Consider the following 144179-nt stretch of genomic DNA (forward strand, 5'->3'; position numbering starts at 1 on the left):
TCCTCCTAGAAACCGGGCTTGTCAGTTGTCTCGTAGCCTTGAGCCCTGTTTGAAAACTTCCTTTAAATAAGTTAAGCCCCATGGATTACCCTTACCTTTGCCTGTCGCTTAACTCCCTTGGACTCACAGTCAGACTAACTTTTCCACAAGTTCCACTGTCGCTGCATCTGTTGATGTGATTCAGAAAGTCGCTAATCCTTGGCGTTGCGATTCAGATTGTCGCTACGCCTAGCGATGCGGCTCAGTCGGCCACTGCATCTGTTATGCCAGTCCAGCCCATGCCCGTTGACCTTACTGCTTATTCCTATTCTGGACTTTCTGGTAATGTGATTCAGACAGTCGCTACACCTAGTGATACAGCCCAGACGGCCACTGCATCAAATATGCCAGTCCAGCCCATGCCCATTGAACTTTCTGCTTTTTCTTATTCAGGATTTTCTATAACCTGGCCTCACACTGCTTCTCTAACTGGTCTAAGAGGTTCAATCCACCCTTTGGATAAACTGCCTCATTTAACCAGGAGGGGCTTTCAATAATTTTTTCAGGGCTCTCTGCACCTCGTTCGTGTTTCAGCTGTCCGGCTTGACCCCTGTGACACGTTCCCTGCTAACCAGCCTGACCTCGTGGATCCACAAACCTCTGTCCCATCTGATGGTCCTCTGCTGGATGTCCAACTGGTCTTTGAGGGGGGTAATGTCATGACCACTTAAGTTTTCCTGCTCCCTATTCCAGCAGCCGGGTGTTGGGTCTTGCCTTCTCCCTGTCTGTGTTCACCTGTTAGGTGATTGATCTGCTCAGTCACCTGACATAAGCAAACTGAACACTCTCACTCGTTTGTGATAGAGACACATCTACCTGTATTGTTCTAGACCAGGGATCTCAAACTGGCGGCCCTCCAGCTGTTTCGAAACTACAAGTCCCATGAGGCATTGCAAGGCTGACAGTTACAAGCATGACTCCCACAGGCAGAGGCATGATGGGACTTGTAGTTTCACAACAGCTGGAGGGCCGCCAGTTTGAGACCCCTGTTCTAGACCAAGCCCCTGTTAGACTGCCTTGTTTGTTGTTAGATTACCTGTGTTTGGCCCGAATTGGACTGGATTATGCCCTGAACATAGCCTGCCCTTCTACCTGGAATGTATACTGGATTATGCCCTGAACTCAGTCTGCCTTTACCTGGACTGTCTTTGAACCACGCTATCTGCTAACTGCAAGTAACCTGTTGTTTGCTCTGTTTGCTTCTGCCCGGCTGGGCTGGCCAGACACTATAGCATTGTGTTTAAGTCATGGGGCAACCAAGTACCGGTAGGTCTGCTTGCCTTAAGGGAAAGGGGGCTGCTATAGGTGAAGTGCACAGTAGCCAGCTATTGTCTCTGACCACCTACATTGGGGTAGACATGACATTCGTGACACAACCACCTCCAGAGATTAAAATCTGGTGATTTAAAGGCACTGATCCATTTCCAAAGACATTCAGCTCATCCACATTACAGCAATTAGCCAGTATAAACTTCTCAGGTGCAATGATATATGAACTTTTGCACCCTTTTAAATGTAGATTGAACTCCAAGATTTAGGAAATCATATATAAAGAAAGAAAAAGCCTCATAGTGTAAAACCGCATACATTTATTACAAATGCTTGTAAAGGTAGCACTTACAGCAAGGCAGAAAATTCAAGAATTCAATTTGTGTTCTGGTGATGATGTCATTCGTCCAACCAGTTCTGTGGCACTACAAGGATTTTCCGATCAGATGCGTTTCTTACTGGGAATGGAGGATGCAATTTTAAATCAAGACATGTTTGGTATCTATTTACTCAGCGTAACATCATCTTTTATATTTTACAAAACATTTTGGTATTAATGTGTTTCAGGTTTTTACATGATTTTAAGTGGCCCAGACTGCAACTGGTTAATAAATATGAAACAAATGGGCTATTAATAGGATATCATAATACACTTAAAATTTTGATTGCCATAAACCTGGATTCTATTAGAATTACACCCCCAAAACTATAGGCGTGTGTTGGTTGTGCCTGGGCACACCCTAATCACCCCGTGTGATGCAGATTCCCCTTGTTTGGACAACTGATAGTTCAGCAAAGCCCCCTAAAATTATAAAAATAAAAACTACTGGTACCATTCACTTCCCTATTGACACCAATCTCTGCCCTACTGACACTGGCCCAGATTCTCAAAGGACTTACGACGGCGCAGTGCCATGTACGCCGTCGTAAGTCCTAATCTGGCCTGTCGTATCTATGCGACTGATTCTTAGAATCAGTTACGCATAGATATCCATTAGATCCGACAGGCGTAAGTCTCTTACGCCGTCGGATCTAAACTGCAAATTTTTTTTGCCCGCTAGGTGGCGCTTCCGTTGATTTCCGCGTCGAGTATGAAAATTAGCTAGATACGCGAATTCCCGAACGTACGCGCTGCCGACGCAGTAAATTTACGACGTTTACGTTAGGCTTTTCCCGGCGTAATGTTGCCCCTGCTATATGAGGCGCAGCCAATGTTAAGTATGGCCGTCGTTCCCGCGTCGAAATTTTAAAAAGTTACATCGTTTGCGCAAGTCGTCTGTGAATGGGGCTGGACGTCATTTACGTTCACGTCGAAACCAATGACGTCCTTGCAACATCATTTGGAGCAATGCACACTGGGATATTTTACGAACGGCGCATGCGCCGTTCGTTCGGCGCGGGGACGCGCTTCATTTAAATGATACACGCCCCCTACCGGCCGAATTTGAATTCCGCCGGGTGATTTACGCTACGCCGCCGCAACTTTACAGGCAAGTGCTTTGTGAATAAAGCACTTGCCTGAAAAACTTGCGGCGGCGTAACGTAAATCGGATACGTTACGCCGCTGCAGAGATACGCCCAATGTACCTGAATCACCAATGTACCACTGTCAGTATTTATACACATGCACACATGCATATGTGTTTGAGTTTTGGGGTGTACACCCTATTGCAATAGGCTGTGTACACCAATGCCCAAAACACATTCTGTTACTCCCGAGTATAGTAATATCACGCGTGTGAGACTTTTTCACATCCTAACCACATAGAGAGGCAAAAATCTAAGGAGCACATTCCTGACTAATGAACCATTGTTTGGAGTCCCTGGAGTACCAGGATAGTAGAAACACGTTTTTGAAAAATGTGGAAAAAAAATTAAATTATTTTTTACACCAAATTGTCAAAGTTATATGATACTTCTCAGACACAGCAGGTGCATACTTCGAATTTCACCCAAAAAAACATTCAGCTACTTCTCCAGAGCTCCATGCTGCCTATCAGTACCACCTGTCAGTGCTCATCAATGCCCCCTATCAGTGCCACCTATCAAGGTTCATCATTTCCACCTATAAGCGCCTATCAGTGCCCATTAATTTTGCCTATCAGTGCCACCTATGAGTGCTCATCAATGCTGCCTATCAGCATCCATCAGTGTCACCTATCAGTACTAATCAATGCCACCTATCAGCCTCTATCAGTCACCTCTCAGCACAGTGGTGCAGTGAGTAGCACTTTCGCCTAGCAGCAAAAGGTTCGCTGGTTCGAATCCCAACCACGACACCATCTGCCTGGAGTTTGCATGTTCTCCCTGTGTCTGCGTGGGTTTCCTCCGGGTACTCTGATTTCCTCCCACACTTCAAAGACATGCTGGTAGGTAAATTGGATCTCGTCCAAATTGGCCCTAGTATATATGTATATATGTGTGTATGACTGTGTGTCCCTAGCGTGTCATGATCCTACGGGGTAAAAATGACCGCATCAGCCAAGCAGATACTGGCTGGAAAAAGCGGCCAGAGGCGATTCAGTTCGCATGCGTTGCGCTATACAAGTCATTCATTCATTCATTCATTCTATCAGTGCCCATCAGTGCTGCCTATCAGTGTGCAATGTCAATCAGTGTCACCTATCAGTGCTCATCAGTGCTGTGTATCAGTGTCTATTAATGCTGCCTATCAGTGCTCAATGCCCATCAGTGCCACCTATCAGTGCAGCCTATCAGTGTTTATCAATCCCACCTATTAGTGCCTCCTATCAGTGCTCATTGATCAATGCTGCCTGCCTCCCCAGCAGGTCTCTGAGTGGAGAGCATATCCCTCATACAGCCTCATACCCCTCTCTCCTGTGTGTGCTCTGCAGGAAGTGTGAGCTTGTTAGCTTCACACTTGACTTCCAGCAGAGCACACACAGGAGAGGGGGAGGTGTTGAAGACAGAGCAGATCGGCTGTCTCCTTTCTTATCCCGTGCGAGAGAGGAGAAAGGGAGAACTGTCAATGATGGCTCTGAGCTGTATGAGAGACATGTTCTCAGATCAGAGACTTGCAATTAGCAACCCCGTTGGGACCCCGTGACAGTGGCAGAGTGCCAGGGCCCGGTCGCAAGTGTGACTGCTGCGATTGTGGTAGCTCTGCAAATGCTTGGAGGCAATAAGAGATTTGTTTGGTCCACCATATACTGCAGCAAATCTTGTGGGAAAAACAAATAAAAATAATCTAATTGTAAAATATTTGTAGTGTTGGGCTGCACACCTGGCTGTGCAGTGAAAGGGGGGATTATAGCTGACCCTGAGCTGGCAGGCAACCATAAAGGGTTTTCCAGGACATCGGGAATGTAGGACTGGGCCTAGATTCCTTGGGTTTGGTGTGTTATTTCAGGGCTGGTACTGGGCTCCTCATCCTGGGGTCAAGTTCCGTTTTGTGTTAGTGCCGTTGGGGTGTGTGACACTGCTGGTGGTAGGCAGGTCTTCTGATCTTGTTCCCCTTATTCTTTTTGCACGTCGACTGACTGAAATCTATTAGACCCCCTTTTCGAAGACGAAACCAATTCCCTGATACGCAGCACCCCAAAAAATTCCAAGGAAAATGCAGTCTGAAACAACAGGGCCCCATAGTCCAACAAAACATACCCCCAGCAGCACCCGGAACAGCAAACACAACAACTCAAAGGACACCAGGCAGCGACAATCCACCAGCTGACGGCCCCGGCGGAAGCCCTTAACCACTTGCCACACCAAAAAGTTATTGGTGCAATTCTTGCGACCCATCAACTTAAACAAAAACACCAACCTGCCAACTTACTGTTCAATGCCGACACATACAACACCAGAAATACATCATCCCTGAAGCAACCGCCCCCGCCAAACTCCGAACCAGACCAGACCACTCCTCCCAGGCTTTGGAATACACTGACCAGGTCGTCTCACTCACCGACTGTCGAATCAGGGCCGCAGTAACTCCAACGCAATCCGCCACAGCCGTGCTGAACAAGGAACTCCCAGTTGTGCCGCTCAAACTAAACTTATGCCACTGAAACCGAGAAAGAACATCGGCCAATGAATTAGTGCACCCCGGGACATGAACCGCATATATAAAAGCATTGCAATGCAAACAAGCCAACACCGGATGCCTCAACAAACGCATCACCGGTTCAGAGGACACTGACACGCTATTGATAGCCTGAACAACGGCCATGTTATCGCAATTAAAGCGGATCTTCTTGTTACAAAACTGAGACCCCCAGAGCTCCACCGTTAGGAAAATTGGAAACAGTTCTATGAGTGTCAAATTGCAAGTAAGTTCCAACGGCCACGGGCCCGCACTCCACTGCCCCCCATAACCTGCCGATCCCGCGGTGTCAGTGAACAACTCTAAGTTCTGCATATAGGACCCATGTTTAAGGCTGTTCACTCCATATTTATACTGTTCAACCATTAGTGTTTACTAGTTGTGTTTATCTCTTATTTTGAGTGTATTATTGTTACTCTAATTTGTGGAAGTGATTCTAGAGCACTATTCTGGGCCGTATACTGATAATTATTTTATACATTTTTGATTGTACTCTTGTATCTTTTAGAATTACATAATTAAAAAGAGAGAAAGGGAGTTACCGCTCCAGGTGGATATGATGAACAATCAATGACTATTCAGGAGATCAAGGGTGCCGGCAATGTACAAGGCAAATTGTAGACGAAAAAATATGGACAGCCGCACTCCAAAAAACCTTTAGGTTGTCTTTGGTAGGAATCACATATATTTGAAGTGTGTTTTATTTGCATGTTAGCCATGACTAAGCACTGATCTATAGTGTGAAACGCGTAGGCTGCTATCCCCATTTTCTGCTGGTTTTTGTGGTGCATTTTTTCATTTTTTTATATTAAAGACAACCTAAAGGTTTTTTGGAGTGCGGCTGTCCATCTTTTTTCATCTACAATTTACATAATTAAAAACCTTTAGATTTTTACACTAACTACCTATGTGCTGTTTAAAGTCCATTTCTTAGCGAAACCTAGTGTCAACTCTAAGTCAAAGCTGGACATGGCTTCTTACATCCACACTGACCTGCCGTTATAAGAATCCAAAAAGGATATCCAAACCCCCAGTTCAGCCTTATGGTTCCGGATCAAGCGAATGTGATGCCCAGGAGCCAGAACCCCTGCTGTCGCTGCCGCCAGCTGGCGGTTAAAAACCCTGCCCATCGGCATGATGCGACAAGCAAAGTTGAGCTTCCCCAGGAGTGACTGAAGCTGGCGCATGGTCAACTTGCCAGCCCCCCACTCAGAAACCACCACCACCCGCAAGTCCATCAACTTGTCTTCTGGGAGGCGGCATTCCATGGCCACAGTGTCAATCAAAATCCAGAGAACACACAAGGCCGTAACCAATCCTTCCATTTTGTCTGCTGCCAGTGGAACGCCAAAACGTTCCGCCATGTGCTGCACAGTAGCCAACAAAATCCTACACTGATTAGACTCAGCTGGCCCTACATACAAAAAATCATCCAGGTAGTGGATGACCAACGGAAGCCCAGACACCTCCCGGACCACCCACTCGAAGAACGTACTAAAAGTTACAAACAAGGAACACGAAATGGAGCACCCCATGGGCAAACACTGATCAATAAAGTAGGACAGATGCCACTTGCAACCCAACAAGTGAAAACTGTCGGGATGTACCAGCAACAACCGAAAAGTGGATTCAATATCCGTTTTTGCCAATAAAGCCCCACGTCCATAGGTTCGAAACCCGACGCACCACCACATCAAAGGAAGTGTATGAAACTGAACAGAGGTCGGGATCTATGAACTCATTAACCAAACCCAAACCCCACCTGGGATAGGACAAATAATTAATCAACCTAAACTTGTTGGGTTCCTTCTTGGGAACCACCCCTAAAGGAGAAACCACCAAAGAGGCAAACGGACCCGCCATGCGGCCCAGATCCACCTCCTTTTGTAATTTCACAGACACCACTTCTGAATGAGCCAACGCTGACTTCAAATTATCCGCAAGCGGTGTGTAAGTCTACACAGAATCCGAAAACCCTCGGAGAATCCTGAAGCCAGCAGTTCCACCACCTCCTTCCGAGTATACCTACCTAGAAATGGACGTATGCTTGCTATGCTCACCGGAGTCATCCCTTTTTCTAGCAAGCTCCCCCTTTCCACCCAATTTGCAAACGACCGGGGAATAAGCATATATCTCCTCTTCTCCTCCTCCTCCTCCTTTTTGCTGTTATCCAACAAAAGAACAGAATGAAAGACAATGTATGTCCATCAACAGCTTTTTATACACCAGGATAAGGATATAGAGTTTCTCTTTCATTGCAATTTCTTTTAATGTTGTCCCATCGTGCTTCAGTAACCCTTTCGGGGGTTCCTCTCATTCCCAATCGTCTGAATACTTGTTGGAAACAGGGTAGATACCCTGTGAGTTCCGGTTTGCTCCTCCCATCCAGGACATCATCCATCCAGGGTCTTCAGCCAAGGACTGTTGGGTCCTAACGGCCAAGTCTGTGGTCCTAAATACTCAGAGTCATCAGACAAGCCGAGTCGATTGGATTTCCCATGCCTACATGATCTGCTGTCGCTGACAGGTATATCCACTGGTGCTGGTAAGTGTATTCCATCTATTTCATTCAGTCAGAAGAAATTCTCTTCATGATGATCTATGTGGCTACAAGTTTATTTTCTTCATGGTTTACCTACACGCCGTATTGATGGACATACATTGTCTTTCATTCTGTTCTTTTTATATGTGGACTCATTAGCACATTCATTTCTATTCACTTTATGGTTTCTTGTTTATATTTTTCACTGTCTCACACTCAGTGACTATATTTACTTAGTGAGATACTGAAGTTTCTCCGTAACCACCAGCGCTACATTTTTATACCCATCACTTTTGCAATTTTTGTCATATTGTTGTGCAGCAGCTTTACTCACTTTTTGTTTTTTAGATAAGCGCAATATTTACTTCTTTTTATATGTCATCCAACTTACCTCTGTTCAGATTACATTTCTCCAGCAGAAGAAGGGAAAAATTCTCGACATACTCACCCCGCCATATTTTTTCCCGGACTTTCTGCTTGAGGTTGTGCTCCCAGCGGCCCTTCGAAACACACATACACCTCACATTTGGCTGCCAAATGCACTTGATCCACCTCCTTCTCTGCCATCTTACCTTGACCGCTGCCCGCCACACTCACCTCCGCTGCTCCCGTTACGCATGCCACCCCCACTCCTGGGGCAGGAGGTGCCCCTGCTGATGGCGAGACTGACACCGCTGTCGACAAGCCCCCGGCTCTAGCCAGAAGGCCCGTACCACTAGCGCCCAAATTCGAAGGGGGAACCCAAGCCACCGTGGGCAACCTGGTGTAACAGACGCTCTGTGCGCCTGTTTCCTTTACTATAGGCTGGCGCTTTCAGCCTATAGTAAGGCTGAAAGCTGGAACACATACGGCACTTGCACGATGACGTCATCGCCTGGCGCCGCCCTGCGTTCCAGCGTGGAATGCAGAAGTGCGCCGTACACGACGCCCTGTTTGAATCCTGCAATGCACTCCAGCTGATCTCCTGCCTATGAAGGCATTCAATGGAGATACAGCTGGCGTTCTATTATTGTCAGCCGTAGCCTCTCAGGCCTAGCCTGTCAGCTCAACCATGCTGCTGCTTTTGCTCCCTTTGCCGGAACACTGCTTAAGGAAACAACTACTACTTTGCTGCTAAGACTTCCTACAACAACTGCATTGCTGGGAACTACCTTCATGCCATGAACATCTTACACCATGGACATTCCATCTCCTGCATAGAGATCTACAAACGGATAAATAGTCATTCCTTCACTTGTAGTTCTATAGGAAGATCTAATGCTAATGTTTCATCTATAACAATTGTAGTATTACAAATACCGTGTGGATATTACTATATCTTCTGGGAGATACTAATGTGCTAAAGCTTATTGCAAAGGAGTACTTTAAAGGCACAGCTACCTCTAAATCATTATAGTAATATTTACCTCATGTATGCTACTCTAATTAGTACAGCTATAGTTGCTTCTCATATGTGTGCATTGCTACATCTATAACTACAGCTCATGTCTGCAACTAAATTTACCTGAGCTATACTGCCTCTCATATGCAATAGTATTATATCTACAATATTCACTTCAAGTAGGCTACTATAATTACCTGAGCTTTATTGCCTCTCATACGCAAGTACTATTACTCAACTAAAGTACCTGTCATATGCAAGTAACAGACTCCTGTTACGAGGAGAGACGCCTGGGGTCCCTTATTGATAATTAGGGATGAGCCGAACACCCCCCTATTCGGTTCGCACCAGAACCTTCGAACGGACCAAACGTTCACGCAAACTTTTAGAACCCCATTGAAGTCTATGGGACTCGAACGTTCGAATTCAAAAGTGCTAATTTTAAAGGCTAAAATGCAAGGTTTTGACGTAAAACGGGTTTGAGAACCCAGGTCTTTCCCCAGGGAACATCAATGGAAAAAAAAGTTTTAAAAACGGTCGTTTTTACTGGAGCAGTGATTTTAATGATGCTTAAAGTGAAAAAAGAAATAAATGACATTACTATAGGAAAAAAGTAATTTAAAACTGCTTGCGGCTTTAATGTAATGTCTGGTCTCTGCAGTATGGATGAAAATCATTAAGAAAAATATCATGGGTTTCCCCCCCCTCCCCCCAGGTCATTACTAGCCCCTTTGGCCCTATATACTTTGAACATCAGTATACAGGCGGTGCAAACAAGACAGGGACTGTAGGTTTGTTGTTAAGTAGAATCTGTTTGTAATTTTGAACTGGTACTTTTTTAAAGTGTAGCTCCAGCCAAAAAATCTATTTTTAAGCTTTTTGGAAAACAAAAAGAGGGGGTTATCACCCCTGGAACATTTTTTTTGCTGTCTGTGCGCATCTGTTCAGAAGATTGCACCTTACTTTTTGTCCCAATGACAAATGATTTTTTGAAAATGATTTATTTTTAGTGAAACAAGGATTGGTGATAAAGTGGACAGGAGACCTCTTACAGAAGAGAATTTCCATTCCTAGAAGTAGATTTCCTCTCACTTCCTGTTGTCTCCTTCCATTTCAAAGTAGGACTTGGTGGGCGCAGGAATGGGCGCAGTGAAAATACTTGCTGATCAGCCACTGCCTGTGATATTAATTTGACAACAACAGCAATTGTATTCACGTGGCTTTTGGTGCACACTGTGGAAAACAGCACACCACGTGAAAATACTTGCAGAATGATCCCCTGCCTGTGGTATTAATATGAGAAGATCCCTGCCTTTTAGAGCTGCACAATTAATCGCGAGAATATCGCAATCTCGATTCACTCCCCCCCCTGCGATCTCCACGCGGGATGACCCGATCTTTATATGTAGCCACCGGTTCCATGTAACCAGCGTGGAACGCAAATGGTGGATATCGGAACTGACGTCAGCAACCGCAACTGACATCAGTTCAATACGTGAAGCGCCGCGCCGCTGGGCATGGGTGATGCAGAGACACAGACAATGTCTCACGCTTGTCTTGGGAAACAAGGAGCACAGCAGTGAGTGCGCAGTGAGGTAGGGTAGTACTGTTGTGATGTTGTACAAAACAGCCATGCTATTATCAGCTATCACTGCTGTGGTTTTTGATGCCCCTTGGCCTCCTGACTGTGTTTTAAAGGTTCAACTTCACATCTATGTTATGCATCAGAGTATGTGCCTTGCTGCAGAACAGCCTATCAATTTGAAAATGAACTGCCTGTCACCCCTCAATAACATCAAAGTGCATGGGCTTTTTTTTATTTTATTTTTTAATGCCGCTGCACCAAAATGCATGGTGCTTTTGTTAGCATGCATTTTTATTTTTGTGATTTTTTTTATTTTTATTAACACACATTGGGGCAGATCCACAAAAGAATTACGCCGACGTATCTATTGATACGCGGCGTAATTTTAAAGTTCCCGCGTCGTATCTTTGTTTTGTATCTACAAAACAAGATACAACGGCATCTGGGATCGATCCGACAGGCGTACGTCTTAGTACGCCGTCGGATCTTAGGTGCATTTTTTCCGCCGGCCGCTAGGTGGCGTTTCTGTCAAATTCCGCGTTGAGTATGCAAATTAGCTAGTTACGGCGATCCACGAACGTACGTCCGGCCAGCGCATTTTTTTTTACGTAGTTTGCGTTCGGCTTTTTCTGGCATATAGTTAAAGCTGCTATATGGTGGCATACTCAATGTTAAGTATGGCCGTCGTTCCCGCGTCGAAATTTTGATTTTTTTACATTGTTTGCGTAAGTCGTTTGCGAATAGGGATTTGCGTAGAATGACTGGCTTGTTCCGGTTTAATTTCGAGCATGTGCACTGGGATACCCCCACGGACGGCGCATGCGCCATTCAAAAAAAACGTTGTTTGCGTCGGGTCACAACGTATTTACATAAAACACGCCCCCATCACAGCCATTTGAATTCCGCGCCCTTACGCCGCCAAAGATATACTACGCCGCCGTAACTTATGGCGCGAATTCTTTGAGGATTCGAAAAAAATAATAAGTTCCCGCGTCGTATCTTTGTTTTGTATCTACAAAACAAGATACAACGGCATCTGGGATCGATCCGACAGGCGTACGTCTTAGTACGCCGTCGGATCTTAGGTGCATTTTTTCCGCCGGCCGCTAGGTGGCGTTTCTGTCAAATTCCGCGTTGAGTATGCAAATTAGCTAGTTTCGGCGATCCACGAATGTACGTCCGGCCAGCGCATTTTTTTACGTAGTTTGTGTTCGGCTTTTTCTGGCATATAGTTAAAGCTGCTATATGGTGGCATACTCAATGTTAAGTATGGCCGTCGTTCCCGCGTCGAAATTTTGATTTTTTTACGTTGTTTGCGTAAGTCGTTCGCGAATAGGGATTTGCGTAGAATGACTGGCTTGTTCCGGTTTAATTTCGAGCATGTGCACTGGGATACCCCCACGGACGGCGCATGCGCCGTTCAAAAAAAACGTTGTTTGCGTCGGGTCACAACGTATTTACATAAAACACGCCCCCATCACAGCCATTTGAATTCCGCGCCAAAGATATACTACGCCGCCGTAACTTATGGCGCGAATTCTTTGAGGATTCGAAAAAAATAATAAGTTACGGCGGCGTAGTGTATCTTAGATACGCTGCGCCCGGCGGAGAGAAGCGCAGAGGTACGTGGATCTGCCCCATTATATATATATATATATATATAATGTGTGTGTAAATAAAATAAAAAAATCACAAAAATGCATGCTAACAAAAGCACCATGCATTTTTTGAGAAACGTGAGAGAATCGTGATCTTCATTTTAAGCAAAATAATCGTATTCTCATTTTCCCCAGAATCGTGCAGCTCTACTGCCTTTAGGAATTAATATGAGAAACACCAGCAAATCTATTGATGTAGCTTTAGGTGCACACTGTACAGAGGACACAGACAGTACACCACATGAAAATACTGCAGCTAGCACAATCACCTGCCTGCCTTTCAGTTTATTAGGAAGAGCGGATCTATCTAAACTCAATACAGTGTATAAATATATATACAACACCTGGGATGCATATATATTCTCTACACACTGTTAGCCGGATTCACAAAGACTTACGCCGACGTATTTTTATACACGCCGCGTAAGTCCATGGATGCGCCGTCGTATCTATGTGCCTTATTATTGTAATAAGATACGCCTGAATTTTGGCTTCCTACGACCGACGCAAGTCTCCTACGCCGTCGTATCTTGGGTGCATATTTACGCTGGCCACTAGGGGCGCTTCCATTGATTTACGCGTTGAATATGTAAATGAGCGAGATACGCCGATTCACGATTGTACTTGCGCCTGTCGCAGTAAGCTACACCGTTTATGTAAGGTGTACGTCCGGCGTAAAGATAAAACACCTCTATAGGTGGCGCAGCCAATGCAAAGGTATGGGCGACGGAACAGCCGTCGGATTTTACGTTGTTTAAGTAAGTTGTACGTGAATGGGGCTGGGCGTTTGAGCCATTGAGCCGTCGTATCTTAGGGCGTAAATTCAACGTGATTCTGAGCATGCGCCGTTTGTTCAGGAATTCATTTACATGGGGTCACGGCTAATTTTAATACAACATGCCCACTACCTTCCGAATTTGAATTAGGCGGGCTTACGCCGGCCCATTTACGCTACCCTGCCGTAACTTAGGGAGCAAGTGCTTTGTGAATACTGGTCTTGCCTCTCTATGTTACATCGGCGTAACGCATATGAGCTGCGCTACGCCCGCTCAAACATACGCCGCTGTCTGTGAATCTGGCTCTGTAACTCTAACTGACTAGCCTGCCTGCCTGCTCTATCTAACTCCAAAAAATTACACTCTCTCTCTCTGTCTCTCTCTGTAAACCACCAACACACTACACAAGGCCGACTTCCAGGCAGCATTATATAGTGTGGGGCGTGTACTAAAACCCCTGAACCATAATTGGCCAAAGCCACTCTGGCTTTGGACAATTATGGCTCTCCGTTTTTTGCATGCTGTGATTGGCCAAGCATGCGGGTCATAGTGCATGCTTGGCCAATCATCAGCCGGCAATGCACTGCGATGCCACAGTGAATTATGGGCCGTGACACACCACTCAAAATTTGGTGCGAACGGCCCAAAACGTTCGTAATTCGATGAACGCTCGAACATATGATGTTCGACTCGAACGTGAGTTTGACTCGAATAAGAATCTCATCCCTACTGATAATCACCTGCATGTAGTGGTGTATTGGGATATTGTCCTTGAACTAATTTTAAACGCTAAGCTCTGGTCACATGCTGTAATGCGTCTATGCTTAGTAGCTCAACGCCTTTCTTTATGTGACACAGAGATGATGTATAGATCCCCCAAACTCCAGTTACGAGGAGTGACGCCTGGGGCCTAATACTGAGTTGTCGCATAGAGAATCGCATTGAAGTCCTTGCTAACCGCAGTTGTGGTTCACTCCGTTCACCAGTGCTGTTACACCTGCCACCTGGTACCATAGCCAGCCGCCCCAATACATCCCTCAAACCCACCAGTAAGTAAGCCAGATCCTGTGCGCCGGACCCTGACCCCCCCCCAGGATCCAACACCCCCCATCCCTGACACAGACACACCACGCACCCCCCTCCACACTAGTTCTCCCAACCACAGGCACACACACAGAAGACAAACAAGGTTGGCCACACGGCCGCTTACCAGACTGCTGCGGAAGTGGACCTCCACGAGCCGTCGCCACACCCATCGATGGCGGCACCTCAACGCTCCCATCTTCCAGCTCCCCCTTGGGCAAGAGAGCGCCCTCACAATCTCCAACACTGCCCCAGCCCGGAACACCCGAAGGCTGCTGGACACCACTGTGGCCACCCATGATGTCACTACCTGCCAGTCTCCAGGAGGGCACAGGCTGTTCTCCATCACTGACAAGGTGGGCACTCACCCTGGTCTGTAGGGATGAAGCCTCTCTCCCCGCACTTCTTGCAGGCCAACCCCAGACACCCACAGATGCACAGCCGCCATCTGACCTCCTGCCCCCCACCTGCTCCAGGATGGGAGGCACCAGGCCGGTTCCCGAGGACTGAGCTCTCCCCCGCTGAGCCGCCCGGGTAGCCCCAGAGTCAGACCCAGGTGCCGCACTGTGCACTTGATCCACCGAGGAGGAATGGGCTGCAGGGGACCCCCGACTCATCCCACGAGTCCCGCCTAGGTAGAGGATTCCTCCCGGGTCTAGCCGCTACCGCCTGGGCCCAGTGTTTGCATGCCCAGGGAGAAAAATCTGGGTCTTAGGTGCTCCAGGGGCCTAGACCTCCGAGCCCGAGCTACAGCAGGGGGAGCAGTGACAACCCCCACTTCACTGACTGCCATCAGCACACCCCCGACCTGGGCTTGCAGCCAATTTGTTGCCGCGCACCGCCGCTGCAGCCTGCAGTTGTTGTAATAGCAAACAGACAGGAAGAAGCGGCCGCAGGGAAAACAGAAACTCCTTACACTCCAGCTCCTTGTGGTGACTGGCCCCTTCACTTTCTCTTACTCTTAACACTCTCAGGGCCACCCCATCCCCCGGATCTGCCAGCCCCCAGATGCCTCTCTTACCCCCTATGCTCCTCCCCGTTAACCCCTGTCATGCCGTCCCTACGCTGACACCTTCGGCGTTACGCTGGGCTTCTCTTTAAATTAAAAGAGTTAATTGAACAGCTAAACTTGAACAAAAAGAACATAACTGACCTATAATTTTGTTTCAATTATGTTTATTAAATGGTATATAAAATTGTACAAAAGCATCCAAGACATTAGCATGTGTTAACAAACGCAATCAAAGGCCCATACAGCAATTAATAAATACAACATAAAGTCCAACAGAAGTATCAACAAAATTCGACAAAAAATTCTAGGGCATGACCCAAAGTGCATCCAAATGAAAATAACAAACAATCAGTGCTTACCCCATGAACCCCAAGCCTTAGGCCCCGTACACACGGTCGGACCAAACCGATGAGACTGGCCCGTCGGACAGTTTTCATCGGTTCACCTCTGAAGTGGCCGTACGGCCTGATATGTGTACACACCATCAGTCCAAAATCCGATCAGGTCAGAACGTCCACCAAATATGGTATGTGGTCCCAATCTGGCCACAACCCCTAAAACACTTAGGGGTGGCTCCATGAACAAAGGCAGTGAGCCTAGCCGGCACCATATACCATCTGAGCAACACTTTATAATTAGCTTCTATTATAGATGTGTTTATAAGTGATTTAGACGCAGTCTCTGACATCGTATGCCACTCTTCCAAGTCAACTTGCCCACCGGGTTAATTCTGGCACTTCTCTCCTTCATGTGAAAATCACAATTTTTTTGCTAGAAAATTAATCAGAACCCCCAAACATTATATTTTTTTTTTAGCAGACATCCTAGGGAATAAAATGGCAGTCATTGCAATACTTTTTGTCACACCGTATTTGCGCAGCGGTCTTACAAGCGCACTTTTTTTGGATAAAAATCACTTTTTTGAATTAAAAAATAAGACAACAATACATTTTGCCCAATTTTTTTATATATTGTGAAAGATAATGTTACGCCGAGTAAAATGATACCCAACATGTCACGCTTAAAAATTGCGCCCGCTCGTGGCATGGCGTCAAACTTTTACCCTTAAAAATCTTGATAGGCGACGTTTAAAAAATTCTACAGGTTGCATTTTTTGAGTTGCAGAGTAGGTCTAGGGCTAGAATTATTGCTCTCACTCTAACTATCGCGGCGATACCTCACTTGTGTGGTTTGAATACCGTTTTCATATGCGGGCGCTACTCGCGTTTGCTTCTGCGCGCGAGCTCGTCGGGACGGGGCGCTTTAAAAAATTTTTTTTTGGTTTTCTTATTTATTTTTATTTAGTTTTAGAATTTTTTACACTGAAAAAAAAAAAAAAAAAATTGATCACTTTTATTCCTATTACAAGGAATGTAAACATCCCTTGTAATAGAAAAAAGCATGACAGGTCCTCTTAAATATGAGATCTGGGGTCAAAAAGACCTCAGATCTCATAATTAGACTTAAATGCAAAAAAAAAAAAAAAAAAAAAAAAATGTCATTTTTTCAAATGACAAAAAAAAAAATGTTTCTTTAAGAGGCTGGGCGGGACTGACGTTTTGACGTCACTTCCGCCCAGCAGAGCTATGAGGACGGGTGAAGGAGATTTCTCCTTCAGTCCCGTCCCCGCTCAGCTGCCGGACACATCCGATCCCCTCCGCCGCTACCGACGGCTCCGGTAAGCGGCGGAGGGCGCGGGAGAGCGGCGGGAGGGGGGGGGCCCCTCTCCCGCCACCGATAACGGCGATCTCGCTGCGAATCCGCCGCGGAGACCGCCGTTATCGTGTACACCACCGCCCCCTGAAAAGATGAATATCTCGGTTGTGGCAGCAGCTGCTGCCGTTATCGAGATATTCAACTTTAAAAAGAGGACGTCTTTTTGACATGGGGCGGTGGTCAAGAGGTTAATTTAACTGATGAGTTCAGCAACATTGCATATATCTCAGAGATATACACCATGGAAGCTTGTTTTCCTTCTCTTTGAGGATTTTGGACCTCTAGTGGCTGATTCTACTGCACGCATACCAGTTCCAGTATCGTTTTACAGCTGATGTGAGGAGTGGATGAGTGCAACAGCCAAAGTGTGGGAGTTTGGAATTACATGCAGTATACCCCTGGAGGGGTGAGTTTATCTGGTGAGTGGGGACCCTGGTGGGGGAGCACCGGAACCACCTCGGAAGCACTAATTTACATATAGGATCACCTATTCATCACGGATTGCTGCACTGAATAAGTTACAGATATACCAAGATCCTATTGTGGATGGGACATTAATGTTATTGTTTTTTCACTCAATATTACTTTTTTTGGTAATTTTTTGTGTTTTTTTCTATTGATTTATTGTTTTTTTTTATTGATTTTTTGGCATCACAACGTTTTTTTAGGCGCATACATATGCGCATATACACACTAGACAAATATCTTTTTGTCTTAGGTTCTTATCACTGGACTAATAAGGATTGATGTTTTTTGTTACACCATTATATGCTGGTTTAAGGTTTTATGTTAGTTGACATATATGTAATCATAGAGCAAATAAGATATTCACGGTGTCTATAGACTGTACACCTGCCATTGATATTAGTGGTCAATGGTTAAGGTAAAGGTCTAGACACTGTTTTCACTGTTTTTTAGTGTTCATTACACATATACATTGCATTTATTTGGTGTGGGAAATAAGCCAGCTCACTATACTAATATCTTTTAACACACTGGGAATAGGGTGAGTTGATCCTCTCCTCCCCTTTCTCTCTCTTCGCCCCTTCTTATAGGTGGGAGCATAGACAGCGCCACAACCCCCACACCCCATTTCATCTCAGAGATATGGCTTCTGAGTCTATCGTAGTGAGTGCAAAAGTGCCCCAATGGGAGTAAGAGTTGCTAAATCACCTTGACGAGCCAGAGTTCGCATATAATGACGTAATTGGACATATCTATAACATTCTGCAAAAACAAAATAATTGAGCGCACTCCCAATGTGTACCTATATGTAATACGTACTGGGGGGAGGGAAAAGGGGAAGTGAATAATGAAATGACCAGAGTACAGGTAAATGGTTAATGGATATGCATTAGTCCATGTCAAATGTCCATAACACTGTATTAGTAAAACTTCGCTAGATGGCAGCCAGCTGACAGATGAAGCAATCTGTCGAACAGCAAAAGAGACACAAAGCGGCGCCTTCTAAGCGTAGCAGATGAAAAATGTATTTTAAATTAGTAATGGTATAAAAAACCTACTCACAAAACGAGTGTTAGGTCAGGCATAGAAAAATATATGCTGTCATCCGCGGGAGTCCCGGTTGAGGCAGTCGTCACTCGTGCTGGAAAGTCGCTGTCTCCTTGCCACAAGCAGCAGCGGCGGTGGGGACCGGACGCTCTCTAACCAAAGAGAGGGGAGCTGGTTTCCACGGTGTGCTGCGTATCTAACGTCACTTCCGGGCGCGGGAGGATGCGCGCGTTCAAGACATTCGTGTCTCTTCATCAGGCATTGTCTGATGAAGAGACACGAATGTCTTGAACGCTCGCATCCTCCCGTGCCCGGAAGTGACGTTAGATACGCAGCACACCATGGAAACCAGCTCCCTTCTCTTTGGTTCCGAGAGCGTCCACAAGCCACAAGCTGCCGCTTGTGGCAAGGAGACAGCGACTTTCCAGCACGAGTGACGACTGCCTCCACCGGGACTCCCGCGGATGACAGCATATATGTTTCTATGCCTGACTTAACACTCGTTTTGTGAGTAGGTTTTTTATACCATTACTGTTTTAAAATACATTTTTCATCTGCTACGCTTAGAAGGAGCCGCTTTGTGTCTTTTTTCTATAACATTATGCTAATGGCATTTGGTACTTTTCCCGCATAAGTAGCTCAGATAGCATTTCACCTCTGTCACAGAGTTCTGCTATACGCATCAGACCCCTATTCATCCACCATTTAAAAGCGAGAGGATCGAGGCCCTGGGTGAAAGCACTATTTCTCACCAAGGGTGCCAATGGAGAGTGAGGCAATTTGAAACTCTGGGTTCTAGAGATCCTATCCCAAATATCCAGGGAAAAGGATAAAGATGGGCACAATATGGCGGTCTATCTTTAGGCAGAAGCCACATAATGTGGGATATTTGGTGCGGATGACAGGAGTAAGATTGCATGGCCATCCATATCGCTTGCGGTCTTGTGGAGTGGAATCTGGAAAGTTGAGCTAACTGAGCTGCTTAAAAGTATTTCTGCAGGTCAGGCAGGCCCAGTCCCCCCTTTCGCTTAAGAGTATACATAGTGCGTTTGTTCACCCTAGGCCTTTTATCCCCCCAGAAGAACTGAAATTTTTTTCCTTTGCAACATTTTCAGGTCACCATATACCAAAGCCACAGGCATCGTATGAAAGAAATACAATACCCTTGGTAAGACGTTCATTTTTACTGAATGAAGTCTGCCAAACCACAACGGGGGATGAATTTGCCACTTGGCTAGATCCTCAGTTAGCCTCTTAATGAGGGCTGGGTAATTCTTCCTATATAACGTTTGGAAAGATGAGGTTAGGTTAAGGCCTTGTACACACAAGAGGATTTCCGCTGGAAACGGTCCGCCGTTATCTGCTGAAAATCCGTCGGCTGGATTTTTATCCGCCTGAAAATGTCCGCTGGGCCGTACACACGACCGGATCTATCTGCTGGAACTGATCCGCGGATCAATCCCAGCGGATCGATCCGGTCGTGTGTACGGGGCCTAACACCTAGATTGGGAAGTGCCTTGGGTTCCCACTGGATGAAAGCATCATATCCCATCCAGGTCCTTCACCATCCCAATCTGATTTAATTGCCAATATCAAATTTATGATTCTACGAGTCTGGTCCGATGCCTGCCTGTTCATCAGACTTCATCTGATGAAGTCACGTGATGTGACGCAATGCGTAAGGTAGACGTGACCGGAAGTGACGCGATACCCTGACCGTCAACCGGAAGTGCCGCTGTTTTTGGCGTTTTATTTGTTTCTTTGATGTAAGCACATTTTATCTTCATTAAATTTCTTTAAGTGCTTACTTACTTCACGATGTGAGTTTTCTATCTCCATTTTTGCTCCTGTTAAATACTTGTGGCCACCTGTGAGCTGACTCCACCTCATCAAGACCTACACTACTAGTGTACACAGAGAACGCTCCTGGAGTTCAACCCAGCAATAGGAGGATTTCGGGGACACGCATTATCCTTTGACTGGAGGGGATTTCTCTTGGAAACCATCCCAACATCTCGAGGATTTCGTTGACACGTATTATCCTCTTATTGGAGGTAAGCGCTCTGTGAGCTCAATCATTGTGAAGTTCCATACAGATTGTCCATATTGATGTCCAAGGGCAGAAGCTTTTACACAAGTTGATTCACTGGATTTATACACATTGGACTTTATCCATATGTTTTGATACATTAGTTGTATTTGGTTTTAAGTTTTGGACTTTATTTATGGTTCACCTTTTGCCAATTTTCGTTGATCTATAGATGGTATCAGTCTTTTGACTGTCTTTATATTCACTTTTAGATTTTCAGTTTGCGCTCATCACTTCCACTTTATACCCTATATTTGTTGTTAGCACATTTTAGATTTGAGCAGCATTTTGAGTTATTGTATTGGTCACTTATTATTTTCACTGTTGGCTAGCGCTTTAGTTACCCACTTTTTTTGCCACACTATCAGACTAATAGCAGAAAAAAATGAAGTTCAATGCTTCTGAGCATGCGTCGATTTGATTCTGAGCATGCGTAGATTTTTCTCCGATGGATTTCCACACAGATGATCAGAATTTACTATCGGTTTTTTTTTCATCGTAAAACGATGGAAAAAAGTCCGATGGGGCCCACACAAGATCGGTTTCTCCGATTGAAAAAAGTCCATCAAACTTTTTTCCTCCAAAAAAAACAATCGTGTGTACGCGGCATAACTCATTACATGATTTAGGGCACAGTGGGAAGAAATCAAAAAAGTCCTGTCATGGTACTGGATGGTCTTGACTAAGAGACCCGAGTAATGCTTTAGAACAACACTTTATAAAGCTACACAACATCAAGCTAGAGGACCTGAAGGTAAAAGTAATCTATATCTTAAATCGATCATTAGGAAGGGGTTATTACAATACAGAATTGTTGAAAAAAATTAAAAAAATTGAATATACATGTTGAACACGGTAATACCAAATGGTTTAAACACATAACTAACCCTTCAGATTTTTCTTGAGAAATTATTTTTGAATTAGCTGGTATCTTGTATATAAAATTATTGTTGAGCATTTAATTGACTGTTAATTAATATCACCCAGAGTTATATGGATTTGTTTAAAAAGTATGGTCTCAGAAGAGACTAACATTTTTTTGATTAACCTGTTTCAATTAATTGATGTTCGCTACATTAGTGGTGAGTGGTCACTTTAAATCCAACTGAACTGAACAAAGGGGAGGAGGCCATGCTATGACATGTATCCAACCTGAAACATGCAGGCGTGGAGGCGGCATGCAACGGTAAGCATCTGTTGTGAACAGAGGGGAAATCAAGAATGGTACTTTCTGGCACAATGTAATGATGGTGAGCCCTTGGTTTATTTGAACCAGAACTGGTGTAGATAACTTCACAGAAATGTACCTTGAATGGAATGATCCAAAAGAAGAAACATATCTGATTCTTATATTGGCATTTATTGCAATACTTTTGTTTAATTGTCTTTTCATCAGTAAACCTAGTTGTTGGTGAATGAATATTGCCTCACCTAACCCAGTGTGCAATGAACTTGCTAACCGCAGCTTATATTCATCTGTTGCTTTTCTACTATAGCTACTAGCCATTACACTATATGAACTTGCTAATAACAACTTATGTTCATCTGCTGCTTTTATTGCTATAGCTATTAGCCAATTGCATTTCTCTTTCTCTGCTGCCAAATCTGTTGTTGAGCAGTTAACAGATGTGTGATAGCCAATGGATTATTCAACAGTATATGTCATACAGCATCTGGAAGCTGCAATAAGGTAAGTCTGACCATCTAGTCAAAGTTACATCATGCTAGTCAGCAAGAACAATTCATAGACTGCGCTTGTACTACATTTTTTCAATTTATTTTATTAAGCTTTTTAAGCTTTATACCTGCACTAACTATGTTCTAAGGAGTTTATTTGTATACCTGGACTGGTTATTGTAATAATAGCTGTGCAGGGACTTTGGTGACTAACTGGCAATATAAAGCGTACATATGGTTGGTTTTAATGCCAGCAAGGGTGTGTTACCCTATACCAATAAACACTAAAAGTCATAGTGATTTATGCGCATTTCCTAATGTAGTATGAGTCAACGTTGTCTTAATATTTTAGAGGATGTGGCGAAGGGTATTTTTGTTGTTTGTTGATCAGCCCGCTCGGATCCACCTGTCCATTTCTCAGGCGGATCCGAGAGGGCGACCCATTGACTTCTATCGGCAGGCAAATGTCAATGGATTTGTGTCCCCGTAACACCCGCCTGCCATACGAGTCCACTCAAAACAGACGGATGGCGATATGTTCACCATCCGTCCAGCGGATCGGATGGGATCAGAGGAAAACTGACAGGCTGTTCATTTTCATTCAATCTCCCCATAGAGAAAAGTGGGGCTCTGACAGGTCTGTCCCTGCACAGTGAGCGGAGACGAACCTGTCATCCGCCTGCTAAACGGGGTTCAATGGACCGAACCACTGCTGAGCTAGCAAGGTCCGTCTAGCGGATCTGCCCCATGTGAAAGGGGCCTTTAAATAAACCTCAAAATTTGACCTCCATTCTATAAGGGATCTTGAATTTTTTTAAATCACGTCAGCCTCTGCCCTCAAGGAGCTTACAATCTAGGGGCCTTAACTCAAATTTATACATACACATGCCAATTCCAGTTTAGAAAGGATCCAACTAACCTAAAACAATGTCTTTGGGGTGTGGGAGGAAACTGGAGCAAATATGTGCAGGCAAAGGGAGAACATACAAACTGCATGCAGGTACAGTAGTGTCATAGTTGGATTTTGAACTGACTCCCCTAGTGGCACCAGTTGCTAACCACTATGCCGCTGCACTGCCCATAGTTTGCCGAACCCTGCTCGAACCAAAACCTGGGTAGTTTGGCTTATTCCTACTCCTCATTGTTATGCTATGTACATGGTATCTTGTATAAATTGTGCATTTATTATCATATTGCCTTCTATGCACTGCTCTGTATTTTTTTCTCGTTGTAAAAAGTCTACGAAACACGAAAGTGCTTGAAATACAACGTATTTTGATATACATTATCATAAATTAATTGAACAAAGTTAATAAGCAAGTTAATTGTTTTCAAAAAAACTTTAGAAACATAAACATTAACAATAGTTTATGAATTTTGCATGAACCTGACTTGCCACGTGCATATCTAATTCCTTGCACCATCAACACTTCTCCAGGTGTGCCTCGATGTAAGGCTCTCTGAAATATACCTGTTTCTTGGGTTAATAGTTCTGTAGTCCAGACCTGCCCCTACTCATTTTCCAAGCTTCACTAATGACGTAGAAGTTTTACAGTCTCACTGGCCAATAGTGCTAGGCTTCTGACCAATTAAAAAAAAAAACATAAGTGTATTTCAAAGCACCTTATAAATTTACCTTTGGTCAATAGGAAATTAAATATGATATATGGTTATGTAAATATATGTTGTTTTCTACTAAGATATGAGGTGCATGCAAAAAAGGATTTGTGGATGACTGTACTCTGATATACAGTAAATTACCTAATTGAAGAAAGACCAAAAACAAAGTGAAGCAGTAGAACACTGAGAGCTCTGTTTTACAGCACTTCACTTTGTTCTTGTAAACTTTTTTCTGTAAAGGCAGTTTATATCAAAATGCACCTAATTTCTTGTAATAGTGGACACACCTGGAGCAGTGCTACTTTCTCATTTTGGTTAAGGACATGAGGTGGTCACAATGTTAAGCTCAAATTACACGTTAGTCTTTTATAAACTTTTTACTAATAATAGTTGTGGAATATAAAATTATAAAATGTCTAGTATTATGAACGTGAATGTTTGTGTTAAGTTGTTTCATACTTTTTTTTAAATCATAACCATTGTTACATTATTAATACAAAAGAAATGAAGCAATTTATCTTTCCTTTAGGCAAAATGTTCAGCTAAGTAACCACTGGGAACTACAAAAGTCATATCCAATTTTATACACCCACTGCATACAGTAAATAGATATACCACATATCACTTCCTATCAGCCCAAATGCAAATTTATGAGTTTATATTGAATGTGATAAGGAATAGGTTGATTACCAAAAATAACCAGATGAAAAGTTGTATCAACTTCTCTCTGGATGTAAAGTTATGTCTGTGAAAAGAAAATGTAATATAAATATTGTCTTATATATTTTTTATATTTTAGCTTTTAAAATATATAAATACATAAATTAAATTAAAGCAATAAGAAATAGACAACCAGGTATATTCATATAAAAAAAATATGATTTATAAACTACTTATTTTTGGAAATATTTGAGTGCTAATTGTCTTTTACAATGTAGAGTAGAACTATTTCTCTTATTTAATTTAAAGATCATACTCTCAGGTCATGTAAACAATTTTATACTCTCTCTTTCTTGAATGGGGATGAGGGTCACTTTTTAGTACAAAGTATATAGGCAAAAGACACAGCCCGGCCACACCCACAGTTACTGTGGGCAGACTGTGAAGAATGATAAATAAATAAAAAATATAGTTTAAACCCACAGTTTTTTTTCACACTACATTTAAAATAAAAATACAGGAATGTAAAAGTTCAATGACAAGTTTAGTGTAGCCCAATACTTTTGATAATTAAATAAAATACTATTTTATACAGGTCCATACATTTAACAAAAAAAAGAGGGTAAATGAGTAGGAAAGAGGGACAGGGATTTCTGGTTTCCCCTGTAGAAAAAAACACAGTAGGAAATAAAAAACCTGTCGGCAGCTCTAACCCTTCCATACCCTAACTGAAGAGAAATAAAATGTTTTAACTTCCTAGCTGTTTAAAAACACTGATAGATTATTTCTGCCTTACTTCCTGAACAGACTTTAGGTCATGACACAGGAAGGCGTTGTCCAGCTGAGGGTACATGATGCAGGGTGTGTGCTAATGAGATCAGTTATGAAGAGAGTGAGATAGGCTTGTGTAGAATTAATGGAAAGTTGTTTTTTATTTTTGCAAAAGAAGTACATTAATGCTATATTGGTACATAGGGGAACTGGAATTTAGAAGAAAATAAAGTTGAACAAAGGTGAATTTAGCCCTTAAAGTAGTTGTAAAGGCTGAGGTTTTTTTTACCTTCATGCATTGATGGACTGGTCATTGGGACTACAGGGAGTTTCCCGGTGGGCCGATGGCTCAGTGGGTCGGCTTCAGTGACAGTGGACCGCCGCCCCCCCTCCGCTCCTCTGTCTCTCCCTTCCTGCAGCGCTCACCTCCTCTCCCTCTCTGCAGCGCTCACCTGGGGGGGAACAGAGAAGCAGGGGGAGGACCAGAGGGGCAGGGGAGCATGGGGGAGGGGACAGACAGCTGACTCAACAGCTATGGCCTGGGAGTTTCTCACTTCTGCCTAATCTTGTCCCATAAGGGGGGCACCGAACTGATACTTTGCCCCGGGTGAAATAATGTCTAGCTTCCCCACTGGTACTGCCTATAAGAGTACCAGTACCAGCCATTCTACTCTAATAAAGTAGAACGGCTGGTGCGGGAGTTGTCCGGACGCCATGAGAGAGACCTGTCAAAGTGGGCCAGTCTGGATGAAGTCCAGGGCCAAATTTTTGTCCCAGTCCAGCCCTGCCTTCATGTGTTCCATTTAACTTAAGTTTGAATATTCAAAAATTCATAAGTTCAAATATTCAGAACATTTGCAAATTCGCAAATTCTTAATTTGAAAATCTGAAGTTTCAGAAATTCGGAAATTCAAAAATCTGAAAATTCAAAAATAAGGACGATAATTCAAAAGAACGAAAATCCGAAAATAAGAATGAAAATCCAAAATTTTAAAAACCCGAAAATTTGAAAATCTGAAATAATAACTAACAATAATGCCCTGTACACACGATCAGTTCGTCTGATGAAACTGGATTGTTCCATCAGTTATCCAATGAAGCTGACTGATGATCAGTCGTGCCTACACACCATCAGTTAAAAAAACGATCGTGTCAGAACGCGTTGACATAAAACACAACGACGTGCTGAAAAAATTAAGTTCAATGCTTCCAAGCATGCTACGACTTGATTTTGAGCATGCGTGGATTTTTAACCGATGGACGTACCCACAGACGATTGTTTTTTTCTATAGGTTTTTTATCCATTAGATAATTTTAAAACAAGTTCCTAGTTTTTTGACTGATGGGGCCCACACACGATAGGTTAGTCTGATGAAAACGGTCCATCAGACCGTTTTCATTAGACAAACTGATCTTGTGTACGCAGCATAACTTAGCTACTACTAACTACTAAATTTTGGGGAATTGAAATTTCCTTTCAAATTTGGTTGTTAGTGAACATAACGAATATGAATTTATCCAAAGTTCCGAATTATCCGAAATAATGAATGCTGTATCTAAATTAATAAAAATAAATAACAATAATACTAATAAAAATAAATAACAATAATACTAATAAAACCTTTTTATTATTATAAATTAATTCCTTTCCATTTGTTTAGATGCGGCAAAACGAAAAAAACATGTAGGATGCTAAAGGCAGAAGCTTAAGTGGGATAAACACAAAGCAACAATAAATAAAAAGAAGCTGCGCCAAATTTTAAACCAATTAATAAGCAAGCATAAGAGGATAAATGCACTGGATATACTCCTATCAGAGCAAAAAACAGCAGCAGTTCATTCCATATGCAGGTCTTCTAAATATTGATTAGACAACACCACAGTGACTCCATAAGCAATCCATCAATGAGTGAGAAGCCCACCACCAAATACAATGGCCGCTTACCAGAGGGCGAACTCAATATAGCAATCGGCTATAGCCCAACCTTTTTGTCTCCAGAAAGGATAGGACATCAGGATGGATTCACACAGGGCAGAAATTCCAGATCTTACAACTTCATCCGTGCTCGTATGATCATAAGGTCAGTTGTAACAGAGAGAAGGGAGACCATAGCAAAACTCTGCGATATAAAAATTTATAAAAAAAAGAGAGAATCATACTTACAATGATTCTAAATAAAAACAACATCTAAAAATTGCCAGCCGGCATATGGAGAACCCTTCCTCCTCACTTCAGCGCGGTGACGTCACTCCGCGTCCTCCCATATGCGTTTCGTCATCAGCGGACGTTGTCAATGGGAATAGGGCGCCACAGTGACTTACCACATAAATAGGGCCAGACCTCATTGTGAGATGTGAGGAACAGCCATCAACGCCATATTAGTTTTTGGCAAAAATGCCATTACCAAGATTTCTATTTACTCAATGGGAAGGAACTAAGTAAAATTATTAATTCCCTATGAACTGTAAACTAATAAGACAGAAAAAAATACTGATATCTGCCTCAGCAGCCGCGACCGCAAAATAATCTTTTTCCCGTTAATAACAAAAACAGAGTTTAATTCTCCTTACTTAATGTCATCAACATAAAAAATATATATATATTAATAAGTCCCGGAACATCCACACTTAGGGGTTTGAATGGTAACTAGTGACACCTAGTGGATTACCAAATTACTGAAAAATAAATGAATAAATAAAATTAAACATAGATAGAAAATGTTTTTTCAATGTTTGAAAACACTAAATAAACCATAATTAGTGCACCCTTTACCAAATACTATGATTTCATAGTTATATATAAGTGATGACTCAATGTTCAATATTAATATCTTATGACAGATATCAAGGATACCTGATTTATAATATTAGTGAATTTTTTTTTGTTTACAAACGTTTATTGAAATATTAGTGAATTTTTTACTTAATTGTGTGTGTATATATATATATATATATATATATATATATATATATATATATATATATATATATATATATATATATATATATGTGTAAAAAACATATATATGAATATTATAATATTATTGTGAATAAATGTGTCACTTAGTTTTATAGTTAACCATAATAAAGGGGAAAAAAGAAATATAAATATATGTATTTTCCCACATATCACAACGGGTTTACATATTGACCAAATCAAACATTGTTTATAAAGGCATTTACATCTGTTTCTATGTTCAAACCGTAAGGGCATAAGTCTTTAAACGGTATATACAAGCCATCTCCATCTTGGAGATCTCCCTCACCAACAGGCTCCCCCTCCAATTGGGCCTGAACTTATCAATCCCCCAAAAAAGGGTATTTGATGGATCTCTATTATGTTTTAGAAAGTAGTGCTTGGGGACAGAATGGTTTTTGAAGCCAGCTAGGATGTTTGTAAAATGCTTATTGAGGCAAACCTGCAATGGGCATTTAGTACGGCCCACATATTTCAGGCCACAAGGGCACTGCAATAAATAGACCACCCCGTAGTGGCACAGGTAATACAGGGTTTAATTGTAAAACCATGTCCTGTGGCTGTATATGTAAAGGAGGTAATACTGTACGTCTCTGAGAGCAAGAATTCAGAGAACAAACTCTGCAGCGCCTACATTTGTAGTAGCCAGTTAGCTGGTCAAAAAACCCTCTGCTCCTAACCGGGGGATTCAAAACATTTTGGGCTACCTGGTTTCTAAGGGATTGGACCCCCCCTAAAAATCACCCTTGGTCTCTCAGGTAAAATATCCTTCAAGATTCTATCATTAGTGGCAATATGCCAATGTTTATTAATGAGTAGACATGTGCACACTGAAATATTTTGTTTTGTAATTTTGTTTTCGTCTGAAAAATAAATACATTTATTTATTCACTGGGACAGTCCTATTCCTTAGTAAGGAATAGGGCTTTCCCAGTGACGTAGCACAGTGTGCGTCAGAGGGGGATGGGGTCACGTGACGCGTGGCCCGCCTCCCCTATAAAAGAAACGTCAAGCTCCGGAGCATCATTCACGGAGCTGTGCACCCCAAAGCACCCTCCCAATGTTGAGGGCATGTGACCTGGTGCGGTTCAGGAGAGGGGGGGCCGCACTCTTTCCCCCCCTCTTTTCTGCGGCCGGCCAGGTCAACGTGCTCGGATAAGGGGTCTGGTGTGGATTTTAGGGGGAACTCCACACCATTTTTTTTTTATTTGGGGTGGAGTTCCCTTTAAAATCCACACCAGACCTGAAGGGTCTGGTTATGGATATTTAGGGGGAATCGCACGTCATTTTTTTTTTAAATTGACGGCGGGGTTTCCCTTAATATCCATACCAGACCTAAAGGGTCTGGTTATTGAATTAGCGGGGACCTCCGCGCATTTTTTTTCCCGAACTCCGATCCCGGACCCAAACTTTTTCCAATTATTCGGGTTCGGGAAAAAGCCAAAGTCCGTACCGAATCCGAACTTTACAGTTCGGGTTCGCTCAACCCTACTCTTCATGTCTCTCTATGTTGCATCTTCATGTCTCACTATGTCGAATCTTTATGTCTCTCTATGTCAAATCTTTTCTCTCTATGTCGAATCTTCATGTCTCTCTATGTCGAATCTTCATGTCTCTCTATGTTGAATCTTCATGTCTCTCTATGTCGAATCTTTTCTCTCTATATCGACTCTTCTTCATGTCTCTATAATGTCGAATCTTTTCTCTTTATGTAGAATAATATTGGACTAATAGAGTTAAAGTTAGGCACATTCGACCGCAACGAAAACGAAAATAAAGCATTTGTTTATGTCGGATCTTTCGGTTTTCGTTTTCTGTGCTTTCGTTATCGTTTGTTAGAACGATAATGAAAATACCCGAAATTCGGACGAAAATGCATTCGGACGAAAACGAGTGCACATGTTTATTAATGAGCTGTTTGATGCCCTTGTGTTGTAACGAGTAAGAGGTTATAAAGGGGACCTCAAGTGGAAATTGGTCATCAACTTGGGGTACTCTTTCTTACGTTTAGATGCGGCATTTGTTATTTTGGATAATTTGTAATCTCGGTTAAATTCGTATTCATTACGTTCACGAACAGCCAAATTTGAAAGGAAATTCCAATACCTATAATTTAATAGTTAATTAATATTAGTTAGTTATTATTTTGAATTCTCTGATTTTTGTTCTTTCAAATTTTGTTTCTTATTTTTGGATTTTCAGATTTTTTCATTTCTGAATTTTCTAATGAATTTTCTAATTTCCAGATTTTCTGATTTTCTAATATTCTAATTTTCTAATTTACAAATATTAGAATTTTATGTGGTTTTGATAATCCATGTGAAACACGTAGGCCTTATTATCTCCTGTGTGTGTTTGTATGATTTTATCACGTCAATAAAAGCCAACATCGCATTGTGTGGGAGTGCAGCCAATGGTCTTTTTTGCTCTGCTGGCAGTGGCAGGGTGTGCACCCCACTAAGGAAACATCCCATGAAGATTATGGTCAATTTGACTTACCTGTGAGCAGCAATTATCTTCATTTATTACGCGTTTACGAATTTACAAATTTTCAAATTGACAAATTTACGAACTTCGATCAGAACGAATGACCCCCCGAAAAAAACTAATGTGCACATGTCTAGCAGGAGGAGACATTGGCTTGCACTACTACTTTCAATCACAGCCAGAGAGGCGGGACCAGGGGTGGGGCTTAGCTGAGCTGCACTCTCTGTGTCTTAGGGATGCAGAGAGCCGACTCGGGGGCGAGCACGCACAAGTGCCCCCATATCAAGTGGCTTTCTATGGGGGCACTCGGCAAGGGGGATGGGGCCCAGAGCACTGGTGGGAGAGCCAAGAAGAGGAGGATTGGGGATGCTCTGTTCAAAACCACTGTACAGAGCAGGTAACTATGACATGTTTTTTTTTCTTTACATTCACTTTAACACAAGCCCTCACTAATCTGTGTAGCTGTAGGTACTTTGAAGACATTCATCTTCAAAGCTAAAGACAGAAGCGCTGAAATTGCATCTCCTCTCCCCTTCTTTTTTCTGGCAATAGGGATTTGGAAGCCTGCAAGCCTTTTAATGTTAACAAGCAGCAGGTGCTGTAAGCTGTTAGACTTGGTCTAAAAACCTGTTTTCAATCTCTGTTGTTTTCTTTTGCATGAATTACTCTACAGTACATGCAGACCCAGAGGTCAGTGAGTTATTTTTAAAGCTCTTTTACTGATTGTTAATAATATGTAAATATTTTAATTCCAAAAGGCTGGATACAGGTTCCCTTTAATGAATAGTATTGTTTGCTTTGACATCATTGAGTGTTTACTTCTAAAGGTAGCATCTGTGACCTTTTATTTTGCCTGGTAATAGATGTTTGCTAATGGGGAAATAGTAACAGGTGGTGTGTATTATCATTATGACTTTTTATTATTTTTTATTTAATTATGATTCAAATTACGAGCTGCAACAATGCACTCTGTGATACATTGAGTGGTTTAGCGCCTAACTAAACTGAGTTAGGAGTTTTGCTTGTGCTTTTTCACTAAGTGCATCTGTTGCGCTTTTAATACAATCAGCCACAATATCTGCCCGCTCATTTTTAAAGCTTGTAATTCTCTTTACATAAATAATTTCTTTGCAAATAAGGATTCTGTTAATCACATGCTTTGAAAAACTTAATAAACCTATCTCTGTCTAACAAAGCAGGAAGACATTAATGAGACATTTATTCATCAAACAAGGTAACTTTTGTAGCATTAATAATAACTGCATTACAAATATCATTAATATTGAATGAACACAAGACTTGAAAACAATAAGTCATTTTGACAGTTATTTGAAAAATGCTTCTAAATATTATGTCTACTTGAACAGCCAAACATTCTAACAATCACAAAGGCAATAAACATTTAAAGACTAATCAATAGAGATTTTCTATTACAAACAATGGCTAATGGAGCACAACTTTGTTTCTTTGGTAATGATGGTATTCCAACTATACTTTTTTTTAAATTAAACCAATTAGCAATATGTGCAATTATACATATTATAAGACTATCTAGCAAGAAATAAACTGAAGTGTAAGGTTTTAATGAGATTGTAAATGTGCTTTCAAAGCTAAATTGAGCTAAAGATGCAGCTCAATCTAAGTATGTGATTACCTTTTTTAGAGAAAATTCACAAAGGTATTTGTTTATTATGCTAATAAGAGCTATAATTTTATACTCTCAAGACATAATCACTAATTAAGTTACGCTGCACTATAAAATGAAGATTGAATTGTTGTTAAGTACATTTTCCCCCTGTCTTCAAGGAGCTTTTAAATACAGTATTCACTGGCTTCATTACTAGGTGCATGGCAGGATTTATAATACATAAGTAATCATATAACTGCAATATTATTACAAATGACCCATATATTTAAATGAACAATAATTACATTCAGCTGACTTGTAGTTATCAAAATCACTGAATTTGGATATTGTGAAAAACATGTTAAACAGGGAATACGATGGTATGCTGCTTTATAGCAACACATGTTACAATGTGAAAAAACATGTTAATGCACTTGTGTAAATGCTACACAACAACAAAATAAGAGAGGAAACAGGAGTTAAATTGTGTCCTATAGTATCTTGTCAGGTTCCACAAGTCATTATCATACCACAGGTTAAATAAAGGCTAACATGTGGCTTCACAGTATGGCTAATGAAAGTATATAACATATTTCTTTCAAATTCAGCTCTATTGTTTGGAATACACAATTCTGTAATACATTTCTTTTAGTGCTCTGTTTTCTTTCACTTTCTAAATGGTAATGTAATTGCATTAAATATTTTGGCAAATGCACAGTAACTGGGTTATATAAATTGTGTCACAGTTGCTTAACTTAGGTCTATAATCTGAGTCATTTTTATAGAAAATACAGTAAATGTTTTTTCTTCTGTAATGAACAATGAGAGAATTAACCAATAAATTGTGTCACATGATACAAACAAGATTCTCAATTTAATTAGTGTACCTTTTTATGAGCTGCTCTTCTGATTTTCCTGTGTAATGAGGAAAGCATGTCAAGCACATGTGCACAGTAAAGTGATTGCCTTGCCTTATTTAAAAAGGAGCTGCAGCCAGAATAAACCAATAATCTTTCAAAACTTCATTTTATGTGCAGTTACTCTTTATTTCTATGTAGTTGTCACCTGAGCTCAATGTTCCTTTCTGTTGATTGCCTACTAGCTACAGCAGTTTGTGTATTTGCTAATAAAAGAAAGGTAATTCAGAATGCATTGTGTGCAACATCTAGGCAGTCATGACATCAAATATATTATTTCAGCCTAAACAAAATAGTAACAGATAGCTTGGGCTGCATTAAAAATGAGAAGCACTGTACATTGTACTTACATTTAACTTCTATTTTGCCTTGTCTAGCAACCATTAGTCATGATTGGGTTAATCCAGCTTACAAAGTGCATGGGAAACAGGGTTTGGAACCATCTTAAAGTGTTAATATACTCATCGTTGGTGGAACCTAAGGGGTTAATCAGCTGCATTGTGTAAAAAAAAATGTGATCCTGTCTTCTCTGATCCTCCCCTTCTTTTACTGTCCCAAATCCATCAGCTGATAGAACAGAGCCCTAGGAGGCACTCTGCACATGCTCAGTTTGGTGTGTATTGCTAGAAAGGTTTTTTTGGGGGGTGGGGGTGCATGTGATCAGCACAGGGCCAATCAGCACTGTCCTAACAGAGGGTCAGGGGTCCTGCAGGCCCATAGGACAGTCAGAGGAGGATGAACCCCCCCCCCCCCCATAAGCTTATACTGCTGATGAGAAAAGGTATTTAGCAGTTTATATTTACTAAAATAATTGCATTTCCATGTTTAGTGTTGCGGGAGAGCAGATATAGTGAATGCAGGGTCCTGAGTTTAGTAACATTTTAATGTCACCAGATTCAGTAGCTCAGGTAACATGGAGCCTCCTCCTCTTTTGCTGCATATTTATTAAGGCTGCATTCACACCTGAGCGTAGCGTTTTTGGTCATTTTTTCTGGCGTTTTGTCACGCGTATTCACACGTATTCGCGCGTTTGCCTACAGCATTGTCCGACGTTTTTGAACTTCGAAGTTTTTTATTTTAGCCAATAGGAAAAATTATCATCTCTTTTATCACTTGTTGCTATGTTTGTAGATTTTTTTATCTTCTGCCTGGGTGAAATGTTCTATTTCACAGAACAGATTAAAGCGACAAAACGCCCGTAGAAACGCTCATTGGCGCGCTAGACACTTGAATCGAGCGTTTCCATTACTTTCTATGGGAATACAAACATTCTAAAACGTCCAAATCCGCCCAATTTGCGCAACAAAAAACTGTCCGGAACTTGTTTGAGCTTCAGGCGTTCGGCTACAGGCGTTTTGGAGTGGAGATGTGAACCATCTCCATAGAGAATAATGTATTTTTTCCCCTCTAGCGTTTTGGACCTTCATGCTTCAGGCTGGGTTCACACTACTACACTACTTTCATCCTACTTTGCTCTGTGTTCAATGTTTCCCTATGAGAGCGTCTTGTAGCGTCCTACACAAGTCGGTCCGACTTTGAAAATGCTCCCTGTACTACTTTTGGTCCTACATTGATCCTACTTCAGGCCCATTGAATATCATTGAAGTCGGACCAAAGTAGTATCCTGTTCATGAAAGTAGGATGGATGTAGGACCAATGTAGGATAAATGTAGGACCAATGTAGCAGAGCAAAGTAGGATGAAAGTAGTGTAGTAGTGTGAACCCAGCCTTAGGCGACAAAACGCTCAGGTGTGAATGTGGCCTAATGATGGACCAGACAACAACATAACAAGTGAAGTCTGTAAAAATAAGGCATTTTATTTACATGTATCTAGGTAAACATGAAAATACAGTCTTGCTCTTCTGTATATCATTAAAAGGGAATCTACAATATGTAGGGAATACTGGGATTACCAGAAAGTCCAGCATGCTTTGCGCCTGAATGGGTTTAATGTATCCAGTAAACAATGTTTGCATGTAAAATAAAAGGTTTATACAAATGTAAATATTATATAAAATCAGTGTACAGATCATAAAAAGAAAAAAGAAAAAAAGAAAAAACAAAGACCATTAAATGTTTTAATTGTATTGCCATGATTTAATGTTTGACAATTGTTTAATAATAACTGTAGAATCCACAGTGTATAATATTTGTAAAGTATATGGAATTTTTTAAAGATGGTTACCATGAGTTTACTAAAAGCTTTTTTCCCCCCTCTGAGAATATGGTTAGGAGTTTTTCTTGTTTGATAAGAGCTTTAAAGAAAACTCCATTTCTTTGTAAATAATGTTCTGTTTTCTTCAAAGACATGTAAACTTTGATGAACTGACCTTTTTCATTGTTATAAATTATATCACAAAACAGATGAAAATGCTAGAGAAAATGGTATGACAAAAGATGAAAGATTTTAGACACAAAGGAGATTGTTTTATTAATGGATTTTTGTCAAATATATGAGAAATGAATTTCTTTTAAATGGTCATGGGCACCTCTTTTATAAAATTGAAAGGCTACCGTATAATACTGTTATCAGAAAATGTAATATTTTAATCACATTATATTCATTGTAACTACAATCCTTTATATATAAATATACTTGAATTGAAGTTTTAATTTCAGTAAAGTTTCAGATACAACAAACATGCAAAAACAAAAAAAGTGAAAGAGATGAATGATGCCATTTATAACAGAAATATTAGTAATATAAAGGTTTTGGTTATATAATACACAGCTTGATTGAAGTTATAGGGCCAAATCCTCAAAAGAGATACGACGGAGTAACTGCTGTTACTCCGTTGTATCCCTGGTCCTAACTATGGAACTGATCCACAGAATCAGTTTTCCATAGTTAGGGAGAAGATCCGGCATGTGTAATTGAATTACACTTCCGGATCTTAGGATGCAGTACCGCATCCGCCGCTGGGGGCATTTTGTGTCGAAATGACACCTCGGGTATGCAAATTAGCACTTACGGAGATCCACAAAGCTTTTCTGCTTCGTTTTTTCTCCGTAAGTATTAAGTTGCATACGCAAAATTAGGGCTGCTTTTACATGGTGTAAAGTTAGTACACCATGTAAAAGCAGACCCTTCTGTCTAGCGACGCGTTTTTTTTTCGAATTTGAATTTTTTTTTTCGCGCCGTATCTTTTTTTTTTTCGACGCAACTTTATTGACCTGTCGCAATCCACAAAGCCCGGCGTAACGTAATTTTGCGCTATGCACGTCGGGAAAATGACATCACGAGCATGTGCAGTACGGCCGGCGCGGGAGCGCGCCTCATTTAAATGGGAATCGCCCCCATGAAATGAGGAACACCTTGCGCCGGCGGAATTTAAGTTACACGACCAGAAATGTCTAGGTAAGTGCTTTGTGGATCGGGCACTTAGCTAGAAATTTGAAGGCAGTGTAACTTAAATTAGAATTTCGCCGTTACGCCGGGTCTTTGTGGATTTGGCCCATAGTTTATAGAGGTTAGTACTGGTTTGAATACAAGTATTATTTCAAATATTTAGGCCTAACATGCTAACAAAGCTTTACTGTCCATAAGCCACCCCTTTCATTCATTAGATTAAAGTCCTTTCAATCATGGAGACTCCGTATCGCATGTGAACATTACCTAGGGCAGTGATGGAAAACCTTGGCACCCCTGATGTTTTGGAACTACATTTCCTATGATGCTCACCTACACTGCAGAGTGCATGAGTATCATGGGGAGATATAGTTCCAAAACATCTGGGGTGCCAAGGTTTGCCATCACTGACCTAGGGCAATCTGCATGCATATGCTTGCATATGCTTGCCCTTTCCTCCAGTTTGACATCCACCCATCAATGTATTCTGATATTTGCAAACTTTTCCAAGAGCCAGCCCACTGTATCCTGCTGGCCCCGCTAGCCGGTCATTATCTGCCTGCATCGCATAGAGAAACACAAAGACCTTGTGATGACATCACTGAATCTAAAAGAAGGTATGCAATGAAAATTATGAGGTATTTTTTTTTAAATGTCATTATCATGTTGATTAAGGATATATTTCAATATTTAATGTCATTACTTTTATTTGATCCAAAAATTATTTTCCAGATTTAGGTAGATGCTGCGAAATTTAATTTCTGATTTTTTATTATAATTTTAATATTATCAACTCTTTGATCTGACTGTTTAAAACAAAGGGATACATTTCTCTACATCATGTTGATCACTGCCAACCTGAAGGTAAACTATGCCTTAATAGCATAATGGGAACAGTAAACAAACTCTAATGCCCCGTACACACCATCACTTTATGTGATGAAAAAAATTACGTTTTTAAAAACGTCACTTTAATTGACCGTGTGTGGGGCAAAACGTTGTTTTATGTCTTCTAAAAAACGACCAAAAAAAAAAATTGAAGCATGCTTCAATTTTATGTGTCGTTTTTCAAAACGTCAACTTTTACTTCACAGAAATTGACCGTGTGTAGCAAAAACGTCGTTTAAAACGACGTTTTTTCACCCGCACATGCCCAGAAGCTACTTGTGAAGCGAGCTTCAATGGAAAAACGTGGTGAACGTAACCTCGCTTTGCTAGAACATTGTGAGAAAAACGATGGTGTGTATGCAACTTCGTCTTTGAAAATTGAAGTTTCAAAAACGTCATTTTTTACTTCACAGAAAATGTCGTTTTTTTTCATCACATAAAGTGATGGTGTGTACGCGGCATTAAAAGTGATTGTTTCTGTATAAATTGATTGCTCCATACACCATGTAACCAGTTTGTAAATTACCTATTTTCCAAACAATCCTATTACTTTTATTAGTCAGAAGTGATCGGGACGGTAATAATGGCAAATATATATATATATATATATATATATATATATATAAGAAGGCCAGTATGGTGGCCTGAGTTTATGGGAGGAGCCCGGAGGGTATTTAAGCAGCCCACTCACACATGCTCTTTGTCGGTTCAGTGTGTGGTACTACACGTCACTGGGCCGACTCTTCCCAGCTCACCTCATGTCCGTGAGTCTGCGCATTCAATCGCATTCGACATCGCAAGCGCTTTGCGGCTTCTCCCTTCATGGTCTTCGCCGGCGGTTCCCGCTTACTTCGCAGGTAGGATTCAAACCTTTTCGTATCTTGTGCAATCTTGCAATTCGTTATGCTTCCTATCCTGCATCCCTTTTGGGAAAAAATCTGCTTCTGAGTTACTGTTGCTCATGTTTCAACATCATTTGGCTCAGGCGTAGTACATTTGTAACTTCTGCCAAACATACGATTCATTTGTAAATCCATTTGGAGATTGACATGTGTTTGTATGGGTTCTTTGGCAGATTGAGGTGGTAATTGGACTCACATGGTGCCTTGTCTGCACTTGATTAGCCTGGGGGGATGGGTGGTTGGTAGGTGTTCGGTTTCAAAGCAAGGGGTAGCATACACTCTACAACCAATTCGTATCAGATTCGTTCAATACTCCTTACTATCAATTCGTATCGGATTCATTTCATGCATTTTACAACCATTTTGTATCACATACATTGCATACTTTCTACCGTTGCCATTCATTGTTTCCCCCATGTCGTGTGTTTTAGTTCCCGCAGCGGAACTTACGAATTGCTTGTACACGGTTCTTCTCTCTCATTTATTTACCAAAGTTATTGCCTGTGCGTCATGCATGGTGCCACACCACACTCTTCGGATGTGTTGCACATCCACTCCAGTCCAAAGCAAACCCAGTCGCACGTTCACTGTCCCAGGTAGGATTTGTTACCTTGTTTGTCATGTCAAATTCGTGGCCACTCATGGTGACACCTGTACCATATGTTTAGTTCCCGCAGAGGAGCTTACAAAGCATGGATACGCACTTCTCATGTTCTATTTTCTACACCAAACCTTGTTGTTTTGCCCCATGCACAGCATCACGCTACACGTTCCCGACATGTTTCACTCCAGCCACAGTCCGCCGCAAACTCACTCGCATGGCCCACTGTCGCAAGTAAGATTTGTTATTACATTCTTTATGTCTTATCAATTTGCTACCATTCGTTGTCTCCCATATCGTTCATTAGTGGCCCCTGCGGAACCTACGATTCAAACAGGCGTTGTCCTTCTACCTTATACTGCTTGCTTAAGGTACAAACAAACCAGGTGTTTCTAACCTTTCTCAGTAACCCAATTCTTATTGGTTGAGACCTTGCAACCATGCAAATCATCTCAGCAGTCTGATACCCTTGCTGAGACCCTTGCAACACATGACCCTTACAAAATGCAAAAAAAATAAAACCCAAAAAGGAAAAAAAATATATAAAACGCAAAAAAAAAAAAACAATTGCTGCCACGTAATCTCAGTCCAGCAACCTGACACCTGTTGAGACCGTTGCAACGACGCAAAATTCGTCTCCACAGCCTGACACCCTCATCGAGACTCTTGCAACCACACAAAATCGTCTCAGCAGCCTAACACCCTTGTCAAGACCCTTGCAACACATGACCCTTACAAAAAAAAAAAAATATTATTATAAAAAAAAAAGCAAAAAAATAAAAAATGAACAAAAAAAAAAAAAACGCAAAAAAAAAAAAAAGCAAAAAGAAATAAAAGTGCAGGAAAAAAAAAATTGCCACCACACAATCTCAGCCCCGCAATCTGACACCTGTTGAGACCGTTGCAACGACGCAAAATTCGTCTCCACAGCCTGACACCCTTGTTAAGACCCTTGCAAACGCAATACCGTCTCAGGAGCCCCACACTCTTGGAAAGCACGCAAAATTCGTCTCTGCAGCCTGACACCCTTGTTGAGACCCTTGCAAACGCAATACCATCTCAGCAGCCCCACACTCATGGAGACTCTTGCAAGCACACAAAATTGTCTCAGCAGCCTGACACCCTTGTTAAGACCCTTGCAACACATGACCCTTACAAAACGCAAAAAAAAAATACAAAAAAAAAACGCAAGAAGAAATATAAAAAGTGCAAAAAAAAAAATTGTCACCACACAATCTCGGCCCAGCAACCTGACACCTGTTGAGACCATTGCAACCATGCAAAATCGTCTCAGCAGCCTCACACCATTGTTGAGACCCTTGCAAACGCAATACCGTCTCAGCAGCCCTACACTCATCAAGACTCTTGCAACCACGCAATACCATCTCAGTAGCCTCACACCATTGTTGAGACCCATGCAAACGCAATACCATCTCAGCAGCCCTACACTCATCAAGACACTTGCAACCACGCAATACCGTCTCAGCAGCCTCACACCATTGTTGAGACCCTTGCAAACGCAATACCATCTCAGCAGCCCTACACTCATCAAGACACTTGCAACCACGCAATACCGTCTCAGCAGCCTCACACCATTGTTGAGACCCTTGCAAACGCAATACCGTCTCAGCAGCCCCACACTCATCAAGACCCTTGCAACCACGCAATACCGTCTCAGCAGCCTTACACCATAGTTCAGACCCTTGCAAACGCAATACCGTCTCAGCAGCCCCACACTCATCGAGACCCTTACAACCATGCAATACCGTCTCAGCAGCCTTACACCACAGTTCAGACCCTTGCAAACGCAATACCGTCTCAGCAGCCCCACACTCATCGAGACCCTTGCAACCACGCAATACCGTCTCAGCATCCTTACACCATAGTTCAGACCCTTGCAAACGCAATACCGTCTCAGCAGCGCCACACTCATCGAGACCCTTGCAACCACGCAATACTGTCTTGAGCAACCTCCCACTCGTCAAAGACCTTTGTGACCATGCAGTCTCGCCCCAGCAACCTGGCATTCATTGAGACCCTTGCAGCCAGACAAATCATCTTTGGCCTCATGTACACTGCTGTTGGTAAAAAAAAAAATGGGTTCAGACGGATGTTCAGAGGCATTCGAAATGCATTCGAAAAGCCAATGCCTGTAACAGCTTGTAAACACTGCCAGATGCGGTAACTCATGTTTACCAGCGTTTCATTCACAGTCGTTTTCATAAAAAAAAAAAAAATAAAGGGGAATATTGTCTCAGTAACTTGACACTCATTTGAGATCCTTGCTAAATGTAATATCATCTCAGCTACCTCACACCCGTCTAGACCTTTGCAACCACACAATCTCATCTCAGCAACCTGACACCCGTTCAGACCTTTGCAGCCATACAAAGTCGTGGCAACCACACAATGCCATCTCAAAACAAACCTCATAATCATCGCGACCTTTGCAACCACGCAATATCGTCTCAGCAAACCAGACTGAGACCCTTGCAAACACGCAATATCGTCTCAGCAAACCAGACTGAGACCCTTGCAAACACGCAATGCCGTCTCAAAACAAACCTTCATACTCAAGGCCCCTGCAACCACACAATATCATCCCAGCAACCTGACACTCACTGACACCCTTGCAACCGCACAATATTGTCTGCAGTAGTATAAAACACTTTGCGGCAGGCACCTACGTGCAAACCCGAATACAAACTAAACTTGCAAACACACCTCAGTGACAAACAATCAGCCACACAAACACACAGTGGCACCCAGTTGGCCATTCATCTTCAGTGGCACGCGGGCCACTCATCTTTTCTCTGTGTTTTTTCCCTGCGGTTAGTTCAGGTTTTCATCCAGCACCAGCGAGTGCACGTTGGCCTGCGAGTGCACGTTGGCCTGCGAGTGCATGTATATCGTCTTGTTGAGCACCTGTGTATTGTCTTGATTTTCTCACACCAATGCAAGATCCAGTCCAAGTTCTCAAACTACCAAGCATCAGTAGCAGACTTAGCTATGTGGGACAACTTCCCCACCTGATAGAACAGCATTTCAATCTTCATCCCGGCAGTGTCAGCCGAGCCACCAAAGGCTTTTGCAGCCATTTTTAGGCCACCACTGGTTCTCCAAAACTTGACCCCCAGAAATTCTCTTCACCCAGTCTTCATCACACCTCGTGCTGCACCCCATCGTGGCAGCTGCCCAGGTCTGGGACCACACTTGAACAGGACAGACACTGTTCTTCACCACAGACAATCAGGCCACAGCCGACATCATCAATTAAGGTAGATCTAAATCACTCCCCATCACTTCCTGCGCAGGCTCGTGCAGCTGTCACTCCGTCACCAGTTAATATCTTATGTAGACCTTTTCCAGGCAAATGCAAAAAGCAGCTGATGCGCTTTCCTATTCCAACCTTGGAATGGATGTTTTTTCCAGCAAGAGCCTGGAGCCGACCCAACAACTATCCCTGTCCCACCATGGACATTGCTGACGATGGACTGAAGTCACATCTCACCAACGCAATCCAACTTATTAACCACTCCTTGGCACGCAACACACTGAAGGCCTATCGCACTGCTTGGAACACTAATCGCAAATTTTTGGCGCCTTGCCCCGGAGCAGCAATAGGCAACGTTGGACACATCCTAGCCTTCATATCGTATTGCCACATGCAGCTGACCATTTCTCAATACTATCACGCCATATCTAGATGGCATCCAGCATTTCCTGTCCCTGCAGGACCCCAGTAAACCGTCAGTATTCTCGAGCCCATGCAGTCAAGTCCCTCCTACAGGGCATACAGAAGCACCAACCTGTAGTCAGTGGCAAGCGCCTACCTTTCAAGAGTCCCCTCTTAGGGACATGTCTAAAATCCTTACTCGTTCCCTGTTTAGGGCTTTGCCCAGACTAGTCACCCAAACAGCCATCTACCAGGCCTTCTACGGTTCCCTACAACCTAGTGAATTTAGTCAGCGGCTCCGGCAGTCACACACTGCTCCGACGCCACCCGACTTGCTTTCGAACCACTACACTCTCACAGTCTGCAAACGCAACAAACCAGCCCCTGGGGTTGACATCAACCTGTTTCAGACTGACAACGCCTGACGCCCAGTGACGGTGCTCGACCCACTACTGCTCCATCTACCCAGCCAATCTGATGGTAGCTCATTGCTACCCTTTCTAAACCAGCTCCCTGAGTGTCAGCCAGTGTGTCAAGCATGTCAGAATCCTCCTAAGTAACTTGGGCTTCAAACCCCAGTCAGTTCTCTGGACATTCTTTCCGAATTGGAGCAGCCTCAGTTGCCTCCCAACAGGGAGTACCAGACTACGTAATCAAAATACCAGGCTGATGGAAGTCTCCTTGTTTTGCCACATACATCCCAAATCCTCATGAAAGAATGGCACAAGCCTTTACCAAGCTGGCTCAATAAATACAAGAAATCAATATAAACTATTTCCCTATCTGAGTCTTTTGCCCCCTTTTCTTGGCATACTGACCAGACCACCAAGGCACACTTCAGGTCTATTTATGTTGTAAGTCTTGTCGTGTGTTTATGTGATCCACATCTCTCTCTCAGAGGGTAACGACCATAAATAAGAAGGCCAGTATGGTGGCCTGAGTTTATGGGAGGAGCCCGGAGGGTATTTAAGCAGCCCACTCACACATGCTCTTTGTCGGTTCAGTGTGTGGTACTACACGTCACTGGGCCGACTCTTCCCAGCTCACCTCATGTCCGTGAGTCTGCGCATTCAATCGCATTCGACACCCTCCTGCCCTCCCCTTTTTCAGGGCACTTCTCAGCATATCCTTCTTCAATTAACTACCCATTACTTACCTTGGGTATGCCCCCTTTTCTTGGCATACTGACCAGACCACCAAGGCACACTTCAGGTCTATTTATGTTGTAAGTCTTGTCGCGTGTTTATGTGATCCACATCTCTCTCTCAGAGGGTAACGACCATAAATATATATATATATATATATATATATATATATATATATATATATATATATATATATATATACTAGATTGAAACCAAGTTTTAAAATGATTGTTCCTTTACCTGGTTTTGCCTGCAGCCTCGCAAAAGGGAATGTTAATCTATGTGCCATTTGGAAAAAGGAACCTGAAGCAGAGTGGGCTCCTAGTTTACAGACCATGTTGTAATTAAAGGGGTTGTAGAGGTTTGTTTTTTATTTTCTAAATAGGTTCCTTAAGCTAGTGCATTGCTGGTTCACTTACCTTTTCCTTCGATTTCCCTTCTAAATGTTTTTTCTTTGTCTGAATTTCTCACTTCCTGTTCCTCCTCAGTAAGCTTGCCCCCAACATCCGAGCCGTTCTGGCTGGGGGTTAGTCAGCGTGCTCGCCCCCTTCCCTTGAGACTACATCCCTGCGGAGAGGTGCTGTAAACACAGTGCATATCTGTGCCATCTGTGCCACCTCATTGGTGCCCATCTGTGCCGTCTCATTAGTGCACATCTGTCCAATCAATCAGTGCCCATCTGTGCCACCTCATCGGTGCCCATCTGTGCAGCCTCAACGCATATCTGTGCAATCAATCAGTGCACATCTGGGCCTCCTTATTAGTGCACAACTGGGCCGCCTCATCAGTGCACATCTGTTTAAACAATCAGTGCACATCGGTGCCACCTCATTTGTGCACATATGTGCGATCAGTCAGTGGCCATCAGTTTTGCCTCATCAGTGCACATCTGTGCTCATCAGTGCCCATCAGTGCAGGCTTATCACACATCTGTGCCACCTCATCAATGCAGGCTTATTAGCACACATCTGTGCAGGCTCATCAGTGCCCATCAGTGCAGGCTTAGCACACACCTGTGTAGTCGCATCACCACCATGTACAAAAGATGCTTTTCCACCGAGGTGGTGTACCAAATACTTTCTACGGCAGACGAGAGCAACGGGGAGCTCTCTTTTTCGGATTCCCTTTCAAATTCGGATTCTGAGTCGGACGTAAATTATGAGCCAATTGTGGCCCAGTGCAACCTGTATGCACAACAATTTATTTCAAATAATCCAACATCCTATTATGCCCGTCCCTTCAAGTGGAGAGACCTAATGGTGAAGGAGTTGAAGGTTTTTTTGGGCCTCACATTTTGTATGGGACTCACCAAAAAAATTTATTGCGATCCTATTGGTCAACCCGCTCCATCTACCACATGCCAATCTTCTCCAAGGTAACGCCCAGAACCAGATACCTCATGATCATGAGTTTCCTACATTTTAATGATACCCAGTGCCCTCCCCGAAATTACCCAAATTATGACAGGCTTTTCAAAATTCGGCTGCTACTAAATTATTTTTCAGAAATATTCCCCCAGTTGTATACCCCGGACCAACACATATGTGTGGATGAGTCCCTTGTTAAATTTAGTGGCAGGCTTAAAATCAAGCAATATATCCCCAGCAAAAGGGCCCGCTATGGGGTGAAGGTGTACAAATTATGTGACCAAGCCACAGGGTACCTGTATGCCTTCAAAGTGTACGAAGGGAAGGACACCCAGCTGCATCCCCCCAATTGCCCAGACTACTTGGGATCAATGGTAAAGTTGTTTGGGACCTCATATAGTCACTACTGGAGAAAGGCTACGACTTGTGTTCCACAACCTTCACCGGAAGAAGACGCCAGCATGTGGCACCGTAAGAAAGAACTGAAAGGGCTTTCCTCAAAGTCTTGTCAATAAGAAGTTGAGAAAAGTAGAATCGGCAAGTCTGCGAAAAAAAAGAGATTTTGGCAGTGAAGTGGAGGGACAGAAGGGATGTCTACATGTTGTCTTCGATCAACAATAATACATTCATGGAAATCCCCAGACGGAATGACCCCATCCAAAAGCCCACATGCATCCAGGAATACAATTTGTTCATGGGGGTAGTCGACTTCAACAACCAAATGCTCGAACCCTACCTTGCCACAAGACGGATATACCATTGGAATAAAAAAGTAGCAATTTATTTTTTACATTTAGCCATATACAACTCCTATATTATTTACCGCAACTCCACCTAAAACCCCCAAACTTTCCCGTTTTCACTGCCCTTATATTTCATAACGGCCCACCAGAAAACATCCAATCAGATGTTCTTAGTCGACTCTCCGAACGCCACTTTCCCGATAAAATCCCTCCCAGACCAACAGGCCAACAACGTAAAAAAAACTGTAATGTGTGTACCAGTGGAGAAGTCAGAAGAGACACATCTTATTATTGTGTCCAGTGTCCTTCCCAACCAGGTCTCTGCATAGGTGACTGTTTTCGCCATTACCATACTTCACTAAATTATTATATAAAATATATAAAAAAACTTATTTTTTTCCTCAGTTTAGGCCGATACGTATTCTTCTACCTATTTTTGGTAAAAAAATCGATTGGTTTGCGCAAAATTATAGCGCTTACAAAATTGGGGATAGTTTTATTGAATTTTTATTAATTTTTTTTTACTAGTAATGGCGGCGATCAGGGATTGTTTTCTTTTTTTGTTTTCTCAATCAAAGGTTTTATTAGGAAGATTAAACAAAGTATACAGATGACATATCTAGTACAGGAGGTATCCTGCTTACATATCAATAAGCGTTAAACAATGTATGTCGGTGTACAATAAAATTTGGCATAAACTGCTAGTTTACATATAGGTAATAATCGTGAACGGGGGGGAGAAGGAAGGATGGGGAGGGTGTAGGGGATGCGAGGAGGAAGGCAGTAATTAATTTGAAGGGGGGTGGGCGAAAGTATTAGTCAGGAGCATTTTTGGTATGGGATACATAGTACTGAACTCAATTTCAGAGTACTGAGCAGTGGGTACATTCAATGGAGACAACAATTACGTTCAAGTCAGACAAGTATGAGCAGAAGACACAATCAACTACACAGAGTTTGGAATTCAGTAGAATAGGTAAACATGAACCATGGTTGCCAGAGAGAATTAAAACTAGAACTGTTTTCACTTTTCATTGCTAGGATTTCCTCCATCTTGTAAATGTAGGCGACCCTGTCCAACCAGTCTCTGATCTTTGGTGTTTGGGTGGACTTCCAGTATAGGGGGATAAGGGTTTTGGCGGCATTCAGTAGGTGTCTGGTGAGGGACCTCTTGTATCTACTAATGGGTAAGTTGTTAATATGTAGCAGGCATGCAGCCGCGTCTAGAGTGATTTTTGTTTCAGTGATATGCCTGGTCCATTTGGTCACCTCCTGCCAGTAGATAGAGATAGCCGGAAATTCCCACCATATGTGCATGAAGGTACCCACAGCCTTTCCACAACGCCAGCATGTGTCTGAGGATGTGGAAAACCAGTTTTTGGCTCGTTGGGGTGTGATGTACCATTGAGTTAGTATTTTGTAGGAGATCTCCTGGTATCTTGTGCTCAAGGAACATTTGCGTGATAGAATGCAAGCCTTCTCCCATTGTTTGTCTCCTATATATATATGCCCAGGTCCTTTTCCCACTTCAATTTGTGTTTGCTCGTGTCTTCTTGTGCAGGCTGAATCAGCCATGAGTAGGCTAGGGAGGTAGCATGTGCAACTGGGAGTCTCTTGTAACATATGTCTTCCAGAGTAGTCAGTGGGTGACTGTATGAGGGGATGGATTTAGTATTGACTAGAAAGTTTCTCAGCTGAAGGTAGAACCAGGGGCCTGGGAACGAGTCTCCGAACTCAGCCCTCATCGCATCATGTGATTTAACACTGGATCCGGAGAAGCAGTAAAGAACCAAAAGGTCTGGAATTTTTTTGGCCTGGAGGGAAATCAGGGTTGTCGAAGATCGGGGTGAGGGGGCTAGGGGTTGAGGATAGGCCATGTTTTGTTGCGATCTTATGCCAAACTCTGAGTGTGTTTGCGATTATTGGATGTTTAATTGACTTGTTTAGTTTTGAGTGTGAGGTCCATGGGGAGAACAAGGTATGTTGGGGGCTAGGTGTTGTTCCAGCTTGACCCAGTCCTTTTCCTTGCTGTGGCAGTGCCAGTCTATTATTCTGGTGACGTGTGACGCCTGGTGGTACTTTTTGTAGTCAGGAAGTCCTATCCCGCCCTTACATTTAGGTAGAGTAAGTAGGGGAAGGTTGATCCTGGGTTTTTTGTCAGCCCATAGGAACCGCCTTTGTATTCTGAGTAGTTTGGTGAAAAATTAGTTCGGTACAAATATGGGTAGGGCATTGAGGATATATAAGAGTCTGGGTAGGACTGTCATCTTCAGGATCGAGGCTCTTCCGAACCATGAAAACATTTTTGGAGTCCATTTATGAAGGTCATTAGTAATTGATCGGAGTAGTGGAGTGTAATTGGCCTGGAAAAGTGAGTCTATGTTGTTGGTTAGGTGGACACCCAAGTATTTAAGGGAGGAGGGGACCCAGTGGAATGAATGGTTAGATTTCAAGTGGGTAATCTGGTCAGGAAATAGGGTCAGGTTAAGGGCTTCCGATTTGGATTTGTTAATTTTGAAATTTGAAATGTACCCAAATGTTTCAAATAATTTTTGTAGGTTGGGGATGGAAAAAAAGGGTCTTGTGAGAAAGAACAGTAAATCGTCTGCATAAGCAGCTACTTTGAACTCATTATTACCTATCTTAAAGCCTCTTACATCTTTAGACAAGTTGATAGCTCTGATCAGGGGTTCTAGGGAAATTATAAAAAGTATGGGAGAGGGTGGGCACCCCTGGCGTGTCCCATTCCGTATATCTATTGGGTTGGATAAAGTGTTGTTAACTTTTATTCTGGCCTTTGGATGTTGGTATAAGGCCGATAGCCAGGACAACATGCCTCCCCCAATCCTATATGAGTGCAGGTGGAGAACATGTAGTCCCAGGATATTCTATCGAAGGCCTTTTCGGCGTCAGTGGACAGTAACATCCCGTTGAGTTTAGAGTCTCGGGCCAAATGTATCAGGTTGAGTGCCTTTGTGATGTTGTCACGAGCCTCTCTCCCTGGCATAAAGTCTACTTGTTCAGGGCCTATTATTTTGTTAAGTAAGGGTTTTAGTCTGTTCGCCAAGATCTTTGCTAGGAGTTTTAGGTCAGTATTTAGTAGCGATATGGGTCTGAAGTTAGCGCAGTCAGAGTGGTCTTTATCGGGCTTGGGAATTACCGCAATGTGGGCCATCAGGAAGGAACTGGAGTCGTGTATGTTTTTCGCTAGGTGGTTGAAGGAGGAAAGAAGGGGTTTACATAGAATGTTCATGTATGTCTTATAATATTGAGACATAAAGCCGTCTGGGCCTGGGCTTTTCCCTGCTTTTAAGTCCGTAATAGCTGTTTGCAACTCCAAAAGGTTTATAGGTTCTTCTAATTTGGATGTGTCTTCGTGGTTGAGTGTTGGGAGTTCGCTATCTTTTAGAAATTTTAATATTGCTTCTCGTTTGGTGGTTGTGACATGGTGTGGTTTGTGTTGGTCAGGGAGATTGTAGAGTTTGTTGTAGAAATTAGAGAAAAGGTTAGCTATCTTCCCTGAGTCGTGATTTAATACCCCTTGACTATCTTTAATGGCGTGGACAAGGTTTGTTGAGTGGGCATCCCTGAGAGCTTTTGCGAGAAGTTTCCCACTCTTGTCCCCTTGTTCATAGAAGATGTTTTTCCGGAAGAAGAGGGCTTTCCTAATTTTGATGTCCAGGATCTGTTTCAATGAGGCCCTGCAGGTTAGCAGCTCTTTCTCTACTGTTATCGAGAGGGATTGTTTATGTTGGGTTTCTAGTTTAGTTATTTGGTGTGATAATCGGGTGATTTCGCCCTCTCTCTCCCTTTTCCTTCTGGATCCCCACCTTATTAATTCGCCCCTGATTACGGCTTTGTGCGCCTCCCAGTTATTTAGGGGGTTTGTGTCCTTTTCTCTGTTATTCTGGAAGTACGTCGTGATTGTCTGGTGTATGTCATCTCTTATTTCCTGGTCAGTAAGTAGTGTTGCATTAAGTCTCCAGTTAAAAGAGGAGCGTTTAGTTGAGTCAAGTTGTAGGGAAATAGCCGTAGGGGCATGGTCGGAGAGAGAGATTATGCCAATGTCAGCTCTTAGTATACTGCCTACATCTCTTTGGGTAATGAAAATCATGTCAATGCGGAAGTATCTTTTGTGGGGGGATGAGAAGAAGGTGAAATCTTTCTCTGAGGGGTGTATCGTTCTCCATGAGTCAACTAGTGTTAGGGATTGGAGCAAAATCTTGATGCGTTTTAGTACTTTATAGGAAACATGTGTGTAACCGTTTGAAGTGTCTCTTAGTGGGGATAACGGTATGTTAAAATCGCCCCCCAGAACAATACAACCCTCTGCAAACCATTTCAGTTCGTCGATGATTTTACGGCAAAATGTGATGTGGGCCGTGTTGGGGAAATAGACGTTGGCAAGAGTGATTGGGGAGCCACCCCATGTGCCTTTTAGAAAGATATAGAGGCCCTCTGGATCGGCAATTTGGTGTTGTAGTATAAAGGGTGCATCTTTATTGAGTAAGATGGACACACCTTTGGTCTTGGCCAGGGGGTTGGTGGCGTGATAGGCCTTCGTAAAAATATTGTCAGTGATTTTGGGAATGTTCTGTCCTCTGAAGTGGGTTTCCTGAAGGAAGACCACATAGGGACGGGCCTTTTTGAGTTCTTTTAGCAGTTTTGTTCGTTTTTCAGGGATGTTCAATCCGTTGATGTTGTGCGATATGAGGGAGGGTGATTTACCTAGGAAGGAATAAGCCATTTTGTGGAGTATTAGCCTTCTGGGTAGAATTAGGTGGCGTGGGAGGGGATGGTGGGGTGGGAGTTGAAGGGGGAAGAGGAGGGAGGTGGGTTAGAGGAGTGGGATAGGTAATTGGATCAAGAGGGTGGGTAAAGAGGGAAAAGGTAGGTGTGAGTTGTACTCAAATACGCACCCAGAGGGTGGTGAGTTAAATAGAGTCTTAAATATTAAAATCTAGTATGTACTCTTGGGGGTGAGTGGGAGTCGCCGGCGCGAATCACCGCGGGGCACAATCCGTCGTAGTTGATTTAACCACGGACAGTGGTTGTGACAAATAGTGTTCTGTCACAAAATTAAGTTGTATGTGTGGGGGTCGAGGCCGCGGGATCTGAGATACATATGCATGAGATAGTGAGGTTATAGTGTACTTAAGCCAGTGGGCAGGGTTGGAGGGGTAAGTAAGCTTTACTCTGGTCATTCTAGGTGTGCGGCTGTGGTGTTACGTGATGACCTTAGGTGTTAGATTATGCCAGTGTGGTGTAGAGTGGTGGTAGAGTGGGGTGTATAAGCCTATTTATCTATGTCATTTAGTGTCAGAACATATGTCAGCTGTCTGTAATGACCCAACATAAGGGCTATCCCATCATGGGGGTGCAGGCTAAAGAACCAGCGACAATAAATCAAAAAAGGACATAAAACAATGTCTGTAAAACTTGTATGTGACCTCTGTTGCATCCGAGGTAAGCCTGGAATGAACAGTAGTTAAGGTCTGTGAAACGCTGGCAGGGTGGAGATCCGAGGCATTTTCTAATGTACTTTAGCGTCTGTTTAAAGTAGTGCTAGGGCCTGTGCTGCCCATAACAGCCCAGCAGGGACGGATCTCCACCGTGGAAGCGTGGACAGGAAAAAGATCAAACATAGAAATAAAGCATGTATACCAACAACAGAGAATCAAAAAATACAATGTCAGTATAAACCGTATGTAACTCTGGATATTCCAGAGGAAGACCTGAGATGTATAACAGCAAAGGTTTGTGATACGCTGGTTGAGCTGGAATCTGGGGTGTCTGCTAATGTGCTTTAAAGACTATGTAGAGCAGCACTAAAGCCAGGTAAGTAGTCCTGAGTAAGGAGAAGTGGTAGGCACGTGGTAAGTAAACCCCCACCGCGTAGGCTAAGGTTAAGTCAGACCCCGTGTGTACACGTGGTTGGTAAGTGTGCACCAGATCCTTTCGACTCTGCGGTCCAGGCCGAAGGGATGCAGTCCAACATGTGAGTGCTTTGAGAAGTGAGAAGTACTCACGGACGGCCCGATCGGTTGAATGATAAAATGTCAGGAGCGGTGGATAGAGGCATCTGTGCTTCGGATTACTGTGGGTCAATAGTGAAGTTCACTTCGGGCTCTTCATCTCCCCTTACGGCTGTACATTTCTCCACGAAGGGTGGCATTGACCTGGAGTAAAGGTGGTGGGGTGAACACAAAAACACCAGTGAGGATAAAAAAGGTTAAGTTCAGAGCTTGTAAAGGTATATCGCTCTATTATGTGGGCGACCGATGGTATGCTATGTTACCAAGTCCCTGCTCGACGCGTGATGTATGGAGGGAGGAAAAAAAATAAAAAAAATAAAATAAGGGGCAGCACGTGAGCACTAAGGAAGCTGTCTTGCTATGGAGCGGCCTCTAGCGGATGGACTGAAGAACTACATCTACTGACGCGTGTTAAGATGAGGTATCACAGAAGTGTCATATATAACGATAAAAAAAAGAGTGAAGAATAGGTGTAACTAAAAATAAAAGAAAAAACCTTGTAACTTCAAAACCGGGGGTCCGAGGTAAGGGGACCAGAACAGTAGCTGTGTCATTCCACTGCTTGTGTGCCAGATCCAGGTCTGACGAGTAAAGTAGCGTGGTGCCTGAAAGCTTTAAACACGGTGGGCCTCCTTCATTCTAGGGCTTTTGGAGCTTCTTGAAGGTGCAGGGGAATCATTGTAACGCCTGTTAGGGTTGCTGCGTTGGTTCCTCTGTTGTTGTGGGGAGAAGAGAGATAACGGACCGGGTGAGTGTTGAGGGTTGTTGATGAGAGGTGGCAGTAGGAACTCTGCATACCAATCTGGTAGCTCTGCGGGCGCAATCTGCAGGGCCTCGCAGAATTTCAGGAGGTCATCCGGAACTCTGAGCAGGTGTTGTTTGCCCATGTAAGCGGCTTGCAGTGCAAATGGAAATTTCCATCGGTAGTTAATCCCTTTCTCCCTGAGAATGGCGAGGAGGGGTTTCAGCGCTCTCCTGTTCTTAAGGGTGATTGGAGAGAGATCCTGAAACAGCTGGATTGTGGCACCGCCATGTTGGATCTGGTCTGCATTTCTTGCTTTATGCAGGATTTCCTCCTTTAAACCAAAGTTTGGCAGGCAACATATAATGTCTCTAGGAGGGTTGTCATCTGGGGCTTTGGGTCTGAGTGCTCTGTGAGCGCGGTCAAATTCGATGGGGGATTGCTCCGGTCTATCCAGCAGTGTGTTGAAGATGGAGGACAATGCCGGCTTCACACCCTCGGGTGTTATCGACTCAGGGACCCCTCGCACCCTAATGTTGTGTCTGCGTCCTCTATTGGCTAAATCTTCGATCTGCCTGTTCATATCGATTAGGTGTTGTGAATGATTGGCAGAGATATCGTCAAGTCTAAGCAGGGCCCTGTCCCTCCTTTTGCCTGCATGCTCCGTCACCGCCATCTGCTCTGAGAGCCTGAGCAACTCAGTTTTAATGTCTGTGATGGCTAAGGAGAAGGAATTTTTGAGGTCTGCTGCTATGTCAGTCATTGCAGCGTATGTCAGGGGAGCATCTGCACGTTCAGTACCTTTTGATGAGTCCTCGGACGCTGGAAGGGATACCTCATCGTCCTCCAAGTCCTCCTCCATGTTCAGCCTAAGCGGCGGCGCCATTTTGGAAGCCTTGTTGCTGCCGTTATAGCAGAATTTGCTTAAGTTTGTGGGGGTTGTTTTCTTTTTAGAGGTGCCCAGGGAACGTAGGGAGCGGTTGTGAGATCCCCTCCTGAGTTGGGAGGACATAATCTGTTAAATTCCGGCCGGTTTCAGCTCTCGGGTCCCACGGGTTTTCGGAGCTCCTCTACACCGCTGCCATTCGCACCGTGCGCCAAGCCACGCCCCGATTGTTTTCATGACTGCGACATTATGGCGGACACATCGGACAATTTTGACCAATTTTTGGGACCATTGTCATTTTCACAGCAAAAATCCTATAAAAATGCATTGTTTACTGTGAAAATGACAATTGCAGTTTGGGAGTTAACCACTAGGGGGCGCTGAAGGGGTTAAGTGTCACCTCATAAGTGTTTCTAACTGTAGGGGGCAGGGCTGGACATGTGACGTCATTGATCGTCTTTCCCTATATCAGGGAACAGACGATCAATGACAGCGCAACAGTGAAGAACGGGGAAGCTGTGTTTACACACAGCTCTCCCTGTTCTTCAGCTCCGGGGACCAATCGCGGAACTCCAGTGGCGATCGGGTCCCGCAGCCGTGGTCACGGAGGTTAAGTTGTGAAGCATAAATATTAGTATATAATCTCCTCAAATTCACATCAGTAGCCCTGCCAGGCAAAAAACCCAGCTTTACTGAGGAAAAGTGGATCTGCAGTGGCGAGACCTCTTCAGATGAGAACCAGGTGGTGAAGGCAGATGGTCCAGGAAAGCACACTGGAACATGCAGGTGGATTACAGCAAGCAGATCACAGCAGGCAGGACTTGGAAAGGAGATGTGGTCTGGAGCAAGAGCCAAGGTCAAAACACAGTAGTCAAGCAGAGAGGGGAACAGGCCAAGGTCATACACACGAAGCAGGTCAGTGGAGCAAACCAAGGTTCAGAGTCAGGAGAGAAGTAAGGAATAAGTCCAAAAGCAAGCCTGGTCAGTAACAGGAAATCCAGAAGTACTGGGCACACCGAAACATGGGTTACAGGGAGCTGGAAACCAGTCAGCAAAGTCTGAGAGCATCTGTAATCCTCATAAAGACCTGTAGGTGCCATGAACTATCACACACGGCTCAATGCCATTCTCTTCGCATGCATTCCTGAGCAAGTGAGCATGGATATGCTGGATATGGGGTCTCTGTGCCTTCCTTCTCTGGCTTTTCCCCTGACAGATGTATGTACACCATCAGACTCGAGAGATAGACCTTCTCTGAGCTATCTTTATGGCCACTGCCCAAGGGAATGCTTTGATAGAAAGACACAAAACCTGAATAAGGGTCTAGTATAGCTTTTGAGGGAGACTGATGTCGGTGCTACTTGGAATAGACATGAGCATGTGCTGAAAAGGAGAGGAATAAAAATGTGCATGTGCAGAGGAAAATGAGCACTAACTTTTGCACTAGCGCATGTTCACACACACCTGTTGCCAGAACTGGTGCCAAATGCTCTATATAAGGTCAGTGGCTACACTTAGACTTTTCTGGAAGATCTTCAGCTACCAGTACTCCTTGCTCTTGTGTTTCCTGTATTCTTTGGATTACCTGTTACCGCCTCCTGACTTCTCTGCTGCCTGATCCCTGGTTGACTGGCCATTGAAGGGGGTGCCAGTTAACATGTGGGACCCCTCTCCTGTACCATATCAACCATAAAAGAAATAAATAAATCAAAATGGAAATTGCAAGATTGGCAAATTTAAGTTTGGCTCGCCTTATCTATCCTCCTCCTCTGAGTTTTAGCTGGGCCCTTCAATAATTTCTTCTTACCTTTTCATCCTGATGATGTCAACTTGTGAAGAAACGCATAGGGCAAGATCTGTGACGTATGACATCAGCTCACTGGATACCACAGCCATTTTGGTGGTTTGATTCATGTGCATTTTGTTTGTATGTATGTATGTATGTATGTATATATATATATATATATATATATATATATATATATATATATATATATATATATGTGTGTGCTACTTAATAAAATAATTCTTTCCATTAATGCTTTTATGAGGTGTAACCCTGAATGCCCTTGATGGTATTGCCTTCTTCCTGATGTGTGTTAATTATGGAATGTGGAGCCCATGGTGATCTATCTTAAATGAACAGTTCTTATTGTCTCTGCTTGTATGCTGTGAAGTTATCATTGTATATCCAAGCATAATTTGGTTCAAGGTGGAGAGATTGGAAGTCCTTGTATTTAACAACTATAAGAGTCCTTTGACACCGAGTCACCCAGAGCGTCTGCGGTAAAACGCTGCTTTACCATCGGATTTGCGTCTGGTATGCTGCTTGGCCTTATGACTGTGGTGCTGAGTGCAATCATTTTTCAAACTGAAGCTGGTGATGGGAACTCTCCTTTACAAGCTGAAGTTTGGATGGTGTTTTATGGACATTATTGTTATAATTATGATTTTAACCACTTAAGCCCCGGACCATTTGGCAGCCTAAAGACCAGAGGACTTTTCACAATTTGGCACTGCGCTGCTTTAACCCTCCTGGCGGTATTCCCGAGTCTGGCTTGGGGTAAGATTTTTGTACTAAGAGCGGTATCCCCAAGCCAGACTCGGGCTCGCCTCGCTGCAGCCAGAGACAACGTTACTTACCTTGTCCCTGGATCCTGCAATGCCGCCACGCTGTGTGAGCGAGCAGGTCCTAAATTTTTGATCCTCACTACCTATCACAGTTTTGAAGGCCATAAAATACCCAGATAGCACAACCCCCCCCCCAAATGACCCCATTTTGTAAAGTAGACACCCGAAGCTATTTGCTAAGAGTCATGTTGAGTCCATGGAATATTTTATAGTTTGCCATAAGTTGTGGGAAAATTACAAACTTTTTTTTTTGCACAAAGTTGTCACTAAATGATATATTGCTCAAATATGCCATGGGAATATGTGGAATTACACCTCAAAATACATTTAGCTGCTTCTACTGAGTACGAGGCTACCACATGTGTGTGACTTTTTTGGAGCCTAGCCGTGTACAGGGCCCCGAAAAACCAAGCACCGCATAAAATGCCAAGATAGCACAAACCCCCCAAATGACCCCATTTTGAAAAGTAGACACCCCAAGCTATTTGCTGAGAGGCATAGTAAGTATTTTGCAGCTATCATTTGTTTTTTCAATTTTCAAAACTTTGTGACAAAAAGCGAGATCTGTAAAATACTCACCGTAACTTTCAGTACATAGTTTGGGGTGTCTACTTTCCAAAATGGGGTCATTTGGGGGGTTTTGTGCCATCTGGGCATTTTATGGCCTTCAAAACTGTGATAGGTAGTGAGGATGAAATCAAACATGTACACGCTTAGGAAGCCTGAAGGCGGTGCTAGGTTTTCGGGGTACCGTACGCAGCTAGACTCCAAAAAAGTCTCACACATGTGGTATCCCTGTACTCAGGAGAAGCAACAGAATGTATTTTGGGGTGTAATTTCACATATACCCATGGCATGTTTGAGCAATCTATCATTTAGTGACTTTCTGTAAAATAAATAAATAATAACTTTCCAGAAACATGTGGAAAAATATTAAATATTCCATTGACTCAACATGTCTCTCAGCAAATAGCTTGAAGTGTCTTCTTTCCAAAATTGGGTCGTTGGGGGGGGTTGAAATATCTTGACATTTCATGGCCTCCGTAACTGTGATAGGTAGCGAGGAAGTGAAATCACCATTTTACGCCCTTAGAAAGCCTGAAGGCGTTGATTGTTTTTTTGGGTCTTGTACACGACTAGGATCCCAGAAAGTCTCACACATGTGGTATACCCGTACTCAGGAGAAGCAGCAGAATGTTGTTTTGGGGTGTAATTCCACATATGCCCATGGAATGTTTGAGCAATATATCATTTAGTGACCGCTTTGTGCAAAAAAAAATTGTCTTTTTCCTGCAACTTGTGTCAAAATATAAAATATTCCATGGCCTCGACATGCCTCTCAGCAAATAGCTTGGAGTGTGTACTTTACAAAATGGGATCATTTGGGGAGGTTTTGAACTGTCCTGGCATTTTATGCCCAACATTTAGAAGCTTATGTCACACATTACCTACTCTTCTAACCACTTGAAGACAAAGCCCTTTCTGACACTTTTTGTTTACATGAAAAAAACATTTTTTTTGCAAGAAAATTACTTTGAACCCCCAAACATTATATATTTTTCTAAAGCAAAGGCACTACAGATTAAAATGGTGGTTGTTGCATTTTTATTCACACAGTATTTGCGCAGCGATTTTTCAAACACATTTTTTGGGGGATAAACACACTTTCTTTTTATTTTAATGCACTAAAACACACTATATTGCCCAAATGTTTGATTTGAGGATGACAAAGTTCATTGTCGTTGAAGTGCATGAACCGCAAGATCTTCTCGTATCATGCCCTGGCCATGGAGGCAGAGAACCGGGGCATATGGTAAATTGGGTCAATGGACCAATATGACCGCAGCTTACTCATTTTAACTATGCCCATGTGGAGAGATAGGCCCAGAAAGGTCTTAAATTTGGAAACCGTAATTGGTTTCCATTCTCTGGCAAGTGAGGACTGGGGATTAGCTGTGATGAATTGACCAGTATACAAATTACTTTGGTCCACAATAGATCTATGGAGATCTCCCGTGAAAAACAGCGAATAAAAATTAAGTGACGTAAAATAAACAGTTTCCACCTGAATTCATGGATGGCCAATAAATGGGGAAGTATCGGTGCTGCAGAAGTGGTGGGATCCCAATTAGGATTGTCAAATTCTGCAGGAAGGACACTATGGGCACAACGGGCCTGTCTTTGTCTTCTTGGTGGCAGCCGGACACTACTTGTGCTTGCCACCTCGTGAGCTTGAACTGCACTTATGGGACTCGCCACGTCACCACGTGATACTGCAGTGCTGGATGTACGACCAGGGAGTACTACGCCGCTGGTGCTTGCCAGTTCACCAGAAGGATAAGCGACACTAGTACTTCTCTGCTTCATACGAGAGCCCTGCGGTTCTTGCACCTCAACAACAGAAGAAGAAGAATGGGGTCGGGTACACCTGACCTTTGCAGGGACCACAACTCCGTTGTCAGTGCTATCTGTCATGGAGCTGCTGTCGTCTACAGGATCGCATTCTGAGCCTGAATCTGACAGGTGAGTGACTTCCTCTTCACTATCTGTCATGCTCAGAAACGTGTAGGCCTCTTCACTACTGTACCTTTGATTTGCCATTTTGGGCTCTAAATTTACTGGTACAGTAGTAAGATTCACAGGAAAAAAGCACCTAGGCTGTCAGCAACTGTATCAAACGCTACCAAAAAAACTGTTAGTGATCGCAGGGATCAGGCCTGACTGCGAATGTTGCAGTTATGTGTTTAGTGTTTTGTAAGTGACAGTGATCGATCGATACTGCACTTAGGTGGGCTGTGCTGGGCGGAGGGACAAAACGCAGGTGCTAGCAGGTATTTGGGCTGACACTGCATTGCATTTTTGGGAACCCTAAACTGCTGGGGACGCTAGTATAGATCTGATCCGATCAGATATTGATCCTTAGAGATACTATACCACTAAGGGAGGTGTATGCTGCGTGCATGGGTGTTAGCGCTACTGGCACTAATCTGATGCTGCCTGGGGCGACGCAGGCCCTATCTGACCCTAAAACCTAAAACTGATATCACCTGGCGGGCGATCCAGGGGTTAAACCTTTATTGGGTAATGACGCTATAAAAAACAAACTAACTAACCAGTGCCCCTCACTGGTGACAGGAATGAAAGGGTTAACTAGAGGGCAATCAGGGGGTTAAAACCTTTATTAGGTAATAGGGGGTACCTGACGCTATAAAAACCTGACGGTGAACCTAAATAACTATCAGGCTAACTAGCGTCACCTGTGACACTAATACGGCGATCATAAAAATGATTGCTTAGTGACACTGGCGACAGGGGGTGAAAGGGTTAACTGGGGGCGATAACGGGGTTAAACCTTGATTAGGGGGTACTCTAAACCTAAAGGGCCCTACCACTAACTGCCCTAACACTTTTTACAGTCACAGATGACACCAAATGCAGTGATCAGTAAAAAAACGAACACTGCAATCGGTGACACTGTGACTGGGGGTGCATGGGGTGATCGGGGGTGACTGGGGGGTGAAAAGTGTGCCTACGTGTACTGGTGTTAGTGGTTTGTTGGTGCAACTCACTTCGCCGGACAAAAAGACTGACACGAGGAGAGTGACATCACTTCCTCTGCTTTTATTTACAGTTACAGAAGCAGTGGAAGATTCTCATTCGTCAGGAGCGATCGTGAGGGGGTGAATCAATGGCCTCCCCCTCAGCACATATCGCTCCTGCAACAATGCCGACCGCTTCAGGCACCGAGGGGGCGCGATCCCACCTCCGCCCACGGGAGGGGAGTAACGTATATATACGTTACTCTGCCTGCCCGTGCCATTCTGCCGACGTATATCGTTGTGAGGTGGTCGTCAAGTGGTTAAGTGCTGCACATATTTGTGTATATTTGTAATTTGTGATCAAACTGATTTCTGCTGGCTGCCAAATGTATTCAATTTCCAACCGCAGATGTTATTTATTATTTTATTTTTTATAATTTCTTCTTGCTCCACTTCCTCCAGATTTGGGATGCTAGAGGGGAATGGTTGAGATTATCTTCTTGTGTGCCATTGCTGACTTCTCCTTAGAAGAAGAGGAGGACTGGAACAAAGCTGTGCATCTCCACTAAAACCTTACTAGCTGCAGTTGTCTTTGTCTGTGACTAGCTGTGGCTAGGAAAAAAAACTTAACATGTAAGTTACCAACTAGGTTGGATGTCAGAGAGAAAAAGAGGAGTCATAAGATGTAACAGAGGCTTGAGGATGTAGGATCTTAGAAGCAGATAGAATAAAACTGTTGGTCAGTGCTGAAACTGTCTCCACAGCTGGTCATGGAGGCACTCCATTATCTACCACTTTTTATATACATATATATATATATATATATATATATATATATATATATATATATATATATATATATATATATATAGGTGCTGCATAGTGGCAGTGTGGAAGCACTCCCAGTATGGGCCTGGTAATGGTTAGCAGATCATGTGTGCAGGCGCATTAAGATATTTATACTTATAATTATTATTGAATGTGTGCTTTGGTTTTATTTTAATTAAAGGACATTGTCAAGGTGTCTGTGTTTTATTAAGTCTTTGAGAATATTTACAAAGGGGACACTACTATGCATGAGTGTTTCTACTTTTCTATCTTTCTATTGGTCAGCACTCTGTTGCATTTAGATCTGTTAAACATTTTTAGAGACTGAAAACCAGCCAGTATATAACATAATTTTCAAAAAATAGGCCATCACTATCTAGTTTTCATTTTTTTAAGCAATAGGCACAGTCCAAACCAGTTTCATTATACTGAAGTTCCTATGCTGAGCTACTATGTTGTATTGGTGAAAGCCATCTAGAGCTTCATAAATGTGGCAATATGTTCAGTTAGGTGTCCATGTAGCATAGCCCTAACAGATTTATGACAGAAGTTACTGTGCAATTGCTCTACCAAGCACAATCAATTTATTTCAAAGATTGAGTTACCATGTATCTTGGTGAAATGCCTTAAAATAATTTCAGGTCAACCGAAAGGAATATCACATGAGCCAATGTACCATCCTTTCACAGTTAAGGAGGGCCTGAACTGTAGAAGTTGTGTCTTAAAAGGGCATGCAAAGAGAAAAGGGCTAGTTACTAATATTGCCTGTAGCTTATCTGTTTCCTTATAACTGACTTACCATGCCAATTTCTGTCCTGTGTCTCTCTGTAGAGGTGGCCATCTTAGTAGAGTATAAGGCTATGATTCCTTTTGTCAGAGCAGCCCCCCTGATGACTGGTGATATGGTGACTGGTGTGTGAATATTTCAAAAGTATCAGGAGAGATACAGAAAGCAGTAAATAGAGAACTCTGCACTATGGTAATGTAAAATATATTAAGGAAGCTGCTCCCCTAAAGTGGTGTAAAAACAACTTTAGCAATGTGGGGGGTGTATAATAATAAGGGGGCGCTAATAATAGGTGATAAATAAATTCCAAATTCTGCTAACTAGAAGGTCAACAATACAATAGTGATTTAAAGTGCAAACAGGTCCAAAAAATGCAGTAATGGTCACTAAGTGATAAGCAATTGGTAAGTTCATGCATCAAAAGGTTAACTTGAGAGTAGACACTATCACCACGGAACAGATATCAAACTGGCGACACCCGGTGAGAGGTAGAGGTAAGTGCCTACTTACCAGACCACCATGACCCTTTGTTTAAAAAAAAGGATCAGGTGGAGTCCATTCCTGGCCAGTCCCATCCAGGTACCAGTACAGACCTTAGGCCACCATGACCCTTCAATTTTTTAAATGAAGGGCCATGGTGGTCTGGTAAGTAGGCGCTCTACCTCTCACCGCCAGTTCGATATCTGTTCCGTGGTGATGGTGTCTACTCTCAAGTTAACCATTCGATGCATGAACTTACCAATTTCTTATCACTTAGTGACCATTGCTGCATTTTTTGGACCCGTTTGCACTTATTTTTTGATATTGTTCTAATCTAAGCACTTGCACTTTAAATCACTATTGTATTGTTGACCTTCTAGTTAACATATTGTTTCACGCTAGAATTTGGAATTTATTTATCACCTATTATTAGCACCCCCTTATTACTATACACGAGATACAGAAAGCATAGAGCCGCCAAATTAATGATGGATAAGCAGGGAGATTCCTATACTACAGGTCCTCAGTTACAGCTTTCCCTTCAACAAGCAGTACAGTAGGGGCATCAGAAAATCTCACATGAAATCTCCTGAGACTAGCAATTAGAGGCAGCTGTGCCTTAGGCGATATACCACTGCAAAACACGGCAATGTTTCTGGGGGAATGCAATGCAAATGGTAAATTTTTCAGGATACTTGTTAATCAACATTTCTATCTGAAGTCCTTAGGCGATATATATAAAGTCAATCCACCAATGTAGACCCAAAGCTGACATAATTTTAGGATGGAATAACTATATAGGTTTAATTCTTAGAATTGCATATATTTTTTTATAGTTTTACTGTTAGTCGGTAACATCTAATTGACTAACGTAACTATCATCCTAAAATATCTACCATCTTAAAAAAAACACATTTTGCAGTGCAGTGCAGTTTAATTTATTGACCTAGTGAGTCATGCTTAGTTAGTTTATTGTACTTTTCTCTTTCAAATTACATTCACAAACAAAATGAGAAAACATGGAAGGAAAAATAAATTCTGCATAGATAAAGCTTTACAATATGCCTATGTGTATAACAGATAACATTATTATTATTATTATTATTATTATTACCAGTTGAGCTTTTATTACTTCAACAATATTTCATAAGTCCAATAAGTTTTTGTTTTTTTTTTCTTATAACAAATAGCATCTAATATAATCATGCAGTAGTTGTTTGCGGTATGGAAATGCATAATAAAAGATATTGTGTAATAACAATAGAGATTGCAAAATCAATTCAATGAGTACAATACATGTATTTTTTGAATAATCCCAAGACACGGCACAAATGATAAATTATTTGCATAAATTTGCAAGGAAAGGATTATAATGTTGATGGTTTAACTATAATTTGATTTTGAACAGTAATAATTCAATGGTATAATCAGATTTATATAATACTTATTGTTAAAGCAAATATATTCATTCCCCACAATTTATTTAGTAAATCTGTTTACCATTTAGTAAACCTTAAATGGAAGTTGGCCTGTTAAAAGAGCTATTGTGACAAACTAGTTTGATGCAATGTTATAAGAGCATCACATAATTTATCCATATTCCATTAACTATAAAAATAACAAACTTGAGTGTTATTGTAGTTGCCAATGACATAAAATCAATGATGTATGCTTTTCCAGCTGACATGAAAGAAAATGTTATAACAACACTTATTATATGTGCATAGTAATTACAAAATCCCTAATTTCAGACAAAGGCGTTTCTAATGTTCTCTCTCTATCCAGCTAATATAATCTACAACCATATTTTCACCTTACAATAACATAATATCTGCATGTGATCAAAGAAAAATTACTCATGTACTAGCAAAGAACATGCTGATTGGAGGAGAGAGCAAAGATGAGCTCTTCAGTCAGCTGATTTTTCTTTGTTGTTCTGTCACAGACTGTGGGTGATTATATGTTGAGGCACTAGCTCTAATGCAAATGTGTACATTCAGATAAACTTGATCAATATGTGTACAGATAAACAAATCCATGCAACCAATAACAATTAGCAAAAATAATAAAATTTTACAATAGAAAGTCTTGAGAATAATGAGAAAAGTCCTGAGAATAGTAAAAAAAATCATGCAAAACAAAAATCTTCTGTTCTCAGACTGATACAGAAAAATCTCACAGGACTCACTTAACAAGCATTTCCTGAATGCTATAGTATAATAGCTATGCCAGACACTAGGCTCTAACATAAAAATAGATTAATTTTAACAATCTAATTAGCAATCCAGAGTGCCATAAAAGATAAACAAAAAATAGACAAACAAAATTTAAAAATGTATTTTGTTTACTACCTAGGTATGGCCCCTTAAAGTTCAAAATATATGTAATTGTACATGGCAAATATAATTATCATTGTCTAGAACATAAGCCATAATGATTAGTTATGGCTGTGGTCTGATGCTGTTGACATAATTAGTCCTTCCAAGCCATACACCATAATGACATTTACATCATTATTCACTGTATGTATGTTCTAATGTTCTAGAAAGGATGCATTACATTTAATGTTTATTGATAGGAATTTCTTAATTCAGTTTATGCATTTACACTACATTATGCCTAAAACAGAGTGCTCATTTGTTTTATCGATGACTTTCTGTTTCTCAGATTGTTGCATATTTTCAAGGAATGCAATTTTTCTTAGCCACTGAGCACTTAAACAAACAGCAGCTCATCTATAGTTTATATCAGTGAACATGATTTGCATGTAATACTAGACCAAATTGTTTATTAGCTCTAATATAATAGGGTACACCATTAAGAGCACTCAGTGGTCTTTTTTTCCAGCAACAATGACTAACATATGCTATACATAAATCCACTTAAGCAATGAACTTGGAAATACACTTAGCTATAGACAAGATTTGACGTTTTTCACTGGTATTTGTATTGCATAAATACTCTTATGCCGCGTACACACGATCGATCAAACCGATGAGAACGGTCTGATGGACCATTTTCATCAGTTAACCAATGAAGCTGACAGATGGTCAGTCATGCCTACACACCATCAGTTAAAAAAACGATCGTGTCAGAACGCGGTGACGTAAAACACAACGACGTGCTGAAAAAAACTAAGTTCAATGCTTCCAAGCATGCATCGACTTGGATATGAGCATGCATGGATTTTTAACCGATGGACGTGCCTACAAACGATCGTTTTTTTTTTCTATCAGTTAGGTATCCATTGGTTAAATTAAAAAAAAAAGATTGAATTTTTTTAACCGATGGATAAATAACCAATGGCGCCTACACACGATCGGTTTGGTCTGATGAAAACGGTCCATCAGACCGTTCTCATCGGTTTGACCAATCATGTGTACGCGGCATTATAGGTATATAAGTATTCGTTTATTTTTTTCTATCATGCCCCTAGACACTATAAAGATGCTTGCAATGTTGCTACTAAGACACATAATTTTTTGATTACCTCTCCCTCTTCAAGAATCCCTTGTCTCCAACCAATCCCTACTATAGTCTAAAGTGTAATAATCATGACAATACAATATAATGCATAAAATATCATTGTAGGCACAGATTAAAGATGTACATATAAAAAAAAGAGCAAAATCATTTCATAAGCTGTACATGCAGATCAGACATTATGGGTAAATTGGTTGTAAACCTTAGACACGAAATGTAAACAAAGTACACATTTCTTTACAAAAAGGTGGAGAACTCCCGCGCTGTCTGGTGGGCCTAATGGGGAACTGCTGCAGTGACCTGTGGATCTGATCCTAACAGAAATAATGATGCATATATAAAAATGGTGGTAACTGCGCTGTTGGGAAGGAGGGTGCGAGGGGATAAGTGGAGTGAAATGAGGATAAACAATAAGGAATGAAAAACAACTAAGATACTGCTAACTCTTTTTTTTTATTTAATTTTCTTTATTAAATGTTTTCATCAAAAAATAAAACCAGGTTACATTCTTAATATTCCTTTTACAAAATATTGCACATTCCCCGCATGTCATAACCTTATAGTTTTCCCTCATTAATTTATTTTATCTGCCCTCCCCCTCCCTCCTCCCACCCTTATTCACCCATTTAATAAACATCCTTTTACACAGAGTAACCTATCCTAAGCAGCCACGGTTTCCAGATTTTATCAAATTCCTTAATATTTCTTCTCTTAGCATAAACTGCTTTCTCTTTCCATACTGTTGCTGTCACTACATTTGTCCACGCTCTTATTGTTGGGGGATTTACTGCTTGCCATCTTTGAGCAATTACTTTTCTTGCCTGAAAGAGGCATCTTATCACTGCTTTTATGGTGCTCGCCCCCCATCTCTTTCCTCCCATATTCCCAATATACACGTTCTAGGGTCCATCTCCAACTTAGTCCGATATGTCATGTTAATAGTATCGATGATCCCTAGCCAATACCTAAATAATTTTGGGCACCTCCACAACATATGCATTAAATCCCCCGTATCCTGACATCTGGGGCATCCCGCATCTGCTCTCCAACCGAATCTAAATAGTCTTTTTGGGGTATAGTATGTCCTATGTATCATCTTTAGGAATGATATCTTCTGAGCGGGCGAAACTGTGGCCATATGCCCTCTCTCCAACACCTTCCTCCATTGGTTGCCCGTTATGGTTCCCAGATCTTCCTCCCATTTCTTCCTACATTTAAGCTGCTCTGGTCCCTCCATATTCTCTTCACATATATACAGTAGGTGTTTGTGATATTATGTTTTTAGCACGACAGCGTCGCGCTGATACTCGGCGACATGGTGCCGAGATCTCGCCGACATCTCGCACTCACTGGAATAGTGACAGCACATCCCAGCAAGCGCGTCATAGAAGCGACGGGAGATCCGACTTGGATTCCCGCCAATTCTACACGTGTGCGGCGTTTGTTATGAATCCTGAGGGGGAAGTCCCCGCCGGATTTTAAATAAAAATCCGGCATGGGTCCCCCCTCAGGAGCATACCGGGCCCTTAGGTCTGTTATGGGTTGTAAGGAGAGCCCCCCTACGCCGAAAAAAACAGCGTAGGGGGTCCCCCTACAATCCATACCAGACCCGTATCCAAAGCACGCTACCCGGCCAGCCAGGAAGGGAGTGGGGACGAGCGAGCGCCCCCCCCCTCCTGAACCATACCAGGCTGCATGCCCTCAACATGGGGGGGGTTGGGTGCTCTGGGGCAGGGGGGCGCACTGCAGGCCCCCCCACCTCAGAGCACCATGTCCCCATGTTGATGAGGACAGGGCCCCTTCCCGACAACCCTGGCCGTTGGTTGTCGGGGTATGCGGGCGGGAGGCTTATCGGAATCTGGGAGCCCCCTTTAATAAGGGGGCCCCCAGATACCGGCCCCCCACCCTAAGTGAATGAGTATGGGGTACATCGTACCCCTACCCATTCACCTGCAAGAAAAGTGGTAAAAACACAAATAAACCACACAGGGTATTAAAATATTTTATTAGTCTGCTCCGGAGGCCGCCCCCTGTCTTCTTTATTAGCTCTTTTACCAGGGGGAGCTTCTTCTTTGACGTCTTCGGGTGGGTGGGGGCCGCCGTCTGGTTCTCTTCCACCGCCGGGGGGGGTGGCTTTTAAAAAAGCCCCCACCCCCCCGGCGGGTTTCCTCCGGCGTCTTCGGCGGGGCTCTTCTTCTTCCGCTATCCCGACGGGTCTTCTCCGCTATCCTTCTATGTTCGCCGCTCTCCGCTGTTGACTCGTCGCACCCCGGTTCTTCGTCCCACGTGGGTAGGTATCACATGGGTAGGTACAGAGCATGATGGGACTGTGAGGCCTATATAGGTCCGATGCAAGGCGCGCATCCGTCATTTCAGCGAGAAGGACCGGCGTGTCAACATCGGGAGAAGAAGAGAAGTGAAGAACATGACGTCACAGCACGGAAGAAGAACTCACAGCACGGAAGAAGACGTACAGCACGGAAGAAGGGACCGGACTGCGAGACGAAGAACCGGGGTGCGACGAGTCAACAGCGGAGAGCGGCGAACATAGAAGGAGACCCCCCGGATAGCGGAGAAGACCCGTCGGGATAGCGGAAGAAGAAGAGCCCCACCGAAGACGCCGGAGGAAACCCGCCGGGGGGGTGGGGGCTTTTTTAAAAGCCACCCCCCCGGCGGTGGAAGAGAACCAGACGGCGGCCCCCACCCACCCGAAGACGTCAAAGAAGAAGCTCCCCCTGGTAAAAGAGCTAATAAAGAAGACAGGGGGCGGCCTCCGGAGCAGACTAATAAAATATTTTAATACCCTGTGTGGTTTATTTGTGTTTTTACCACTTTTCTTGCAGGTGAATGGGTAGGGGTACGATGTACCCCATACTCATTCACTTAGGGTGGGGGGCCGGTATCTGGGGGCCCCCTTATTAAAGGGGGCTCCCAGATTCCGATAAGCCTCCCGCCCGCATACCCCGACAACCAACGGCCAGGGTTGTCGGGAAGGGGCCCTGTCCTCATCAACATGGGGACAGGGTGCTCTGAGGTGGGGGGGCCGCAGTGCGCCCCCCTGCCCCAGAGCACCCAACCCCCCCCATGTTGAGGGCATGCAGCCTGGTACGGTTCAGGAGGGGGGGGGGCTCGCTCGTCCCCACTCCCTTCCTGGCTGGCCGGGTAGCGTGCTTTGGATACGGGTCTGGTATGGATTGTAGGGGGACCCCCTACGCCGTTTTTTTCGGCGTAGGGGGGCTCTCCTTATAACCCATAACAGACCTAAGGGCCCGGTATGCTCCTGAGGGGGGGACCCATGCCGGATTTTTATTTAAAATCCGGCGGGGACTTCCCCCTCAGAATTCATAACAAACGCCGCACACGTGTAGAATTGGCGGGAATCCAAGTCGGATCTCCCGTCGCTTCTATGACGGCTCTGTCTCCATCGCGGCAAGCCAGCTCGGCGCTGGCTCCCGCGATGGGGCTCGTAGGTGCTCAATCTCACCGAGAAAGAGAGCAAGATTGGCACAAAATCGGGTTCACCTACTGTATGGGTAGATTTCAGAGATAAATCCTTTCTTTTCTATCCCCCTCCTAGTTTTTGAGAGACTCGGTTCCTAATCCAGTTTGGGCCCTCTCTATCAAACTGTGCATTTAACGCGTGCCTAATTTGGAGATACTTGTAGAACGTGCAATTAGGAATTTCATATTCCTCTCTTAGGGTAGCAAACGTTTTTAAAGTACTTCCCTCATATAACTGAGCCAATCTAACTATCCCCTTTTCTGTTCCTGTTGTTCCACAATGGTGCCTATCTGTCACTCCCACCTGTCCTCCGGCTGTCGTTGCGGCTTTCCATACTTTAACTACCATCTTAACTGTAGGGGTTAAATTAATGAATGAATTCGCCTCCAGCACCTCTATAATTGTTTTATGGGGAGCCCCGTGAATCATTAGGTTTCCGTTTATATCTTCTTCTGGTTCTATTTTTACTCCGAGATGTTGCAATTGTGCTGCCAGAAAATAGCATCGTGGATGTGGTACTGCCATTCCCCCTTCCCTTGTTGGCAGCTGCAGAGTCTGCAGCCCTATTCTGGCTTGTCCTCCTTTCCAAATTAATTCTCTAAACAGAGCGTCTATATTCCTGAACCATTTTTTGTGTATCCATATTGGCACATTGTGTAATACATATAATAATTGAGGCATCCACATCATTTTAATCAGGTTACACCTCCCTGCAACCGACAGTGGGAGGTGCCGCCAGATACCATTTTTTTTTTTTAATTTAATCAACAGTGGAGCCAAATTATTCTGTATGGGGCAGATCCACGTACATCGGCGCATATATAGGCCGGCGTAGCGCATCTCAATTCCGCTACGCCGGCTCAACTTAGAGAGGCAAGTACCGTATCCTCAGAGTATTTGCGCAATGTAAATTCCTAGGCGTAAGCCGGCATAATTGAAAGTAGGAAGGAAGTAGGCATGTTCCAATGAAATGAGCCGTGACCCCATGCAAATGAAGGGCCTGAACGAACGGCGCATGCACCGTGACGCTGACTATGTTCAGCGCCTCTCTGCGCAGTGAGATACGAACTAGGCCCGGCGTGATCAGTGAGATACGCCCAGGGCATAAATAAGCCCAGACATGCACCCGTCCAGTGCAAAAGTACATCCGCTTGTTTCCCCCCTGAAGCAAGGTACTTTTGCTGTTTTCTTTGCAGCTGTTTGATTTTGAGCCATGTCTGCTCCAGCAGCTCAGAAGAAGAGGAAGCTAAATTTTTCCCCACAGGAGAAGGCAGTCATTATCAGAGCCATGGCCCAGTATGATACGTTTCTTCATGGGGCAGAGAGTGCCAATACCACCCAGGCCAGGAGGAAGGAGATCCTGGCGCTGATTACCACAGATGTTAATGCTTTGGGGAGTGAGGTCAGGACCCCAAATGACATTTTAAAAAAAATCAATGACCTGCGTCGCCTGGTGAAAGGTAAGCTGGCCAGGATGAGCACTCATGCCAGGGGCACTGGAGAGGGGCCAGCAACTACCCTGTCATTAACTCCTGAGGAGCAGGTGGTTGCCCAGTGCCTCCACAGGCATCAAGTGGAGGGAGTGGAGGGCTTTGACTCCATTGAGGAGGCCTTGAGGACAGGTAAGTGTGTTTTATCTCCTATCTGGTGTGTAGCATGTGTGGGGGTGGAAGGGAACATGTGACAAGTGTGTGGATCCTCCAACATGTGAATGTTTTGTGTCATCCACAGATGTGCAGGAGGGTGCTGGGCCATCTGGCCAGTCCACAACATCCCACGGACATCAGCCTGAGGCAGACCCCCTGGCAAGCCAGGAGTCCTCTGTGGAAGGGAGTGGCCACACCTCTCCTCAGGAGGTGGTTGAGGAGGAGGAGGTGACCAGTGGGAATGAGGTCAGGCTCCATTTGGAGGAGTCTTCCCCTGTGGCTGGGACCAGTCAACCCACCATCATGGGTAGCCCCTCCCGCTCCTCCCCCAACAGGGCTTACCCCCCCAGGGTCTCCCCTTCTCCACTGCCCCAAGCCACTTCTGGACACAGGAAGGTGTCTAGGAAGACAAGGGGGGTGTCTGACGTTCTGCCTGAACACCTGAAGAGGGACCAGGCCCGCCAGACCCGCCATCTGGGTGAGGTTGCCATGAACATTGACCACATGGCACACAGCATGGCCACCCTGAAGGAAGCTGTGCATGACGTGGGCTCCAATTCCGCAGCTGTGGTCACCTGCCTGATTGAACTGCAGGCCACCACAGCAGGCCTGGGTGATGAGGTCCACGCCCTGACAGAGGCTGTCAGGGACAACACAGCAGCCATCCAGGCAGGGGTGAGGCTGCAGGAGGACACAAATGCGGTCCTGACCCGCATCGCCCTGGCATTGGAGGGCAGGCTGCCAGCCGTGGAGAGACCAGGGGATGCTCCTCCTCCTGATTTCCCCCATGAGTCTCCCATGAGGAGTCGGGGCCGTGGCCGCGGCAGGCGTGGGGCACGTCAGCGCTGTTGATTTATTTATTTATTTTTAAACTCAGGTTATGAGTTTTTTATGTTTATTTTTTGATTTTTTTTTTTGCCCAAGCACACGGTGAGTAGTGCAGGCTACAGTGTGACTGGTGTTTAAAAGTGGGGGTGACATTCCTGCCAGAAAAGGGGTGTCACCCTTGGTCGTCGGGGAGAAGTGATCCCCAGGACCAGGGAGAAGTGATCCCCAGGTCCGTGTGTATGTGGTATGAATGGACAGCAACATAATTGCAGCCTCGACGGGGCGTTGCTGCTCCCAAGTCCTGAATGGTGGACTTGGGCTAATCCAATGTGATGAGGATGTGGGGTGTGAGCTAGGGACCACAGTGGTGTGCATGCGTGCATTTTCCTTGTGCCATGAAGAATGTGTGGGTTTAACGTGCAAAGATGCCTACTGTGAGGCATCTCCTGACTGCTCTTCCCTCAGCAGACGGGGTACCCTCGGTTAGGGGGGGGAATGTGTGGTTTGGGGGTCAGGTCATCACGTATGTCAATCTCCAGGCCCTTTCTCACGGCGAAGTTGTGCAGCATGCAACATGCACCGATGATCTGGCACACAAAGTTTGGGGAATACAACAGGGCCCCCCGTGTCCAGGCATCGGAAACGGGACTTCAGGAGGCCAAATGTGCGTTCCACCACTGCACGGGTACGTGTGTGTGCATCATTGTATCTTCTCTCTCCTGGGGTTTCAGGATTCCAGAAAGGAGTCATGAGATGGGGTCCAAGTGCATATGCATATGCAGAGTTACCTGGAAGGGAAAAGACAGGAGGATGTTAGTCATGCATGTGCCCCTCGTGATGTCTGCATCATGGGGTAGGACAGTCATGCCTGACACCCATGTCACTCACCAACCAGCCAGCTGTCCCCATACACGTTCTGTTCAAATTCTGTTGGAATGGGGCTTTGACGGAATATGTAGCTGTCGTGGCTGGACCCTGGGTGTTTGGCACGGACGTGCCATATGAGACATTGGGCATCGGCTATCACCTGTACGTTGATGGAATGCCAGTGCTTCCGATTGCGGTATATGTGCTCTGTGTCACGGGGGGCCATAGTGCCACATGTGTGCAATCAATGGCCCCCACGGTGCGTGGGAATCTGGCAATTCTGTAGAAATCACGCATTGCCTTCACCCGCAGATGCTCCTGGGTGGGTCTGATGATGTGGTGGGCCATGCGTCTGAGGATTGCGGGGACAACCTGGTGCACACATCTGCTAATGGAGGATTGTGCCATCCCAGCCACGACTCCACTTGTACGCTGGAATGAGCCACTGGCAAGGAAATGGAGTGTTGCCAGTACCTTGACCAGTGGCTCCACTGCTTGTGAGCGGTGTGTCTGGCTGGTGATGTCATCATTCAGGGTTGTGGCTAATTCCAGGATGGCAGCAGGGCTGAATCTGAAGATGAGATAAACCTCTGATTCACACATGCCAAAGACGTTTAGGCGCGGTCGGTATATCCGCGCCCGTGCCCTCCTCCTTCTACGCGCATGTAAAGCCAGTAGTATAGCTATGACCATGGATGTCCCTGGCATGTTGGCATACAGATTGTTGTCCTGCAAGTGTGGATGCTCAGCTCGTCCCTAACGGTGCTGATGAAGCTGCTCTCCAGCTGACCTGCACACGTCTGGTGCAAAGTTACCCCTGCTTTTATGAGGGGTAACTTTAGGCCGGACGTATAACTTATGCGTGGCGCTCGTAGCCCCTTTTCGGGCGCACGTACGTTCGTGGATCGCCGTATCTCCCTCATTTGCATATTTGAATAGCAAAACAATGGTGCGTCCAGCGTATATATGCGCCCACGATGCGCCGGCGCAGAAAAATTACGTTGGTCGGAAAAATCCTATTTTCAGGCGTATCTCGTTTTGTGGATACGGCGCATAGTTACACTGGCGTATATATACACTTACGCCACGCAGCTCGAGGTACGCTGGCGTAAGTGCTTTGTGGATCTGGCCCTATGTATTTATTGAGATCCTGTGCGATGACTATTCCTAAGTACTTCATTTTCCCCACTGTCTCCAGCTGTGGAATCTTGGCCAGACTCTGGTTCCTCGTTTGGTCTATCGGCATTAAAGCCCAATTTTCTCCCAATTTATTACCAGTCCGGATATACTACCGAACTCATCAAAAATACTCATTGTCTGCCTGATGGAGTGACCTGTATCACCAAGGAAGAGGAGGACATCGTCCGCATACAGAGCAATTCTCTCTTCCCCAGTCGGTCTCACGAATTCTTGCATTATCCTATCCCTTCTAATGGCGGTGGCTAGTGGTTCCATTGCCAGGGCAAAGAGTAGGGGGGACAAAGGACACCCCTGCCTCGTGCCTCTCTCCATCTTTACTTTAGCTGAATATTCGTTGTTAACTCTAATTTTTGCACTGGGGCCGTTATACAATATTTTAATCCATCCAATAAATGTAGGGCCGAACCCAAATGTTTCTAATACATGCCATATACAGTATACCCCCATTCCAAGCTATCAAATGCTTTAACCACATCCAAGGACATTACTACCCTATTGCCACTATTCTCTGTGGGTATTTGCAGGTTAAGGAATACCCTCCTAATGTTCATACTTATTGATCTAGCAGGAATAAATCCTGTTTGATCCTGATGTATAAGTCTTGTAATTATTTTATTTAACCTGCTAGCCATTATTTTAGCCAGGATTTTAGCATCTGCACATAGGAGAGAAATGGGCCTGTACGATGTGGTTTCCAATGGATTCTTTCCCTCCTTATGCAGTACTATTATCGTGGCCTCAGTCATTGAGATGGGCAACTTCCCCTCTACCATGGCCTCATTAAATACTTTTATAAGTTCTGGGAGCAACACTTTCCCGTAGTACTTATATGTCTCTGCCGGAAGCCCGTCTGGTCCCGGGGATTTTTGGTTAGCCATCTCTTTGACTGCTAACTGAGCCTCTTCTAGAGTTATCGGGGCCTCCATTTGCTCTTTTTCTATTCCCGTGAGAATTGGTAGTTCTAGGTTCCTGAAGAAGTGTTCCAATTCCTCTCCACCCGCTGTTCTTTGAGACCTATATAGTTTATCATAATATTGACTAAATGTGTCCGTGATCTCTGTCACGTTTGTGGAAATGTCTTCATTACTTCTTTTAATGGCCGGAACAGCGGATGGTGTAGAATTTGTTATTACTAGGTGGGCCAGCATTCTTCCTACCCCTTCCCCTTCCCCATATGCTGCTTGTTTTTGAAACATTCTCTTATTTTCTGATTTTCTTAACAACTCTATTTTATATTCCTGTTGCTTATCCAGCCATATTATTTGCCTCTCCTCCGTTGGATCTTCAATATATTCCTTTTCCGTGTTCTCTAATTCTTTTCTAATCCTATTTTCCCATTCTTTTGAAACCTTTTTTACTTTAGCCACATACATAGACCTCTAAGGAATGCTTTCAATGTGTCCCACATCACCCCCCTCGTTGCAGTTCCCTCATTAAACTCTATGAACTCTTGTATTTTTACCATTGTCTCCTCCGGATCCCCCATTAATTCAAACCATATAGGCTTTATTTTCCATACCGTGGTGGACCCATTCCCCTCTAGATTTACCGTTATTATTACCAGGGAGTGGTCCGATACCCCTCGGGGCTGGTATACTATTACTAATTGTTTGTGCTGCTTCCGCGTTGCCCAGGACTAAATCTATCCTAGGCAGTGTGGAATAGGTACTAGAGCAACAGGAAAACTGCACCTCTTCTGGATTTCTCATCCTCCATATATCAAACAGCCCTACCTCTTGTAAAAACTGATACAGCCGGCTCTCTGAGGTATTCTGTACTTTTACCCTTGGGAACCTATCCATTTTCTTGTTTACTACCTCGTTAAAATCCCCCATTGCTATGACAGAAATCCCGGATCTATCCAGCATAAAATCCATATATTCCCTGTTCTCTATTACACAGTGAAAGAAAGCGCCCCCCGTCATCAATAATAACGTGCTTGCAGGTAAACACCACCCCCCTTTTTACCAGGATCGTCACCCCTCTTGAATAGGATGTGTGGACTGAATGATACTGATATTGAAATTTCCTATACTGAGTAGACATGTGCACACCTGAAATATTTTGTTTCGTAATTTCGTTTTCGTCCAAAAAATAAATGTATTTAGTTACTCCCGAAATTCGTCTTTAAAAAAAAAATGTCGACTCTTCATGTCTCTCTATGTCGAATCTTTTCTCTCTATGTCGAATCTGTCATTGAAGGCTTTTGGTGTCTGTCGAATAGGGTTTTTTCGGGAGCAGTGAATTTAATAATGCTAAAAGTTAAACAATAAAAGTGAAATATTACTTTAAATTTCGTACCTGGGGGGTGTAAAGTTAGCATGTGAAATAGCGCATGTTTCCAGTACTTAGAACTGTCCCTGCACAAAGTGTCATTTCTGAAAGGAAAAAAAGTATTTTAAAACCGGCTTTGCGGCTATAATGAATTGTCGGCTCTGGCAATTCAGAGCAAAACCAATCATAAAAAAAAAAAAATATATAGCGTGGGGGTACCACCAAATTCCATTACCAGGCCCTTCAGGTCTGGAATGGATATTAAGGGGAACCCCGCCGTCAATTTAAAAAAAAAATGACGTGGGATTCCCCCCAAATATCCATTCCAGACCCTTCAGGTCTGGTGTGGATTTTAAGGGGAACTCCACCCCAAATAAAAAAAAAATGGCGTGGAGTTCCCCCAAAAATTCACACCAGACCCCTTATCCGAGCACGTTAACCTGGCCGGCCACAGAAAAGAGGGGGGACAGAGTGCAGCCCCCCCTCTCCTGAACCGTACCAGGTCACATGCCCTCAACATGGGGAGGATGTCCCCCATGTCACTGGGGAAGCCCAGCAAGGGGGAAGACTGGGCTTCCCCAGTGATGTAGCAGAGGGTACGTCAGAGGGTGTGGGGTCACATGACAGGTGGCCCCCCTCCCCTATATAAGAAATGTCACAGCTTCAGCCGCTCATTCGCTGGGCTGTGTCCAGCGGTGAGAGGAGGTCGGCAATGCTGCGCTCTGGACGGATGGATCTTCTCATCGCTGGACAGGAGATCATCCGCACCCGTCGCTGGATACAGACAACGTTGGAGCAGGAAGCCGGGAACGAGTGTCACCGCTGGATTTTTTCCTTTTTTTTTATTAACAAAGGACTTTTTTCTAGGTGTGTGTTTTTTTTAACTATTTACGCTTACTTCGTGAAATGGTAGGGGTACAATGTACCCCATTACCAATTCACATAGGGGGGGCCAGGATCTGGGGATCCCCTTTGTTAAAGGGGTCTTCCAGATTCTGATAAGCCCCCCGCCCGCAGACCCCAACAACCACCGGGCAAGGGTTGTGGCGATGGGGTACAGTTCAGGAGGGCGGGGGGCCGCACTCTGTCCCCCCCTTTTTCTGCGGCCGGCCAGGTTAACATGCTCGGATAAGGGGTCTGGTGTGAATATTTGGGGGAACTCCACGCCATTTTTTTTTAATTTGGGGTGGAGTTCCCCTTAAAATCCTCACCAGACCTGGAATGGATATTTGGGGGGAACCCCACATATATTTTTTTTAAATTGACGGTGGGGTTCCCCTTAATATCCATTCCAGACCTGAAGGGCCTGGTAATGGAATTTGGGGGTACCCCCACGCTATTTTTTTTTTTGTTTTATGAATGGATTCGCTCTGAATTGCCAGAGCTGACAATTCATTTTAGCCGCAAGTCCAGTTTTAAAATACCTTTTTTCCTTTCAGAAACTGCAGGGACAGTTCTAAGTACTGGAAACATGCGCTATTTCACATGCTAACTTTACACCCCCCCTAGGTAAGAAATTTAAAGTAATATTTCACTTTTATTGTTTCACTTTTAGCATTATTAAATTCACTGCTGCCGAAAAAACGTCCGTTTTTAAAAAAAAAATTTGCATTGATACATGTCCCCCAGGTCGATAGAATCTTAAAAAAAAAAAAAAATGTACTCTTCATGTCTCTCTATGTCGAATCTTTTCTCTCTATGTAGAACACTATTGGACTAGTAGTTAAGGTTAGGCACATTCGACCACAAAACGAAAACGAAAATAAAGCATTTTTTATGTCGGATCTTTCGGTTTTCGTTTTCTGTGCTTTCGTTATCGTTTGTTAAAACGATAACGAAAATACCTGAAATTCGGACAAAAATGCATTCGGACGAAAAGGAATGCACATGTCTAATACTGAGTCTGTTTTTTAATATCATTTGTATAGTGAGTCTCCTGTAAACAAATTAGTCCAACTTTATGCGCATCCAATATATCAAATACTACTGTTTTTTTGGCAGGGGTACCCATCCCGTGGACATTCCAAGATCCTATTTTTAAAATTCTATCCGACATTAAATCTTACATTTATACCTTCTACAATCAAGGATCCATATACCATCTAATACCTTTAAAGTGGGAGTGGACACCGAAGAGGAGGAAAAAAAAAGGTGAAGAGAAAAAACAAATTCATAACCAATTCCCACTTTACCCCACATAGTGACCTCATACCTCCTTATTCTCCCTTTTTTCTTGATATAAAGCAAGGCTATTATTTCCTCTAATTTCAATTTAGTGAGCTTATAATACTTTTTTTTATCTTTTGCATTCTGTGACATCTTACTTATTCCCCTGTGGACTCTTATTTGTTTGTTCCTGCTATCTACCGTGATTTGTGCTTGTTGTGTGTGTGTATATATATCTTTCCCTCCCTATGTTAAATCCCTTTCCTTCCCCCTGATATATCACCCTGGAGTGAATCCTCCTTCCTCCCCCAACCCTACCCCCCCTCCCATCCCCTTCCCACACCTTCCTAGGTATTCCCCAGGGGCTTGTTGTGTGGCCGGTTCCACTCCTACCATACCTACATTCACTCCCCCTCCCTCGCTTTTCCCTACCTCCACCACTTACTCTCTCATTAAATTTCACTCTTGTCCCATTCTTACCCTTCTCTTGAGTGCAAGCCCTCCCCCCTACCCTTCCTTCAATAAATTAGTCCCCTTGCTTCTTCCCCTTAGTTCAAAACTAGGTGTCCCCTCCCTCCCCCGCTGATAATTGACCTTTCTTTTCCTCCAACCATAATGTCGCTCCCGCTGGGGTATCAAAAAAGAGTGTTCTACCCAGCGCTGTCACCTGTAGCCGCGCCGGGTATAGTAAGGCCGTGTACACACGGGCAAACATGTACACTGAAAGCGGTCCACCGGACCGTTTTCACCGTACATGTCTGCCCGGGGATTTCTGTACGATGGCTATACTAACCATCGTACAGAAATCCGCGCGTAAACAATACGCAGGCGTGTCCGCGGCATCGCCGCGACGATGACGCGGTGACGTGGGCGGGCCTGCCAGTTAAATGCTTCCACGCATGCGTCAAAGTCATTCGACGCATGCGAGGGATGGCGGGCGCTCGGACATGTACGGTAGGTCTGTACAGACGACCGAACATGTCCGAGCGGGCAGGATTCCAGCGGACTGTTTTAAAACAAGTCCAGGAATATTTGTCCACTGGGAAAAGGCCCGGCTTGTAAAAGAGGAGAGAAATCCTCTCTACTCTTTCTCAACAAAGACTCTTCATCACGATCATTTAAAAATTTCAATAACATGGATCTTGGACGTCCACCGGATGGGGGTGGTTTAAAAGGAACTCTATGTGCTCTCTCTATCATAAATGCCTGTGAAAAGCTCTCTCTACCGAAAAATTTTACAAACCAATTTTTTTAAAATTCTGTCGGCTTAGACCCCTCACATTTTTCAGGCAGTCCCACCAATCTAACATTATCCCTTCGAAGTCTATTTTCTATTTCGTCAATTTTTTCTTCAAATTTATCCACTTGGGTCTTCGTATTTTTAACATCTTGTTTAACATGGTGTAATTCGTCCTCTATTTGGGATATCCTCCCTTCCACCTCCGATACCCTTTCATTGGTTTTCTGTATCTCTTGTCTCACCAAGATCAGCTCCTCCTTAATGCCTTTCATTTGGTCACACAATTCCCCTAGTGTCTTTTTACATTAATTCACCACCAAAAATTCATCTTTTATTGTGGGAATATCTTCTGTCGGGGGAATTACTATTGGATCTGTATCCACTACAGCTGTGTTTTTATTAATAGTTGTTTTAATTACTGCTGCAACTGCTTGACCTTGGCTTCTTCTATCTGCATTTATTTTAGTGGTGGCTTGGAGTGATGAACCGCTCTTACTTGGGGTTTGCTCTGTTGAATAAAAATATTTTTCTATTTTGGCCGCTCTTACAGCGGCTGCACCCCCCTTTTCCTTTGCCGACCTTAGCGATTGCGGCCCCGACATTCTTCTTGGGCGAAAGAGAAAAAAAAGGAAAAAGCTTTTAACGGTGGATTACGGCTGGGGAGCAGTCCTTGAATAATCCCTGAAAGGAGCTCTGCCAAGAATATGGTAACTGTATATTTGCCGTATATAAGTGTTGTTTTCAACTGTTATATTCAACTGTCCCAAGGAGACCAATACGACAAACAAGAGAAAAAAACACAACAAGGGGAGAAAATGGACAAAACAGCAACAAGTATACCTCTTGACTTTGACCGCCAGCTCTTTATTTCTAGATAATCTGGGAGAGAAAACAGTTCCGTCCTTTTCACCTCTGGTATAGAGCGGTGACAGAGAGCCAGAAAGTGCTTAGTAACGATTTTAATTTACTCAGTTAACGGAGTAGTACACAGTTCCATGTGTAAAAGGAGGAAGAAGTAAAGTGCATAGTGCAAATAACTTTTTAATTTAATCAGTTAGCAGCAATCAGTTAGCAGATTAGCAGACTGCTACTACACAGTTCCAAGTTGCTACTACACAGTTCCATGCACAATGCACAAATACTATAGTGGGTTACTCACTCCAACTTTTCCTCCATCCTTCGGGGCTGTTTCCTATGAACTTTCTCCTCGTCAATCCAATCAGGCTGAAAACCACTTGTGGGATCCTTCCTCCTTGCTTTGGGTCTGCTTAAGTCTGTATTCCTCTGCTCATAACACCTCCGCTGATACTTAATACCTCCGCTATGGCAGAGTCCTACGCCCGTCAAGAGGTGCTGAGTGCAGTGCAAGATACTGTGGGATACTGTGGGATACTGTGGGATGCCCCGCCGCCTCCTCCTCCGTCCTCCGGCGAGGAAACGCAGAGATTCGCTGGGCCGCTCATGTGGTCTGGTCAGCTGACCACCGCCATCCAATTCCAAGGCTCTGATCACGGCTCGGCTCTCGGGGCTCTCAGCTCGGCTCTCGGGGCTCGGGACCGCAGGCGAAACCACTGTCAGACCTCCGGACCTCCACTCCCACTGACTCGCCTAGTGGGGGACACCCACGGACACATGAACAGGTATGTCCGCTCGGTTTCCTCCTGTCAGTAACGGCAATGGCAACAGAATCTGCCGTGTAAGTCTGTTAGCTTTATCGGAGGTCTCAGCAGGGGGGTCAGAGAGTTCAAACTTTTATATGCAGTTCAAGCAGGGGGGTTTAGCAGAGGATTTTGCATGGCACGGCATACTAAGGGATACTGGAATCGGGGGGGGGGGGGGGGACGGCTCGTCCATCACCACCACATCTCACAGCTCACATCACAAGATACTGCTAACTCTAACAGTAAAACCTAGGTGCATGTGAACTGATGCATGAAAAAGTCCAAATAAAATGACAATAATAAACACAATCAAATACGTGATGGAAGTCCCAAACATAAAAAATTCTGTGCCATGTGCAATATTCCAAGGGGAACCACAGCATAAGTGGTACAAAAGTCAGTGTATAAATGTCAGGCCCCGTACACACCAGCGGATCTGTCCGATGAAAACGGTCCGCGGACCGTTTTCATCGGACATGTCCGCTGCCGGATTTTGGTCTGATGGCTGTACACACCATCAGACCAAAATCCCCGCGGAAAACAAACGCGGTGACGTGTCGCGACGTGGAAGCACCGTCGCCGCAACGATGACGCGGCGACGTGCACGACCCTGGAAGGTCAATGCTTCCACGCATGCGTCGAATCCCTTCGACGCATGCGAGGGATGGCGGCCGATTGGACGTGTCCGGTGAGTCTGTACAGACGACTGAACACATTCGACGGACAGGCTTCCAGCGGACATGTTTCTTAGCATGCTAAGAAACATTTGTCCGCTGGAAAAAGTCCGCTCAGCCGGGAATCCGGTCCGGTCGGCTGTACACACAACCAAACATGTCTGCTGAAACTGGTCAGCGGACCAGTTTCAGCAGACATGTTCGGTCGTGTGTACGAGGCCTCAGAGTTAACACATTTCTATAGTTTTTATGTGCATCTCTCCAAAACACTAAGTGCCATTTCTCTCTTCTGCCTTGTTCCTCTGTTATCTGTTTGCGACACCTTTGACATGTTTCCCTGACACCAACAGAAAAAGGGTGACAGGGGAGGAATCCCCAGCACACAGCCTCTCATTGACAGCCTCAGATCTGTTCCTGTGTGCTGTGTGACTGAAGGGGGGATCCCTTTCCTCCAATTAGCTTTCAGAGTTCTTGTACAGCGCGTAACTGTAGCTCCCTGCCCCCTGCTTTGTGAATCTTTAAAAAAACTCTTTCATCTCTGGCTAGTCAATTCACTGGGCATAAGTAAGGGTTTACAACCACTTTAATATAATTACAATATCATAGCAGTCATTTAATTATAATGTATAACTATTATATTTATCAAACTTTACATTCAGAATCCTTCATATAAAACAATTCTTTAGATTTCTGCAGGCTTCCTGTCACAAAAATATGGTTTCTTTAAAGTGACTGTAAATGCATTAAAAAAAATAACAAATAGGCTTATAATTACCTTCTCTGTACAATTCCCCAAACCTCCCCTTTCCAGGCTCGCGGGCTCCCAACCTGCGCTCCTGGCTCCTCTTCTCTGATGAGTGTGCCCAAAGAAAGAGTTTTTCATTGAGAGCACTCATGCCGGCTCACTCCAGACATACTCCCCCCTCACTGGCTTTGATTTACAACAGCGGGAGCCAATGGCCAGCAAAGGAGGACAGAGAAAAGCTACAGAGGGGCAAAGCATTGGATCAGATGAGTAAAAAGATGGGGCAAAGGTGCATTTCTGATGCCTAAACATTTTTTACCTTAATGCAAGGAATGCATTGAGGTATAACATGTTTAGGCTTTATAACCACTTTAGGTTATAAATATGCTTTCAAAAGTTGTCCCCCTACATAAAAAAATTGGCACCAATTATCGGCAGTCATCTGTAATTGGGGTAAAGAGCCAATCACAATGGCTCTTTACCATGTGATCAACTGTGTCCAATCACAGCTGATCACAATGTAAACAGGATTTGCTGGTTATCGGCAATCCTCTCCTCATGCTGACAGGGCGTGAGGAGAGGAGAGATGGAAACTGGCAAATCCACACAGGGGACATCTGCACTGACAATCAGGGCACTGATCATCATCAATCTGTACCCATCAGGGCCACCTATCAGTGCCCATCAGTGGCACTGTGCCACATATCAGTTCAGCCTCATCAGTTTTAACTCATCAGTGACCATCAGTGTCGCCTATCAGCGCTCCTCTTCAGTGCAGCCTATCAATGCCCATAAGTGAAGGAAAAAAATACTTATTTACAAAATGTTATAACAGAGACTGGGAAAAACATTATTTTTTCCTTTTTTTTTTCATTTATTTACAATTAAATACCACCAAAAGAAAGCTCTATTTGTCTCCAAAAAAAAATATTACAATTTCACTTGAGAAAAACATTATTTTTTTTCCAAATTTTTGGTCTTTTTTAATTCATTTATGATTAAATACCACCAAAAGAAAACTCTATCTGTCTCAAAAAAAATATTAAAATTTGACTTGGGTACAGTGTTGCATGACCACACAATTGTCATTCAAAGTACGACAGCACTGAAAGTCGAAAATTGGCCTGGGCAGGAAGGGAGTAAAAGTGCCCTTTAGGCAAGTGGTTAAAACATAAATTAACAATATTAAGTAGTAGGAGATAATGTGAACATTATTTATGTCTTGTCTTTTTACAGTGTAATTGAGCCATGAATAAAAAAAGATGAATGTGTACATGCTAGAAATTATTAAATACAGAAGATGTCTTAGGTTAGTGTTTCTTTAAGCCATACATTGTTACACTTGTGGTCTCAATAACAGAAAACCTGACCTATTTTGCCTCCTACATTCAATTACTCTGAATGAATACCTATTCACCGTCTTCTAAAACTATTTGTAGTTATAGGACAATTGCCAACAACGCACTTTCTCTACCATTAAGAAACATAATTCAAGTCTTGTTTGCAGGGAAATTGCTTAAGAAAACATTTTGCTAAAACAGAGCTTGATTCCTTTCAAACTTTTAGGGTTAATTCTTATTTTTATCTGCAATTAATGTTAAACAGCAGCCATCAATCATTTTAATACAAGTTATATTCAAACTCACATGGGGAAAATCCAAAAGACAAATAACTGGGTTATATAAAGTTGAGCACAAGGTCAGTCCAAATAATCCACAGGAAACATTTACAAGTAGTTAAATTTGCTTGTAATTTGTCAGAATGTCTTGTAAGCAGTGAACTGTTTGCAATTTATACCTTGGTTATAATTAAGTGTAAAAAAAATCTTGATTCAGTTGGACAAGGTTTGAGTGACCTAATTGAGAAATTATCATCTAAGGTATTATTAAGCTACTTAGGACTGAGACTATATAGGATAAAGCTATAATAATAATTTCTTCCTTGGTAATGTCAATTGTATAGTATGTAATTCAAATAATTAAAGTAATAAACCTTTCATTTGGTCCAGATATGCTATAGTTTACAAATAAAATTGAAATTGATAGAGCTTACGCAATGTCATCTAATAATTACACCAACAAGGCAAAATCCATTCTAAAAAGTTTGGGGTATATACCGGCAGGGTAACTATGTAGTGGTTTATAATATTAATCAGGGACTCCAGCCAATAGACCGCCTATATTCTCTGCACCACCTGCAAGTCACCACTAGGTTGTAGGTCTTCATGAGCAGGAGACCTTTTTACCTGATTTTATAATGGCAGTGGAAGGAAGAAATGGATGTCCGGTGGGAAGATGCTTATTGGAATTAAAGTTTAGCTAAAGACAATCTTTTTAATAGTTTTGGCTTGGAGATGGATCAGAACACCTTTAGGCTTTTATTGCTACCTCTGCCTGTTAAGAAGATTGTTCCTCTCTGTTTGTCCTGTGTACTATTATCATCAATAGTGAATGTATAAGAAAATCCCAAATATCAGGTTATCTCCAGAACAGTAATAGAGGAGACATAGGTGTGCGCAGCCTACTGCATTAGGGTGTGCACCCCAAATCTGAAACACACGTGAACGCCACCTGCTGTCACAGGGAGGAGGCTCTGGTGGTGGGATACAGTTGATTGGGAGCATATAAATACTGGTGTAACGTGTTATTAAAGTTTAACCTAGCCTTTTATATACTGGGGGCATTTACACTGGCCGCTGGCACTCCCAACCACCCACCTGGTGTCGCACTTGGATAATGCTAATGAACATGGGGTGATTAGGGTGTGCCCAGGCACACCTGGCACACCATGTGCGCATACCTATGAGAGGGGACATTTTCCAATAGGAAAACTAATTCTGGTGACCTGGAAGGCCCCAATATTTTCCCTTAATTTGTAAGGATTTCCTCTCAATTCCTGTTTTGGCTGTAGGACACAAAGTGAAGTTAAATCTCCCCAATGGGACACAGATTGACAGTTATAACCCTTCATTATTAAGACTTTTCTAACATAACCCTATTCTTGCGAAACCATGCCCAGTTCTGCCTTTTCCAAAAACTCTAAAAAGTCCAACAAAATGAAAATGGCTGTATGTTAGAAACTTACTTAAAAAAACATAATAATAATAATAATATAATCGATAGAAACAAGATAAGAGTTGTATGGCATTAAACAGATAAACTATTCTTAAAACTTTTCATGGTATATTTTGCACCAAACTGAAAAAATCAGTGTGAGGACTGTGAGACTATTTGCATTCAGTTATATTTCACCTTTTTTTAACCAGCCTTCGGCCTTCAACTATTTATCAAAATCGGGAAGAGATCAAAACTGTTGGTGTTAGGTTGTTTTAATCTATTTGCTGGTTTTCACAGTCAAAATGTGTCAAATCAAATTCTTTACTAGAATGTAAGATATTTCCGTTGTTTTGCAAATCCAGTTTAAAATGCAAATAATGAACTTTAAATATTTAACTAATGCAAATAATTTTTTACATGATACCACCTCTAGCTGCCTCTGTTGCGAAACTAAACATATGGCCAACCACATCAGCTGCATGTATAATTAAACATAAAACAAGAAGTGAAATAGTTCAAAAACGAAAAAAGAACATTATTTTATACACATGAATATATTTAATTTAAAATTCTCTAAATTAATTAAATCAAGCAACAATATTAATAATGGCTGGAGATGAGAATATCAATTTGCAAGCACACTGATCCACTAGAAATGGATGTTTGCAAATAGAGATGTACTATCCTGTGAACAATTCCCTATCAGTAATTTTGTTGTTGTTGTTGTCTGTTTCAGGTGAAAATCTATAATACTAATGTAATTATAGGTTAAAATAGTATTTTGGTAAGCAGTCATTGCTACTATATTTTTTTACGCTGGCCGTAAGGGGCGCTTCCATTGATTTACGTGTCGAATATGTAAATGACCTAGATACGCCGATTCACGAATGTACTTACGCCCGTCACTGTAATCTACGCTGTTTACGTAAGGCGTATGTCCGGCGTAAAGTTAAGCCTCATAAAGCAGGGGTAAGTCATGTTAGGGTATGGACGTCGGAACAGCCATTGGATTTTATGTCATTTGCGTAAGTCGTACGTGAATGGGGCTGGGCGTAGGTTACGTTCACGTCGAAGGCATGAGCCATTGTATCTTAGGGAGTATATGCGACGTGATTCTGAGAATGCGCGCGCATGCGCCGTTTGTTCGGCCCTTCATTTACATGGGGTCACGGTTAATTTAAATGTAATACGCCCACTACCTTCCTACTTTGAATTAGGCGGGCTTACGCCGGCCAATTTACGGTACGCCGGCGCAAGTTTGGGAGCGAGTGCTTTGTGAATACTGCACTAGCCTCTCACAGTTACGTTGGCGTAGCGCATATGAGATGCGCTATGCCGGCATAAAGATACGCCGATCTACATGAATCTGGGCCCTTGTGTCTAGATAAAGCAAAAGTTATGCTGCTGACTAAGAATTTGTATTTGTTCTATGAATATGGAAACAAATGCAGCCATTCCCTTGATAACACCTCCATTCCTTCTATCCATACAGTGGAGGGCTCCAGAACAGCTATACCTCAGGAAATGGCAGCGTTTAGAGATCAATATGCCAAACTCTATTATATTAATGCAGATACCGCTCCTACTCATTCTTATAGACCACACTACAGGCATTCCTTAAGAAATCTGGCTTTCTTATCTTAGAGGAAGAGAGCATCTGAGAGCTTAATGAGTCAGGCCTCGTACACACGACCGGTTTCCTCGACAGAATCCATCAAGAAACTTAGTGGGAGAGCTTTTTTGCCGAGGAAACCGGTCGTGTGTATGTTTTTCATCGAGGAAACTGTCGAGGAACTCGACGAGGAAAAAAGAGAATAAGTTCTCTTTTTCCTCAACGGGAGTCTAAATTTCCACATTGTGCTCCTCGTCGGGCTGGTTTTCGTCGAGAAACGCGATCGTGTGTATGCTAAGAAACCCTTGCATGCTCAGAATAAAGTATGAGGCAGGAGTGCACCTTCTGTAAAAGTAGCGTTTGTAATGGAGATAACACATTTGTCACGCTGTAACAGACTGAAAAGTGCAAATCGTCTCTTACCAAACTTTTACTTAACCACTTCCAGACCGCTGTACGACTATATACGGCGGCACTTTAAAGATACATATCTCGGTAACGGCAGCAGCTGCTGCCACAACCGAGGTATCTATCTTTACTGTCAGCGGTTCTGGTAACGATAACGGCGGTCTCCACGGCGGATGCGCCGCGAGATCGCCGTTATCGGTGGCGGGAGAGGGCCCCCCCCCCCTCCCGCCGCTCTCCCGCGCTCTCCGCCGCTTACCGGAGCCGTCGGTAGCGGCGGAGGAGATCGCGACCGTTCGGGAGCTGAGCCTGGACGAGACTGAAGGAAAAATCTCCTTCGCCTGTCCCCATAGCTCGGCTGGGCGGAAGTGACGTCAAAACGTCAGTCCCGCCCAGCCTCTTAAAGAAACATTTTTTTTTTGTCATTTGAAAAAATGACATTTTCCAATTTTTTTTTTGCATTTTAGTCTAAATATAAGATCTGAGGTCTTTTTGACCCCAGATCTCATATTTAAGAGGACCTGTCATGCTTTTTTCTATTACAAGGCATGTTTACATTCCTTGTAATAGGAATAAAAGTGATCATTTTTTTTTTTTTTTTCCAGTGTAAAAAATAATAAAATAAATAAAAATAAATAAGAAAAAAAAAAAAAAATTTTTTAAAGCGCCCCGTCCCGACGAGCTCGTGCGCAGAAGCGAACGCATACGTGAGTAGCGCCCGCATATGAAAACGGTGTTCAAACGACACAAGTGAGGTATCGCCGCGATCGTTAGAGCGAGAGCAATAATTATAGCCCTAGGTCTACTCTGTAACTCAAAAAATGCAACCTATAGAATTTTTTAAACGTCGCCTATCGAGATTTTTACAGGCCACGAGCGGGCGCAATTTGTAAGCGTGACATGTTGGGTACCATTTTACTCGGCGTAACATTATCTTTCACAATATATAAAAAAATATATATATAAAAAAAATATATATATAAAAAAATTGGGCCAAATTTATTGCTGTCTTATTTTTTAATTCAAAAAAGTGATTTTTTTTCGAAAAAAGTGCGCTTGTAGGACTGCTGCGCAAATATGGTGTGACAAAAAGTATTGCAATGATCGCCATTTTATTCTCTAGGGTATTAGAAAAAAAATATATATAATGTTTGTGGGTTTTAAGTAATTTTCTAGTAAAAAAAATGTTTTAGTCTTGTAAACGCCAAATCTGAAAAACACCCAAAGTAGAGAAGTGGTTAACATGCAGTAACATGAGATTAGCAAAAGCAGCCCCTAGGGTTGTGCCAGTGGAATCGAACTTCCCCTGCCATTGTATGTGTTGTATGTCACCGCGTTTAAGAACAAGGAGATTTTGTCTTGACCGTGTGTACGCAAAGCAAGCTTGTCGAGTTCCTCGACAAGCCTAACAAGGAACTCGTCGAGGAAAACAATGTGTCTTTTCCGACGAGTTCCTCGGTCGTGTGTACAAGGCCTCAGTCAATGCATCTAATTTCTTCCTCACCCTTAAATCCACCAAAACTGGTAAAGCCCCAGACCCACATTCCTTAATATAAGACATTCTTAGATATTTTCTCCTCACGAATTTGTAGAATTCAACTCCTTACACCAAAATTAGCACATTAATTCAGCCGCTCTCATGTGACATATCCCAGTCCTTCTGTAGGAGGGGAAAGATGGCCAATATTGCACCATTCACCGATCTATCTCCCACCTTAATATTGACCTGAGGCTTTTTGCCAAGATACTTGCAAACCGTTTGCTGCCTCATCTTCTGAAAATAATTAATTGGGACCAGATAGGTTTTATGCACTTCAAGGAGGCCGGGATGGTAATACCTGTGCCATTAATGTAGTCCAGTCAGTCCTGTTGTGGTCTTCCCATACTTTTGTACTTTCCATGGATGCTGAAAAAGCCTTTAACAGGATCGACTGGAGCTCTACTTTGCAGGTAATCAGATTAGGGCCCCATATGCAGCAATAGATAAATTCCCTACTTTACCCTGACAGCTTGTGGTAGGATTAATGAAATTCCTTCTAAATCATTCCCCATTTGCAACGAGACACGCAAGGGTTGCCCTCTTTCCACATTCAAATTTATTCTAACCTTGGAGCCCATTCTAAGCTACATACAGGTCAATGTTATTTAATATATACATATATTTAATATATACAGGCATTTTCTATCCCCGATTCCTGTTGCACCATCCAACTTCCTAACTCCCGCGGGGTCACTTCTGCTGTTTTGTTCCATAGTATTTATACCTAATTTTTTTCTTTGGTTCTATATACACTAAACTCGGTCATTTCCGATCGGAAATTACAGCAGAGGTGATTATTTGAGCGTCCGGACTGTTTGTCTATATATGTTTTATGTCCGTCATTGTCTTTCATGTATGTTTTTTCATAGCACATAGTAATCCTTTACTGGTGCATATTGCCCACATATTTAGATCAATTGCTTGTTCATTTTTCTGCACTTGCACTTTTTACTGCTAATATAATTAATGTTTTGTAGCGACTTTTTCATCGATAAAATATTTTTGTAATCTTTCATATCACGAGTATAGCCCTTCTTTACCTATAGTAGCCTCTTGTTGCCCATATGATACCTCCCTCTTGAGGTTATTCCTAAAGGGTACTCCTTTTTTTGTTGTGCCTATATTGTTGGCTACTGTGAAGGCCCCACACGCAGGGAGTGCCTACTCGGAATAGTCGCCACCACATATTAGCAGTTTTCCTGCATGTGATACACTTCCCCCCCCCTTTTTTGTTATATACAGGTCAATGTCACTATCATTGGCAACACCATCGGATCTCACATCAATAATGTGTTGGTGTATGCGGACGATCTGCTGTTCTTTCTTGGTAATCCAATGGTTACTTTGCTGAACATCATTTCTGAATTTAAGAAATACCAATCTGCCAACTGCTTTAATTGGAATTTGCTTTCAAATGGACAATGTCCTATTTCCGGCCCTATTTCCAGTTCCAGTGAACTGTGCTTCATGACTCTCATTGTTGTGGACAGAGATGAAGTCTTGATCTACTAAGAACCTCTTGTGGCTGGGGAAATTAAATGGTATTAGACAGGATGTCCTTCCCCAAAAACTTTACTTATTTTACATGATACCCATCCAATTACCTGAGAACTTTCTCAGGTCTCTTATAAACAATTTTGTCTGGTCCAATAAACCTGTAAGACTGAAACACTATGTTCTTCGCAGGCTGAAAGATGCTGGGGGATAGCCTTTCTGGATACTAGCTTATACTATGTTGCATCCAACCTAACGAGAGCACTAGGCTGGCCTTAGCACAAATATTTGAAACATTAGATTTCACTGAAACAAGTGGTTGTTCTGGTGGCATTGGAACAGCTTCTCTGGCTGTCCAAACTGCCCACACCAGACCTTCTTAACCACCCTACTATTGGAGTGACCTGGAAGGAGTGTTACAATGCCTTTGACTCCTATGGCATAGCCCCTTTGGCCTCTCCTTTACTTTGCCCTGAGTACTCAGGATCCACAATTCCTTCAGATTAAACTAGCTCAAATCCGGTGTGCTTGACACTTCTTGAGCCACACAGCTTGGCTGTCTGCCACTGAAATGGCAAATTCCCAGGAATTCTTGTCTCTAGGCAACCTGCAGATGTTGCAACAATTTTTCCTGTGAATTATCACTTTTCGAACATGAATGTCAGGGGGAGGGTCTCCTATCTTCTACCTACAAATGTTTTCTTGCAAGTGCCTGTTTGTCACCCGTGCCCTATTTAGGACATGAACTGGGGATCACTTTAACACCGGAAGCACGCAGTAAATTTTCACTTTGTCTTTTAGATCCTCAATATCTAAAAAGTACCAAGAATCGGGGGTATAAGATTATAATATTATCACTCGGGGGTATCAATACCCAGCAGAGTCAGAACTATGCTGGAGATGCAAACAGAGCAAGGGTGACTTTTTACATATATTTTGGTCATGAAATAACTCAAATGTTCACTGACCGCATATCCCTAAAACACCTGAATTTTTTCACCTGCAACACAAGTCAATTCTAATTTTGGGTTATAAAAAACAATTGTTGCGTCACCTGGTCAACGCGGCATGATCTTCCTTACCACCACTGTGGATAATGAATCAGAAGGGCTGAGGATATCAAGGGGATGCAAAGTATCACAAGCTTTATTAGGAACATGCACCACATTCAGAAATACATGGTTTTATTGGATGGAGTTTATGTGCCCAGATAACTTTAAATGACTACTGGCTGAGTAACAGAGTTGCTATTGGGAACAGGTTGAGACTAAAGGGGGGGTAAATCCAAACTATACTTGAGCGTGCCTCAGGGGTGGTACTCATCCCTCCTCCTCCCCTCCTTCCTTTACCCCCTCCCTCATTTCAGGTGGTTAGTATTGTATCATTTAGTATAATTTCTTAGTGTGAAAGAGGTTTCATACTGTGTACTGTGTGATAAAACTATTCTGCGTCCTTCATTTATTTCATGCCCTTGTTCTTAGCGGGCAGTGGGAGTTGTGTCCTAATAATACAAATCCTCAGTGCAAAGTAATTACATGATACATGTTTCCTGTGTGCACTTGGAGCTAGAAAAATCCCAACAATGCAGAACCTTTACCACATAGTCACATGGATTTTTAACTTACTCATATGATTGTGAGACTTAGTACATGAGCAGTGCTACTCATATTCTTTTCCACTTTTAGTTGCACAATGATTTCTATTGTTTCTCATCCTCAGGTCACCAGCAGTATATTTCAGCAGTACTTGTCAAAGTCTAAAGCATTCTAGACCTCACAAGGCCCTGGCTCCAATGAGTTTTCTCTTGTATACTATAACATATTTGCTTCATATCCTAGCCTTCCCTTTTGTAAAAGCTTTAAATTATATCTTTGAGGGAGCTCAGCTCTCAACTGATACTCCAGGCAACTCTTACTGTGATGCCAAAAGAAGGAAAGGATCTTGCACAATGTGCAACGTCAGATCTATCTCTCTACTAAATGTAGATCTCAAACTATTTACAAACATATTGGCCACTAGATTCCTCCCTTTTATACATATAATTATCCACTGGACCAAGTGAATTTTGTTCCAGAAAGAAAGGCAAGGGACAATATGACATGGGCCTTAAATGTCATCCATCGTAAAGCAATCCCAACACTTCTTTTAGCCACAGCTGCTGACAAAAATTCCTAACATGGATAGACAAAATATATTCCCATCCTTCGGAGAATATCAAAACATGTTATCAGTAGGGATGAGCTGAACAATCAACCCCCCCCCCCCCATTAAGGCAGTCCGACGAGTCAGGGAAAGAGGAAGATTTGAGGTAAAGTATCTGTTTGGTGGATAGGAAAGAAACTCTATCTTGTACCCAGAAGTGACCACCTCGCAGACCCACTGGTCGGCGAGCAGGGAGGTCCACCGATCTGCAAACCTGCAAAGTCGTCCCCCCACCCATGAGTCGGATGGGGGCAAAACTTCATGCGGTAGTAGTTTTGTTAGGCGGCTTGTTTGGCTTGCGCACCCAGGGATGCTTCTGTCCCCCAGCTGGATCTTTGTCAGTCTGGGAGGATCTGCCCATGGGCTGTGACTGACGAAAATACAGCTTCTGCACGGAAAAGGAAGGTCCCAGCTTACGGCGTGGCTCCTTCCCCTTAGAGGACTGAGGGAGAAGTGTGCTCTTACCTCCAGTGACATCCTTAATAATGTCGTACAGCGAGGTACCAAAAAGCCTCCCACCTTTGAAGGGCAAATCTGCCAGAGCTTTTTTGGATGCTTGGTCAGCAGACCAGCATTTCAGCCAAATCAGGCGGCGCAATACCACCGCAGATACAGAGGCTCTGGAGATCAAGGGGGCCTCATTTAGAGTGGCATCACAGACATACACAAGGCCCTGTACCAATTGGTCAGTCAGCCTTACGCACTCTGGATGAAGCTGATGCTCCTCTACTGTCTGTTGCAAAAACTTTGCCCATTCAGTGAGTGTCTGAGGCACCAAAGTTGCAGCCATTGTAGGTCGCAATGCTGACCCCAGCATGGTGAACATGGAACGACTCACCGCTTCTGACCTCCTATCAGTAGGTTCCTTAAATGCAGGGGTCCCCTCTATCGGGAGAGCGGTTACTGTATTTAACCGAGCGACTGGGTGGTCAACGATCAGAGGAGAAGCCCATTTTTTTCAAAAGGCTCTCCTCAAAAGGATAATGGACCACCATGCACTGAGGGACCACAAAGGAACTCTGCGGCGTTCCCATTTCTTATCTATGAACTTATCAAAGAAAGACACATAAGGAAAAACTTTAACAGAGCGGTTCGCTTTGTGTGACCCAAATGAGACTGAGCCCTGCGTGGACATATCAGCTGTATCCTACAGCTTGAGAGAGTCCCTCACAGCATTGATAAGTGCACTCACAAGCGCCCTCTCTTGCGCTGACCCGGACGAGGGATCCTCCTCATCGGGAAGGTCCTGGTCCGCATCCTCTGACAGTCCAGAACAGGGGTCCTGTGCCGCAGCCAGGCCCGAATCTGAGTCAGAGCATTCCCCAGAAGATGGCGGGGGAGGGGTTACTTTTTACCCCCCTTACGCCCGCACGCCGCTTCCACTCTGGCAACAAATGACTCCAGGACTGCCGACAGCGTATCCATGGGAACCGCATGTGCAGGGGCACCTGTTGTTGCCTCAGGAATGTTTGGGAAAGCAAGGTCAGCCACTGACTCCATGTTGCCCACTGACAGCCCTTAGGAATGTAGCCAAGACAAAAATGTCCACCCTCCTATGCTGCACAGACCGGGGGGTTACCCAGGGGACTCACCACCCAGTCAGAATCTGTTCAGCGCCGCCGCCCCGCTCTCCTTTCACACACAGCGTGTGTCTGAGGGAAACCTGAGAGGTGAATTGCACCGTTCGCGCCGTCCAGGAAGCTAGTCCAGCACAATAGGCCAAAATACACTCCAAAATGGCCATCGAAACACCTTAGAGAAAAGGGCGTGGACCACAAGAAAATGGCCGTCTGCAATGCTGACCTGAGTCACAGCGCGGGCCATGGTAAAATGGCCGCCAATGGGAAATTCAATAATAAGCACAGGTCACAGAAAAATGGTGACGGCGCTACCAAAATGGCGCCCAAATACAGCGATGTGGACGAGAAGGCAGCAGTGGAGGCTTCCCACTAAAAAGACTACCCCCCACAGAGAGTGGGCCTGGACACTCCCACAGACCATAACCAGGACCTGGAGACCCACAAAGGTATACCCCGGTCGCAGCGAGCCCCGCAAGGGAAGGAAGAAAAAGGGAGACAGAGGGAGAGAAAGAAGTGGACAGGAGAACCCCCTTCCCGGGAATGCCCAGCTGTTCCATCCTGCTGAGGCAGGAGGAACTTTACCTATCTGTCCCTGCCAGGGTTTTGCCAGCTGAGGCTGATTGTATCCCCTCTGTGACTGCGTCTTGAATGTAATTTCTAATTCTTTGCGCTTCAGCCTCTCTGTCTGTAGCGATGTCTCTAATGCAGCTGGTGCACAAAAGTTTGCCATGGCCATGACTAAGCACTTACTGTAAGTGCGAAACGCGTCGGCCATACTGTGTTTTGTTGGTTGCAGTGGACTGTGTGTACAGTTGAAAATAAAGACAACTTTGTTTTTAAGTGATTTGGAGTGCGGCTATCCAGTTTTTTCGTTTCTTCCATTGTGCTATCATTAGCATTGCCAGCACCTTGGTGGTTCAACAGCCCTTGATTGCTCACGGGGCTCACCTGGAACGGCGAGAAAATGTGTCTGTTTGGGCAGGGTCTTAGTTGTGTGGTCTTGGGCTGGCTAGATTTGTGAGCTGGGCTAGAATGGGATTTGTGCGTTGCCCGAGACCCAGACGCTTGCGGAGATTTAGAACGGTGGCGGGACTTTTTTCTCCGTGTATGTCTTGTTTTAGGGCTTCTGCTCCTAAAAAGACAACCAAGAAATGTGTTTTTAGTTCTTGGTATTTGCACTCTTTTACTATGGCGCCCGTCGACCCCTCCTACCTTACCAGTGAATTTTGTGCATTCTGGGGCTGTGGTGAGCTCATGCTGCATAAACGAAAGGATACCGTAATCAGGAGCTGACCCCAAAAAAATAATGGAATATTCTAACAACAACTAAACTATATGTATATATAAAAAAAAAGAAAAAATTACAGTTTTTTAATTAATATTACTAACAGTATTATTATTCCCCTAAGGAAGACAGAAAAAAATAACTGTTTAAACTTCTATTAAAAACACTAGCCGAATTCTAGACCTGACCCCCTACCCTGGGCCTATGACGCCTGTCACCAAAAACCCTGATTTCCCGCCTGACATCTCTATGCTGGGTGCACCGACAGATGCACATGTAGTACCGGCTAGAGCGAGTCAATTCTTTAATGCCGGAGCCATACTCTCGGCGTCCGAAATGTCTTCAAAATTCCCGTACCTTCACATACCTTTCTTTAAATTTCTACAGATTAGACATTTTTTGCAGAGCTCCCCCGTCCCTGTCCCGGTGAGTAGGGACCGCACTCCGTTTGAAATCCTATGCGACGATATGGGTCCTCAGACACATTTGGTCTCCATCCTATATTCCCTTCTCATGGCTAAAACCGCTCCCAATGCCAAACTTCTCCACCAATGGGACAAAGACTTGTGTACCTCTATTTCTCCCGCTGACTGGGAAAGGGTTTGGGACTGCATGCATAAGGGATCCGTTAATGTGTCAGTGCAGGAAAACAGATACAAGCTTTACTCACGTTGGTACCGCACACCGGACAAACTTAATAAAATTTTCCCGGGAGTCCTCCCGCTTGTTGGAGGTGCAACGCGGAGGTGGGCTCACTTCTACATGTATGGTGGGAGTGCTCTATGATACAACCGTTCTGGAAAAAGGTGCATGATCTCATTGTTCAAATCTCCACCTTCACGCCTGATTATACTCCAGCTCAGTACCTGCTGCACCACACGTCCCTGCCAAGACAGACGTACCGAAAGTCTTTAATGATGCACCTTATTAATGCGGCCACCCAGTGCATTCCATTGTGATGGAAATCCACCTCTCCTCCCAGTATTGAGGACTGGCTTTCTAGGGTTCACAAAATAGAGGACATGGAACGGATCATCCACCAGGCCAGAGATGAACATGAAAAATTTAGAACCACTTGGGCCTATTGGTCACATTATAGGCTGTCCGTAGGCTCAGTAGCCACGGACGCACTGGGCACTGCTGTCACGGTTGGTGACTGACTTGCTAGAAGACTCCATCCCCCCTCCCTTTACTCTGTACCCATGTCCTTACTTCTACCCCCACGCCCCCCAAGCCCTTCTATGTGGGGACCTTTCCTGAGGAGGTGTTCATTTTGACAACTTGTGAGTGGGTCGCAGTTCTGCGTACTCCCTCTACAGCCTATGATTGCTAGCTCTTACCCTACTAGCGAAAGTTTGCACGATAGCTTTTCCGCTAGAGTGATGGTGCTCAATCTGTCCGTGCTCAGGGAGTTGGGGGTTAAATTTTTTCAGCTTTAACTTTCCCTGTGCCACGTTGACCCCGAGGGGTTACCCCCTCATGCCCCTGTTATGGTTACCGGTGGGGGTGGGTGGATGGAGGTGCCCTTTGATTCAGACGTATAGTTTAGATAAGACTTAAGGTTATTGCCCTTGACCTTCCTTAACGGGTATCCAACTCTTCTAGATAAGTGCATTTACCCTACGAGGAGATACTGTCATGGTGTACAATTATTAGGCTTTTTTGAATACTTTACATTCTAGTCCAATCCTGTTGTATTAGCCCTGCTTATTTGCCTTGTCTTACTGACTATATGACATTGCTGATACTGTTTCGTATGACTTTGTATTGTAAAATCTTCAACAAAATGTTTAAAAAAAAAAAAACACTAACCTTTTGCAGTAAAGAAAATGGCCACAAGGTGGCAGCAGTTACATAGGAATACACAGAACGCTGTAGAAGGAACAAGCAGAGGTTTAGAAACCAAGTCAGCTGACACAATCTCTCCACCTCCCTCTGAGGAGACTCACCAACAGCGTCCTGTTCAGAGCCAGTGTCAGCACACTCTGAGCTCTCTCCCGAAGGTTTTATAGCTACACAGCAACGCCCCCCCCCCCGTGACGTCATCACCGCTCATCCAGAAAGCACGGGGAGGGCAGCCAGCGCGCTCCTATGGAACTCAGCTTCCATGAGGTACAGACAGGCATCCAAGCAGCCGCAAACACCACAGCCCCCTCACCCTCAAAGAGTAAGCTCTATAAGCTATTATGTGCCCGCAGCTCATGCCTGAGCGTCCAGTGTCATGAAGGGACATACCTCATTATTCTGGACCTTCCACGCCAGGAGAGCCTGAACCTGGGTGGGATGGTTCGGTAGGGTTTTTTTTTTCTCTCTCTTTGTCAGAGTATGCTTGTGGTCTGGTCGTCCGACCAAAAAAAGGAACAAGGACTGGGGAGGAGGGGCCCCCTACTTATTAGCTAAGAAGAAGGTGGTACTGGTGGACCAGAGGAGGGGATTAACCCATAGTGTGCTGACATGAGGCTGGCCAGGAAAACTATTTTTGGTCATCATCCTAAATATGTAAACAACATCAGACAAAACAGATTAGTTAGGGAATAAGATACTCCGAAATGGTTTGAACATAGCAAATAGAGGATGATTCTTAAGTGAATGTTGGGCAGTCTAAAGCCTCACAACTGAAGACTATAAGATAACTTTCTGAACAGGCTAAGACCTCACAGCTAGGGACCATGAGGCAAGTTTCTTTGGCATGTTTTTTTTTAGCCTATGCACAACTACTAGTAGCTAATGCAATTTCTTTAATCAGAAGTCCCTAGGACACATGCCACCTTCCATCTTCCTCCAGACATGGTCCAGTGAGTGAGAAGATATTTATCCAAACATTGTAGTGAGGTCCTGAAATCAGCTTCTAAGCAGATCTATCCAGGCTCTCATCTCTGATACCTTTGAGGCATCTAGAATTGCTGCACAGTCTATGGGCTGCCTGAGGACAGCAGCCACTCGGGCTCTGTAACCCTCTTGGGGCAAAGGAACCCAGCTTTCCAGTGCCTCTGGTGATTTATCAGTCCCCTTCTGAACACTCTTCTACATGGATTGGCTAAAGCATGATACATATTAAGGCTGGTTAATTTAATCTCCCTCCCTAAGTGCTGGAAGCTTCTTTCAGAGGCAGGGAGAAGCAATCAAATTGTGAGACCCTGAACAGGCCAAAACAATTACTGATTCTCTGATTACAGAAGGTGCCAAAAATGACATGTATCTAACATCCTACACTAGGAGAGTGCTAAATCAGTATGTTGTAGGTCAGTTGTCAGATCTAAAGGGAATTTTCCACTTAAATGAGTGTTGTTTTTAGACAAACACACAAAAGTACAGCTTCCATAAGTAAGACTGCATTATTATAATGATTAAAGCTGAACTTTATTCTGCTTATAATTATGCCTTCCCTGGTTCTTACTCCTCCTCCCCCTGCCCATTTCCCTCATCAACATGTTCATGAAAGTTTTAGGAAGTTGAAGGAAATGTTCCTAACAGCACAATAAAAAAAAACATTCCATATCCATCCAAAAATGAGAAAAAAGTTTTGGCTTTAAATACATAATGTTCTATTTTTTCACATCAATGCATGAGTTTTTAAAAATATGGAAACTGTTCCCAGAAAATGTTTAACTGAATGGCAATAATTATGTAACTAATGCAGAATATTAAGGTCCAATGTACAGTAGTACAACATGTTGGGAACTTGTAATGTAACTTGAGCCTTTAAGGTACATGGGAATTTAAGAGTTAAATGTTGCATAACACAATTTGCTAGTATGGAATTTCTGCTATTTTTATAGTAACCACAGAGTGCAGATACTATAGATATTTCATTATTAATTTATAAAAATTTTCCTTCTGGCACAAAACAGTTTTTTTTTATATATAATTTCATTACCCATTCTTGATATACGTAAGCCAAAATCCATATATCCCTATGTTTAGCTAAGTTTAATGATTTGGAAGCTGTTAAATTGTGAAAGATTTTTTTTTTCAAACCCTTTCTTGCTGAAATGTAGCCAAATGGACAAGAAAAAGACATTTCTGCATCTTTCAGCAGCGAGTAAAAATGAAACTCCATCATTACATATGTATTACTAGAGTCATCTGGTTTCATTCTATTAATGACCTTTAACATCTGCAAAAATATTGTGAGAAGCTAATTTTGTTTGTACTTTGCTGGTGTAGAACTGTTTCTGGCTGTCAGTCTAGGATGTGCTATAAAATGGAAATCTCCTTTAGGGAGTTGTACAAGAACCTACTGTATAACCAGAGTTTATTGACAAAGGCCAGAAATGAAAAGAAAACAAGCTTTATGACATGCCAACACACAAAACAAGAGGTGGAAAGAGCCATTGCATTATGCAAGCAAGATTACATGGCATTTAAATATTACACTTTGTCATTTATAGTCATTTCAAAATAATTACAGGCTCCAAGTAGGTGTGGTGACTGCTTAGACATTCAGTCAGATTGTCAGTTTCTTCCACGGCTTTATTTATTACAGTGTGAGCTTGGGTTTAGTTTGCCAAGTGGGAAATAGGAGTACATTTTTGCTTTTTTTCCCCCATTTCATGACATTTCTTAAATCAGTTGCATAGGCTGTGATTACTCTTTCCATAGAAAAATGGCCCAGTAGCTTTGCAGGTTATATAAAAAAAAAATAAAGCAACAATACCAATGACATATTCTGCTTATAAAAATGAGTCAGTATAAAGCTGTTTTTGTGGATCAAATAATCTCATAGAGACATTTTGTTGGCAGCTTTTGGTATGCTTGTTTTCAGTCTATCATGGCTGACATTGTACACATAGAAAACTGATGGCAGAAAAAGACAGTAGTCCATCGAGTCTGCCCATTTTTATTTATTTTTGCTTGAGTATAGATCTATGTTTGTCCCAAGCACATTTGAAACCATTTACTGTTGACTGTCGCACTGCCTCTGCTGGAAGTTTATTATAAGAATCAACTACCCTTTCAGTAAAATAATACTGTCTAAGATTAGTTTTGAACTTTCCTCCAGTTAGTCAGAGGTCATGTCCCCATGCTCTTGATTTTGGTTTCTTATTGAAAAAACGGCCCTCCTATTTGACAAGGAAAAAACGTCCCTCCTAAACTTTATTCACCCCTTTAATGCAAGGATCCTCAAACTATGGCCCTCCAGCTGTTGCAGAACTACACATCCCATGAGGCATTGCAAAACTCTGACATTCACAGACATGACTAGGCATGATGGTAATTGTAGTTCCTGAACAACTGGAGGGCCATAGTTTTAAGACCCCTGCCTTTAATACATTTAAAGGTTTCAATCATATCTCCCCTTTCCCCCAGTCTGTACATATTAAGTTCCTGAAGTCGCTCTCGATATATTTTATCCCCCAAACCTTTTACCACTTTTGTTATACGTCTCTGGACTTGTTCTATCTTATCAATATCTTTCTGCAAGTGGGGGATCCAGAACTGGACACAGTATTCTAAATGAGGTATTACTAAAGATCTATATAGGGGAATCAGAACCTCCTTCCTCCTGTCTGTGATCCGTCTAGTGATGCATCATAATATTCATTTAGCTTCTCCCACTGCCTGGTCACACTGTTGCTCATTTTGCAATCATAAGTACCCCCCAAATCATTTTCCTCTTTAGTGCTGACCAACACTTTATCCCCAACGTTTTCCCTATGTGCATTATTTTACATTTAGAAACATTGAACTGCATGCAGTCTCCACTACTTTGACCAATCTTCCAGCAATGCCAAAACATTTTCCATCAAGGTAAGCCTGAAAAAGACAACAGTTTTGATTAACAGGGTATACTTTTCTTTACAGCTACTGCATTGGAAAAGAGAAGGGATCACCGCTCCAGGTGGGTCACTATGTAGAGATGGACTGACTCAGGATACCGTGGGTGCTGGCGATGCACTGACCATGCGTAAGATACGAAGAAAGAGGATGGATAGCCGCACTCCAATGACCAAACGGTTGTCTTTTATTAAAAAAAACACAGCAAGTACATCACTTCACAAGGTGCAACAAAGGAACAGGTAGATAGCCGACGCGTTTCGCACAGAGCTAGTGCTTAATCATGATGAAATAATTATGAATAAGTATGAAACAACTCTTTCACTTTGTCTCTGTGCAGTAGTTTTCTGTAATAATGACTGGTCATTACTGCTGTCTCTTCATGGTGTTGAGCCACTGGTCTTGCATGTGCCCCCTCTTGTATTTTTTTTGCAGGTAGCCTGTAGTGGGTGGGTCTGTTGGGTCCCTCCCACAGCTCTGTTTTCTGCCCAGGCTTTTAATATCTGTGTTTGAAAAGGCATTTAATGTGCACAAAGTGGGCTTATAGCCATTGTGGCTATTGAGAACTACTGTATATTTAAAGTTTTTGTGCAGAGGTTTCAAGTTTAATTTTATCTTACTAACATATAATAAGTATTTCTAAGCATAGCTTGAAATTTTACAGGCAATTGGTTTTGCTTGATAATTGGATAGAAAGGCTATGTATCCTTTGTAACAATACAAAGTGTAACTACTGTAAGTGCTTCATTACTGGTTACACTACACACAGGCCTTTCAACAGAACTTGCCATAAACCAAGTGTGAGTATCACTGATCATGTTTAGAAACCTCTCTGACCCTGGCTACATATACCATGCAATTAAATTTTTCCTCCGGATTGCTTGTACCTACTGCTGTGTCACCTATTAAAAGTTACAACTCGTACTGTCATGCAAAATTCATGTGAAAGTTGTATTTGTATTATTATCATGCAAAATAGTATACATACTTAGGACTTAAAAAAACAGAAACAAAACAATTATAAATGAGGAAAAGTTCAATTAAACAAATATTGGAAGAATATCTATGGTCAAAATCTAAAATTGTGTATTTATTTTGTTAGGGTAATTTCCAAGTTCTGTTTATAATTGTATTCTATTTTGTATGTTTTGCACACTGCCCTCACTGTGCACACGGCACTAATAATGTTTTTAGTACATGTTTGCACTCTAGAGTGCTGATTAGAATTAGTCTGCCTATGTTACACCCCTTGTGATACCTACGTAATCATGTGTATAAAAACCTACAGTTGCATCATAATAAAGGAGAACGGTTATTTGGAAAGATGCTGGGCCAGATCCACAAAATAATTACGCCGGTGTATCTCTTGATACGCCACGTAATTTCAAATTTTGCACGTTGTATCTTTGTTTTGTATGTACAAAACAAGATACGACTGCATCTCGGATCGATCCGACAGGCGTACGTCTTAGTACGCCGTCGGATCTCAGGTGCAATTTTTCGGCGGCCGCTAGGTGGCGTTTCCGTTGAGTTCCGCGTCGAGTATGCAAATTAGCTTGTTACGGCGATCCACGAACGTATGTCCGGCCGGCGCATTTTTTTACATCGTTTGCATTCAGCTTTTTCCGGCGTATAGTTAAACCTGCTATTATGAGAGGCGTACTCAATGTTAGGTATGGCCATCGTTCCCGCCTCGCATTTTGAATTTTTTACGTCGTTCGCGTAAGTCGTTCGCGAATAGGGATTTGCGTAGAATGACGTCAATGTCATAAACATTGGCTTGTTCCGGTTTCATTTCGAGCATGCGCACTGGGATACCCCCACGGACGGCGCATGCGCCGTTAAAAAAAAAAACGTTGTTTACGTCGGGTCACGACGTATTTACAAAAAAAACGCCCCCATTACATCCATTTGAATTCCGCACCCTTACGCCGCCAAAGATACACTAAAAAAATAATAAGTTACAGCGGCGTAGTGTATCTTAGATACGCTGCGCCCGGCGGAAAGATGCGCGGAGGTACGTGGATCTGCCCCGCTGAGTTTATCTTTTATGTCTGTTCCCTACAACAGTAGTTATTTTGGAACCACTAATCAATATGAGGATAGGAGTTGCCTATCTATAAAATGTCCAGGTCATTTACATATTGTATTTCAATTTTTTTTATAAACATACAAAAGGCATCTACTCCTCTTTGATTTTCCAGGCAAAAACAAGCTGCCTTCCTTTTAGTGAAAAACTATAATAACAAAAGACCAAAAGAAAGAAAATGGCGCTATTACAACCTTATTACATGCATACAGCCAAGCCAGGATGGCTTCTTGAGAATGCGGTTTGCGAAACTGCCCCATGGGTGCAGTCACTCTGATCTGACGTCCGGCCTGAACTTCCTGTTGGTGGAAGGCACACTGATCCCCTGAGTGAGATGCAGCGGTGCTGAGCCTCTTAAGGCTGTTTACACTTGTGCCGAGGCAGGACACATCTAAAAGTGAGTGCAGTACCTATTGTTATTTATGACATTTGGTATAATAAAAAATACTACACGTATTTTTGCTGGTCTATTGTGGTTTTACTCTACAGAGAGAGGGTGGGAGATATACAACACAATTGTATCATTGTGATAATTCTGGATGAACTATCAAATATCTTGTTGACCCTTATTCGTTGGGACGGTGAGTGTGCACTTTTCACTGTGGTGGTGGTAGCATTTGGTGTTTCTCTGTAAGAATATTCAAAAGAACATAGAAGATCACATTTACATGTGTGTGGGACTTATCATATTTATTTATGGACTTTTCAGTTGATTATTAATTGTATGCACGATAAAGGTAGCGCCATTTCCTTTATTTTGATTCAATTAGTTCTAACCTACATCTTGAAGTTTAAAAACGTACTTTATGTAGATTCTCACACATTTACTTTCTTGAATTTTGTGACATGTTTTCACTATGCCCTATGAGTGGCATAAGGTGCCACGGGGTTTGTATTCCTTCGAAATGTAAAGTAAACAGCAGAGGTGAAGCTGCAAAACATGCAAGAAATCCAGTAAATTATGGAAAGAGATGGCCAGCAGACAGGCAGCACTCGCAAAATGAAGAGTTTTTTTCAAGTACTGTATGCTTACTGTATATTGGACAAATTGTCAAAATAACTATTGTTTACAATGCTATTACAATGCTGATATTATAAAAATAAAAATGTATTCTGTGACTATAGACTACAGTATAGAGTTCCTTTAATATATCGTTTTAAAAGAGAACTCCAGTTAGGATAAAAGTAGCCATTAAACGTACTTAAAGGGGTGGTTCCCCCTAAAACACATTGCTAACAATAGATTCGTAAGACCCGTTACGGCGCATGCGCAGCGACGTTCGGCTTCTTTCGGAAAGTCGTGACGTCACGTACGCGCCCGTCCGAGGAACGTCAATCAACTAGGCACACCCACCGCCAAGGGAGGAGACGGGGAGATCTCGGTATGTACGGAAAAAAAAAAAAAAAGCCAGCCTACCCGCAGTGTAACGGGTCTTACGAATCTATTGTTAGAAATTAGTTTTAGGGGGAACCACCGCTTTAATACAACGTTATGTACACTTGGTCTTATTTTTTTATTTTCACTTTGAGAGTTGTTGCAACACCCTCAATGAATGTAGAAAATACTGTATGTGCACAGCAATTAAGGATTTTATTTTTCTCTGAGTGATTGAATGACAGAGGATCGAAGTGCAATGCGTTTTTTTTTATGGTTTTCTATGTTGTCTTATACATGTTACCGGCAAAGTATGAATTACCGCATTCTATAAAATGCCTAGGAAATCTAAAGAATGTAAAAAATCTGATGAAAAAGTATAAAATGCTTAAAAAATATTCAATTTTCTTAGGCACTCTATACAATGCCAGGAAGCAAACCCGCAAAGTATAAAATACTCCAGAAACGTTTTTATTGTTATGTTTTATAGAATGCTTGGAAATGTATGTAAAATTGTAACGTCAAAGTATGTAAATCACACATTTTCTAGGTATTCTATGCAATGTTTAAGCAGTATTTTTTCACTCTACGTAATGCCTAATTATTTTATACAATGCCTCGGTAATATATATAAAACATTAAAATAATACAGACATTTCATGTTTTCATGACTCTCTTTTCATACTTTGTCTAAAGAGTACTTGTCATTCTGCATAATGCCTAGGTATTCTATACAATACCTATGTAAAATACATAACAACATTTTAATTTTACAGACATTTGATACTTTGCCAAAAAAATTCACACATTCTATATAATTCCTATGCTTTTTTTTAGAATGCCATTATATATTTTTGCTGGTTACATACATAGTATAAGCAGTATAATGTCTGAGACAGGATTCATTTCCAGTTGAACGTTTTTTGCCTCCAAAATGTGCAAATAAAAGCAAAAAGCAAAATTATCTTTGTACTTTACAAACGTTTACAAATTTTGTGTTTTACCTGCAGTTCTTCTTTAATTTAAAGGACAGCAAATTTCACCTACCACTTAGTTATAAATACAAGCTGAAATATATGCATATCTTTTTATTTACTTTAATATTACATAGAAATACTGTAAATAAATCTGATATATATATATGTATAAAATGGCTGCCAAATCTTTAACATTCTACTCATTTTCCTACTGTAGTGCTTCTAATGCTGTAATTATTCACTGGGATTGACTGGCATGTTTGCTGAGTAGCGATAACTGAAGAAAGTGTAGTGCTGTGAACATAGCTACTGTTGCCAAAATCAATGTCTCACTTACAGTAGGTTTCATTTTCTTGGAGTTTGCAGGCCTTTTGACAGAGAGCACACTGTTTTAGGATCACTGAGACTTATTTCGGCACAGTGTTCATTGGCACTGAGTCTCTTATTCACAGCACACTTCACATTATTCATGGTTTTACATCCATTTTTTGTACAATGCAGGATAAACTGAAACTTGGAGGAAAAATGGGTGAATTCACAGTACCATTTACTGTGTACAGTATAATATAATAATGAGTACATACACAGCAGCCAAACAATGCACCAGACACATTACCCACACACATCCACATACATCCTGCAACAATTCTATGCAATATTATTCACATCTAAACAAATCAATCTAATTGTAAAACAATTACAGAAAAACATATGCCATGCTATGAATACTGATAAGGTATTATATAGAATCCGTTTGGATTTGTGATAATGCAGTGGTGAGGTTGCACACAAGCACAACACGCCTTCCACAGACTCCCAACATTTAGTAAAGTGGGCACAGACAACATGTTAATCTGGGTGTCTGTATTAGGGGGTTAGATCATTTGCAAGTTATCAATACTTATGGATTCAGAATTTAAAATTAAATACATTTCGTCTAGAGCATTGTAAAATGAACTACAGATGCCTCAACTTTACAATAAAAAAAAGAAAAAAAAACTATTTATAGTATATCATAAGATATATAACATATCACCTTGTCCAATCAGGCAAAATAACTGTCTAATCAGCGCAAAATATTCTGCCTACATCCCCCCACCTCCCCTGCTACTAATATTTACCCTTCCTATACTCTCCTGCCACCATTCCCTATACCTAGTATAAACTTCACTAGTTATTAATGTATTTCATACTATTATTTTCTTTTTTTTTGTTTTCTTTTTTTGAGCCAGCAGGTGAAGCTTCAGATTCCTTTTTTTTCCTCTAGACCTTGGGGAGTCCAAAGGTCTAGATATAAGTAAATGTGTAACTAAGCAATATTTAACCACTTCAGCCCCGGAGGATTTGGCTGCCACTTTTTGCGATTCGGCACTGCGTCGCTTTAACTGACAATTGCGCAGTCATGCGACGTGGCCCCCAAACACATTTTTTTCAACAAATAGAGCTTTCTTTTGGCGGTATTTGATTACCTCTGCGGCTTTTATTTTTTTCGCTATAAACAAAAAAAGAGTGACGATTTGGAAAAAAAGGCAATATTTTTTACTTTTTTGCTATAATAAATATCCCCCAAAACTATATATTAAAAAACAATTTTTTTCCTCAGTTTAGGCTGATATATATTCTTCTACAAATTTTGGGTAAAAAATTGCAATAAGTGTATATTGATTGGTTTGCGCAAAAGTTATAGAGTCTACAAAAAAGTGGATGGTTTTATGGCATTTTTATTATTATTATTTTTACTAGTAATGGCGGCGATCAGTACAGAGGAACACACATCGGTCTCCTCCCCTTGTGAGTCCCCTCCCCCTACAGTTAGAACACACTTTAGGGAACATTTTAACCATTTCAGCGCCCCCTAGTGGTTAACCCCTTTCCCTGCCAGTCACATTTACACAGTAATCAGTGCATATTTATAGCACTAATCGCTGTACAAATGTGAATGGTCCCACAAACGTGTCAAAAGTGTCAGATGTGTTCGCCGCAATGTCACGGTCACAATAAAAAATCGCAGATCTCCGCCATTACTATTAAAAAAAATTATAAAATAAAAATGCCATAAATCTATCACCTATTTTGTATAACTTTTGCGCAAACCAATCAATATACGGTTATTGCGATTTTTTTTTACCAAAAATATGTAGAAGAATATGTATACCATTGATCATCACAACCATTCGGTTGTGATGATCATGGTGACTTATTCTATCAGTCCTTCTGATTATAGAATCCCCTATTGCCACCAACTGTCTAGGCCAACCTGAACTATGCTCACCACCCCTACTAGATGGCCTTGTAGGGGGGGAAGCAGCGACATCTAGGGCTGCCACCTCTGAGCTTGCCACCCCCACATCCAGGCTGTCAATTCTGCCCAGTTTTGCAACTTGCTTCACTAGATCTCTAATGTGAGCTTCTAGAATGTCAACATCTGCAGCGATATCCATCCTGGAGCTGTTGCTCCATTGTTATATACATGTGACACACTGTGCACTGCACAAATTCTTCAACCTTGCTAGAAATCATTATCCCAGTTACAATATTAATATTACTATTACTATTTCAGATGTTACTTACAGGCTAGAAGTCTCATGTTATAATCTCCTGTTTTAAACTCCTTTTTTTAACTCACAACTTAGTCAAATTTCCCACTTTGTCAAAGAAAGCAAAAACAGGAGCAAGCTCAAGCATGAGGCAGCTCAGAGCGAGTTCTACATAAAGTTATATAGTACCTGGAGTGCCTATGACAAATGAACCACTCCCACTAATTAGCAGACTAATGGAAGGAAAGAAAAAAAAAGCTATTTAAAAAGTGACAGAAAAGGTGTTTTAAAAAGCTGCAAGCAAAGAAACCAAAGAAGAAAATAAAACAACTGCAACCACTACCAATCACCAGCAGTCAAAGGCAAAACTGCTTTTCACTCTCCACTAAAATTTCCCACTCTTCATCTTCCAGCCAACAAAATGTGGCATAACAGACTCTTTTAATCCTTTGACATCCAATTTCACCTTTATTCAGAAGATATCAGATTTACTTATTCACTCATGACCTGTCTTTCTCTGCCCTAGAAACTGTTTTATATTGCCAATTAATCATTCGCTTATGGATGTCTTGGAGGTGACTTAAACTTAGTCTAGTCTAGATAATACTGAGCTAATGAGATTACCTTCTTTACCACCCAATCTATTACAGAAGATTCTTTATTCACTGTCTTGGTCCCAACGGGTTGACCCAAGTTCAATGTGGTGCCTATATTTAATACAACCTATAAGCTTAACTTCTATATTCAGAAAGATACTTAAAAGTTTGATAAAGGACCACATAGATATGTTTTTGCTAGAAAACAGTATTATAAATTACATATATGCTCTCCTTCGAACATACAGGGTAAAAAGGCAAGGTGGTGGATTTTGTCTCTATGGAGTATATTTACTAAAGCTGGAGAGTGCAAAATCACCTCCTAACCTTGGCTTGTTCAATTAAGCTTTATCAATAAAACCTGGAAGCTGATTGGTTTCCATGCAGAAGTGAGACTGATTTTGCACTCTCCATTTTTCGGAAATAAACCCCCATGTGGGAAGTGATCTCAATGTGACTGTGAAAGAGGACCAAGTTGATGAAGAGTGTGATGACGCTGAAGCATTATGGGTGGAATTGCATATGGGTGTGCATACTACAGAGGTAATCATTGGAGTTTGTTGTAGGCCCCCCAGTGTTAATGATAGAAAAGGCTTCATGTGCTGGGACAGTGATAATAATGGGATTTTAACTACCCTGGAATTTACTAGAATGGCACTGCAGAAACAGTTAAGGGCAAAAATGTATAACACCTTTAATGGTACAGTTCATAGAGGCCCCCGGATAGGAATGATGCTCTGCTGGACCTGGTTAACTCTAACCATACTGCTCTTACTACTAATTAGGGATGAGCCGAACACCCCCCCTCCGGTTCGGATCGCACCAGAACACGCGAACAGGCAAAAAATGTGTCCGAACATGTGAACACTGTTAGAGTCTATGGGACACGAACATGAAAAATCAAAAGGGCTAATTTTAAAGGTTAAAATGCAAGTTATTGTCATAAAAAGTGTTTGGGGACCTGGGTCCTGTCCCAGGGGACATGTATCAATGCAAGTTTTAAAAACGGCCATTTTTTCCGGAGCAGTGATTTTAATAATGCTTAAAGTGAAACAATAAAAGTGAAATATTCCTTTAAATTTCTTACCTGGAGGCTGTCCCTGCACAAAATGTAATATCTAAAGGAAAAAAAAGTCATTTAAAACTACTCGTGGCTATTCATGAATTATTGGGTCCTGGCAATACAGATCAAAGTAATTGAAAAAAACGGCAGTGAGATCGACTTCCAACCCATCAGAAGACGTTTTCGGGACTAAACAGCGCCCTGGAGAATGTGGTCCTCACCATCTCCTCTGGGATCACTTCTTCCAGAACTCCCAGTATACAGTGAATTGGGCTTAGAGGTACAGCAGTTTAGAACACCCAGTTACCCTACCTTACTCCAGTAACGGTGAAGCTTTGGGAATCACCAGAGGGGATAGATATGGCCCCCATTATATTGCTTACACGTACCACACAAGGGGTCTGCTAGCCTGCTAATTTTGTGGAGCTTTTGCGGGGGTGTAGTGCACCCTGAGTACAATGTATAATTGTGATACTTTTTGTGCAACATTTAACCACTTTTACCCCCGGAAGATTCAGCTGCTCAATGACCAGGCCATTTTTTGCAATACGGCACTGATCACTTTAACTGACAATTGCATGGTCGCGTGACACTGTACCCAAACAAAATTTACGTCCTTTTTTTCCAACAAATAGAGTTTTCTTTTGGTGGTATTTGATCATCTCTGCAGTTTTTATTTTTTGCTCTATAAACAAAAAAAATGCATACATTTTGAAAAAAACACAATATTTTGTACTTTTTGCTATAATCTATATTCCCATTTTTTTTTTAAAGCCAATTTGTTTTCTCAGTTTAGGCCGATGTGTATTCTTCTACATGTTTTTGGTAATAAAAATCACAATAAGCGTATATTGATTGATTTGCGCAAAATCTATAGGGCCAAATCTTCAAAGGAGATACGCAGGCGGAACTGCTGTTCAGCCTGCGTATCCCTGTGGCTATCTTTGGAAACGATCCTCAGAAGGATTTTTCAAAAGATAGGCATAAGATCCGACATCTGTAAAAGACTTACACTGTCGGATCTTAGGATGCAGTACCGCATCCGCTGCTGGGGGCATTTCGAGTCGAAATGCCGCTTTGCGTATGCAAATGAGTACTTAGGCAGATCCACAAAGCTTTTTAGCTTTGTGTTTTCTGCGTAAGTTACGTTTTGCATGCGTAAAATTAGGGATGCTTTTACAAGGCCTAAACTGTTTAGACCTTGTAAAAACAAACCTTTTTTTCGATCGCCGCGTTTTTTTTTAAATTTCAATTTTTTTTTCCCAGTGCATATTTTTTTTTTACCCGACGCAACTTTATTGTCCCGTCGCGATCCACAAAGCCCGGCGTAAAGTACGTTCGCGTGATGCACGTCGGGAAAAATGACATCACACGCATGCGCCGAACGTCTGGCGCGGGAGCGCGCCTCATTTGAATAGGAATCGCCCCCTCGATCAGACGACCGCCTTGCGACGGAGGCACTTAAGTTACACGGCGTGTAATTTCTAGGTAAGTGCTTTGTGGATCGGGCACTTAGGTAGAAATTTAACGCCTGTGTAACTTAACTGCTGAAAGTTAAGTTAGGCAGGTTTTTTGAGGATTTGGCCCATAGTGTCTACAAAATAGGGGAAAGATGTATGGGATTTTTTTTATTATTATTTACTAGTAATGGTAGTGATTAGCAAATTGTATCGGGACTGTGACATTATGGCAGACAGATCAGACACTTTTGACACATTTTTGAGACCATTGACAATTATACAGTGATCGGTGCTATAAAAATGCACTGATTACTATGTAAATGTCACTGGCAGGGAAGGGGTTGACACCAGGGGGCGATCAAGGTGTTAACTATGTTCCCTCGTGTGTGTTCTAACTGTAGGGGGTGGACTGACTAGAGGAGATGACAGATCGTTGTTCCTAGCTTGTAGGAACACACAATCTGTCTCTCCTCTCCTTACAGAACAAGGACCTGTGTGTTTACAAGTCTAGTAAGCCTACAGTAGGTGTTTGTGATATTGTGTTTTTAGCACGACAGCGTCGCGCTGATACTCGGCGACATGGTGCCGAGATCTCGCCGACATCTCGCACTCACTGGGATAGTGACAGCACATCCCAGCAAGCGCGTCATAGAAGCGACGGGAGATCCGACTTGGATTCCCGCCAATTCTACACGTGTGCGGCGTTTGTTATGAATCCTGAGGGGGAAGTCCCCGCCGGATTTTAAATAAAAATCCGGCATGGGTCCCCCCCTCAGGAGCATACCGGGCCCTTAGGTCTGTTATGGGTTGTAAGGAGAGCCCCCCTACGCCGAAAAAAACAGCGTAGGGGGTCCCCCTACAATCCATACCAGACCCATATCCAAAGCACGCTACCCGGCCAGCCAGGAAGGGAGTGGGGACGAGCGAGCGCCCCCCCCCCTCCTGAGCCGTACCAGGCTGCATGCCCTCAACATGGGGGGTTGGGTGCTCTGGGGCAGGGGGGCGCACTGCGGCCCCCCCACCTCAGAGCACCCTGTCCCCATGTTGATGAGGACAGGGCCCCTTCCCGACAACCCTGGCCGTTGGTTGTCGGGGTATGCGGGCGGGAGGCTTATCGGAATCTGGGAGCCCCCTTTAATAAGGGGGCCCCCAGATACCGGCCCCCCACCCTAAGTGAATGAGTATGGGGTACATCGTACCCCTACCCATTCACCTGCAAGAAAAGTGGTAAAAACACAAATAAACCACACAGGGTATTAAAATATTTTATTAGTCTGCTCCGGAGGCCGCCCCCCTGTCTTCTTTATTAGCTCTTTTACCAGGGGGAGCTTCTTCTTTGACGTCTTCGGGTGGGTGGGGGCCGCCGTCTGGTTCTCTTCCACCGCCGGGGGGGGGGGGGTGGCTTTTAAAAAAGCCCCCACCCCCCGGCGGGTTTCCTCCGACGTCTTCGGCGGGGCTCTTCTTCTTCCGCTATCCCGACGGGTCTTCTCCGCTATCCGGGGGGTCTCCTTCTATGTTCGCCGCTCTCCGCTGTTGACTCGTCGCACCCCGGTTCTTCGTCTCGCAGTCCGGTCCCTTCTTCCGTGCTGTACGTCTTCTTCCGTGCTGTGACGTCATGTTCTTCACTTCTCTTCTTCTCCCGATGTTGACACGCCGGTCCTTCTCGCTGAAATGACGGATGCGCGCCTTGCATCGGACCTATATAGGCCTCACAGTCCCATCATGCTCTGTACCTACCCATGTGATACGAGTCAACAGCGGAGAGCGGCGAACATAGAAGGAGACCCCCCGGATAGCGGAGAAGACCCGTCGGGATAGCGGAAGAAGAAGAGCCCCACCGAAGACGCCGGAGGAAACCCGCCGGGGGGGTGGGGGCTTTTTTAAAAGCCACCCCCCCCCCGGCGGTGGAAGAGAACCAGACGGCGGCCCCCACCCACCCGAAGACGTCAAAGAAGAAGCTCCCCCTGGTAAAAGAGCTAATAAAGAAGACAGGGGGCGGCCTCCGGAGCAGACTAATAAAATATTTTAATACCCTGTGTGGTTTATTTGTGTTTTTACCACTTTTCTTGCAGGTGAATGGGTAGGGGTACGATGTACCCCATACTCATTCACTTAGGGTGGGGGGCCGGTATCTGGGGGCCCCCTTATTAAAGGGGGCTCCCAGATTCCGATAAGCCTCCCGCCCGCATACCCCGACAACCAACGGCCAGGGTTGTCGGTAAGGGGCCCTGTCCTCATCAACATGGGGACAGGGTGCTCTGAGGTGGGGGGGCCGCAGTGCGCCCCCCCTGCCCCAGAGCACCCAACCCCCCCATGTTGAGGGCATGCAGCCTGGTACGGCTCAGGAGGGGGGGGGGGCGCTCGCTCGTCCCCACTCCCTTCCTGGCTGGCCGGGTAGCGTGCTTTGGATACGGGTCTGGTATAGATTGTAGGGGGACCCCCTATGCCGTTTTTTTCGGCGTAGGGGGGGCTCTCCTTACAACCCATAACAGACCTAAGGGCCCGGTATGCTCCTGAGGGGGGGACCCATGCCGGATTTTTATTTAAAATCCGGCGGGGACTTCCCCCTCAGGATTCATAACAAATGCCGCACACGTGTAGAATTGGCGGGAATCCAAGTCGGATCTCCCGTCGCTTCTATGACGGCTCTGTCTCCATCGCGGCAAGCCAGCTCGGCGCTGGCTCCCGCGATGGGGCTCGTAGGTGCTCAATCTCGCCGAGAAAGAGAGCGAGATTGACACAAAATCGGGTTCACCTACTGTAGGTGATATTTGTTTCCCTAAGTACTTAAATTAGGTTATAATTGGGATAGGGGAGGGCCCTGGCAGGTCCACCCCTGATCTTCGCCAAGCAGCATTAAAGCCATTTTAGACCAGTATATGGTCAGGCCAGAATAATGTCCAAAACTGGAAATCATGTCCATCACAGATGTTAAAGAGGTAATGGTGTCCCCCAAGCATCATATTGTCTCCATACAACATAATCTTTTCATGTAGATCACCAAACCTAAATGCAGTAATTTGCGAGTTGGCCCTTACGAGGGTTGCCAGTGGCTCAATAGTGATAGAAAAGAGCAGGGGGGGCAGTGGACACCCCTGTCTTGTTCCCCTGCCCAGAGCAAATGCATGAGACATTTGATCAGTCATTCTTATAGTCACCTGTGGGGATACATATAATAATCTGACCCATGCGAAGAATTGGTCACCAAAACCAAATCTGGACAACAGCTGCATATTAAGAAAGAGTCATGTAAGGTTGGTGGCTGTGGATTTCTGAGGCATAAATCCTGCCTGGCCAGGGTGGATGATGGAGGATATAATCCCATTGACCCGAAGCACCAAGACCTTAGCCAGGATCTTAACTTAGCTTTGGAGTAGAGAGATAGGTCCTGGGTCAACAGGATCCTTCCCTGGTTTGAGTAGCAGTATGGCATTTTCCCTGGCCATTGAAGACGTAAGGCCACCCTCCTCCAATAAGGCATTAAACACCTCCAACAGCCTGGGCAATAACTGCTCTTAAAATTGAGTATAGACCTCCATTGGGAGGCCATCTTGCATGTGGGAAATGAACAGGCAGCCACCTGTAGTACCAGCAAGGTTAGGGGCGCATCTAGTTGTTGCATAGCCATATTAAGAGGGCTAGTCTATGTTGGAGAGGTAGGTGTTAAGAGCTGCATCTGTGTAGATGTCTCTCGACCCATAACGGTCAATATAGAAGGACGCCAGCTCAGAGATTATCTGTTGTTGATCACATGACCACCAGATGAGCAAATATCCCCAATAGCCGGGGATTGTTGCTGAATACTTGGCACTCTCTTGCTTATTTAAAGTGGCTCTAGAGATCAGAGGATTGCTAAGTGGTCATCAACTTCTACTGTTTATGAACTGATCCTGTACTTCCTTGCTTGTTTTGACCCTTCTTGCATGTTCCTGCTACCCCATTGCTGATTCTGGCTTGTGATCTGTTCCTGCCTACTGCCTGCTGTTTTGGTACCTTCTCTGCTCATCCGATATTGACCCCTGCCTGGCATTGACTCTGCTTTGGTTCCTGATTCTACACCACTGCTGCCTGGCTGATACCGACTCTTGCCTGCCTGACCACCCCAGATCCTGCATTCGCTTGTTTGCAAACCTGCTTGCTGTCTGCTGTTCCAGCTACAGTGCATCTGCATCTGACAGAATATTCTACATTGGCCTGCTGGCCAGCCTGCTTGTTGCCCACTGTTCTGCACCTGCTGCTGTCTCTTTGCATCAGCCATCTCATCAGTCTGTCTGCTGCTCAGCACCTGCTGCAAGGTTCTTCCAACCAGGATCTCCTATAAGACACCCATACCCTGTTATATCCTGTCATGACCTCTAGAAGAAATGGGACAGGAGGTGTAATGGGAAGCCCTCTCGTCAGTTCGGCTTCAACCAGGTACCTGACAGACAGGGGTACTTACAGTAGTCAGCTTTTATTTATTTATGTAAAACCTTTATCTCAAACCTTTATCTCCTAGTGCATCTAAGGCCTCGTACACACCACCCAACATGTCCGATGAAAAGGGTCCCCGGACCGTTTTCATCGGACATTTCCGCTGGGATCATTTGGTCTGATGTGTGTACACACCATCAGACCAAATTCCCCGCGGACAGAATACGCAGTGATGTGGCGGCGACGTGGCGGCGACGATGGCGCTGCAACATGCTCGCACCAGGAAGTTCAATGCTTCCACGCATGCGTCGAATCACTTCGACGCATGCGTGGGATTTCGGACCAGCGGACATGTCCGATGAGTCGTACTGACCATCGGACATGTCCGACGGACAGGCTTCCAGCGGACAAGTTTCTTAGCATGCTAAGAAACTTTTGTCTGCTGGAAACCTGTCCGCTAGGCAGGGAAACTGTCCGGTCGGCCCTACACACGACCGAACATGTCTGCGGAAACTGGTCCGACGGACCAGTTTCAGTGGACATGTTCGGTCGTGTGTACAAGGCCTCACACTCCCTTCCCCCAGACTGACAATGCTGCTGTCAAAGATGTAACTGTGCTCCTCTATCTAGAGCAGACCTGGGCAAACTACGGCCCGGCAGACCTTTTAATCCGCCCCCCCCCCGCCGCCGCCGCGTTAATCACCGCGGAGGGGAACATTACAGACAGCGTTCGTTTGAACAGCTGTTTTCCCCGCCGCGCATAGACACTCCCCCTTGGACGGATCTGTCCAATCACGAGCAAGGGGGAGTCGCCGTGGCGCTGTGACAGGGAGAGGAGAGCCGTGAGCTGTCTGCACTGTATATCTCCCCCGATCGCCCCCCCCTCCCTGTCAGCGGGACGGCCCCCCCTGAAATCTAACAGCGGATGGCCGGTGAGTGCCGTGGATGGGTGCGAGCTAGCAGGCCAGGCAGTGGGCAGCTGGATGGGCTGGTGAGGGAGCGAGTGACATAGTGTGCGGGCGAGTGACAGCTAAAAGTGCGGGCGGCTCCGCTGACGGGTGTCAGGTGAGAGAGCTTGTGGGCTGGGCGGCTTGGCTTGGTGAGTGTCTATGCCTGAGCGAGTGCTGGCCAATCAGCGAGCTGGTAAGCGGGAGGGAGCAGAGAGATTACATCATCTCTCACTGCCCGCCCAGCAGCCCCCTTCCTCTCTGTGTAGGCAGCGCGGGAATTTAGAGAGTTTAAATAATTTCTCTGCTGCCTGACATTGCTGACAACCCTGGTCCTGACTCTGGGACACAGCAAGGGACAATTGGAGCAGGCAAGTGACAATCCGGACCGCAACATGTGACAGGCGATGTGGCAAGTGACAATCCACAATGTGTGACAGGCGCTGTGGCAAGTGACAATCCACAACATGTGACAGCAGGCAACGTGGCAAGTGACAATCCACAACATGTGACAGGCGATGTGGCAAGTGACAATCCACAACATGTGACAGGCGACGTGGCAAGTGATAAACCACAACATGTGACAGGCAACGTGGCAAGTGATAAACATGTGACAGGCGATGTGGCAAGTGACAATCCACAACATGTGACAGGCAACGTGGCAAGTGATAAACATGTGACAGGCGCTGTGGCAAGTGACAATCCACAACATGTGACAGCAGGTAACGTGGCAAGTGACAATCCACAACATGTGACAGCAGGCAACGTGGCAAGTGACAATCCACAACATGTGACAGGTGACGTGGCAAGTGACAATCCACAACATGTGACAGGCGACGTGGCAAGTGACAATCCACAACATGTGACAGGCGAAGTGGCAAGTGATAAGCATGTGGCAGGCGACGTGGCAAGTGACAATCCGCAACGCGTGGCAGGCGATGGTGGCAAGTGACACACTCGGGTCTCCAACTGTTTCTGCATTATGGTGAGTTGAACCATTTAATTTTGTATAACTATGTAATAATAGAAATAGGTCCAGTGATGCAGGATGCTGTGCAATGTAAAGGGGTCCAGTGATCCAGGGTGCTGTGTAATGTAAAGGGGTGCAGTTGTGGAGACGGGGTACACAGTAGGACAAAGAGATATTGAAAGATGCAGGGGGCACAGTGGGGTGTTTTTAAATTTTAACGTGGGGGGGTAGCTTTTAACCCCCGCTAGCGGTCGATGAAAGGGTAAAATGCGACTGTGTATCGCCGCTGCTGAAGCGCCCCCCCTGAAAAAATTTCAGCGGACGCCCATGAGTCTGTGCCACCATAAATTGTCGCCACTGTGCCCATCAAACGCAGCCACTGTGCCAATCACACGCAGCCACTGTTCCCATCAAACGCAGCCACTGTGCCAATCACACGCAGCCACTGTGCCAATCACACGCAGCCACTGTGCCAATCACACGCAGCCACTGTGCCAATCACACGCAGCCACTGTGCCAATCACATGCAGCCACTGTGCCAATCACTAGCAGCCACTGTGCCAATCACACGCAGCCACTGTGCCAATCACATGCAGCCACTGTGCCCATCAAACGCAGCCACTGTGCCAATCACACGCAGCCACTGTGCAATCAATTGTCACCACTGTTCCCAAACGCAGCCACTGTGCCAATCACACGCAGCCACTGTGCCAATCACACGCAGCCACTGTGCCAATCACACGCAGCCACTGTGCCCATCAAACGCAGCCACTGTGCCAATCACACGCAGCCACTGTGCAATCAATTGTCGCCACTGTTCCCAAACGCAGCCACTGTGCCAATCACACGCAGCCACTGTGCCAATCACACGCAGCCACTGTGCCAATCACACGCAGCCACTGTGCCAATCACACGCAGCCACTGTGCCAATAACACGCAGCCACTCTGCCCATCAAACGCAGCCACTGTGCCAATCACACGCAGCCACTGTGCCCTTCAAACACAGCCACTGTGCCATCACATGCAGCCACTGTGCCATCAATTGTTGCCACTGTGCCCATCACACGCAGCCACTGTGCCATCACACGCAGCCACTGTGCCATCACATGCAGCCACTGTTTAATCAATTGTTATTGATTAAACAGTGGCTGCCTGTCCCCAGCGTCTGTCCCCCTCCTGTGTCATGTCCCCAGCGTCTGTCCCCCTCCTGTGTCATGTCCCCAGCATCTGTCCCCCTCCTGTGTCATGTCCCCCTCCTGTGTCATGTCCCCAGCGTCTGTCCCCCTCCTGTGTCATGTCCCCAGCGTCTGTCCCCCTCCTGTGTCATGTCCCCAGCGTCTGTCCCCCTCCTGTGTCATGTCCCCAGCGTCTGTCCCCCTCCTGTGTCATGTCCCTAGCGTCTGTCCCCCTCCTGTGTCATGTCCCCAGCGTCTGTCTCCCTCCTGTGTCATGTCCCCAGCGTCTGTCCCCCTCCTGTGTCATGTCCCCAGCGTCTGTCCCCCTCCTGTGTCATGTCCCCAGCCTCTGTCCCCCTCCTGTGTCATGTCCCCAGCCTCTGTCCCCCTCCTGTGTCATGTCCCCAGCCTCTGTCCCCCTCCTGTGCCATGTCCCCAGCCTCTGTCCCCCTCCTGTGCCATGTCCCCAGCCTCTGTCCCCCTCCTGTGTCATGTCCCCAGCCTCTGTCCCCTTCCTGTGCCATGTCCCCAGCCTCTGTCCCCCTCCTGTGCCATGTCTATAACAAGTACTCGTACCAGTTGTCCAACAATGATATTTACTGCTTTTTATAAAGAAATACAATTGATTTTATGCAGTATTGAGTTTAGCCTTTTGGCCCGGCCCTCCAAAATATTTTTAGTTTCTCATGTGGCCCCATCGAAAAAATAATTGCCCACCCCTGATCTAGAGTGTAGGCACTTTATTAGATAAGGCATGTCAATGGCCAGATCAACAGTTCAAAACAGACAGAACAAAGCTTAAAAATTAATACTAATACAGCCACCACATCTAATGATTGATTTTTGGGTGTAATACTACTTTTAAGTTACAGAAAGTTGAATTTACGGGTGGTAATCATAATTTATAGATAACTACAAAAACATCAAGCTAATCAAATGGAAAGTGCAACAAAGATAAACTTTAAAAGATGACTATCATGCTTTGAATTCCTAATAATTCAGCAGACAATGGCTGAACAAGCAGATCAGTCTGAGGTCATACCTTACCAAAATTCTGTTTGGCAGGTTTGAGGAATTTCTAAGCACTGACACTTTGATAGATTAGGCTTTCTGGAATGATGCTCTAATGCTATTTTTGGGGGAAGAAATTAAACCCTTAGTGGAAAGGTTTAAAATACACAGGTTCAAGTTTCAGTTTTGACTGGATTGTACTTTTAAAGCAACTCTTTCCTCAGTTTGCCAAAGTATGACTCCGTATACGAGACTGAATAAAATCTCACCTGTACCTCTCAATATCTTCTAATAGCCTCTTTTTACCATGCCTTGTTTTATGCAATGTGGATGTTATTCAATTACCATCATAAGATGAGATAAGTAAAGTTGTCACCCTTAGAAGCACACCATGAAACTGGTAATGTGCTATCCAGCACAGTGTACATAGGGCCAAATCCTCAAAGCAGATGCGCCGACTTAACCAGAGTTTTCTAAATTTACACGGCGCGTATCTTTGCGCCCGATCCTCATAACGAGTTACGCCTTAATTTCCTTGTTTTCCGTCCTACCTAAAATAATTACACCTGCGCATCCCCGGACGCAAATTACGCTAGTCACGCCGCTGTTTTTGATAGGCAAAGATGCAAATGAGGGAGATAGGGCGATCCACAAAATTAAGTGTGTGCGCCGTAGATTACGCCCTGTGCGCACCTGTTAGTTTCCCTGGGCAAATTTACACATTATAAAAGCAGACCTAATTTTACACATGCCGTGTAAGGGTCTGCTCAAGCAACTGAATGGAGGTAGAGCTGACAACACATCTCTGCAGGACAACAATCTGACTGCCAAAATGCCCGGCCCATCAATGATTGTAACGGCACTCGCCACTTTACAGGCACAAAGAAGGAGGAGGGCACAGAGGAGGAGGGCACAGGAGAGGGTTTACCACCCACGGCGAGATCTGTTTGCCATGCCTGCTTCAGAGGTCTATGGCAACTACCGATTTAACCGGGAAGCCATCCTGGAGCTCACAGAAATCCTGAAGGATGATCTCACCACCCCAACCCAACGATCCCATGCCCTGCCACCTCTCCAAAAAGTAATGGTCCCTGCAATACTGCGGCGCATGGCCAATCAGTTCCAAAAGCCCACCCAGGAGGACCAGCGTCTGCAAACCATGACTGACTTTTATAATATTGATGGGTTCCCACGGACCATCGGGCGATAGACTGTACACATATGGCACTACAGCCCCCCCATGACACTGAGCACCTGTTCCGGAATCGAAAAGGCTGGCATTCTATAAATGTGCAGGTGATTGTAGATGCCCATGGCCTCATCTGGCACGTTTGTGCTAAATTCCCTGGATCCTGCCATGACAGTTTTATTTTCCGGCAGACCAAAATCTGCAGAGATTTGGAGATGAACGTGTATGGAGACAGCTGGCTGATTGGTGAGTGACATTGGTGTCAGGTATGTCCCCCCCCATGATGCAGACATCACAAGGGGCACATGCATGACTAACATCCTCTTGTTTTTTCCCTTACAGGTGACTCTGGATATGCCCTGGGACCCCACCTGATGACTCCCTTCAGGAACCCCCAAACCCCAGGAGAGCAACGCTACAACCAGGCGCACATTCGCACCCGGGCAGTTGTTGAACGGACATTTGGGCTTCTGAAGTCCCACTTCAGATGCCTGGACAAGACTGGGGGTACATTGTTGTATTCCCCAGACTTTGTGTGCCAAATAATTGGGGCATGTTGTATACTCCACAACTTTGCCATGAGAAGGGGACTGCATATTGACTTATGTGCTGACCTGACCCCCCACCCAGGCAATCCCCCCCTAACCCACTCTACCCGGTCTGCTGAGGGCACAGCAGCCAGGAGACGCCTTGCAGAAGGCATCTTTGCACAGTAAATGCACATAAATCATGTCACAATGAAATTTTTTGGATTCACCAAAAACGCACAGAAATCATGTCACAATGAAAATGTATGTTTGCACAGTAAATGCACATGAATAATGTCACAAAGAGAATGTATCTTTGATCAGTAAATGCACATTAATTATCTCACAATGAGAATGTCTTTTTTCACAGAAAACGCACATTAATTATCTCACAATGAGAATGCATGAATGCACACCACTGTGGTCCCTAGCACAGACACATCACATGCACATCGAACTGGATTAGATCCAAGTACCCCCCCCCCTTTGGTACTTGGGAGCAGTAACGCCACGCCACGCTCCAATTATGTCACTGTGCATTCATACACCATTCAGGAACCTGGGATGACTTCTCCCTGGTCCTGGGGATCCCTACTCCACCAAAACTGAGGGTGACACCCTTATTTCATCAGGAATGCCACCCCCCCACATTCACACATCATTCACACACATAAACCAAATCATAAGTACAGTATAATAAACAAAATCATAAAAAAAAAAGTACCCCTGCAACTTATTGACGTTGCCGAGTGCTCCTTCTGGGCTGCCCACGGGCACGGCCACGGGCACGGCCACGGCCACGGCCAACTGGAGGATCTTCACGGGGGGGTGTGAGCAGGGGAGGGAGGATCTTCATGGGGGGAGGTGTGAGCAGGGGAAGGAGGATCTTCATGGGGGGGTGGGTGAGCAGGGGAAGAAGGAGCCTCCCCTGGTGTCTGTCCTCCTGCTGGCCTGCCCTCCAAGGCCACGACTATTCTTGTCAGACAGCCAGTGATGGCAGCCATATTAGCCTGGCCAGCCCGGGTATTGTCCTCCACAGCCCGGGTATTGTCCTTCACAGCCTGGGTGAGGGCAGTCACCTCCTGGCCCACGCCTGTTGTGGCGTTCTTCAGGTCCCACAAACAGGTGATGACCCCCACTGAGTTGGTGGCCACATCACCCAGTGACACCCTCATTACATCCAGGCTGTGCTCCATCTTGTTTAAAGTTTTTTTGATCTCACCCAGACTGCGGGTCTGCCGGGCATTGTCCCTCAGCAGACTGACCGGCAGACGCTCAAACCCCCCCCCCTGGTCTCCTGGGTCGGCCTCCTGCTTGCCCCTGAGGCTTGTGGCCTGGGAAGAGGGGGGAGAGTGACCCATGGGGTTTGCTGCATGTTGGGGGAGTAGTGGGAGGGGCCACCCCTGATGGTGGCCTGACTGGTGCCAGCCTCTGGGGTAGCCTCAGGGGAAGACTCAAAGGTCCTATCTTGGCCCAACATTATTTCCCGGCCAATCATAAAATGGTCATCCTCCTCCCCCTCATCCTCCTCCCCCTCATCCTCCTCCCACTGAACCTCCTCATGAGGGGAGGTGTGGACACTCCCCTCCCATGGGGAATCCTGCCCTTCTTGGGAGTCAACATCAGCCTGTCTTGGGGGTGGTGCAGCAGCCTGCCCTGATGGGCCAGCAACCTCCTGCCCTGATGGGGCTGCCACCTCCTGCCCTGATGGGGCTGCCACCTCCTGCCCTGATGACCCAGCAACCTCCTGGGCTGATGGGGCTGCAATCTCCTGGCCATCTGTGGAGGACACAAAACAATCACAGGTTGGTGGATCCACACACTTGGCACATCTTCCCTTCCCCCACCCACACATGCTAATCAACAGATAGAAAAACCAAAAACTTACCTGTCCTCACAGGAGCATCAGAGTCAAAGCCAGGCAGGCCCACCACCTGCTGTGGGTGGAAACACTGGGCCACTGCCCATTCCTCCTCAGTCAGCCTGACTGGGCAGGGTCCCCCTCCTCCAGTGCCCCTCCTATGATCATGCAGCGTTGCCAGCTTGTTCCGGGCCACGCTCTTCAAATCATTTATTTTCTTTTGTATGCCAGCGATGGTCCTGGTCTCCCCCCCCCCCCCCCGCCGCATTGATCCGATCGGTGATCTTTTTAAGGATCTCCTTCCTCCTGGCCGGGGTGGTGTTCTGGCTCTCAGGGCCATGGAGAAAATGACCATATTTTATGATGCCCTGAGCAAGAATTCGCTTCTCTCCCAGGGTAAAATTGAGCTTCCTGCGCTTGGTGGCCATCACAGACACCACCCAGCAACAAGAAACTCACCCCAAAAAAAAAGCAACAATACACACACAACACACAAACAAACAAACAAACAAACAAACTCACTGCAAAAAAATATATAAACACAAGCAGACAGCTACTATAATTTAATAAACAAACAGGCAAAAAAGGGAAACAAAAAAAAAACAAAGACAAAAAACAAAAACACTTATCAAAAACAAACACCAAATATACTCTACAACTCCGCAACAACTTTTCTCACAAACACAACTCACCAACAAACACTGACAAACGTTCTGAACAGAAGCAACTTGCTCAAGGAAGGGAACACAGGGAAATACTTTTGCAAGGGAAGTGTGTTTGACTGGGGCTATTTACACACAGGGCGATCCTCAAACTAAGTACGCTTGGCCTTTTACCTATCTCACTGATTGCGATGAGCTCAGTTCTGCACATGCCCAGTGAGAAGCAGATTCGTGCGCGCATGCGCAGTACAGCCGGCCCTTCATTTGCATGGGGTCACGGCTCATTACAATGAAGCACGCCCACTTCCTTCCCACTTGCAAAAACCCCGCCTTACGCCTCGGAATTTAAGTTAGGTAAGCGCAATTTTGTGCGCAAATGAGCTGTGGATAAGGCACTTACGACACCAACTTAGGGCGCTGTAACTTAAATGACATAAGTTAGGTAAAACTAAATTTGCACAGCTTTTTGAGGATTTGGCCCATAAAGCCTAACTAAGCTAATACTTCGTAACATACACACCATATGCATTGTTGTCATGACTTCATTTGTTGAGTGGACCTGGAGGCCTTCAGAACCTTTAAGTGAAGTTGTGTAGGCAGAAAGCAGACAACTCAACTTAGTTAAATTTTCATGCAGGTGGAAAGCCTGCTGATAATCTGTGGTTATAAAAATCAAATGGCGGAGGAAATAGGTTAATTAAAGAAATGTATTTAAGCACTACAAAAAGGTAAAGTATATACAAATAGCACAAAAAGGTAATCAAAGGTTTTCTGGTTTTTGGCACTCCTTTCCTCACACAGAAACGGCGGGTGAGGAAAGGACTGTCGATAATTGGCAAGTCTATTTACATGTGATCAGCTGCGATTGGACACAGGTGATCACGTGGTAAAGGGCTGCTGTGTTTGGCACTTTACACCGATCTGTGATCAGCTGTGTCTGGAGAAGTACACCGGTCACAGAGCACAGAAGATGCTCATCACAGGAGGCATGCAGGGAATGGGGTTCTGGTAGGACGACTATGGATGTCCTGCCAGAACTATAGTACCGCATTGTATCTGTCTTTTGGATATAGCTCGGTACTAAAGTGGTTAAACAAGCCCTGTTTTATATGGGGGTCTATATATCAGACCAGTTATGCATGGTTCAGCTGTCTGTGTAGGTTTTTGGTCCAGAAAGTAGTTAGTCACATCTAACTGGACATATTTTGTAAGGTTAAAGACAATTTGGCTCTAATCCAAGTATCTTTCTCAGTATAAATGAATGCCAGTATTTACTGTATGTTAATGGAATGTCTAACTATTAATATAACTGGAGACAAGAGTTTTATTAAATACATTTTATGTATGTGTCGTGTAAAAAGGAAAAAAAAAAACATTTAATGAAGATTATTTGAAAAAATTAAAATAAATGAATGCCAGGCACAAACCCCAGCATTTTTATTAACACATGTAACTATATGGCTCTTTTCACACCTCCCATCTTGGACAATCAAGTATCTTGACACATTCCATTGTGATCAAATCAAGGTGACTGAATTACTTGTGTGGGTATAGAGTCGATCTTGGTAGTAGGTGTTCCTGACACTCATTAGAGCTGAACAAACTATTTTAAACTACTAGCAAAACATCTTCAACATTATAGAACATGTCTATGCTGCTAACTAGATGTGTACTAACTGTATTGTCTATTTAAACATTCTATACATTTTAACTCTAACAGGACTTGTGCAAATATACACACAAGGAAAATAAAAACGAAATCCATTTTTTTGGGTTATAAACAGCTAGTTTGCTTCTTTTTATATTTTCTTTTTCCATTTTTTATACATCAACCCCAAATTGCATTAGATCACTGATTACTGATCAGTGATTTCTAGAATTTAGATCACCTTACTTCTTATTAATATGAATTAGCTTAAGTGCCCTTCTTAAGGTATATTAGGTACAGCAGGTTGACTGACATTAGTAGTACTTTAGTACATAAAGTATTTGATTAAAGAGAATAATTAAATGCAGTAAAAGCAATGTTTAAAGTAAACATTGTATCAAGAGAAATGTAATTAAATACAGGACAAAACTTTTGATAAAACACTAAGACTGATAATAATCGGAAACATATCATAAATGAGAAAGCAGCAAAATAACGAGTAATGTTGAATGGATATATTTCTTTGAAAGATGGAAATAATATATGGTAAAGTGCTTTCATGTGTTTTCCTTTCTTTACTATAATATATGTTCTTGTAGATTTTGTCTCATGCTGTAAGGCACTTTCATTTCCTGATTCTATTACAAAGTAAGTGGCCACCTGAACCTGGCAATGAACTTGTTCTATTGTGTTTTTCTATTTTAATCCCATAACAGTAAACACATTTCTCATCGGATGTGCTGCAGACTTGTGCATGTTGGTGAGATTTATGAAAGTGCCATTGGGTTATTACAGTGCCATTCATTTAGAAATAACTGTCCAAACTGAAAGAAAACTATGAATGATAACACAATTTTTATCTTTCTACAGATTCATATTATACAATATATCCTCTTTATTTATATATCCTGTGGTTTGCTGTTAGTCAGTTGGTCTAATTTTGAAATGATTTATTTTTGCCTATTCAATGTATCTTACATATTAATGCATAACCGAGGTGCAGTATTTCGAGATACATCATGATATATGGTGAAGCATATTAAAATTAGAGATATGGAGATGCAAACACAAAATTATCTTGAGTTTGCTAAAAGTTTATGCTTGTAAAATTCTTTAGATTCAACTGATATATAAAACAGTTAAACTTGCATCATTGCCAAGCAGAACAATGATGTATAACAGTTCTACAATGTATCCAGTGAATATAAATTTACAAGATAAGAGTTACTTGCCAATGGGCAAGAATAGAGAGAACAGTGCCCTTGTCAGGGAAATATATCATCTCATATACATGACAAAAGATATCAAACAGTTGATAGATATACAAACAGAAAGAAATGTAGTCAGAAATGTAGTTAGAAACATAGGCAGATAAGGTCACAGTTCTGGCTGGAAAGGACTCTTAATGTAATACTTGCCTTTTGGCTTGAGTCAAAACCTCAACTGATTTCACCAGACTCAACTAGTACTCTAGTTAAATATGAAATCAGTGCTTTTTTAAACATTATTAGTTGCTAGTACATTCTATTTTTCCTGGCTTTATACCTCTGTTGTGACTGTTGTTTTATACCACTCTATCAAACCCTGGTTCAGACCACATCTGGAGTATTCCGACCAGTTCTGATCACCAATCCTCAGGATGTATGGGCTGGAACTGGAGAGGGTCCAGAGAAGGGCAACAAAATGAATAAGGGGGATGGAGGACCTTAATTATGAGGAACAACTACATGCGCAAAAAATGTTTCTCACTGGAAAAGAGACGCTTGAGAGGAGATATGATAGCAATATCCAAATATCTCAATGGCAATCCCAGTGTAGGTAGGAAACTATTTATGCCGCGTACACACGATCGGTCAAACCGATGAGAACGGTCTGATGGACCGTTTTCATCGGACCAAACCGATCGTGTGTGGGCCCCATCGGTTATTTATCCATAGGTTAAAAAAAGCAATCTTGTTTTAAATTTAACCGATGGATACCTAACCGATAGAAAGAAAACGATTGTTTGTTTGCACGTCTGGTTAAAAATCCAGGCATGCTCAGAATCAAGTCGACGCATGCTTGGAAGCATTGAACTTCGTTTTTTTCCAGCACGTCGTTGTGTTTTACGTCACCGCGTTCTGACACGATCGTTTTTTTAACCGATGGTGTGTAGGCATGACCATCAGTCAGCTTCATCGGTTAACCGATGAAAACGGTCCATCAGACCGTTCTCATCGGTTTGACCGATCGTGTGTATACGGCATTAGTCTCAGGGAGTTTAGGAAGACACTGGGCCACACAATGAGATTGGATGAGAAGCAGTTTAACCATAAAGGGGTTGTAAAGGTACCTTAGTACAGTCCTCCTTTACTTACCTCATCCTTCGATTTTGCTTTTAAATGTCCTTATTTCTTCTAAGAAATCCTCACTTCCTGTTCTTCTGTCTGTAACTCCACACAGTAATGCAAGGCTTTCTCCCTGGTGTGGAGTGTCGTGCTCGCCCCCTCCCTTGGACTACAGGAGAGTCAGGACGCTCTCTACGTTGCATATAGAGAAAGGAGCAGTGTGTTAGTGGGCGTCCTGACTCTCCTGTAGTCCAAGGGAGGGGGCAAGCAGGACACTACACACCAGGGAGAAAGCCTTGCATTACTGTGTGGAGTTACAGACAGAAGAACAGGAAGTGAGGATTTCTCAGGAGAAATAAGGACATTTAAAAGCAAAATCGAAGGATGAGGTTAGTGAAGGAGGACTGCACTAAGGTAAAGGAAGCTATTTGAGGAAAAAAAATTGTACCTTTACAACCCTTTAAGCAGAGTAGTAAGTTTTTCACTGTCAGAGCGGTAAGGATGTGGAACTCTCTTCCACAATCAGTGATGTCAGCAGGAAGTATTGATAGTTTTAAAAGTCTCTTGGACTTTTATCTTAGCGAACACAATATACAGGGATATATGGAAATTATTATCTACATGAACATACACCCACACAGGTTGAACTGGATGTACTATTGTCTTTATTCAAACTTACCAACTATGTAACTATGTAACAGTAAACACCCTACAATTGTAAGCCATGTAACCAGTAGATTAGCAACCTACTATTATCTGGATGGAGGTAGTATTTGAGAAGTTACATGATCCAAAAAGTGGCTGCAAAATCTAAATATTTATTCCATTGCTGTCTCTGTACCTCTCTGTCATCCACTGCACTTTTGAAGTATGCTTGTTAATTGCAGTAAAATTTATATTTAGCCAAAGCTGAAACACTTTGTTTTACTTATTGAGCTACCTAGATTAGATTTGCTTAAAAAATGTACTCTTTTTGTTAAAATTTTCTGTTTTTTAAGGGAGGGGTGAGATATATTTAGGTTTATTGCATTTTGTGTTCTTTGTATTTTTGATTTTCTTTGTGTGTCTATTTGATTATTCACATACTGTGGCTTGAACATTTGTAATTTTCTTCTTTTTTATTACGGCGTGTTTTCTTTTCTTTTAAAACAAAAGTTAAATAATAACATTTGCCTTTTTGATTAAGCCTGAATATGTTTTTGTTATATGTACATATCTACTAATTCAAGAGTAGATCTAGGACTCACCAGAGACTAGTTTAAGGTCTACAAAACAAAACAATTTACAGGCCACAAACTTTTTTCCTTGCTTTTGCAAAGGTTAACTTTTTCTAAATTAAATTTTGAAATATTAGCTAGTTAGAATTTCATTATGACATTTGGTTTGTAACATATACATTTTCTGCATATTTTTATAAAATGTTCCTTGCACCGAAGCATTCATCATATTAACCACAATTGCTGAAATGACTAATGTTTAAATTTTAAAGACAATTTATGTCATTATTACGAATCATTATATGGAAAAAAGTATGTGGGTGTAATTGTGGTTTAATGGTTTTGTAATTTGCTTTACCTTTTCAATGTAGTTTTCTGTTACATTAACTGAATCATTTCATTTTATAGTTGTAAAGAAAAAGAACAAAAACATGCCCATTAGCAGAGGGATTGTAAATGCACATAGCTAATGGAAACTATTTTGACATTTGTAGCTGATTCCATGGTACAGATACTTGAATCATTCCAGTGGTGCATTTATAGAAAATGTTATATTTTATTTTTCCAGTAAAATACAAGTAATAGACTTTAAAATTACCTTAGCACTAAAAGTATTAGGTTTCAGAAATGGAAAAGCATTTTGCATTGTTATGAACAATATATCAGAGAAATGAAGCAATGTACTATGGAGAGAACTGTGAAAAACATCCACAAAGAAAATAAACAGTGCACACTAAAAAAATAAAAATAAAAAATATGAATTAAAAAAAATGTTAATAGGATTCTTAGCATAAATTGATGCTGATCAGCTAATATATATATATATATATATATATATATATATATATATATATATATATATATATAAAATACAAGTTTTATATCGATGCCTACAATTGTAATTGTGTTTTACTGTTTCTGTCTGTTTGAAAGTCAGTGAAAACAATGTCAAATGTTTAAAAATTATTATTATTAAAAAATTATTATTTGCAGATATATTATATAAACATCAGCATTGATTAATGGCATAGCACAATGAAATCATCAGGTGTTCTAAACAATTACAGATTTTTATTTTACTAGAAATCACTACAAAATTCCATCGGAATTTTCAGGAAATTCCTAGGGACTATGGGGTTGATTTAGTCAGGGGAAATAAACTTTTGACCACAGCTTAGTGAATGAGGGTAAGTTCTACTGAACTCCATTATCCAATCATGTTCAAGCAAACATTCTTTTTTTGTTTGTTTTTTGTTTTTACTTTTACATGATTGGATATTCTTTGTAAAGTGAAATGTTATCTCATTCACTAAATGCTGGGGAAAATTATCATGCAAAGTGTAACTTCATTTGCAAAGTGAACAGCCTATTTGTCGTTAGTAAATCAACTCCTATATATGTATCAAATTACAGACTTCCCCCCAAACATATATTTTTTTATTATAAAAATTATATTAAAAGTTTAAATCCTGGTTTTGCTAAAGAGACCATTCAAATTTGCTTGAATGGTTTAAATTCCACAGTCTTTACTCTTTATTGCAATCTTCACATAAGTTTTACTTAAACTCATATAGCTCATAACCAACCTTAAGGGCCAGATTCACAGAAGAGATACGACGGCGTATCTCTGAAACGCCGTCTTATCTCTCATAGTATCTATGCGACTGATTCATAGAATCAGTTACGCATAGATAGCCTTTAGATCCGACAGGTGTAATTGTCTTACACCGTCGGATCTTAGGATGCAATACCTCGGCCGCCGCTAGGTGGAGTTTGCGTCGTATTCCAGCGTCGGGTATGCAAATTAGCAGTTACGGCGATCCACAACGGTTTTCACGGTCGTTACGTCGGCGCAAGTCTTAGTTTCCCGTCGCAAAGTTAAGCAATCTTTTTCATTGCTTAACTTTACACCAGCCATGTTAAAGTATGGCCATCGTTCCCGCGTCGATTTTGAATTTTTTTTTCCGGCGTAAGTACGTTACACACGTCGCGATTCACAAACACGTCGCGCCGCCGTAATTTCGCGCAAAGCACGTCGGGAAAATTGCGAATGGAGCATGCGCAGAATGTCCGGCGCGGGAGCGCGCCTAATTTAAATGGTACACGCCCCATTTTAATTGGGCGGGCTTGCGCCGGAAGTGTTTACGATACACCGCCGCAAGTTTACAGGTAAGTGCTTTGTGGATCGGGCACTTACACTGAAAACTTGCGGCGGTGTAACGTAAACGGGTTACGTTACACGGCCGCAATTCTACATGAATCTGGCCCTAAATGTCTAATTCATTTTTTCAGATATTAACAGTGAGTCATGGCTGACAAAGAGAAGTTTTACATGCTGATGCATTTCAAGGTTCTTTATAGAATGTTGGGATTTGTTTGCATCAGCATGCAAGGTATCTTCATATTATCAAAATGTCAATTATTAAATTTCCATTAGGTTGCATTTCATGCTAGTCAGCATTTTCCACATATATTGCAAGCAATTATATGCACATTTAATCCAGGCTCTCTCTAGTTCACATGGCAACAGTCCCAAAGCATACTACTAATACCAAAGCATATAAAAACACATATGTTTTATTTAATTAACCCCTAAAAACCTGTGACACTTTAATCAACCAGTCACAATAAAAACATGTAAAAACAGTTTTCAGTGAATTAGGACAAAAGAGGTCAGTTGGCTCCTAGTATAGAATAATTTTGCTCTATGCATTTCGTAATGAATACAACTTTTTCAGGACCCTGTACGCTAGTATATCAACTTGACCATCTTAAATGTAAACAATCTCAAATAAAAATACAATGTAATTCAATACTCATATGCATAACCATAACATATGAACAAATGCACATAAATGCAACTCAACAAAAAATAAAAAAACATTATCCATAAGCAAAAACTGCCCAAAACATTAGGAAGGGGGGAAAATAAATATATAAGTTAATAAATACATAATATACCTCCTCCATGTAAGCCCACCCGTAACTTACCCACAAACGGGGCTATATGCATGTAAACCTCAGAATGGTGAAAAGTTCTGCGCCGCCCAGCCTGTGGGAAAGTTCTAGAACACAAAAAAAAAGGACTACCAAAAACAAATTCAAAATGGTTATATATGTGATAGTTGAACAAAACAATTATTAACAAAAGATAGTAATAAGCATTTAAAAGAAAAAAGGGAAAGAAACTGAAATCACTTTATTTTGTGCAGGTTATACAGGAAATTACACAGTTTCCAGGTTGACACCTGGTTTTGGTTTTGCGGTCCAGTCAGTCCGGCATCATCTTTCACAGGTGAGGAGGAGCCCAACCACACACAAACGATTGACTGCTTTTTTTTCGGAAGGGTTTCCAGTCTGGGCCACAGCATGGGGGTGGCCTCTGGAGTAGCCTTGAGCGCCATATTTAAAAGGAGTAGTTTATTATATATGGGTCACTGCAGTGGTTCTGGCAGGCTTGAGTGGATGTTAAATATGATGTTTTCAAGCTTGGTGAGCCCTTGATGTTTTTTTTTTCCTTTTTCATTTGTCAATGGTTTGTTGAGGCAAAATCAGCTCTCCAGCCCCTCCTAAACAATGAGAACTAAGTAGGATGTTTCAGTACCAGGGTTTCAGAAAAAGCATCTAAAAAATATTAGCTGTAACTTTATATGTGAGTGGGAACAAGTAATAAACATGTAATAAATATAAAGTAGGTAATATTCCGATTTGGCTGCAAAAATACACTTTAGAAAGTAGCTTCTGAACCCCTGTGAAAGAGTAGGGATGTATCAGCAATTTTGCCCCACATGTTTTTCCTCTATCTAAATCGAAATTTAAGGAGAAGTCCAGCCAAAGCTTGTTTGGCTGGACTTCTCCAATGGTTCACAGGAGTGCAATTAGTTTTGCACTCCTATGACCCGTTTTCAACAGAGAGCAGACTGAAGTCCACTATCTGCTGATGTCATGGATATCAGTGGATTCTGGATCTGCCAGGTGCCTGGACTGACACCTGTCTCAGCCTATCAGCGAATCTCTGAGAAGCTGAGACACAAGCCCCGCCCCTCCACAGCTCAGTGCTCCAATGAGCATGGAGGGAGATGAGCAGAGAGTTGTGAATGAAAGTCTACAGCTCTCTGCTCATGGAGCTCTGAAAACCGAGCTCGGTTTTCAGTGTAGAGGCACCAGGGGACAGATGCAGCATCAGACCAATGCTGCATCCACTACAGTAGGTAAGTATAAATGGGGAAAAAATCTCATACTTCTCTCTTAACCTCCCTGGCGGTCTTCCCGAGACTGACACGGGGTTAGATTTTCTTGCTACTATCGGTAACCCCGTGTCAGTCACGGGCTTGCCTCGCTAGATCCACAGGCACTTTTTACTTACCTTGTCCCTGGATCCAGCGATGCCACCGCGCTGTGTGAGCGAGCGGGACCTCGCTCGATTCACATAGTGCTTCCGTGTGACGCCGATCTCCGTTCCCTGCGACGTTACGACGCACGGGGACGGAGAACGGCGCCAAATTCAAAAACGTAAACAAACACTTTACATACAGTATACTGTAATCTTATAGATTACAGTACTGTATGTAAAAAAAACACACCCCCCTTGTCCCTAGTGGTCTGTCCTGTGTCATGCATGTCATTTTATATAATAAAAACGTTTCTTTCTCCCTGCAAACTGTAGATTGTCCATAGCAACCAAAAGTGTCCCTTTATGTCAAAAATAGTTTTAGATCAGCTAAAAAACAGCGATAATAAATTATAATCACTTGCAGAATTGTGCGATAGCGATTTGTGGGGAAATTCGTCATAAAAAAAAAAAAATAATGACAGCAACAATTCTGCAACTGAGCAAATTTCAGTGATTTTAATTTGATTACATTATTGAATAATTTTTATTATAATTATATTATTATTTGTTATAATTATTTATAATTATTTATTATATTATAATTTATAATTTTGTTTTTAAAAAAATGTCATACCCGGGATGCCTATTAGAATCTTGTTTGGTCAGATTTAAGTGAGTTATTTCTAAAAATGACAGACCTACAATATAAAACGCCAAATTTCCTTGCAAATAATGGTACCGCTTTCAGCACCTTTTTTCTGACAGAATCATACCGCCAGGGAGGTTAAGTAGGTATGTTGCTACTTTGAAAAGATCAATTTGCTAAAATCTGTGAGTTGCACAAATTAAATGGACAAAAGGCACCGAGATGTGCCATTTATGTCTAACAGGTACACAAGTCAAAAACCTTTGAATATTTTAACTTTTTTTAGTTTTTCTCATAAATTACATCTAAACTGGTAATATTTTTGCTTCATGCACTAACTGACCTGTGTAACCTAGTGTTTTCCTGAGGTCCTGAGCCAAAGGACACTTAACACTGCCTCAGTATGAAAGACTAAGGGCCTAATCCTCAAAAGAGATACGACGGAGTAACTGCTGTTACTCCGTCGTATCCCTGGTCCTAACTATGGAACTGATCCACAGAATCAGTTTCCCATAGTTAGGATGAAGATCTGACATGTGTAATTGAATTACACTGTCTGATCTTAGGATGCAGTACCGCATCCGCCGCTGGGGGCATTTTGCGTCGAAATGCCGCCTCGGGTATGCAAATTAGGACTTACAGAGATCCACGAAGCTTTTACGCTTCGTTTTTTCTCCGTAAGTTTTATTTTGCAAACGCAAAATTAGGGCTGCTTTTACAAAGTGTAAACTGTTTACACCTTGTAAAAACAGACCTTTCTTGCTAGCGACGCGATTTTTTTTTAATTTTAATTTTTTTTTTGGCGCCGTATCTTTTTTTTTACCCGACGCAACTTTATTGTCCCGTCGCAATCCACAAAGCCCGACATAACGTAATTTCGCGCTATGCACGTCAGGAAAATGACGTCACGAGCATGCGCAGTACGGCCCGGCGTGGGAGCGCGCCTCATTTAAATGGGAATCGCCCCCTGGAGAAGAGGAATGCCTTGCGCCGGCCGGATTTAAGTTACACCACTCAAAATTTCTAGGTAAGTGCTTTGTGGATCGGGCACTTAGGTAGAAATTTTGCGGCGGTGTAACTTAAATAGGAAAAATTACATTACGCCCGCTGGCTGAGGATTTGCCCCTAAGACCCTACTTTGCACCAGTGGTTGGTGGAAGTAGATCGAATCTATCATATGGAGGATCTTAGCTACTCATTAAGGAACAAGTTTGATTTGTTTCGGAAAATATGGTCCGGTTGGTTCGCGTTTAAATACACCTCAGCATATGCTGACTTAATGTCTCAAAGTGTGTAAAAAGTGCAATTATGTCACGTGGGGTTTCACGTTCTACGTCTTATGTTGCAACTTATATGGTATGCCATATTTATAGGTAGCTTGTGGGTCTGCTTGTCATTTTTCTTTTGTATTTCCGATACAGGTTGGCAGCCGGAGGCGGAGGATCCCCCCCCCCATCTTTCCTCTCTTATTCTTTATTCTTCGCTTTCCCTTCCCTCTCTTTCTTTTTCTTTTTTGCTCTTTCCCCCTTCTTCTGGTATTTTTCGTTATTTATTTTGATTATTAGTTTTAATGCTTCCCATGAGCGTGTTTGTTTTTATATGCTTGAGAGGCATGCAATGAGGATCAGCCGCCCTCTCTGCTCAGTTCACTGCAGAGCTGGGAGCTGTGGGGTCCTGTGGCTTCTGGACCCGCTGCTGCTCCCAACTAGTATGTATGTCTTTTGAGCTGTATAACTGTTTTGGTGTGTGTATTTTTGACGTATAACATGTGGTCATGCTGATCTTCTTGATTCTTGTTTGTCAATTGTTTTTTCTTCTTTAATAAAAATATATTGAACAAGAAAGACTAAGCTATAGTCAAACAGTACTTTGCCAAGCCCTGCAGCCTTAATTGTAGGAACCTTTTTAGGTTCTGATGACTACTGCTACATCAAGGATGAGAGAAGGAGAAGTATTGCTTAAGCCCCAATTGCCTGCTTATGTTTCAGCAAGTTCTGCCTCAAGTATACTTTCCATTGGGTGAAAAAAAGATGTTCTTATTGCCTAGCTTATATTACCAGCCTATGCTCAACCAGAACAAAAATTTTTTTGGTGTATCTATACTATTAGTCTCTTGTAAATGACTCTGGATGGGTGGGCCCTCTCTCCAGGAAAACGTGTGTAGTAAGAACACATTACACCCCTGATAAAAAAAAGTCACTAGCTTAATCCCAATTATGCATATTTCCATTAAATGGCCTATTAGAGGATTACATTTTTGTAGATCTTTTTTATAATTCTGGATTTTTTGTGCATTACAATGACAAGAGGAGTCAGTGGAGACAATTCATGCATCAATGGTACATAGGATGTCACACTCAACTGAAGCAACATAGATTGAAATATGTATATGTATATGGTCCAGAGATCTCACCTGAGGTATGCAAATACATTAAATTGAGGACAAAATAAGGAAATAAGGAAAAAACTTTTAACTAAACAGCCGGTTTCCAAAACCTAAACAACCAAACATCATAAAAAAAAGACATGGCAGTTAGGACACAGACTGTCAGGGACATACTGACCCTGGCATTGCTGGTGGTCAGACGCTAATGCGCATACACAGACATGATTCCCCAAGTGTCCATCCTGTCAGACACACAAATGTGCGTACGCGTTGGCGACAAATGCCATATATAAGGGCAGCAAGTCCACTAGGACTTTGCTGTCTGATCTGCAGCTTGTACCCTGTTCCTGTGATCCTTATCTGATTCCTGTGTTTGACTCGGCTTACTCTGAATGTGCTTGTTATCCATTATCCTGACCCCGGCTTGCCTTGTTGACTCTGCTTTAATCTCTCCACTGCTCGAGATCCTGTTGCCAAACCTTGCTTAGATCCTGACTATTCTCAGGTCCAACATCACACTCAATACTCTCCTCCTTCTGCCCAGTTTCCACTGATGAAGTTGATAAACTCCTCTCCATGGCCCACCTCACCACTTGTCTCCTGGACCCTGTCTCCTCACAATTACTGCGACCACCTTCCCTCTATCCTAAACTCTCTAACCCACATCTTCATTCTCTCCCTTTCTTTCCCTGCTCAAACATGCACTGGTTATCCCCATACTTCAACCCCGGGAAGGATTTACCCCCTTCCTGAACAGAGCACTTTTTGCGATACAGCACTGCCTCGCTTTAAATGACAATTGTGCGGTCGTGCGACGTTGCAAACAAAATTGACATCCCTTTTTTCCCACAAATAGAGCTTTATTTTGGTAGTATTTTTTTTCCCACTTCAGACTTAACCATATACAAAGAGAAGGTAGCGAGGCTTGCCCGCCATTCATTTACTCGCCATGTCTCCTTTCTGGGTTCGCATCATATGTTTTTTTTTTTTTTTTTACTCTCTCCCTTTCTTTTGTTATATTTATCTTTATCATTCTTTTCATTTTTTATTTCATTTTATTTCTTTACTTATTGTTATTTTTATTTTATTTTTTATTTATTTAATTAAACCTCTGAAAAGGGAGAGCACATTACATTGTCACTACATCAACATCCTTCCATAATCCCACTCTCTCCCCTCCATTCCCTCTACCCCAGATATTCCATACTATAGATTTCATAATTTTTTTTGGACCATCCTACCAGTGTTGGTCTCTCCAGTTGTTGCCAGTTACTAGATATTTGATTTTTGGCTGCATTCAAGAACTGTGGGATTAATGTCCTCAAATATTATTTTGTTGGAATTTGAGCCCCGTGTAAAATACAGACCCACGGATCGTCTGGGAGATCTAGGTTTGATATTTCTCAAATTTTTCGTCTTATCTCCCCCCAGTATACTCTAATTTTGGGGCAGGTCCACCAAATGTGGGTCATTGTACCAACCCCACCGCAACCTCTCCAACAAAGATGTGCTGTAGTTCCTGGGCTCGTATGAATCCTATCTGGTGTGAGATACCATCGTACCAGGCATTTGTAATTCTGCTCCATAATATTATTATTTACCGATGTCGCATGAACTCTATTATTTAACTGCGTAATCTCATGTTCATTTACAGTCGAGCCCAACTTCTCCCATTTCTTGATGAATGGAAATACGTTGTGCAATTTCGGGGGGCGTTCAGGGATTTATAAATCCTTGAGATTGTCCCCTTTTCGGTCTTATCCACACATAGTTTTTCAAAGGGCCGAAGATTTATTTCCGATCTAATCGGTTGTGGGAGACTTTCAAAGAAATGTTTCAATTGCGCATACTGCCATTCATCAATCCGTATAGTTTCTTTCCTATTTTTTAATTCCTGTAGTGTTAAAAGCTTGTTTTGTTCCATAACATCCTTTAATTGGGTGTTGTCATTAATTATCCAATTACCAAATCCTTTTGCGACTCCTGGTGGAATTTGTTTTGTGTCTTTTAAGGGTATAAGTGGTGAGTTATAATCCCATTTTTCTCTCCTGTGTATCTGATCCCAAAGTTTTAGTGCGTGACTTGTGATGTAGTGAGCTTTGGGACTTAATCCTTTAAACTGTGCCGGAACCCAGATTAGTTTCCCCAATACTATTTTACTAAGTTTATTTTCCATATTTACCCATCCTTTTTCTTTATTATTTTTAGCCCAGTCTATTATTCGTGAAAGGATAATCGCGTAATAATACTTCCTAATATCTGGTGCCCCTAACCCCCCTTGTGTCTTGTCCTTCATCAAAAGTGTTAATTTAATACGTGGTTTCTTACCTCTCCAAATACATTTAAGAGATAGTGACTGTATTTTTTTAAAATAGGCTTGTGGTATTGGGATTGGGAGCATCTGTATTTTATAAATTATTTTTGGTAATATTATAATTTTAAAGATATTTATTCTTCCAGTCCATGATAGTTGCCCTGGTGCAATTCTATATAAGTCATCTTTGACCTCGTTTAGTAATGGAATATAACTGATCTTGTATAGAGTCTCCCTGGAGGTTGCTAATCTGATTCCCAGATATTTTAGTTCTTTTTTCCAGCTCAATGGGAATAGTTCTTGTAAAACGCATCTTTCTTTTTTTGGAATGTTAATGCTCAATATTTCTGATTTGGCAGGGTTTACCTTGAAATTGGATATTGTGCCGAATTCTTTAATCGTTTTCATTATGTTGGGCAAGGTTCTCCTGGGGTCTGTTACATAAAAAAAGATATCGTCCGCATAAGCGGCCAGTTTGTGTTCCACTCCACCTATTGTTACCCCTTTAATGTCAACAATTCCCCTTATCCCTCTCAACAGAGGTTCTAATGCAAGGGTGAACAGCAACGGTGACAATGGGCACCCCTGACGGGTACCATTTTCCATTTCAAGGGGTTCTGAGATGGATCCATTGACTTTAATTCTTAAGGTAGGTCTGTTGTATAAGGATCTTATCCAACTTCTCATTCTAGGCCCTATTTCAATCGCTTCCAATGTATTCTGTATGAAGCCCCAGTCTACCCTGTCAAAAGCCTTTTCGGCATCAATTGACAGGAGTAGACCAGGGGCTCCACTGTTCCCGATTTCCTCAATGATCAGGAGCGATCTGATAGATCTGATCTATAGACTTAATCTGGGTCTTGATGTCCGTCCAGAATGAATGTGGGACAGTCCCACCCAATATTTAAGGAAGTACAGTGGCGTTTACAGTCCCTCCACCAAAGGTTGGGCTATGAGGGATAAATGATGGCGAGCTTGGAGGGGACTCAATACCATTGGGTGAATGATTTATAATTCTTCACCTGCATCTAAGTGTCTACAGAACTGGAGTTAGTCAGATGGTATCAGTGATCCAGCTGAAACTCTGAAAATTCATTGTACAAATCATTTTCCCTTTTTGTATATAGACTGTTTTCACCTGAGAGTCTGCAGATATAATAAATGTATATGCGACTGGGTGTAACATAGGGTTATTTGCAACACAGCTTCTCAAAGGGAGTAAGCATGGATAGAGGTGAATATTAGGAGATTGACTGGAATTAAAATGATGAAGTTGTTCATATTGCAAGGCATCCACTGGAAATCCCAAATATTGCACCCTTAGAGTTTCCAGTGGCAACAAGCTATCATCCATAAGAAGTTTGCTGCATCACACCTCCTCATCCCCTACCCACGTCCTGAAAAAAGAGAGGTGCTCATCTGGAGAAAACCAGGCGAAGCCTCTGAGTGGTGCCAAGGGGGAGACAGGTGGGGACAGAGTACCAGTCCTATTCATTGTGTCTCAGAGGCACAGGACACATACTGTGGTGGACGAGATGCGATCAGCATGTCCCCTAAATTCAAATTCCTACCTGCCATATATAATAAAATAATACATCTAGTATGCCCATTTCCGCTGACCTTTTAGGCCGGGTACACACGGACAAACATGTATGGTGAAAGCGGTCCGTCGGACCGTTTTCACCATACATGTCTGCCAGAGGGCTTCTGTACGATGGTTGTACACACCATCGTACAGAAGTCCGCGCGTAAACAATACGCGGGGCGTGTCCGCGGTGTCGCCGCGTCGATGACGCGGTGTCGCCGCGACAATGACGCGGCGACGTGCGCGGCCCGCCTTTAAAATGCTTCCACGCATGCGTCGAAGTCATTCGACGCATGCGAGGGACGGCGGGCGCCTGGACATGTACGGTAGGTCTGTACTGACGACCGTACATGTCCGAGCGGGCTGAATTCCAGCGGACTGTTTTAAAACAAGTCCAGGAATATTTGTCTGCTGGGAAAAGGCCCGGCGGGCAAATGTTTGCTGGAATTCGGCCCGCTCGCGCCCACACACGACCAAACATGTCTGCTGAAACTGGCCTGCGGGCCAGTTTCAGCAGACATGTTTGCTCGTGAGTATGGGGCCTTAGACTTTCAAAATAGAAAAGGCTAGGTGTGGTCTGTTGTTGCTTGCCAAAAAAATTATAAATAAACTATTGAAGCTGGAGTAAAATGTTTTAGGAAGCAATATTGGCACCATTTGCAAATAAAATTGGTCTTGGGCAGGAGGCTGTTGAGCCCTATGGGCCAGTTCAGTTTCAATATTGTCTTGGCCCAAGATCTCCTTGAAGCTGCCTTGTAGATTTGGAATGATATCTTTAGGTGCTGTAGCCTAAGGAAGACCCCACATGCAAATATTGTCACTCCTGCTGCTATTTTCAAAATCATCCAGCAAAGAATATATTCAATTTGTTTATCTAGATAGGTGCATTTATCTTTAAGCAATGTAAGTTTGGTCTCATAAGACTCGACTCTGCTACCCAGCTGCGTGGTTTCAGCCTGTAGGTTTTCAATGTCCTGTTTAAAGGCTTTCTCCACCCTGCTGATGAATCTCTTCAGGTTGTATTTAGTGGGAGAAATCAAATGTGAGATTTCAGGTCTACAAAACATATACTGGGCATACTCCTTTGGCGAATGTCCATAAACATGTGTGTTGGTAAACACCATGAGACAAGTGGTCTTGACTAAATTTCTTCACAAAACAGAGTGGCCAAAAACACATCAAGATCACAATCCCACATTCTCTGAATTATTTTTTAACTCCATGTCCCCAATTATTTCCAAAATATTCACAATTGAGGCCTCGTACACATGGGCAAGAATCTCGTCGGGAAAAACAACGTTGTTTTTCCCGACGAGATTCTTGGCAAGAATCTCTTGGTGCCCGAGTGTACACACAGACCTTTCAAAAGACCCGCGGTTCTCTTGAAAGGCAAGAACGCAGTGACGTCATCGCGTACGACGAGCATGCGCTCATCACATTCGATGCCGTCACCGCCATCTTGCTTCACCTTACCTATGCCGTGGAAGCTACCACGCATGCGTCAAAGTCTTTTCAAGCATGCGCAGGTTTCCACGGTGACAGGCAAGTATACACACTCTCGGGTTTCTCGTCGGGAAACAGGCCGACAAGAATCTTGATGAGAAAATAGAGGGCAGGTTCTCTATTTTTCTCATCGAGATTGTGGCCAGATTTCCAGATGAGAAACCTGAAAGCCTTGTACACACGCTCGGTTTACTCGGCAAGAAAGCTCTGCCAGCTGGAAAACCGAGCGTGTGTACAAGGCTATACACTTCAGGTATGTGCTTGGAAGAAATTGGCTGGTGTTATAAGCACCTGAATAAGCAGTAAATAGAAAGAGCTCTACAGTGTGGGCCTTTTCCTGCAGTTTATCAGCCATAGAAAAGTACCAGCCATTTGGGAAACAGATGCACTGCCTGGCCTTTAAACCTAGGTCAATTGGCTTACAGGGGTAAATATGAGGGCTTTTGGATAAGTCTGCCCACTCACTACAAAATAATGAGGGCTTAGTAGCTAACTTGACAATATGCTTTATTTGTAATAGGGAAAGCATCGAAAGTGCTGCTGACATATGGGCTTGTTTACCTTTTATATCCTTTGTTATATTTTAACACTGCTGATATCCTGCAGCCTTTTTACAGCCTGTCCCTGTTACAGCATGCTCCATGTGTATTTTTCAAAGGGCATATTTCCTAACTGTTGCTGGCTGCATTTTTACTTTCCACAGGCATTTTTTCAAATGGTGACAACAGCCAAATATGCGTAGGAAATGAGTATCCACACAGAAGCTTATACAGTGGAACCTTGGTTAATGAGTAACGTGGTTAACGAGTGTTTTTAACCACTTGAGGACCGCCGCACGCAGATATATGTCTGCAGAATGGCACAACTGGGCACAAGGGCGTACATGTACGTCCCCAGCCGTGGGTTGCGCAGTGCGCCGTGCTCGCAACCCGGTCCTAAGCTCTGTGACTGTCCCCGCGGGAACCGCGGACCCGATTGCCGCTGTAGTCCCGCGATCGGGTCACAGAGAGGAAGAACGGGGAGAGGTAAGTGTAAACAAACCTCTCCCCATGTTTCCTAGTGAGACTGACACTGATCGTCTGTTCCCTGTCATAGGGAACGACGATCAGTGACGTCACATGCTAAGCCACGCCCCCCACAGTAAGAAACACAAGTCAGGGAACACTTTAATCTCTACAGCACCACCTACAGGTTAACCCCTTCACTGCCAGTGTAATTTTTACAGTAAACAGTACATTTTTATAGCACTGTTCGCTGTATAAATGACAATGGTCCCAAAATAGTGTCAAAAGTGTCAGATGTGTCCGCCATACTGTCGCAGTCACAATAAAAATCGCTGATCGCCGCCATTACGAGTAAAAAAAAAAAAACGATCCCCTATTTTGTAGAAGCTATAACTTTTGTGCAAACCAATCAATAAACGCTTATTGCGATTTTTTTATATATTTTTGGGGGATATTTATTATAGTAAAAAATATTGCATTTTTTTCAAAATTGTCGCTCTTTTTTTGTTTATAGCGCAAAAACTAAAAACCGCAAAGGTGATCAAATACCACCAAAAGAAATCTATATTTGTGGGAAAAAAAGGACGCCAACAACAAAAAGAAAAAATGCGTCTACTAAGTGCAGTATGTCTGATAATATGGAATTTATTAATTAAAACAGCCAAATGGCTACTCACTAAAAATTAGTACAAAATGCGCTCATAAAAAGGGAAGTGTAGTCACTGTGGATTGTCAGCCGATGATGGTGGCTTCTCTGGTGAAGGTTTTGTCGACTGCTGTCCAGGGAAGAAGCGTAGCAGAGCACTGCGGGCACAGGGAAACCCGGAAGTGACTGTTCGGCGGCGTGCGTTCCAGCCTGGAGCGCACACGGCTCTCGGCGACAAGAAGTGACGTTAGGCAGGGACTCGTGGTGATGACGCGTTTCAATTGTTCCGCATTTTCATCAGATCTAATGAAAGGAGGAGACTGGCATGCTTATATATGCTGTGTGGAGCAAAATGGGGCTTAATTAGTTGGGCTCCATTAGAAATTTTGTATTCTTGGTTATTTCCTTTTTGTGTGACCCTA

The sequence above is a fragment of the Rana temporaria genome, chromosome 5, assembly GCF_905171775.1.
Source record: "Rana temporaria chromosome 5, aRanTem1.1, whole genome shotgun sequence".
NCBI lineage: Eukaryota > Metazoa > Chordata > Amphibia > Anura > Ranidae > Rana > Rana temporaria.